This window comes from Lycium barbarum, chromosome 7, assembly GCF_019175385.1.
Source record: "Lycium barbarum isolate Lr01 chromosome 7, ASM1917538v2, whole genome shotgun sequence".
Classification (NCBI taxonomy): domain Eukaryota; kingdom Viridiplantae; phylum Streptophyta; class Magnoliopsida; order Solanales; family Solanaceae; genus Lycium; species Lycium barbarum.
This window is the reverse complement of record NC_083343.1, coordinates 132671005-132811381: the sequence shown is the minus strand read 5'-3', so window position 1 is coordinate 132811381 and position 140377 is coordinate 132671005. Positions and strand designations below refer to the sequence as shown.

Sequence of the window (140377 nt, the reverse complement as noted above, 5' to 3'; positions counted from 1 at the left end):
AACTTTAAATTCATAACTGGTAGAAATTCTTACCATTTAGGGTGTTTTGGTATGAAAGAAAATGTTTTTTTTTTTCAAAAATAAGTTGGTTTCTTACTTATTTTCTAGTGTTGGGTAGGTTAGCAAAAGATATTATCCCAAGAGCATTTATATGTAATCTAGCAAAACACTATGGGGGTGGGATGGGGTGGGGAGTGGGGGTTGGGGGTGGCAGGGTGGTCAAGGGGTGGAGATAGGGGACATTGGGTTTGTGAGAAGGAGACAATGGACTTGAAATGTCACTTATGGAACTTGTTTTCCCTACTTTCATTAGGGAAGTCATTTTCTCATTTTTAAGGAATTTGTTTTCCTAGAGAATGTTTTCCACGACATTTTGACCAACCAAACATGAGAAAATTGGATCCATATCCAAACACACCCATAATCTATCAGATTCTTAATGTTAAAAAATGATTTTGTTAATAATGCACCTTACTTTAAAGAGGTGCCTGACTTTAAGGGTATTTTTCATTTCAGATGCTCTTGTCCTTGTTAATACACGGTTTTTTGGTTCATCATTGCTTGTTAATACTTTTTTTTTTCTTATTACACATTATAATTAGTACAAATAATAGAAGGATTGCTGCAAAATTATGCTGAGTATTGCTTTTGGAGAATTGAAAGCTATAACCAAATGCCTGTTAGATTCTATCGAGTCTTAGATAGCGACTATTTTCTCGTTATACATGGAAGCAAATGAATAAAATTATGTTGGGTTTACCCTGTAAGATTTGCTGATTGCTAGGGATAATCTTAGGTCTAGAATGCTCATTTTATCCACAAAGTTGGAGAGGAAAGGAGCTACCACTACACCAACAAATAAGAACTACACCTTAGTCACAAACTAGTTTGGGCCTGCTATATGAATCCTTAATATTCACTTCGCTCCATTTGGACATATTTCATTCAAACCTCAATAGTTTGATTTCTCATACTCTAGAGGTTCTTTAAATTCTCTACTGACATTTAAATCTTAAGCAGACTAAATGGCTTTTGCCTAAATGAAGTGTAGTCCTCTGGTCTTTAATTATTTGTTTCAAATGATTCAATGACTCTAGTTGTAATCTAACAATTTTAAAAAGGTTAACTTTTATAAGTGACTTGATTCAACCAGTTCTCAATACTATGCTTCCTTCACTACATGTAATGGATCACTGTACTGCTCCTTCCTTCTCTTCTATTTGTATAAATATCACATGCTTATCTAAATGTAGATTTATTTGATTATTTTCCAACTTAAAACTTCAAGGAGCAACTTTTCACCTCTAGCTTCCCAATTTCTCTCTCAGGTCATTTTCTTTGGTAATGATTCAGATGATGATATTCCTATTGCTTGGAGTAGAATAAGTGGAAAAGGAACTAAGATATAGATCAAGACGAAGTAGGGTCTTTACTTGTATAACACTTTGTTGCTTCTGCATAGATGTTCAGCTTAAAGCTAGAGATCTCAGGGAGAAGTAGGTAAAGAGAAACAATATGTTACCTGCTGGTAGTGGATTACATAAACAAATCCAGAAGTACTTTATGTAAGGTAACTTTCGCCAGGACTATGTGCTATAAAAGAACCAAACGGTTTTCTAGAGAACCACTTAAGGGTTGGGTTTTGCACAAAAGCATAGTTGAAAGAGGCATTCAGATCTGTCTTGTTGTATTTCCTTCCTTATCCTAGTTCAGAAGTCTTAACTGTTTGCGAGCTTTTTAATATTAGTTCTTCTCTCTTTGCATATGTAGCATGAGTTTAATGTCCTATATTAACTTCAAGTTCCTATCATTTGATTTGTCTCAGGCAATAACCGCTCTAAAAAAGGGGGCATGTTTACTGAAGTATGGAAGAAGGGGAAAGCCAAAGTTTTGTCCCTTTCGGCTGGCAAATGTAAGCTTCATTTCTTTCTTTTCCTTACCTTTTTCTTACATTTCTTTTGCTTTTCTTAGCATTGAAATCCTGCACTTAGATTTGTTTGGTGAGACCCCGCATCTAGACGTTTTTACAAGAATCCCTATCATTTATTCGTGAGACTGAGATAGAGTTTTCCATACTGAGGGTTCCAGGACGTAGCACTGGATGTGAGGAAGCACCTATAGGAGGACATCCGCATCCTCCAAAGTTGGAAGTGTAGGCTTACCATGACTTTGGTATCTTAATGAAGCAACTTAGGACATTGCCCTCAATCTTTCTCCTTGATTTTACAGCGCTGTTGAAGTTTGTGTGTTGTCGGCGTGTAGATATTTCATCCTCAACACTTGTTTCAGTTCTGATTAGTGACTGGTAATATTTACTAGTAGAAGATGTTTGCAGAAAAGTAAAAGATGTTTACTATCATGATTGCAATTTGTTCCTTTTTGTTACTCTGTCTTCAGTTTTTGCATGCGTGTATCTCAGACTGAAGTAGTATCCTTTAGATGATGTAAATAATACCACAAGGTGAATGTTTATTGTGAAACTTGCAAAGTAAACATAAAGGAATATAGGTCCTTCAATCTCTGTGCTAATTTGAAAGTAATAAATGGTATACCAACTGCCATACGCTAAAAAGAAGCAAAAATAGTAGCTCTGTTTCATGGTAATAAATCAGAAAATTAGAGTTCACCAAAAATTGGAAGTCTGAGTTCTCTTTCAAATGCTTGCCTGATCACATCATAGAGAATTCCAGAACTTCAATATTGATCATTCATGCTCAGTGGATAGACAACACTCATTAAAGGTATCCATGTCAAAGTTCTTTGTTCGTATTCCATGCTATCATGTAACCATGGTGAAGTGGTGTTTTTGACTGCTGTTAAAATACACACGTGAGCTTCATTCCAGGTATTTTGTTCTTTGTTTCCTTGTCCCAAATAGTGCCAACATTTGAGCTCATGTCTCTAACTTTTGGGGTTTAAACCTAAAGCCTTTGAGGGATGGCCACTACCTTATTTGTCATTGTTGATGACTTTGCTTATAAATAAACTGTTATTGACATAAAATAGTCCCAAGCTTGCTGTATGTATATCGATTGTTTCAATTTACCTTTCATTATTGAGGTAGGAATTTACTCCAAAATTTCCATGTATTGCTTCACTGTATTGCAGCTAACTTAACTACTGTTCTCCTTGGAACTTAGTCTTAATTGAAGGTAATGCTTGGAGTCTAAAAAAGAAATTTGTCATTATGTTTCAGGATGAGTCTGCTCTGATATGGTTTTCAGGTAAAGAGGAGAAGCACCTTAAGCTAAGTCATGTGTCAAGAATAATATCCGGACAGCGCACTGTAAGTTTTCTCCGCTGAAGTAGCTAATCTCCTTTCTACAAACTTTTTGACATGTTTTTATTAGATTCTAGTCTACAAATTTATCCTTCTTCGTATATCTCTTTGTGTGGTTTTAAATGGAGATCGAAGAACTTATATGGTGAAAGGTCAGATGACTTATTATGTATGCTCACTCATTTCACTAGAGATTTGTATGGTTAAATATATGGGTATTAGTGGCTTTCACCTTTCAGATGTTAACCACAGTCGATGACAAATAAATTTAGAAGTCATCATAGCTCTGTAATTAGTTTGCATCTTTTCTTGGCCCATGAGCTTCTGTTTCAGTGAATGTAATTCTGTTGCTTGGCAAAGCAATCCCTTCTCTCTTTTCATTGGTGAACAGAAAGAAAGAAGGTAATAGACTAGGAGTTACTTGGAGAGGACTGTAAACTAATCTGCATTGAATTAGTGAGATCTAGCCAGATAAGCAACCTGAATGATAAATTTGATACATAATTTTAATCAATGTTTTGGAGCTGTGTCGTTAGCGTCCACAAATGTGTCTAAGAATAGCTTCTTTATCTTCTTTTGGAAAGATTGTGTCAATATATTTTTAGTCTTTTAAAAGACAATTAAGAGAAAATAAAAATTGGAGGATGGATAGGGATCAAACGTCTTCTACTAAAGGAATTTTTGTTTTTATATCATGGTTAATCAATAAATATATGATAATCGTTTTGTCTTCATTTCTCTATCTCTTCCATATGTGTACCCGCGTCCTCAATAAGTAAACATCGGTTACGCGTATGTATATTCTTTTTTCCCTTGGACTGGTAAACAAAATTTTATTGATACTAAAGGAAAGCACTACGATGGTGCTTGCAGATACATAATGTGGGAACCTCTTATTGAAAAACAAACAGAAAGGCTTCCTTGCGGAAGATCAATAAACCTGCAAAGAACTAATGGAATCTAGCATTCTGTCTTCATCCTTTACATCTTGCATGTTGCACCAAAAACTATGCTAGAATTGCACTCTTGATTTCTTTTCAAATGTTATATACCTCATTCTGAGGAAGTATTGCTGAATTTGCATGTTTGTTTTCATGTTGAAACTAGGTGGTCTTGTTACATAAATGAGCACTCTCGGTTAAAGTCCATGCTATACTAGCTCTCATTGGTTTGATTTTGTTCGCCTTGTAGTTGATTAATGATTTCTTTTGTCTTGTTTACATAGGTACATACATTGATGATGTGAATTTTGGAGTCAATGTCTTTTTCTTTTTTATTTAGTAATTTCTAGTTCTTATTGGACATGGTTTTCGGACTCGTGCAACCACCTATATGAAGTCTTTATTGGTAAGTCTGATTAATAAGCACTGCTTCTGCTCTTTTCCAGCCAATATTCCAAAGGCACCCACGACCTGAGAAGGAGTACCAATCATTTTCTCTCATATATAATGATAGATCACTAGATTTGGTAAGAGTTTCATTAGTAATAGCTGTTTTTTCTTTTTCTTTTTAGAGGGAAAGTTTTGTATGTAGTTCATGCAATTCCATCTTATTCCATTGTCATTTGAAACTGGTTACAGCAACCAACTCTCTCACCTTGCTCTTCAATCTTATGTCTTAGATATGCAAAGATAAAGATGAAGCAGAGGTATGGTTTAGTGGTTTAAAGGCTTTAATTTCACGTGGGCACCAGCGAAAATGGAGAACAGATTCGAGGAGCGATGGAATTCCTTCTGGTGCCACTAGTCCCAGAACATATACGCGGAGAAGCTCCCCTCTGCATTCTCCTTTTGGTAGTGGTGATAGTTCACAGAAGGTACATTCCACCCCACACACCTAACTATGCATATGCAGATGAGACTATATGTTTGTCAATACTCAGGTTGAAAATATATAATTTCAATCTGCTCTAAGTTGTTGAATAACATCCTGTATTTCCATCAGGATGGTGGTGATCAACTTCGCCTTCATAGTCCATATGGAAGCCCACCTAAAAATGGTGTAAATAAGGCCTTTTCTGATGCAATTCTATACGCTGTACCTCCCAAGGCCTTTTTCCCTTCAGATTCTGCTAGTGCTTCTATTCATTCTTTATCTTCTGGAGGTTCAGATGGCATTAATGGTCAGATGAAGGCAGTGGGTATGGATAACTTTAGAGTAAGCCTTTCAAGTGCTGTTAGCTCATCAAGTCAAGGTTCTGGTCATGATGATGGTGATGCATTAGGAGATGTTTTTATGTGGGGTGAAGGGACTGGTGATGGTGTCCTAGGTGGTGGACCTCATAGGATTGACAGTTGTAATGGTGTCAAAGTAGATTCTTTATTACCCAAAGCTTTAGAGTCTGCAGTTGTACTGGATGTCCAAAATTTAGCTTGCAGTGGAAAACACGCAGCACTAGTTACAAAGCAGGGTGAGATTTTCTCCTGGGGTGAGGAATCAGGAGGCAGGCTTGGGCATGGTGTCGATTCTGATGTTTTGCATCCAAAGCTTATAGATTCCCTCAGCCATATAAACATTGAGCTTGTTGCTTGTGGTGAAAATCATTCCTGTGCTGTAACACTTTCTGGTGAATTGTACACATGGGGTGCCGGTGATTTTGGTCTACTTGGGCATGGGAATGAGGTTAGTCATTGGGTCCCCAAAAGAGTAAATGGACCTTTAGAGGGCATACATGTTTCTTATATCTCCTGTGGTCCCTGGCATACCGCTGTTGTGACCTCTGCTGGCCAATTGTTTACTTTCGGGGATGGAACTTTCGGAGTTCTTGGTCATGGAGATAAAAGGAGTATTTCAAAACCTAGGGAAGTGGAATCTCTGAAGGGGCTCCGAACAGTTCGAGCAGCTTGTGGGGTTTGGCATACTGCTGCAGTTGTTGAAGTCATGGTGGGAAACTCTAGTTCAAGCAATTGTTCTTCAGGGAAACTTTTTACTTGGGGAGATGGTGATAAAGGTCGACTTGGGCACGGTGACAAGGAGTCAAAACTTGTTCCTACTTGTGTTGCAGCTCTTGTTGAACCCAACTTTTGCCAGGTTACTTGTGGACACAGCTTGACAGTTGCTCTAACCACTTCAGGTCATGTATATACAATGGGAAGTCCTGTATATGGCCAATTAGGTCATCCTCAAGCTGATGGGAAGCTTCCTTGTCGTGTTGAAGGAAAAATTTCAAAGAGCTTTGTGGAGGAGATAGCATGTGGTGCGTACCATGTTGCTGTATTGACTTCCCGAACTGAAGTTTACACATGGGGAAAGGGAGCAAATGGAAGATTGGGTCATGGTAATACAGATGACAGAAATTCTCCCACCTTAGTGGAAGCTTTAAAAGACAAGCAAGTCAAAAGTATTGCGTGTGGTACTAATTTTACTGCAGCTATTTGCCTTCATAAATGGGCGTCAGGGGTTGACCAATCCATGTGTTCTGGCTGCCGTCTTCCTTTTAATTTTAAAAGGAAGCGCCACAACTGTTATAACTGTGGTCTTGTCTTTTGTCATTCATGTAGCAGCAAGAAATCACTGAGGACATCAATGGCACCAAATCCCAATAAACCTTATCGTGTCTGTGATAATTGTTGTAATAAATTGAGAAAAGCTATTGAAACCGATGCTTCACCTGAGGCTTCCATGAGTCGAAGAGGAAGCCTGAACCAGGGGTTAACTGATGCCATAGACAAAAGTACTAAGTTGGATATAAAGTCTCGACCTCATCTTACTAGATTTTCTTCGATGGAATCCTTCAAACAAGTTGAAACCCGCTCTTCCAAACAGAAGAAAAAGTTTGAATTCAACAGCAGTCGTGTGTCACCTATTCCCAGTAGTACCTCGCAATTGGGAGCTCTCAATAGCTCCAAATCAAATCAAGTGTTTGCCTCGTCCAAGAAGTTCTTCTCTGCTTCAGTTCCCGGTTCAAGGATTGTTTCTCGAGCAACATCACCAACATCTAGACGGCCCAGTCCACCTCGTTCTACTACTCCAACTCCGACACTGGGTGGACTTACATCTCCAAGGATTGTTGTGGATGATGCTAAAAGGACAAACGAAAGTCTTAGTCAAGAGGTTGCTAAATTAAGAGCACAGGTACGCTATTTATCTACTATGCAGCCATCTCCTTCTGATGCAGTTTCTTCACTTCTCTATATGTTTTTATACTTGTTTACTGATTTGGCCTGTCAAAAATATAAAGTACCAAAGTGTTTATAGTATCGTGAAAAATATTAAGCTGCATTATCTAGTTGGTGGTTGGAAAACCGAGATATAAGCTTGTGTATGAGTTTAATGTTTGTGCCAACTTTTAATGCTACGATGTGTCCAAAATGCAAGATTTTGGTTAAGAAAAGTATCATTGGGCTTTTAGACACTCAATGGTGTGTATAACACAGTTAAGTACTTGATGATTAACAGAGGCAATTTACACCTGATCTTTTTGTTTAGGGTGAAAAACTTATCCAAGTGCATAAACAAGTAAAATATTAATTTGACCAGATAAGTAGTAAGAGTGTTGATAAGGTGATAGTGCAATCATATCTATTATCTGTACTATGTATCTTGTACTGAGATTTCAATTATTTTCCCACTTCAAGGACACTACTTTGGGTTCCTGGTGGAGGTACTGTCGTCATGTACTCTGGTTGCTGTTTTGTAATATATCTGAATAGCCCAAAATCTACTCTAAAGGACAGACAATCAATCTGATTTTTACTCCATCTAGAAAATAATTCGAAGTATTTGCAATAGAATGTCAAATAGCATGCTGTGAATTTATTTTATTTAATACTATTTTAGGGAAAAGAATGGTACTACTGTGTGTTTGTTGTTCCTTGTCCAACACTAGGTCTATGCTTCTTAGAACCAGTGTCACCCCATAGACACTATTCTGCAGATTTTATGGCAACAACAATATACCTGGTGTAAGCCCACAATTGAGATCTGGAGAGGGTGGTGTGTATGCATACCTTACCCCTACCTTGTGAAGGTATAGAGGCTGTTATTCTGCAAATTTTATGTCATCGAGGAAAATGAATCTGTCATAGAGGCTTCTTACAGTCTTATGGTAGAATGAATGCCATACTCAAGATCTGTGTACTTGGCAAGTAGGTGTCTTTGATAATGCCAATAGCGGTGAAGGATTGTTGAGTTGCATGTTTTCAGCTATGCCTAATAACTATACAATCAAAATTATTAATTTGTTTGGGGGACATTTTTCTTACGCCTATTTGGGGGAATTGAAGATAGTGCAACATCCTGCATTAAGATGCTAGATGATTTCTCAGACACGTCATTTGAAATAGGAATATTACCCATTTGTTTTATCCCAAATTCGGTAATTCTTTATTAAAAAGATTCCTCTTAACTACTTTTCTGCTTTTCTCTTTCCTTTTTGCTTTTTGTTTTGTCCGGAGGAATGAATAGGCTGTCTGTGTAAATTGCGAGGCTTTATCTTCATATGAAATGCAATAGGTTACAGTAAAAAATGCAAGTCTACCCCAACTCGTAAAGCTACTATTTATTTTTTTCCCTTTTTAGCACTTGACCATCTTTATCATAGGTGGAAACTCTTACACACAAGGCTCAACTTCAAGAGGTAGAACTGGAAAGAACTAGTAAGCAGCTGAAGGAGGCAATAGCAATTGCGGGAGAGGAGACTGCCAAAAGCAAAGCAGCAAAAGAAGTGATCAAGTCACTTACTTCTCAGGTAAGTTAAGACTCATTTTTACCATTAGACTTTTATGTTGTGTCAAAGTTGTGCATATGTATGAACAATTTTGTGCTGCTGTTCATGTTTCAGTTTCGTTAGTTTCTTGTCCTGATATTCTGTACTGTGGTCTTTATTTTTTATAGCTGAAGGAAATGGCTGTAGGTCCTGCCCGAAACATCAAATCTCCTAAATCAGCTTCCTCCGAATCCAATATTACATCCGGTGATATACCTAACGGCTGTGTTGACCAAGTTCACAGTCAACTTACTCATCAAGAATTGGAGTCAAGTATATCTAACAGCCAGTTGCTTTATAATGGATCAAGCAATGGCAGTAATCGCAGTGTTGTTCACAGTAGACAAGGGAATCAAGAGGTACCAACAAAAAATGGGAGCAGAACTAAAGAATGCGATTCTCGTAATGAGAGTGAATGGGTTGAGCAAGATGAGCCAGGTGTATATATTACTCTTACCTCCCTACCTGGAGGCGTCAAAGATCTTAAAAGGGTTCGCTTCAGGTAAACAGTCAACTTAAATCGTTAGAGTGTTCGACTTTCTGCCTTTCTGCATTATTCTTCTAGTAATGATCTCCTGTTATTACTCTATCCACTCCCAAAAAAATGAAATAAACTACGAACTTCGTCGCTAATCTGTTGCTAAATTGCTCGTTGCTTACATAATTTTTTGATAATCTGTCGCTAATTAGGATTAGTGACGGATTTTGCTGTTTAGCTACAGGATTTGTCCGTCGCTAATTCCTCTTTTTTTTATTTTTTTTATTTTTTTTAGTAGTGTTCTGGCTGCTGACTATCAGCTGCCAACTTCTCTCTGTCTTCTATGTGTACATTAAAGGAAAACACGTTTGAGCATGTGAACTAGATCTTGCTCGTGCTTTGATCTCTTCCAGTCATCCCGGAGTCGCCTATTAAATTTATGCTTATTTGCTGTTTGTGATATAGACCTCTTTTTACTTGTCAAGATTTCCAAAACTTCACTATACAATAATTATACAATGAAATCATATAATTATTGTTTTTGGATGGAATCAAGGCTAATGTATGTCAAAACTTGCAGTCGGAAGCGGTTTAGCGAAAAACAGGCAGAACAATGGTGGGCAGAGAACCGTGCCAGAGTTTATGAGCTTTACAATGTACGTGTGGCCGACAAGGCAAGTATTGGCACTGCAAGTGTGGATTTAGCACATTGAGACGTGCACTTTACCATTTGTACATGAGTTTTCCTTTTTCTTTTTTGGTCTTAACTCAACTTCATGCCCCACAGTGAACATCATGTTAATCATATAGGTTTAGTTTTCACAAATTTGTAGGGAGGAATCAAGGGTTGGCATAGAAGAACTAGGAATTACATGTTTGGTTGTAAGTTTTTGCTAGTTTTCTTTTTTGATAACCGAGAAATCCCTGAGGACTAGTGGCGGACGGTTCGAAACTCGGTAGATAATAATCTGCTCCTCTTATCATTGTCCACTTACATACCAGGCTTTTGTCTGCGGCAGGATTCAAATCTGTGACATGTGCCTAACAACCCAGTCGAACCCGGTAGATAATAATCTGCTCCTCTTATCATTGTCCACTTACATACCAGGCTTTTGTCTGCGGCAGGATTCAAATCTGTGACATGTGCCTAACAACTCACACATCACGTGTTGCGCTTTTACTCCTAAACCAAAGCATTGGGGGCTTTCCATTATTCATATGGCTTGACCTCTCTATTTGATTTTCCCCTCCTAATTGATGTGTGGGGAATAGAGATGTAGTTTTAGTAGGTTGATTGCCCTTGTTGGGAGATGCTTCCTTGTAAATTTTTCCCAAGTTAATGCATAGTTGGATTTCAAATCCGTACTCCTTTTGTATTCCCTTTTAGGTGTAAATGGTTCTTTGAAATCCCTACTCTTTCTATGTTCACTTTTAGAATTATGATATTGAAATTTAATAATTTAATTTTAACTATATATTTATGACAAAAGTGCACAAAACTCGTAGCAAACATGCTACATTTACCTTTGTGGAATTCGAAACTCACCTCTTATTCTGGAATGCAAAACTTGTTACTTTTTCGTTATAACTTACTATTTGTCAATTAAGACTCTGATATACAACCCACTGCCACTACGTTTTTTTTGTTTAACCATCCGGTCTCTGAAATTCACTAGTCAGGCCAATTTAGATTTGCACTCTTAATCTTAATCATTCAGATTTCAGTCATTAAGTCTTCATCAGTTGTCATGGGCTATAATAAGTGATTGAGTTATATATTGCACGAAAACTTGAATCAGAAAATCTGCAACAAAAAGGTGCAAATTTAATAAGCCTATGATCATAAGGAACCACAACATATAATTAAGAGTACGCACATAAATTTTTCTTGCATCTCAATCACGAAAAGAAGGATAGGAAAATCATAGACATCTCAAGACACGAAGTAAAGAAATAAAAGGATCTAAACCAGAATCTTTAATTTTTTGCTCCTTAATCCAGAAATCCATACTAGTGAAAGCAGTTGATAAAAAAGAAACTAAGAAAGAGTGTTTAACTGGCATGGTGGAATAGTCTAGATGTGTGCGAACACCACCATTATTAAAAAGAAAAAAGATTGAGTGGTATGGTGAGAGAGATCGTAGGTCTGATTTAGGGTTATTTGGATAGAGAGAGATATTATTAACGTGTTTGGTGATTTAATTTAGTTGGGTCGGATCCGATTTTAATTGACCCAGATGAAATATAAGGGTTTAATGGGTTGGCCACTGTCAGCTTGACACGTGGCACTCCGTTAAACACAAGGGTATATTTGTTCCAAACTGTAATGGTAAGGGTATTAATAGCCCCAAAGTATAACGAAAGACATAAATAAACTATTTTTCAAAGTTCAGGGGCAATTTTGGCCCTTTTCCGTAGAAAATATTAACATGCAGTACTTCCGTTTGATTGCTGCAACCCCTGGTTTGTCGAGATGGAAATTATGATTGCAATATCATAGGCAAACATTTTCCATGCCTAAAACTGGCCAAAAAGTGCCAATCACGATTCGTCATAATGACAATGTTGGCTCCTTTTCTCTTACTTACTAAAAGCATTTATATTTGGAGGCTCTTCACTGAAAGTAACACTTCTTGCCATTGAAGTAAAGCTAATTCCTTAACAGTAAGAGCCGAATTTGTGTCCTTCATTACCCCAGACAATCCCTCCTCCGTTGCTTGTTCAAAAAAAAAAAAAAATTGATAATGTTCATTCTTTTTCGAAAGTTTGGAAAATTGAAAAGAAAAAATTATTCCCTCTCTTCCAATTTATGTGATAAACTTTTTTTTAGTCTATTCCAAAAAGAATGATGTATATTTTTATATTTAGAAATAATTTGATTTTAAACTTCCCTTTTATCCTTAAAGAAATGATTTAGGGCCACACAAATATTTATGACTTATTTTAGATCACAAATTTCAAAAGTTTTCCTTTCTTTGTTAAACTCCGTGAGTAGTCAAACTATATTGCATAAATTGGGACGGAGTGAGTACTAAATATACAAGAAAAGAGGGTCATTGAAACAAAAGAAGATTCAATTATTTTGACTAGATCCTGCTACAAGATAAATCTAAAAGATTTTTTTTGACTCTCATCAGCAAATTCAAGCATAGTTGTAGAAAAAAATTTAATTCATTTGATTCAGTCTAGAATTCCATTGTGTATGTACTCTCTTGTTGTTAAGGCATATTTAGGAGGCATGTTCATATGTCCTTTTCCTCATAATCATAGGAGCGCCTTGGAATATATTAAAAATGGCCCCAAGAAAGACAAAACATGAAAGATTTTAGGAATATACACTTAGGATAGCTGCCTTTTCTTGTAACAAGAGAGTTGAACATTTCACCTCCGTTGCCTCCAAGAAAAAAGTAAACAACATGAAAAAACAGAACTGTTGCCACAGAGCGCCTTTAATGAGGAAAAAAGAAGGGGATTTGGTACTAGTTATAGGGGCAATAAAAGTAACTTCAGGTGTTACCAATGATAGGAAAACCAGAGGACAAGATTCTATTCCAACATTTTAGTCATGGACATCGATTGGTGTACAGCAATAAGTTTCCTTCCAAAGGAAATACAATTTGTTCTGGCTGTAAACTCACTATATTGCCTGGTAAATTCTACTACCAATGTGAAACCTGCTCATTTTTCCTTCATAATGTATGCTTCAACATGCCCAAGAATTTGCAGCATCTAGTGGATCCAATCCATCATCTCACTCTACTAGCCACACCTTCTTCTTCTTCGATTCATTACTCCACCAAATGTAAGGGGTGTGGAAAAGGAATCGCCGGCTTTTCTTACGCTTGTACAAAATGTTCTAGTTATTTTCACACACTATGCTTAGCGTTACCTCTTTCAATGGAACTGACATCCCACTGCCATAAACTGGACTTAGAAGTCTGTCCTCCCTATGATTTCGAATGTGACTTATGCAAAAAGCCTAGCTATAAAGGGTGGCTTTACCATTGCAGCTCTTGCGAATTTGATGCTCACATTTCCTGTGCTATTAAACATAAAGGAGCAGATATTGAAAATCACTGTGAGTCAGTTTTTCAGAGCAAATCATCTGATCAGCTCCAAAGCAAAACAGGAACTGGTAATAAATGCCACGAGTTGATGGAATTACTAACAATATACATGAAGGGAACAGAGGCAAGTGTTAGTGAAGAAAGTTTCCAAGATCAACTTGAGCATCCAGCCCAACAAACCCCGAGTTACCAATTCAGTGATGGTTGCTTTTCCATTGATCTTGCAAAGTCACAGCTGATAAACGAAGAACAGACTGGATCACAGATGAGAAAAGAAACAGTGGAAATTCCACGAAATAAAGAGAAACAGAATGTTGCCTACATTACTCTGCCAAAAGGGGTTAATTTACCTTCCTCAAATGGGATTGGTTCTGAAGTTTGGATGGGATTAGGCAGGGAAATGGAGAAGGCTTACCAAACCAACGACTCTAACAAAGTAAGAATTATCCTTTTATGGTTAACAAATTTGTCTAAGATTCTTGAGTTAATTTAAATCTTTTCCATTGTTTGCAGGAACGTTTGAGGAGTTCATGTTGTCCGGACATCCTTCAAAGTTTGTTTTGTCTGAAGAAGTGAAAAGGCTAAACTTGAAGCTACAAGGACACAAAGTACAGATTTGAAATTGCAGGACGAACACCTGCCATATGTGTGCCTTTAGCCTGTCTCATATGATGTAAAATTGTTTACCCCGAATATGGACAATCAATTAAATTTGTGGGTGAGGTATAAGATATGTGGTTATGCCTTGAACCTATTTGATGGAGAAAAGAAATATATGAATATACTATGAAGAACCAACTAATAATCTGTGGTTTGCTATAGACTTGTATGTTTACTAATATTTGAGTATTGTTGCGTCCAAATGCACACGCAAGTGTACGTGGTCGTACAAGTAATAAAGTGATTATATAAAATCGGATGTCGAACCCACAGAGACTTATGACCAATATTTCACGAAAATAAACTATTGCTTACTATCTATGCAAGTGAAGAATAAAAGTGTTGATGCTTTTATAACTGAATGCTGTAATGTAATTGACTAATAACGTAAACAGAAAGTGTGCTTAGAACGTACTTAAGAATGGCTATTATCAAGATTTTAGAAGTATTCCAGAGTCGTGGTTGGTTCATCAATCCTATTGAGTCAATCAAGTATCACACCTTAGCAACTTTGTTCACAATAGCTAATTAACCGGATTATTAATCTCGTAGTATTCTTCCGAACAACTACTCGCCGATTCAAGATAAATCTCCTCCTATATTCCTATGGTATTGACCTATCAAGAATGCAATAAGAGCACGGTATATAATTGATTGCGGTAACTAAGTATATTCCTATCCTAGTCACAAATCCTAGTCCAACTCTAGGGATATTCAGATCACAATCTCATTACTTCTTCTCCAAATTACAACGTCTTTCCCAAGCACGTATATCAATGAGTAGATATAACTCAACTGTTGCGCAGACAATCAAGAAATTGAACACAGAAGTAATGAAGCAATTGCATATGAACAAGCTACTAAGATTGAAATACTTGTTAAGTGGTATGAGGACACTCCGCAAACACACTTGAGATATCTAGCTCAAACTGCTCACTAGCGAGTACCGCCATCTTGTATAGTTGTGTTAGCACGGTTGATTGAGCCGATCTTTCTTGTGCTGGAGTCTGGTTGAACTTGCTCTGCTTAGGGTCTTTGACATTAGAGATGTCTATGGGATTATCCGAGCATTCAAACACCCTGTCAGACTTGCTCTCCAAGTGCGGGACCAACTTCCTCAGATATGCTGTGAGTGTATTTCCGAAGCTGAGCTTGAGGGATTTGCCTTCTCTGATGCGGATCATATCCTAAAGCATCCAGTATCCAATGTTGACCGGCTGCCCAGTCAAGAAGAAGTACACTATTGCCACTCTCTCTTTCAGCACAGTGGTGAAGTGGTCAAGAGGCATAATGCGGTAATTTAGGAGTCGCAGCCACACTCGTTCCTCCTTCAGAAAATCACCCATTAGCATCGTCTTGTGCTTCCTTGGATCCTCTCGGTATCTTGCCCACTTCGCCATGGATTCAGGGCCACACAAGGTTTCCCGAATGGCCTTATAGTCAGGCCTTTTTATGAACTTGAGCAATAGGCCTACAGGATGGTCTGGAACCCCCAAGTGTGCACACAAAGTGGAGGCTGTCAAAGACACCCATTCACCCCTCAATTGCACGGAATAATGAGGCTCGCCACCCTCTGTTCTTGCCAAAATAATGTTGGATTAAAGCTCCAGAACCATGTCAATGTTTACCGGCCCTGGGTTATCAAATATCGCGCTCCAGCCCATTCCGACCATTTGATTGTAAATTCCCCTGAAATTTTTCTTCAACGCCACCCTGTTGACAGGCCGTTCATGGACATATCCATCGGCCAAGGGGAACTCTTTGTACCATTATTACGCCAACCCAGTCCCGTAAAAGGTAGGTCGAGGCCTCTGGGAAGAGGCTCGAGGGACAAGGACCACTGGTTGCTTTCCACTGCGAGTTGTTGCCCCTTTCTTCGTGGCGGTGTTCTTGCCACCCCTACTTCTCTTGGAACCTTGTGACGGGCCTGACTCGTCCATTTTACCATTGCCTTTGTTTACCATTGTACCTGTGGAGATTCAAAACATAAACATCTAACTTCGTTAGCAGATTTTAAACCAAGTGGGGTCGTGAAACGACCCCACACTTCTTGCAAGCCTTGTGTTTATGCAATGAATGATCATCTTTCTTGATGTTCGGGTATTTTCATGGCTTTTAATGACTCTCCAGTGGGGTCGTGAAACGACCACACACTTACTTCCGACTATGATACACAAAACTCAAAAACGAAGAAGTTAACTATTTTTTTTTTTTTACTTAGCCTAAAACGACAAACTTAATGAATTAAAGACTATCCTACAAAACAATGAAAAATCATGTTGAATGACTTATGAGTGTTCATGGAAGTACCCTATGGTTGAGAATGTTGTTTCATGTTGATTTGCTACTCAAGACTTCACAAAAATCACATGACAATTAATTTAGGACTTTCATCAAGCAACTTGTGGGCATAGAACTATCCCTTGAAGTTTTGCAACAATGGAGGGTTGTAAAACCCTCCCTTATGTTTGGGAATCATTGTTCTAGCATCCAATAATCTTTACAAACAACACAATACCAAAAACATCCATACAAATTCGCCCAACCCACAAACCCTAATTTCTCAATCTCTCAACCCACCAAACAGGGGAAAGAAAGAATGGGATTTCATTGAAGAAAACACACGAATTCTTACCTTGTGTTTTGGAGGATATGAGTGACACTACTTCCCTTGGAGTTGGAAGGGATTGGGAGAAGGGCGTTTTGGGTGTGGGTTCGGGTGGGAGTAGGTTTAGAGAGACGGAGGGGGTAGGCAAGTAAGAAATAATAGGAATCGCAAAGGGTAAATACTTATCTGCACTAGTCGGAGCATATTAACTCGTCATGGTTTAGTGAATAAGGTATGAATATATATATAATTAACTGCAATTGAGTGATAAAATTCAATGTGCAAACACGTCAAAGAAGCCTTCTTGTAACAACTACAGAGTACAATAAAACAAATCAAAGTAGACACCAAATCAAAAGTAAAATCTCTGTGTATGCGTTTCATGTTGTACATATCACAAAAATGTTTACATAGGAGTAAAAACAAGACGCTTAACTTAAATTTAGAAAGAACATACAAAGTATGTGAAATCTTAGTTCATGTCTCACATAACAACTCGACGAAATAGACCTTCTATACTCTTAAACGTTTCTATGCTCGATATAATCTATGGCTTTCAGAAGCTTAGCATCACTGATCGGTTTTTCTATGTAATAATCCATTCCAGCTTGAAAAATCTTATCTGTCACTTCCTTTGTATGTGCTGTTAAAGCTATGATGGGAATTCGAATTCCATAATGTGCCTCTTCTTCCCTAATGCATTTGGTTGCTTCAAATCCATCCATCACTGCCATCTGCCAAACAACGACACAAAGAAGGATATGCATTATATACACTGATAATGTAAATAAATAGTAATACCATTATGCAATCAGCATTTTAAATGAGTAGCTCTACTAGTTGGAATTCTAAGAGTAGTATGCAAATGAAATCTCAATGCTTTAAAAGTTTATCTTACTTCAAAATCTATTGCTCTTAGCAATTAATCTTTTCCTTTTTACTACAAAAATTTAGGACTTGCCATTTGTGAACATTGAATAAAAATGTTGATCCCAACTGAAATTCTTTTCCAACCTATGTTCTCGGGTCCTCCCAAGGTGTCATCACACTTATGTCTTATCCTCCAAATATTATGCATTTTTGGAGGATCTGATATGGATGCAACAATGTTTTTGGAGGATCCAAGCAACATAGTTTTCAACTAGAAGAATGAATACGAATCAAATTTTACCTGACAATCCATCATAATATAATCAAATGGTGGTGAAGGAGTGAATGGCCCTATATCTCGTTGATCACTAAGGCCTTTGCAGACAAGATCTAGAGCTTCTTCACCATTTCCGCATGTGTAAGTGGTTGCACCAAGCTTAGAAACCACGAATAGGCAAATCATAAGTAACATGTTATCATCCTCAACCACCAAGATTTTCTTTCCTGTTAAAGGTAAGTTATTACTAGAACTTCCGTTAACATCAACAGAAACATCCTGTCTTTTCGCTTCTAAGGGTGGATTCACCAGAGGTTGTTGTATCTTCATTCTTGAAGTTGTTTCATCCTTCATTTCTTCTTGTATGACGGTTGGTGGTAAAAATTTATCTCTAAACTCTGGTACAAATTCGAGGGCACGATATAAATCAGAACCATGTAGTGGTTTTGCGATGAATATGTCAGTTGAAGGTAGCTTATCCTCGTCTACACCTGGTTTATCAAGCCAAACAACTCGAAGGGACACATTCTTAGGGAAGTCTTTTCGGTAATCAGCCATAGCACGGCTTATTTCTCGAGTTAGTCCAACACTTGTGTCAATTATAATCAAGATGAATCTTATAAGTCCTCTGCCCCTATCATCATTATCTGTTCCATCTAAAGCACTTAGGGGAATTTCCTTCGATTTTCCTGAGGATGAGGAGTTGTATGATGCAAAGTTGATTATATTCCTTTTTACCTTCTCCAGAGTTTGAGAAAACTTCCCGTGTCGATTAACGACATGTACCTTTAAGCCTATTATATTCATCATAATCCACGAAGAACTCGACATCTTTCTTCCTCCTTAATGAAAAGAATGACATTGGAACTTTCTGGTTTTTGATGGCTAGTGATACTATAATAGGAGTCACTAGATGTATAACCTCCTCCTAATTGGGACTCCAAATCATCTTCTCTTGCATAATTAACACTAATTGCTTCCTGATTTTGAGCTTGAGGTTGATCACATGCTATGAGGAAAATGTTGAATCTAAAGCAAGTGCCTTTTTCACCAATGCTCTTGTCGACAATACCAATTTCACCTCCCATTAACCGAACCTGAAAAAATGAACGTAAAATAAGAAAGTAACATGAGAGATGAAGTAAGAACTTCATTAAACTCATTAAACTCTCTATTAAGCAAAATGTGATGTTAAGGAATAGTGAAATATTGCACCTGCTAGAAAGAACAATTGAACTGCCATTGGCCTGGGGTTAACCGGAAAATTCTTTAACCTTTATTCTGTAAATATTGTTCTATTTTTATCATCACTCTTTGTGTTTCTTTTCCGAAGCAGCACATTTAATAAATGGCTACTAGCTAGAGTGCTATGTTGCTCGGAATTTCTAAAAATGCTGATGCAGCCGTCTCGAATCCTCAATTTACTATTTTTGAAGGATCCGACCACCCAACGGGATTTCTGAAGAGTCAGAGCAACGTAGATCTAGACAATGTTGAGAAGTACAATGCTTGTCAATATCCAGTTTCCTTTGGAAAATATGTAAAAGAACTGTTATGGCTTAATGATTATAACTACTAGAGGGGGCTAGATGAGTCAATGTGAAATATCACTTAGATGATTGGCACGGAAAAAGAAAAAAAGAAAAAAAAAGAAACAATAATAGATTTGCAGGCTTTTTACAGAATCTATAAAACTAGAGGGTCCTTAATATGATTGACCCCATATTACATATATGGAATGCACATACAGAGAGTTTCGGTTCTAGACTAAGACTCAAACACCTATTTAGCGACGGACAAATTTTGTAGCTAAACAGAAAATTTGTCACTGATCCTATTTAGCGACGGATTATCAAAATTTTTTGTTAGCTATGAGCAATTTATCAACGGATTAGCGACGAAGTTCGTAGCTAATTCCCCTTTTTTTAGTGGTGTGTGTGTGTGAAATTGGCACATTTATAAAGAGCAGAACACACTGCCTCTAAAAGATGCACGTACCAGCGGCTGAGTTATCCCGAGACCTAAGCCAGTGCCTGCTTGTGATCCATGAACAGAAGTTGTTGGATCATTCACTTGAACATAATTCTCAAAAACTGATTTCTGTTTCTCTTTAGGAATTCCTTTCCCCGTATCATCCACCTCGAATATGAACTCTACACATTTGGGATCTTGCTGAACTTTATTCAGGACTCGCAGTTCTACAGAAGCTTCATCGTTCTGTAAACGTAAACATGACATACAACCAGTACTAGTATTACTTGTATTCGGAGCAAGATTGGAACTTTGATCAAAACTAGGTTTTCGAGCCCAAGCACAAAGAGTAATGTGCCCCTCTGAGGTGAACTTATCTGCATTTTGTAACAAGTTATTCAAGATCCGTTGTAATTGTATCTTATCTCCTTTAACACGAGAGAATCTTGCGACAGAACCATCACATGGATCTAGTATCACGTCTACATTCTTCATCACTCCATTAGTGTAAAGTGGGTAGACAATATCTTCTAGTAGCTCATCCATCTTGAATTCTTCTTCCACAAGTTGCTTCTTTCCTTCTATGATCTTGCTTTCGTCAAGAATTTTATTTAATAAGGCTGAAGAAAAAAAATTCATAACTTCGAAATTATATACGCTTCATTTATGAACTAGTTACTGCAGTTAGAGCAGGTCAAGAATATATCATTAAGGATTATAAAGGAAACCTCTATATGCATGGCAGAAGGGCTATACGTTCGTGCTCGCGCAGCCATATACACGACAGCTTCGATCATATATACGTATGTGTGAAATAAACTTATTCAAAAACACACACACAGATATACACACAAAAAAGATAAACTATATCTACCCGAGCAGAGTGATCCTAAATCTGGAATGTGCCTCTATATGCATACATAATACACATACGTAATGACAATTTAACTACCCTAGCAACAATTCAAATGCACTTCAACCCTCCAATTCCAAAAATGTGCTAGAGTTTATTTAAGTTTTTTTCTATATAAGGGAATGAGGACGGAAAGGGAAGGGGACATTGAGAATTGAACCAACACGTATTGTGTGCGAGATTCTCACCGATATTACTAGACTGTAAGTCGTTACAAAGTAACCTATATTAGATTATCTCAAAGAGTTAACTACAACAATAACCTAAAGATCATTTATACAAAACTCTATATGATAGTGTCTTCGCGCAACGGTAAAGTTGTCTCTGTGTGACCTTAGGTCAAGGGTTCGAGCCGTGGAAGCAGCCACTAATGCTTACATTAGGGTGAGTTGTCTACATCACACCCCTTGGGGTGCAGCCTTTCCCCGGACCTGCAAACGCGGGATGTTTTGTGCACCGGCTGCCCTTTTTTTCCCCTTCTATATGATAGGTAACGTAGAAAATAAGACAAGTTTTGCAGAAACATGTTAAGATATATCTCAAGTCAAACCATAAGGATCTATTGTACTCAGTCTTACCCTGCATTTCTGCAAGATACTGTTTCCATCAGTATATAAGTTAAATCCGATTGATCACGGAGAGTTAATTAACTAACAACGATATTACCTAAAAGACTGTCCATGCGAGATTCCATACGATTCAAATACTTCACCAATTCGGATCCAGGCGAAGCATGGGCGCGACACATCCTAATTAATCCAGTGATTCCAGCAAGAGAACCTCTAACATCATGATTTGCGTCACCAAATGCGGTGCTTTGGTCCGTACTCATACTTTCAGCCTGATGAGTTGCTTCCATTTGCTTTATAAGTGCAGAACACAAATACAATTCCCTTCTTCCAGCTCTTATTGTTAGTATCACAAAAGTGAATATTGAAACAGCCAATGCAACCATCATTAAGATGATTAACATGAATCCAAATTTAATGTTCTTGTGAAAATGGCTTTGTAGAACAACATCTTTTACATTGGCAGATGCATGCACCTGAAAATTAAACCATACATTGATTATATGTTGTCAATGTAAAAAAATTTTTACGTTATGTAGCCCAAATTAACCCATTGAAACCTTGTCAAAATATTTCCAAAAAAAGTTTTTTTTTTGTTTAATGTGATTTTTTTTTAGTTTTATTAGGTGCTTAAAAAGTTATAAAAGAACAAAGAAATTAAAACTTATACTCCCTTAGTCCCAATTTATGTGATACACTCTCCTTTTTAGGCTGTCTACAAAAGAATGATACATTTCTATATTTAGAAATAATTTAACTTAAAACTTACAATTTTACCCTTAATAAAATGATTTACAGTCACACAAATATCTATGACTTGTTTTAGACCACAAGTTTCAAAAGTCCTCATTCTTTCTTAAACTCCATGCCGAGTCAAACATATCACATAAATTGGGACGGAGGGAGTAAGTAGCAATTGGTCTGGTTGGTTATGACACACATTTTAGCCCATTTCAGTTCAAGTAACTTTTGGGCAGGTCCTCCAATTTATTAACTCAGTCCATTTTGATCTGCTGAAATCTAGCTCAACCCGCCCAAATCTTGTCCAACCCGCTCATTTGACACCCATAGCGGATAGTGTAAAGAATTTTGTTATTGTTAATTCGGTGCAATTTAATCAGGTTTAACAAGTTATCACTCTATAATATTTCCAGGTTATCATGCACGTTAAGCTTGTTTTGAAAAGTTGTATGGAGTTATACGCCAACAATGTAACCATCCAGATGGCTTAGATGGTATTCCTAACTTTATATTATACTATGCTTTTGCTATTATACACATGTAAAAGGAAGGAAAGTAAGAAATCATATATTATAAATTGGATTATGCTTTCGTGAATATCATAAACTTTAGAATAACATATTATAACTTGTCAAAATGAAAATCTGGTATTGCCATGTTGAACAGTTAACACAATTGAACCAAGAAAGATGATAAGGTGCACAACTAGGTAATTTTAAAGAGTGAAAGAAAGTAAACATTCTCACACTCCTATTAATCAAAAGGAAAAAAAAAGGCATAATACATAAACATGCCATTAAACTTGGCGTCAGCTGACAAGTATGCCTTTCAATTTTGGGTGTGCACAAGTAGGCACCTCACCTTAGATAAAGTTGAACATGTAAACATAAATGCTGACATGACACATAAATTCTGGAGGTGTCTAGATGATCATTTTGTAAGTTGGAGTGTTCAACTGATAAAGTGAAAACAAGTTGAGGCACCTACTTCTGCACACCCAAAGTTGGAGGGCATACTTGCCGGCTGAGGCCAAATTTGGAGACTTGTTTATGTATTATGCCTGGAAAAAAAAAAACATTCGTATGATCTTTTGAGGTTTCACAAAAGTTTTCATTACAAAAATAAAATCTTACTCTTGGATATTGAGCCTGTTTGGATTGGCTTATAAGTTGCTTATAAGTTGTTTTCAGTTCTTTAGAGTGTTTGACTGACCAGCTTATAAGCTATTTTGTGTTAAAATAAGCCCAAAAAAATAATTTGATCCGTTTGGCTTAGTTTATCTAAAGCAGCTTATAAGCTGAAAACAGCTTATAGGCCAAAAACAATAAGTTGGGCTACACCAACTTATTTTTTTTTTTACTTATAAGCTGTTTTTTTTTTTTTTTTGCGCGGAGTGCCCTTCTTTTGGGCTGGTCTTTATATTTTGCCCCTCATTTACGTCTTCTTTAATTTTTGTCCTTGCCGCCTGTTTAATGAAAGTTTTTTGACGAAATTACCCTTACCCCATTAAAACTCTTTCTATTTCGTCATTTGCCCTTTTTTTTTTTTTTGCTTCTTCGTTCCTGCTCTGTTTTGTGTCTGTCTTATCTGTTATAAAATTTAGGTACGAATTTGGATCTGTTGCTCGTTTCAATATTTGTTTTTATGTTAAATTGTCGTTTGTTGAATTGATATCTTTGTCTTCGTCGTTTTTTATATTTAATTGATCCTTTTTTATTTAAAATTATAGTGTTTTGTTACAGTGTCTATATGATTTTTTGAACTTTAGTTTCGTTCCCCATGTATATATTTTGGTTTTTTGAATGTCGTATTATGAATGTCGTAATATGTTTTAGTTGATTTTGATATGCGTTTTGGTTTTCTCTTTGTTGAATCTTTGAAGTTTTGCCTGTGAACAGCTGTTTTATGTTGTTGCTATTGTTTTTGTTTAATAATCTGATTTTTATGAAGAATGTGTTTGTCTGAGGCAACATATGTCGGGTCCGGCAGAGTTCTTGGTTTTTGAAATTGAAGTTATGCCGGTTCCGACATAAAGTTATGCCTGTTCCGGCATAACTTCATGAATTAAGTTAATTTATGTGTGTCTTGGTTTTTTGGTGTTGTCTTGTTAATAATTTTGGTTTTTATGCAATCTTATGTGTTTTTGGTGTTGTTTTGTTAATAATGTTTTATTTTGCTTATGAAAATGAAAGTTGCCTCTAACAGCATACTTTGTGCTTTTGTAAAGTGAACTTCTGCCTCCTCCGGCATACTTGTCTAATTCTTAACACTTGTGTACTTTTTTATTTTGCTTATGAAAATGAAAGTTGCCTCTAACAGCATACTTTGTGCTTTTGTAAAATGAACTTCTGCCTCCTTCGACATACTTTTCTAGTTCTTAACACTTGTATACTTGATGTTTTGCTTATGAAAATGAAAGTTTGCCTCTAACAGCATACTTTGTTCTTTTGTAAAGTGAACTTCTACCTCCTCCGGCAGACTTGTCTAATTCTTAACACTTGCGTACTTTTTTATTTTGCTTATGAAAATGAAAGTTGCCTCTAACAGCATACTTTGTTCTTTTGTAAAGTAAACTTCTGCCTCCTCCGGCATACTTTTCTAGTTCTTAACACTTGTATACTTGATGTTTTGCTTATGAAAATGAAAGTTTGACTCTAACGGCATACTTTGTTCTTTTGCAAGGCGAACTTCTGCCTCCTCCGGCATACTTGTTTAGAACTTTGCCTGATTATTTTTTGTCAACTGAAGTTACTGTAATTTCAAGTCTAAGTCATTGAGCATTGTATACTAATCAAATAGAACGTATAAACTAATCAAAATCAGAACAAAGCAATAAATTTAATCAATTCTATGTTGTTGAGTAAAATTATGATTTGCAATGTTGAATCTCAACTGAATATCAGTTGTTTAGTTCATAGAAGATGATTTGTTGTTATTTTCAAATATTAACAAATCTAAACTTAATAAAGCATCAAATTGAGTTGAATTACGTTCAATTGAAACGCTATATATTATGTATTTATCTTTTCCGACGTTGTAGCAGCAAAATCAATGGAGATTTCTCCGATGAAATGTTGGAACGATGGAACGATTGAAAGGTTTGTTGTTGGAATGATGGATAGGTTTAATTGGATGTTTGGAGTTCGTTACAGACTTTCAGGTTTTTATATGTTATGGGTAGGGGTAGTAACGTCTTTTTCTTATTATCTTTTAGCTTAGAAAGGCAAATATTAAAGACCACGCATTACAGGGGCAAAAATTAAAGACCAGCGCATTTGAAGGGCATTCGTGCCAATTGCCCAGCTGTTTTCAGCTTATAATGGGCAATTTGCAGGATTAACCTTTGCTGGGGGTGGTCTTTAATTTTTACCCCTCAAAATGGTGGTCTTTAAATTTTACCCTTCAGGCAGAATTTACACCTCACATGCAGAATTTTGCTAGGCAGATTGCAAAGTTTGCCTTGCGAAATTCTGCCTAGCGTTTCTTTTTTTTTTACCTGAACTGGGGTTCGAACCCACAACCTCGGGGTATTAGGCGAGGGGTATAAATTAAAGATTACCAATTTAAAGGGCAAAAATTAAGACCACCCCAAATGAAGGGCAATCCGCGCAAAAAAAAAAGGCTTATAAATAGCTTTTTTTAAGCCCATCCAAACAGGCTCATTGTCCTCAGATTTCGACTTTTACAAGTGAAACTCTCAAACTCTTTCTGAATTTCCTTTTAGTTGTAATTGGCTCATTGGGTTTCTATTCCCTACTCTTTCTAACCCACAACAGTTCATCTGAGACGCACAAGTAAACACTATACTCATCAAGAATGTCGTTCAGAGTCATATTTGTCGTTCAAGAAATTAGGCACGAAGCATTCTTCTGATAATGATGATTTTGTTCTACACTCAAAAGATACAAAAAGTTTGTCAGCACTAAAAGAAATGCTTAGTATGACTTTCCACAGTGTATCAAGCTTCCAGCCCCCAAGAAGAGACCAAATATGGCAGCACTTCCTAGAGTAGTTTGTCCAATGTATCTAATTTTCAATAGGCCGGGAACCTGCAAAATGTCAGAAATTTCGTGTCGTCATGGGCAATATATAGCAGGAAAACTTAAATCAGAATACAGAAAGTTGGACAAACTTGAGCAAATTTAAGAAGACTTGATAAGGAACCACAACATGGAACTTTGAGGATTCACAGATTTCTCTTGCATCTCAATCGCAAAAAAAGGAAGAAAAAATCATAGACATCTCGACACAAAGAGATGAAAAGCAGAATCCCTATTTTTTACTTAATCCAGAAATTGATAGTAGTAAAGGAACAAACCAGAAATCGATTAAAATGAAAAAGAAAAGAAAGAGCTGTTGCTCTCGTAAGTAGGATCCTCAACACCCTCAATTAATGCTCGTCCATTACTTGACGTCTGAATTGTCCAGAAAAGACCCAGGTATTCTTTATCAGGATATCTTTATCTTGTTTAAGAAGAGAACTAACAAATGAAAATGGATCAACCATGCCACAACAACCGCCCCCCACACACAAAAACCCTCTCCTCCTTTTGTTTTGTTTTCCTTGATGGGAATTGTGTTCTTTTCTCTAAATGATCCTTTTGGAAAGAAAGAAAGAAAGAATATGTTCTCCTTATTCTCTAAATTGGCTGTCTGTAACTAAATTTAACTCAGCTACCTTTTGAGAAAAAGTTTGGAACAACTTAAAGGATTAAGGCCCCAGAAAAAAAAAATGTACACAAAAAAAATCAAGCCCTATTGTAACTCTTCTCATCAACTGCATTGAACCACCCTAGCTGGTTGAACTGCATTTGTTGTTTTAGTTTCCACCCAACAGAAAATAACCATGCAATTTTTGCTAGAAATGAGCAAATTGTTGCTCTAGCTATCACGCAAACATGCAACGAAATTTTCAAAGAGTTACACTGTAATGAAGGGGCCAACATAAACCACAATCTGGATACCTTGGGAAACAAAGTGTTAAGACCCCTACATGATATCATCGATAGATTATGATATGTTTCTATTGTTTAAAAACATCAAGTTGAGGGTATCAGAAACTGCAAGCTGGCTAACCATCAATCATAAACTGCAGTATTGTTCCACATGTATATAGCTTTGAAGGCACTTCGGTGAAATCAATGATTAAAAACCAAAAGCCTAGATTATTTACTTGCACAACTTCTTTTGATAAGGATATTTACTTGCACTATTAAAACCAAGAAGTGGAGAATTACCATTAAAATCTAGCTAGCAGATTTTTAGAGCATAATAAAGAAAGGAGAAAGAGTTGAAGATGGATTGCATTCACACATTATTAACTTATGGTGGTAGAAAAGGATGACGAACTTACCTTGTATCTAACAGCCTCATATGTCCCATAAACAGCACCTACAAATGAACACTATGAATTAAACACAGTTCAAATTAAAAAAAGGTTCTTTTGGTAATGTCTGATCGAGATATTGCCATCAAGCTAATCATACTTCATAAACATCATACCATGTAAAAAAAAATAAAGATATGTTCAGTAAATGGCAAATTCCGGATCAGTAACCAACAAAGCCAGAGGTAAGAAACTCTAAAAAGAAACTTTAAAATATACTTTGACAATCCTGAGTGACCCTTCATTCGAAAAATAGAAGTGAGGGATTTACTTCCTCCTTTTACACCAACTACAAAACCCAATTGTTTTACTACTATTAGGGCTTCTTTTCTTTTTTAGTCCAACAAACTACACAAAGTTGGTTTGGTTAAGTCTCTTTTCTTTGTTCCTGATGTGGCAGTGTGATTAGAATTACCAGTTATAGTGCATCTATAATCCAGTTCATAAAAGGTTGCTTGTCATTTATTTACCTTATCAGGAAGAAAAGGTTGCTCGTCATTTATTTACCTTATAAAAAAAGGGTTGCTCGTCTTTTATTATCTTACCTTATCAACGTCTTTTATCTGCTGATGCCAATAAAGCAAAATTATATGTTTCCTTTCTATAAAAAATAAATTACTAAGCAAAAAGCCCCAAGGGCTTTGGTCTAGTAGTAAGAGAGCAACGCGAGATGTGTCGATTAGGCACATGTCACGGGTTCGAACTTTGCCACAGATAAAAGCCTAGCATTAAAGTGGAAAAGGGTAGTTGGTGGACCCATTACTCACCAAGTTTCAAACTATCCGCTACTGACCCGCGGAGATTTCTCAGCTATCCAAAAACAGAAATTACTAAGTAGAATTCTATGTTAAGTCTCATTGTCAAAAAAAAATAAAAAATTATATGTTAAGTCCAATTCTAACCTGTCCGCTCATTTCTGCTAATACTCAGCTCAATCAATCGACTATACCTCAATCCTAAACTAGGTGGCTCAGCTATATGAATCTTCTACACCATTCTGCCCTAATCCATCCCATTTCATTCCCCCCCCCCCCCCCCCCCCCCCCAACTAATTGAAACTAATAGCTAAGGTTACTATACCCTAGCTCTGTTGCACTTCATTAACTATGGATATGCATATGATCTTTCCAGTTTGACGGCCCTACGTAAGGTTTATTAAATAGACTTCCCTTCTGCCTTTTCCTACCAGTATCATTGATAAACAAGCTTCAATTGCTTTTCCTTTTGAGCCAAGGGTCTATCAGAAACAACCTCTCTACCCACAAGGGTAGGAGTAAGGTCTGCGTACATCCTATCCTCCCCAGATCCACTAGTGGGATTACACTGGGTATGTTGTTGTTGTTTTATCATTGATAAACAAGAAAATAGTATATATGATCGATGTAATATCAGCAATGACTACTTACCCAAAAAAAAAAAAAAAACAAATTTCAGCAATGACTACCAAATAATCCATCAATTACAGTCAAACCTTTCTATAACAGCATCGTTGGGTCCGAAAATTTTCAACTATTATAGAGAGTGGTTGTTATACTTATACACCTATAACAGCATTGACATTTAAATAATATTTCGCTGTTATAGGCAAAAACGATGCATAAAATCTAATTTTCATTTTTAATTGCCAAATTTTAAGCTTAATCACACTTTGTATAACGAAGGAAAATCGTTTAATGATGAAAATATATATATTCATATAATATCTTTTTGTTGTAATAGTGTATTAAATGATCAAATATTTGGTCAAAATCTCTACATTTATTATCAGTAATCATAGATAATCTATTTTTATAAAGATGGTTAATTATTATATTACCAAAAAAAGAAGATAGCCGTTATATGGGGGGTAATTTTACAAAGAGCATACTGTTATAAAGTTGGTTATTGCTGTTAGAGGTGAAATGTTGTTACAGAGAAGTAAAATATAACATAAAAAATCAGTTCCGAAAAAAGTTGACTGTTATAGAGAGGTGCTGTTATATGCGGGTGCCGTTATAGAGAGGTCTCACCGTACACCTCTCAATCCCAAATTAGTTCGGGTCAGCTATACAAATCTTCAATATCAATTCCACTCTATTCGGTCCCATTTAGATGATTGACCATATTATGACTAATTATACAGTGCCCATCAACATACTCCAAACTCTCCTCCATTTACTAGACTAGAAATCAATATGCAAAGCTCCCATAAGTAGAGCTAGGAACCACTATCAAACAAGCGAACACAATTGAGAAACGACTACAACAACAACTACTCCTCACTCCCAAATAAGTCTGAGGTCAGCTATATGAATACTCACCGACTATATTACTCTATCAAACAACAACAATAACATACCCAGTGAAATCCCACATAGTGGAGTCTGCGGAGGAATGTACGCAGACTTTACCTCTAACTCTACCTTGAAAAAGGTAGAGAGGCTGTTTCTGGTAGACCCTCGACACGAGGACGAGCAGTTCAAAGCAATATAAAAGACATGAAAAAAAATACTGTAAAAAACACGAAAAGCCATCTGAAAAAACAAAGAAGCAGTAACTACCACATAATAGTACGATCATCGAAGTAAAAGAAACAACAGATAGTAGCAGAAATAGAAAGGATATTACTCTATCAAACAAGCTCATAAAATCTAGAACACAATTGATTATATTACCGTTAAATATGGCGTAACAAGACAAACTTAACATAAATACATGAGTAATTAAGTGGTGAAACAGTTAATAAGTGCATAATTCGATTAATTGAAGGTTTAATGTGTTTAGTCAAATATTATAGGAACTAAAATCATAATTTACTAATAATTGAGGGACCAAAACTGCTATTAACGTAGAAATTTACCAACGGCACCACCAATTGCACCGCCGACCGCCACACCTGCAGTCACACGCGCCACGCAGCTATCTCTTGCCATCTCTCACGCGCCAAGTAAAATTGTTTTTTTTTTTCTTCTTCTTTTTTATTTTTTCAAAAGTAGCAAATGGGTTAATATTGTTTATTTGGTGTGCTGTAGAGGAAAACAATGACAAAACAGATACCATATGTTCTAGGTAAGTTTAAAAATAGTCCCTCAAATTTATTTTCGAACACTCTACGTTCGTTAAAAGTGAATTTTTTTACAACAAACAACAACAACGTATCCAGTAAAATCCCACTAGGTGGGGTCTAGAGAGGATAGAGTGTACACAGACCTTGCCCCTATCTTGTGACGGGTAGAGAGACTGTTTCACCAATTAAATTTTTCGCAGATACAACATGAAAGTCCCGTCAAATTTTGAAAACTGCACTTCAGAAAATTGTATTAGATTCTAGAAATAGACCAAGAATAACATCAATTGCAAAAACTACATATTCAAATGTGAGTTCATATTAAATAATTGATTTACATGTGTTCCCCTTTAAATTTGTCATGATTGTAATATGGTACTCCCTCCGGATCAAAAAGAGTCTCCAGGTTAGCCAATTGCACACCCCTTAAAAATATACTAAATCTTAGACAAAATAGGTAATTTGACTAAACTATCCCTAATTAAATAGGTATTGCGATTTGATTACTTAACACTTAATAAGGGTAAAACTGAAAAATAAGGTTAATTCTTTCTTGATTCGGTAAGTGAACACTGTATTGTATCCGCGTAAACAATAAGTATATAAATAACCATATTAAAATTTTGAATACTAATAATACTACATGCCTTTGGTTTTATATTAGAGAAAATTTGCTTTTTTATACTACCATTTCGTTATTCTATTCTTTAATCTAGTTTCATATTTGTAGGTTGTTGTCATTGTGAATAAAAAATAGCTAGTAATATAATTAAAGATTAAAACATTGGTAGTTTTTAATTTATTTGTTCTTTTAGAGACATGTACGGTGTATCCCACCCCTGGGAGGGATGAAAACATGCTTTTTATAAATAAATAGAAAAAACATATAAGATGGAATTAAAATAAGCCATTATGAAATATAAGACAAACGAGTAAATAAGTATTGGATTCCTCTTAGAAAATTAGAATTGATATGACAAACTTATTGGAAACAAGTGATGGGTAATAAATGAAATATTGTTAACTAAATAAGTAATAGTGTAAATGGCAAATTGTTAAAATATGCTTAATTTGTAGAACATGATTGATATATTCAGAGTGGGTAACATGAAAATCATTGTCTAATTCAAGTAGAACAACTAATAGTTGAAGTATATTTTAATAAATAGTTGACGATAATTCAGGTAGGAAACTCTGCATATTTCATTTGTTTTTTACCATTATCTCATATATTTATGAGCTAGTTATCCAACAAATTGGCCAAACTTCATCAAGAGATTTATAAACATTTACCAGCATCAAAGAAATTGATTTAACCATCTAATTCCCTTCTAGCTTGTATACAGAATCAACTAAACAGACTTGAAAAAAGCAAAAGTACAACATTCAAAAAACAAATATTGGCCTTTTAACTCTTCATATTCATCCATTGATCAAAGCTCAGAGTTCTTGTCATAATATTCAATCTCTCAAAAAATTTAATTTCAGCTTCTTCTATGTGTGTATGAGAAGATACAACAAATTATTGCGACACAGTTTGTGCATTTCTGGCACTTTCTTTCACCATAGTCTTAACAAACAGTTCTCCCGCTCGGTAGGAAGATCGAACCTGGAGAAGAAAAACCTTCGTTAAATCACAAAACTTAAACAATCGGAGCAGTCAAAAAGATGACTGCAAGCTTGACAGACGATACGATTAAGAACAAACAAAGTCCAATTCTCCTGTTTCACAAGAGTTGGCTTTTTTTTCACTAGTACCATCCATGATCTCGTTAAAATTTCCACATTTAAAAACTAAAATCATAACAGTTTAAGGTCTTACCAAGGGGCCACTGGCAACATAACGGAAGCCAATAGACTCGCCATAGTCCTTCCAAAAAGCAAACTTTTCAGGGGTAACATATTCTTTGACAGTAAGATGTAATGGGGTTGGCTGCACAAAATAAGAGATAATTGTTAAAGCCTATAGCTATTTGCAAAATATAACAAGTCTAAGCTGCTTGGAGCCTCAGACAGGAGATACGACGAAAATAGATTCAGCATCAATGGATCACAAAATTCAAACATCTACAACAGATTAGATGAAGTCCTTCAAGAACACAAAAGTGGCATAAAATTTGAACCAGTAAAGCCACTTTCTATGTAGAGGTTGAATGCGGGTACCATATAGCTCACCTGTAAATACTGACCGAGTGTTAAAATATCAACATCTATGGTCCTTAGATCAGCCATGGCTTCCTTCAGCTCATCATCAGTTTCACCAAGTCCCAACATTATAGAAGTTTTTGTTATCATCCCTTTCTTATCGAGTTTTGCATGTTTAAGCACAGATAAACTTTGTTCATACCTGCATCATCCAATATGAAATAGCTTAGCACCTCATACTTGTAATACAATCACTTGATGACACACTCATTATTAGCATTATTACTATTCTAGGGACAAATATCACAAGTCTATTATTTTTTTTTGAGCAACTGGTTGTACTGTATCACACAAGTATATTATGAAATGCAGTTAATTCATGAATTCACAAACAAATTGTGAATCAGTTTGTTCCAATACAGGAAATTATGCTTAGGTTACCCCAGTTGTGACAGGGCTTTAAACTGAAACAAAAATGCGGTCAGTGTCCTTCCCATTTTCTTCACACAAACAACACCAACTCACTAAAATGCTTCTTCTTTTCTTTAGATTATTATCTGTCGCTAATAACACATCTCTTAAACAACATGTGAAAAGAGCTGGAGCCCATTTGGATTGGCTTATAAGTAACTTATAAGCTGTTTTCAGCTTTTTTGAGTGTTTGGCTGGCAAGCTTAAAGTCATTTTGTGCTTAAAATAAGCCCAAAAAAATAATTGGGCCCGTTTGGCTTAGCTTATCTAAAACAGCTTTTTTTAAGCCCTTCCAAACAGGCTCCTACTCTTTTTGGTGCTATGGTATTCCTCTTTTGGTGCTATGGTATTCCCCCACACCCACTTCTACACCTATTTCTTCTCTCGCTCCACAGATATAGTATGAAAGACACAATGCATTACAATGAACCCAACACCAATAGAAATTCGAGTCCAAACTTAAAATTCGAAACATTACGACTAAACCTACATAGAGCAGATAGCACCGAGATTCTTTAGCTCTCTCATTACCCCTTAAGACAGTAACTGGACGTCCTCCCAACCCTTAACGTAGTTAGTGAAGCAGAAGTATGCTCTCTATCATCAGAAGTACCCAAGATCCGATAGGAAACATACAATTACCTTTTGACCATAACATGACCCTATTTAAGGGATAGTTAGAATTGCCAGAAATACCAAAAATTCAAGCTCAAGTTTCATCTATAAGCTAGCAGAGGCAAAAGCTCAGTACATATAATGTTTAAAACAGAGAAAAGGAACACCAACTGTAATAGTCTAGCAACTACTATTCATTATATGTTTGCTAAATCATCTGTTTACTTCATTATTAAAAAATGTTTGGCAACTCATAAATGACATAGTTAAGATATATTGATCAATGTTTTGGTTCAGAATGTATACATCAAGTCACTAACATCGATGGATGTACATAAAGGCTGTAAATTACCAAAAATAGGAGTTTTTCATAGCACAGAACTGAGAAGAAAGTTTTCTCCAGAACTTACCCTGCCCTAGGATCTCTAACAATCCGTTGAAGTCGTTTCACAGTTTCGATGTTGTGTGCAAAAACGTCTAATCCAGAGTGAACTAGAGTAGACACGGCACTTAGATCACCACGGAAATCAGAAGTTAAACACTCGACCATGATATCAGGCTTGAGCAACTGAAAAAATAATATAAGCATAGGTCCAGTTAATTGCACTTGATCCAATTGTGTACTATATACAGTTACTTTTGGAGAATACAAAATATACTAGGTTTAGTGAATATCAATAAACTCTGGACCTTCATGGCTTTGACTGTTTCAGCAAAGTGGCCACTCCCTCCATCAGGTATATCGTCACGATCAACACTAGTTAATACAATGTAATCCACACTGCAGAAGAAAAACAAGTCAACAAGGAACTATAATGCATATATAACTTCTAACACAAGTCCAGTAAAGGCAACATAGTTTCTTCTTGTTGATGTACTATCAATTGGTAAGCAGCAAAAAATGCTTCAACTTTGCAAAACAAAAGCAGTATTTTTTGGTATATATCTGTTAAATGAAGGTTTATTTTCCATCAGACACCCTCTTTCATATTGGAACTCCATTTCTAAAGCTATAATCTACGGAGATTCTACAAATTCAAGCACAAAGCAAATGAGTTTTGCTAGTGACTCCAAAATACTAACAATCAACCAATATTAATCAATCAACTACACATCGATCCCACTAGTGGGGGAAAGGCTATATAAGTCCTCTTTATTTGTTCCGCTCTACTGGGGCCGGTTTCTTTCCAAGTCTCAACATGTTCTCTAGAACTACAGTTCTCTAAATTCACATTTACCCCTACTATAATAAGTGAAAATCAGCTTTAAAAACTCTTGGCAAACATGCTCTATTCGAGCTTATTTCATTCTAATACTCAACCCTTTCTCTAAAGCTAGGGAGTTCTATAAATTAGGGGCGGAGCTAGAGTTCTAGCTACGTGTCCGACAGAACCCAGTAGCTTTGGCCAAAATCCTGTATTTGTATAAAGAAACTCACTTTATATGTACAAATAATTTATTAAGATCCCAGTAAGCTATCTTTTCTAGAATCCAGAACCCATAAACTCAAAATTCTGAATCGCCACGGCTATAAACTACACCCTTATCAATTTAAGAGTTAAAAAATAAATAAAAAGTTCCTAGCAAACACAAGACCTAATGTAAATCATTGTTTATTATTTAATAATCTTATTTTACCCTTTACCCTACCCTTTTTTATAACAACTCTACCTTGTATCCTACTTTTCTTTATAATATTGTAAGTTTATTCTTCACATTGCTAATGTGCGGCCTCGGATAACAATATTATCTATCCAAACGTCATATTCATCAAAACAATACAATATATAAAGGCATACATAAATAGGCCCTCGGCTGGCAAGTATGCCCTCCAACTTTGGGTGTGCACAAGTAGGCACCTCAACTTGTATAAAGTTGAATACGTAAACACAAATGATGACATGGCACTGACGTGGCACATAAATATTGGAGGGTCACGTCAGTGCCACATCAGTATTTGTGTTTACTTGTTCAACTTTATACAAGTTGAGGTGCCTGAAGGGCATACATGTCAGCTGAAGCCAAGTTTAAGGGCCTATTTATGTATTATGCCATTTATAAACAATATGGTACGATAATTATGAAACTAAGTGTGATAAAATTCTAGTTACAGATAGAAAAATTACCCCCAACTGGCAATAGCTTTAGCAGTATTAACAGGTTCCAACGGATCAGGAGGAGCGGGATTTCTGCTAGTCTTAACCGCACAAAATCTACACCCACGTGTACATGTATCACCCAATAACATAATCGTCGCCGTAGCAATACCATCACCACCACCATTCCAACACTCTCCGATATTCGGACACTGAGCTTCTTCACAAACAGTATTTAATTTAAGCCCATTTAGTGTTTCCTTAACCTCTTCATATTTCTCTCCTTGTGGTGCTTTTTGCCTTAACCAACCGGGTTTTTTCACTGACGGATCTCGACCCGTGTACGGGCCCATTCCGCCCGGATAGGGCGACCCATTTGTGGGTGACGATTTGGGTTTTAGTTCAAGTGATTCGCATCTAATGGGTTGAACTGTATTTGCTCGTTTTGATGAAAAAAATGGAGAAATTGCGTTGCATTTGTTGAGGGGTTTAGGGAGAGGAAAGTATACAGGTGAAGATGAAGAACAAGACATTAGAGAAATGGGAAGAATTTAAAGGTAAGAGAGAAATTTAGTTAATATGTGTTTGTTCTAGCTGAATGGAGAAGGTGTAAGGAAGATTTTGGAGATTAAATTTTGGATTCTCCATTGAAGTTTCCGCCTGTAGTTAGGTTAGCTATTCAGGAAAGTAGTTATTGAAGATTTTTTTTTATTTGTTCCAAGTTAGTGGGTAAATCCACATGCTTTTATTGAGCTGAGGTTTCGGAAACGGCCGTCGGCAGCAGTAAGGTCTGCGTATACTCTATCCTTCCTAGACCTCACGATGTGAATTTTACTGGGTTATTGTTGTTGTAGTAGTGGGTAAATCCACATTTATATATTAGTGATGTATTTAACTTTAAACTAATTGAAATGTGCATTTTTTATTCATTTGCTCGTAATTATTTATAAATTTGTCATAATTATTAAATATTACACCATTTAATTACTTATGTCTATATTAAGGTTGTATTATTTCTTCATATTTGATGGTAATATAATTCTAAAAATAATTTAAATATAGCAAACTTCTTTCATAAAGTGATAAAAAAAACATATATTTCAATTAAATGAAGGTTAAATATGATTTGGCAGATATCAGAAGACCAGAATAGAATTTACTAAAGGATTAGAATTGTTTTTTTTCTGCATTTTTATTTTTATTATTATGTATTATGCATTTATTTTGCATATTTAAAAAAGTTTCACTAATAAAAACGTTTAGTTTTCAGTATGAAATTACCTCTTACTAACATAATTTTGGTAGAGTTAATTACAGCGTTTGATTTTTGATGTTAAACTCTTTATAAATTATATAGAGTTGCAATATAAGAAATGTGGAATAAAAATTAGCGAGTATATGAATATAGAAATGGTCTCGAATTGGTCCAGCGATACACAACAATTTCAGAGGTGGCTTAAGGGTGAGGCAAGTAAATCGTTGCTTTAAGCCCTCAAACTTTTGAGACTCCAAAATTTTTAAGGATAAATTTTATATTTTATTTTTTCTTAAACGATATTGAAGATTGTTAAAAAAAGTAAAAAAATTATATCAAAAAAGTAAAGAAAAATTATCTACAAAAATTATCTACTTTTAAAGAGAATATTTTAGAATTTTGAATCAAGCTACTCAAATCTTCATACTATTAAATAAATTTTTTACTACAACATCTAAAGTAATGTATTTAAAGCAAATGGTGAACATTTTATTTACTTGAATTAGTCCTCACTGTTATATATTAATGTCATCATGTGAAGTAAAACACAACTAAATATTAAAAAAAAAAAGCACTAATTTTTTTTTATGTATGTGTATATACTTAAAGTTTTGGAATAAAATTTAGTTTTAGTCTACTCATTTTAGTGAGACGCCCTTGAACAATTTTGAGAAATGTTGACATCAACATTACTAATGTATATCTATAACTCTAAACAGCAACCAAACAACCCCTTATTAACTTAAAAGAAAGTGAAAAGCTACTAGCAATACTTAATGTTAGGAGCAAAATGATATAGACAGCAGATGGAGAAAAAAAATTGCCCCCAACTAGCAATAGCTTTAGCAGTGTTAACAGGTTCGAATGGATCAGGTGTTGCGGGATTTCTACTAGTCTTGACTGCACAAAATCTACACTCACATGTACACCTATCTCCCAATAATATAAATGTAGCAGTAGTAATACCATTACCACCACTAATATTAGGACATTGAATTTCTGCTAAAACAGTGTTTAATTTAAGCCCATTTAGGATATCCTTAACCTCTTCATATTCCCCCTCTCATAATGTTTTTTGTCTTAACCAACCGGGTTTCTTGACATCCGGATCTCAACCCGTGTACGGTCCATTTGTGGGAGGGGATATGGGTTTTAGTTCAAGGGATTCACATCTAATGGGTTGTAATATATTTGTTCGTTTCGATGAAAAAAGCGGAGAATAAGGAGTGCAAAACTTTTGAGAAATGGGAAATTTTTAATTATGAGAATAATTCTTGTTAATATATGTTTATCTGATATGTTGAGAGGAAAATGAAGGAAGATGTTGGGTACGGTGAATTAAATTTTGGATTCTTCATTGTAGTCTCCGCTTGCATTTTATTTGCTAGGTTAGCTATTCAGGAAATTGGTTATTGAAGGTTTTTTATTTAATCTTCTTACTTTATTTTTACAACAATTTTTTTATTCATATGGTAAAAAAAATATCACTAATAAACACTTTTGTCCGAGAATAGGCGGATTTGGAATTTAAAATTTATGAGTTCTTATAATGATTGAAGTTAATATACCTAATAATTGAGTTCACAATCAAATATTTATAGATGTTTAGATATAGTGTTTAAGAAAAAGCTACTGGGTTTTTGTGAACCCGCACACAAGATGCTAGATCCGCCCTTGTATCCAAGTGGTTGGAAGCGGCAACGGGTAAGTTTATTGAATTTTTTCTATGTAGGCTTGAATTTGTTTGTTCTAATTTTGAAAGGAGATATGTATCGATATTATAAAAAGATCAATCCAGAAAAATTCTCTTTTCTTATCGTGTGTTGAGGGGAAATTGTATCACATGTTAACTAGAAAGATTAGTAAATTACTATGATGTGTATAATTTTCATTAGTATCCCATCCTTACAAGCATAGAAGTGAGTCGTTTCTGGTATATCTTGGTTTCCCGTATTAAATTATATCTTATTAATATAATTTTGGCTCAAGGAATAGCAGTACAATATTTGATTTTCAGTGTAAAACTCTTCACGATTTATATAGAGTTCAATTCCAGAAATCAAAGCTATTATATTACTAATTATCGATATAACTTATATTGAAATTTATTATTAATTTTAGGGATAAGAAAATTAGCAATACGCAAGTAAGAGCATCTAAAATCTGAATACAAAAATGCTCTCAAATTAGGTAAACTAAATATATAAATAACAATTCTTGTATTATTGTGTCCTTCATTGTCTTGCATAACTTCGTCTATGTCAATTTCCAAAACAAACATGTTGGTCTCAAACTCAACTAGGCGGTCCACACTGAATTGATGAAGAACTATTGCAATAAATTTTTTCTTCATAAATTAGTTATGTCGATGATGAATCATCTAAGTCCATAATGTGTGAATAAATTGGATGGATGGATGATTTATAACTTACTCTCTTTTTTGGTTTATCGACGATTGATATTGATTTTGGAGTCCCGTTAATTTAGATTTGTGTCAAATTTTTTTATTATGAAAGGTAAAGTGTTCTCTATCAAAAGACAACTTTATAGCTGAATTCAAAACCGAAACATCTGCTTAAAGATAGAAAAATACTTACCACTTCACTGTAACATTTAATCTTTTTTTTTTTTTGCACGGATTGGCCTTCATTTGGGGTGGTCTTTAATTTTTGTCCTTCAAGTTGGTGGTCTTTAAATGTTGTCCCTCAAATTGATAGTCTTTAATTTTTGTCCTCTGCCTTTGCAAATGGTAGAATTTTGCAAATCTGTTCATGCAAATTCTGCCTTAAGGCAGAAATTTGGGCCTTAAGGCATAGGACAAAAATTAAAGACCACCCCAAGCGAAGGACAATCCTGCAAATTGCTCACATTTAATTGGTGGTGATTTGCAGGATTGACCTTCGCTGGAGGTGGTCTTTAATTTTTATTCCTCAAAATGATGGTGTTTAAATTCTGCCTGTGCCCCTGCAAATTCTGCCTTAAGGTCCAAATAGACAAAATTTGCATGGTAGATTTGCAACCTCTACCTCGCGAAAATTCTGCCTTGCGATTGTTTTTTTTACTGAGCTGGAGTTTGAACCCATAATCTCAGGGTGTTAGGCGAGGGGCAATACTTAAAGACCACCAATTTGAAGGGCAAAATTTTTTGTAAATCTTACACAAATAGCTACCTTTTAATAGCTTCTAACTAGTTATAGCTACAAGTTGAAGATTTACGATTCGTAGCTGTTTTTGGCTGTATTTCAGTTGTATCTCGCATTTTTGAAATACAGTGAAATATAGTGAAATACAGAGAAATACAAAACACGTTAGAGTAAATTTTGGCTCTATTTTTGGAACATATTATTTTTTTTTAAAATTCTGAGAGAAAAAATAGTTTATATTTTTTGAACATAATATTCTTTTCCTATTAAAATGTAAGTCAAATTAGATCAATCATATTTCACACAAATCACTAAAGAGTAAAATCAGGCCCTATTTATGGAACATCTTAATATATATATATATATATATATATATTATGGGATTCAATTTAAACCTTCTCATAAATCACGCATAACGGTTGTTCTTCCATAAAAGCTTACGTATCTCTCTCAACTTTTATCACTGAAAAATATACATTGAAATATAATGAAATATGGTTAATTTTTTAAGAAATATAAAGTTGTAGTATGCGTATATACAATGGAATACAGTGAAATATATCAGAAACTGTTTCATAAATTAGAAATACAAAATGCAGAAATACATTGAAATACAGCGAAGTACAAAAGTCGTGAAAACAAAGTGTAGTAAAAATCAGCTCTATATTTGGAACATTCACTATATTTACACCAAAAAAAGATAAATTGAAATATAGCGAAATAATATACTGAAATATATTGTTTGTTAATACACAGAAATACATTGAAATATATACTGAAACATTTTATCAAACACTTGGTGGGCATGAAGCTCCACAACTCTCATCAATGGTGTTCTCATAGGAAAGAAGCGAGTCGTCTCAGATTGCTACAAAAAGGACGTTATCCGGAGATAAAGACTTTCAATTGGACTAGTTAGAGGCGTGGGATGACTTGAGTGGATGTAAATTCTGATAGCTCATATCTATTAAGTCCATCAACTGTTTTGAACTCAAATTTACCTCAAACTTTATATCTTTGATAGAAGTCTAGCAACTAGAACAAAAAGAGGAAGGCCTTGGCACTTTTCTGCAATTATGTATCCAATTTCAATTAGTTCTTCTAACGGACAACTTTCTTTTGGGAATATCTTCAACTGGAGCAATTCCCAACATTCTTCTTTTGAGAGGAATCGAAGGAGATGAACGCCATCGCGATTAACTTGTGAAGCCACTTCTTGGAGTCTGCTTGTGAAGAAAGGGCTGAGGGAGAAAATAAATTTGGTAGGTGAGAGAAAATCAATTTAAAAGATTAGGAGATGGAACGGAGAGAGAAAGAGGGGTGAGGGAGAAAATAGATTTGATAGGTGAGAGAAAAAGATTGTGGGTAAGTGGGAGAAAAGTACTTATTTTTAGGGAAATACACTGCAGTTACAAAAAAAGTTATAGATGGTAATTTGATAAATAATTTCACTATCAAATATAATTTAAAAAAAGATAGTTATTACTAATAAATAAGTCTTAGGGCTGGTTATGGGCTGTAAAAATTCCAAAATTTTTTGCCACCCCAAATAAAGGGCAATCCGCGCGAAAAAAAAGATTGTAACTTAGACTGAGATATGTGTTTTGTAGCTATATCTTGGGTCTGCTTGGTTTATGAACGTCCACTCAAACTAATTTTGGCCCAATACATATTTTGTCTCTTCAACTTGTATGGAAATTCCCCAAATGACATATTTTATTTTTACGAGTAATTTTCACATGCCCATTTTTTTTTCTAGGTGTGTCTTTTACATACCACTCGAGCTTATAAAAAGTAATACTCCATACATAGGACATGTCAAGATATTATATTTTTGCCGAATATAGTGAGGATTCATTAGTGGTGCGAGTTTAAACTAATCGAGCTAGTAAGTTTCGAATACTAAAATATAATTAAAGAAATAATAAGTTCTTTTTATATTTCAATTTGGAAAGAATTTGCATTATGATATATTACTGCAAGTAAGCATCTGTAGTAAGTAATATATATATATATATATATATATATATATATATATATATATAGAGAGAGAGAGAGAGAGAGAGAGAGAGAGAGAGAGAGAGAGAGAGAGAGAGAGAGAGAGAGAGGACCCTTCACAAAATGAAGTTCTATCATTTTACTAAGCAATTTTCTCATTAGTAAAGCATTCCCTCAATTTGACCTTTGCCATGTTTGAGCCAACTGTGTGAATAACATCACAACACTCACATCGATCCATCTGAAAAATAGGGAGAAAAACATAAATTAACATTTTATTTTAACATATATAATTAAACTCTTCTTCATATTTCTTTTATTTTTAATGAAAAGAAATATGCAAATCATGGTAATAGTAATTAGTTAAATGAAACATGCCAATTGACTTTCAAGAAGGAAAAGAACACATTTCATTAATGTATACTACAACTTATAAAAGATGAGAAAATTATAGTTCAAAAAGTAAAGAAAAGTTTAATTGAGTGACAAAAACAATGAACTATGAATCTGCTTATAATGGATCTTGTTTGGTAAATTCTTTATAATTTTTAAAAATTAGAAGTCACCCGTTCATCTCATTTCACGTGATCATTTTATTTTGGTTTATAGAAGTTTTCTATAACTCTAATGAATTTTCTGGCACCTGATAATTGCAGCAATCTCAAAGCAAAGTTGAATTTGAATAAATTATTGTGTTACTAAGTCAACTTGAAAAATTGCTATCTCTGTGTATATATTGAGAGAATAAAGAATCTCTATCGTCGTCATCGTCTTCTTCTTCTTCTTCTTTTTTTTCCCGTTTCTCAAGCCAGTGTTTAGCATCCACTGCAGGGCTCGATTAATTTGTATTTATGCATGAAAGTCCTACTCTGAGATAAAATGCTCCTACATACAGTGATTGCATTTTCCAGAGATCAAATCGGAGACTGTGGTCAAGGATGGCAGGGTTCTTACGCCTCACCATAACTTTTAGTGATTTTAGTTATGTGAAATATATATATGTTGGTTACGTTATCTATCTTTTTTTTCTCTCTCTACATCTAGTGCGGTAAAGAAATTGTAACTTTATCTTTATAGTGAATAAAGTTTAGTAATCATACGTGAAATTATCCTTACTTGATATCTCAAGTTCACAAGTCATAAAATAACATTAAAGCATATGCATATGTATATATAAATGCAAAAGTACTTAAAGAAAGAAACTTACGTCTGTACGTTTTGCTCTAGGAGAGTAGACTTGAATCTTGTTGACATAATTTGCCGGATGGTTGCCGTCGGCCAAACAACCCGGCAACCGCCGTATCACCGACCGGGAATACGTTGTCCAAATTTCATTGTTATTCCATGTTTCCCCAATAGATTTTAAGAAAAAAACATGGGGAATTTCACAATAATCCTTTGCATACGACCTTGTATTAAACATGTAATATGGAGGATTCTCAGGTTCATCACCCCAAGTGTCAAACGTCTCAATAGGGTTTATTAAATAACTTCTTGGCATAATTTTCTCGTAAATATGAACTGAATATCCCCATGATATTGAAAATGTCCAATTGCTAACCCTATGGTGACATATTGTTTGTTGTAACAGGCGAGATTGATCGAATTTTGCTGCTTTCATAAGGTGTTTTGTTGATTGTGTACGGTCCATTGAAGGAAATATTGGCAAGAAAAAATCAAGATGGTGAAGGGACATTAATGGCACTTTTGGATGCGATGATAATAATCCTGAAATATCACCAGTCAAATCGATCTACAAAGAAAAATGATCCAGTATTATAAGTCAAACTAACAATAGAAAGCGAAATGCTTAAGTGAAAATTTGTTGCATTCTGTCAATAAAAATATTTTGGAGCAGAAATTGTGTCAAAATTAAATATATTGTTTATAAATGCTTTTATAACAGAAAGCATTTGTCGGAAGAAAGAAAAATAATAGTAATAGGAAGCATTTCAACATTTAAAGTCTGGCCCGTGGCAGAGGCAATAAGTTTTTTACGAAATTAACCAAAAAAAAAAAAAAAAAGATTTTCACTTATATACATAGTACAATTTTTCAAAGAGGATTCAGTTGAAAACGTGGCTCCACCACGGGTGATGACTTAAAGTTACAAAGTATTGGAAGTGTAAAAGTATTTATAAAATAATTACATATAAATCTTTATCATAAACATGAGCAAATTAGAAACCTTATAAAAATAAAATTGTATAAATACAATTACATATAAATCTTTATCATAAACATGAGCAAATTAGAAACCTTATGAAAATAAAATTAACCTACTATGATAAGTTACACTATATTGAAAACGTATTTTTTTGTATACACTGTCAGTAGCTATAACTCAAATCCTGATGTAACTAGTGTAAGATTACAAAATTCTTTGATCTTTCAAAGGGTTGACCAATCTCTCTCTCTGCATTTCTTCTTTTTGTTTGGCGAAGATGTGGGATTTCATCGAATTTTTCAAAAAACTATAAGTGTGTGTGTCAGGTTCTCCAAAAGTAGTTCACTTTTGGAGAATCTGGCTTGCAGCGATCAACAATTTGAAGAATCCGAGTAACATCAACAAAATCCCACATCATTTTCACCAAACAAAAACAAAAGAGGAAACGGAATGCAGAATGAGGGAGATATATTGGTCAACTCGACACTGATACGACAATCTCTTTGGAGAGTTTGAGGAACATAGGATATAAGTTTAAACTTAGAATTAAGAAGAAAATTAACATACCTGATGAAGACCTTTAAGAGGAGAAAAACTAACTCCAAGATCCACAATACAAGCCATAGTAATAAGATCAGCAGATCTTAAAAATGGATATCTCCTTAAACAACTCTCCATATCTTCAGCCAATGCTTTTGCCAATGGGTAACTCAAAATAAACCCAGCACCCCCAAAACCTTGATTAAAAGAGTACCAAAAATTTGACAAAATGTACTCACTTTGAGCCCCAAAATAGTAGTACTTGTTATGATCATATTTTCCAAGAACATCAACAATATTATCCAAGAAAAATATCGAATCGTCGTCCCCCATAACCACCCATCTAACACCTTGATGTTCTTCTAATTTAAAAACCTCCTTGATTCCATGTACCATTCTAGCCATAATTGGTGCAACATGTTGAGTTTCTTGGACTAATTTGGTTATATTTGTTGAAACTCTATAAGGTGGTGAATTTTTGGACCATGGTAACAAATTTGCTTTAGGGGCGACATCAAGAAATAAGTACCCTCTTGTCAATTTTGGCCTCCACCATGATTCAATGTAATTTTTCCTATAGTGCCATGCTTTCTCAGAGCCAAGTAGGCCAAAAACTAAATGGCTAAGATTTGTGGGGTTTGTGTCATTTGATGAAATGAATTGAGAAATTGATTCATAAGATGATGAACAATTTAGATCTTTGAAAAGAAAAATTGAAGCTAAGTAAAGAACTACCCCTGAAAATATAACAACTTTGCATAGGCCAGCCACAAAATACTTGTCAAATAAAGATACAAACTTGTCTCTCAATGAATCAAATGAAGGTAGTAACATTTTCTTTGAATTTTGAATGAAGAATCAACTCAAATTAAACAAAATGAAGTTTTGTGTGTGCTTGTTTTAGAATATAAAGGTGAAGGCTGCTAGAGATATAAATTATTTTATTAATTCTTAAAGAGATTGCTTCTGATTATCAGAATTGGTATGTTGAATAAGGTGACAACTTGGAATTTATTTAATTAATTTCATGTTGTTGAAATCCTTTACAACTTACAAGGAAAGCAACTGAATATTTGTAATCTATTGCCACATTCTAAAAAGGTAACTGCAAAAGCCATTGTAAGGAAAAATAATAATGACAAGCAATTTTCATTAAAGCTAAATAAATAATTTAAACCTGTAACATATTTTTAAAAACATACTATTTGGTAGAGAAAATGCTAATATTTCATGTAGTACGAGACTTACAATTAGTGATTGTTTATAGTGTAGGTGAGAAGCAAGAAGGAGTCGCTATGGTTAGGCTAGAAAAAGTAATCAGCATTAGCTATTAAATTTGTCGCTAACCACCTCGTAGGTAAAAGAATTTTGATAATACATTGTTAAATAGGATTATCGATGAGTTTTTAGCTTTTACTATTAGTGACAAAAGTTGTACGTAATGATTTTTTTTCCGAATACAGTGGTTGAAACATGACTATTTGGAAATCTTCCCAATCTTTAGCATATATAAGTTATATTCACGTTAAGTTTCAAATTTCACAAACATTATGTTAATGCATTTGGAGGAAGATTTCGACGCCATGTCGGCAATTGAAGAAGACAGATTAAGTTTGGCTATGATTTGTCAATTTTAAGACATACTTATTAGATTAAATGTGCCAATAAGAGAAATATAGTATATTTTGTGCCAATTTTTTATTACACTGGGATATACATGTCAATTTCTCTATATACTTGCAGGAAAGTGGAGTGGTCACAATATTACAACTATAAGTCTATAATAGCTAGTGAGAAAAATGTGTCTTATCCAATATATGAATAAAAATGTGACTTATCCAAAAACCAAATCTATTATATTACTAAGATCCCTATAACTCATCCTCGAACTTTTATTAATCTTATATAGAATAAGAATTTGGAATTAAAATGTTACAAGGTTACCACCAAAGGATGCGGTGCAGCGGATGAGTCTGCTCCTCCCTTAACTGGAGGTCTCGGGTTTGAGCCCTGGGTATGAAAAAATTCTTGGTAGGGAGCACTTCCTCCCAAATGGGTCCAAATTCGGGTGAGAAACCAATTTCTTTTTTTACAAGGGTTGGTGAGTTGGGTGGGCGGACAGTTTCCCACATGGGAGAATCTGGAACCCCTCATCAGCAGTCTTCTCAGTCAGAGCTCGTCGCACTAGGCTTGCCTAATGCGGTTTATATCTTCTGTGTGGTTTCCAAACTATTATACAATGAGCAGGTTATCCAGTGCGCACCCGAAGAATAGCAGCTGCGGGTTTTCCTGGAGTTTCAAATAAAAAAAATGGAATAAAAATTAACTATACGTAAATACTTAAATACCAAAAAAAAAAAGCTCTCAATCAGGCGACCAATACATAACAATTCTTGTATTATTGTGTCATTTATCGTCTTTTGTAACTTTGTCCGTCCATTCCAGAATAAAACACAGGTCCATACAGTTTTTGCCTGATGATAGGAAGCTTCTTCTAGGATTCTAGTTATTTTAGGGAAGCTCTTGCACGGATTGCCCTTCAAACGCATTCGTCTTTAATTTTTGCTCCTGTTGATCATTTAGTAAAAATATCTAGATTTGCTTCGCTCGGCATAAGTTCTGTAACATTTTTATTTTTGAAAGCTGAACTTTTGTCTCGGTCGGCACAATTTCTGTAGAACTTAAGTTATGTGGCATAAGTTGTGTAGTATTTTTCATATTATGTTGAGTATTGAAAGTTTTGCCATGTCTGGCATAACTTGTGCAATGTTATGATACATATGTCAAGCGAAATGTAAACTTTGCAAAGCGAAATCGAAACTTATGTCGTTTTTAAGATTAAGTTGAGTGTTGAAAGTTTTGCCTTGTCCGGAATAACTTGTGCGAAGTTATGATACATATGCTGAGCTAAATATAAACTTTGCTGAGCGAAATATAAACTTATGCCGCGCCAAAAACGTTGATGGAAAAAATTAAAGACCACAAATTTAATGGGCAAAAATTAAACACCACCCCAAAATAAGGTCATTTGTGGGAATGACCCAATTTTAAGATCTTTCATGTAGGGGAATCCTTTGTTTAGTAGGATTAGCAATGCTCTGATTTTATCCATCAGTTTAGAGTTAGTGCCCTGGCTCTTCTTTATTGTTTGGAGGTTTTGGTATAGTCTCCCTCCATATTCAATTCATGAAGAAAGATTGCAGTAATTTACTTAATTGAGTAGGATATGTGTTTATATAGCTATCTTTTGGGCTTAAAGGCAATGTTTCAATCTTAATTTTAAAATTATTGGTATTGCTTCTATTCATTTGGTGAAGCAGTTTATAACTGTAATAGCAAAAGGGTGATCATGATTAGAAGGGAAAGGCGAAAGTAGAAAAGTGGGTTCACTAATAAAATTTTCACTTATAAAAAGCCTGAAGTTCGTCCTCAATTACTTAAACTTGTTCTCACGGACACATTATGTTTTTCAAGGGTAGGTTGTAATGTACTCCCTCTATCTCAATTTATGTGACACTTTTCGCTTTTCGAGAGCCAATTTGACTAACTTTAAAGCTAAATTGGATTAGATTAACTCGATATTTTAACATTAAACTTTATATATTTGAAAACTACTATAAATTGTAACTTTTCTCATATCAATTCGATGAAAAAATACATGTTAAAATAATGGTCAAAGTTCATACAGTTTGAATCTCGGAAACTGAAAAGTGCCACACAAATTGGGACAGAGGGAGTATCAAATATTTATTCATAAAAGCCTTGTGAAAATTTGTCCCAATTGTTACGTGTATTATATTTTTTCTTTATATTCTTTTAGGTATTTTTATCACTGTCTTTCTCCTCAAAACCTTCCCTTCGTCATCTTCCTATAATTTTTATTATACAAAAATATATCGAAAAATTTCCCAATATAAAACCCACCAGAAAGCTCACCCGAGTGCTCCCCAACCAGGCAACGTCACACTTAGATATTGAGGATTTGCCATCAGAAATTTTCACCGAAATATGAATGAATATGTGAATGCATAATGACTCTCTGCAGTGCGAATTCGAACAAATCGAGCTAATGATTTCCATATATCATAATATGCTCAAAGAAAAAAAAATGCTTTTGCATCTATGGTGAGTTAAATGAAGTTTTATAATTTGGCTAAGCAATTTTCTCATTAGTAAAGCATTCCCTCAATTTGACCTTTGCCATGTTTGAGCCAACTGTGTGAAAAACATCACAACACTCGCATCGATCAATCTGAAAAATAGGGAGAAAAAAATAATTAACATTTAACTTTAACATATATAATCAAACTATCTTCTTCATATTTCTTTTACTTTTAATCAAAGAAATATGCAAATCGTGGTAATAGTATTTAGTTAAATGAAACATGTCAATTGACTTTCAAATAGGAAAGGAACACATTTCACAAATGTACACTACAACTTATAAAACATGAGAAGATTATAGTTCAAAAAGCAAAGAAAAGTTTAATTGAGTGACGAAAACAATGAACTATGAATTTGCTTATAATGGATCTTTTCTGGTATTTTTTTTTAAATAAAAAAAATAAAAATAGAAGTTACCCTTCATAACATTTCATATGAATATTTCATTTGGTTTATATAATTTTTCTGTAACTCAAACTGAGCTTTATGGTGCCTGAAAATTGTAGTAATGTCAAAGGAAAGTTGATTCTGAATATTTGTGTTACTAAGTCAACTTGAAAAGTTGCATCCCTCGGAAATAAATTGCAAAGAGAATAATAATCTCTAATTTTGTCTTCTTTTTTGGGGTTTCTGAACTCAATGTCCTGCACACACTATGGGCCCAACTAATCCGAATTCACGTTAGAAATCCACTTAGGAAATAAAACGCTCCCTATCAAATGTGACTCTATTATCTAGTCTCGAAATCTTTACTCTTAACACCTTAACACAACCTTTGGTGGTTCTAATTTGATAACTTACTATGAAATATGTCAACTATCTATCATTTTCTTCTCTATATCTAAGCATGATACAAAAATAATTTTTTTTTACTTATTTTATAGCGAATAAAGTTCACTAACCATAATTCTACTTGATATCTCAATTTCACCTAATTAATAAAATAGCATTGAAGCATATGTATGTGTTTATACAAAGGTAAAAGTAACTAAAAGAACAAAAGAAACTTACCTCTGTACGCTTTGTTCTAGGCGAGTAGACTTGAATCTTGTTGACATAATTTGCTGGTTGGTTGCTGCCCACCTGACAACCCGGCAACCGATCCACTGCCAACCGGGAATATGTTGCCCAAATTTCATTTTTATCCCATGTTTCCCCGATAGATTTTAAGAAAAAAACATGAGGAGTTTCACAAGAATCATTTGCAGATGACCTCGTATTAAACATATAATACGGAGGATTTTTAGGTTTATTAGTCCAAGTTTCAAATGTCTCAATAAGCTCTGTTAAATAACTCCTAGGCAAAATTTTCTCATAAATATGAGCTGAATATCCCCATGATACTGAAAATGTCCAATTGCTAGACCTATGGTGGCATATAGTTTGTTGTAACATGCGTGATTGATCGAATTTTGCTGCTTTCATAAGATGTTTTGTTGATTGTATACGGTCCATTGAAGGAAAAAGTGGTGCTACAGCATCAAAATGGTGAAGGGACATCAGTGGCGATTTTGGATGTGATGATAATAATCCCGAAATGTCACCGTGCAGATCGATCTGCAGGAGAAAATTCAAGTACTATAAGTCAAACGAACAAAAGGAAAACAAAATACGACTTTCTAATATATGTTTCTTTCCATAAATAAATATATTTCGGAGTTGAAATTGTGTCACAAATATATATATATATATATATTGTTTGTTTGTAAACAATTTTCCATAATAAGAAATATTTTTCGAAAAAGAAAATTAATATAGAACCATTTCAACATTTGAAGTCATGGCACATGGCTGAGGCAGTATTTAGAGGATTCAACAATCTATATATATACATACATAAAAAGATTTTTTACCTATGTACACAGTACAACTTTCCAGCGAAGGGGATTTAGTTGAACCCCTTCGATAAATGTGGCTCCGCCACTGCTCGTGACTTAAAGTTATATACTGATTATATAAAGACATTTATACAATTATATCACTTATGAAGTAATTACAAGTAAATCTTGGTAAGAGATATGAATGCGTTCGGATATATATATATATATACATATATATATATATATAAGAATTCGACTCGCACCCGTCAACATTTTTGAAGAGTCCGAGCAATATAGCCAAAATCTCACATCTTCACCAAATAAAGAAAACAAGAAAAGGAAATGCAGAGTGAGATATTATATCGGTCAACTCGAAACAAATACAACAATATTTTTGAAAAGTCCGTGCATCATACCTGATGAAGACCTTTAAGAGGAGAAAAACTAACTCCAAGATCCACAATACAAGCCATAGTAATAAGATCAGCACCCCTTAAAAATGGATATCTCCTTAAACAACTCTCCATATCTTCAGCTAATGCTTTAGCCAAAGGGTAACTCAAAATAACTCCAGCACCCCCAAAACCTTGATTAAATGAGTACCAAAAATTTGACAAAATGTACTCACTTTGAGCCCCAAAATAGTAGTACTTATTGTGGTCATATTTTGCAAGAACATCAACAATATTTTCCAAGAAAAATATCGAATCGTCGTCCCCCATAACCACCCACCTAACACCTTTATGTGCTTCTAATTCAAAAACCTCCATGATTCCATGTACCATTCTAGGTGCAGCATGTTGAGTTTCTTGGACTAATTTGGTTATATTTGTTGAAACTCTATAAGGTGGTGAATTTTTGGACCATGGTAACAAATTTGCATTAGGGGCCACATCAAGAAATAAGTACCCTCTTGTCAATTTTGGCCTCCACCATGATTCAATATAATTTTTCCTATAGTGCCATGCTTTTTCAGAGCCAAGTAGGCCAAAAACTAAATGGCTAAGATTTGTGGGGTTTGTGTCATTTGATGAAATGAATTGAGAAATTGATTCATAAGATGATGAACAATTTAGATCTTTGAAGAGAAAAATTGAGGCTAAGTAAAGAACTACACCTGAAAATATGACAACTTTGCAAAGGCCAGCCACAAAATACTTGTCAAATAAAGATACAAACTTGTCTCTCAATGAATCAAATGAAGGTAGTAACATTTTCTTTGAATTGTTAATGAAGAATCAACTCAAATTAAGCAAAATGAAGCTTTTTGTGTGCTAGTTTTAGAATATAAAGATGAACACTGCTAGAGGTATAAATTATTTTATTAATTCTTGAAGAGGTTGCTTCTGATCATCAGAATTGGTATGTTGAATAGGGTGACAACTTGGAATTTAGTTAATTAATTTCATATTGTTAAAATCCTTTAAAACTTACAAGGAAAACAACTGAATATTTGTAATCTATTGCCATATTCTAAAAAGGTAACTACAAAAGCCATTGTAAGGAAAAATAATAATGACAAGCAATTCTCATTAAAGCTAAATAAATAATTTAAACATGTAAAACATTAAAAAATACATACTATTTAGTAGAGAAAATGCTAATATTTCATGTAGTACGAGACTTACAATTAGTGATTGTTGATAGAGTAGGTGATAAGTAGGAACGAATCACTGTGGTTAGGCTATAGAAAAATAATGAGCATCAGCTATTAAATTTGTCGCTAACTAGCTCGTAGATAAAAGGATTTTGATAATACGTCATTAAATAGAATTAGCGACGAGTTTTTACTATTTAGTGACAAAAGTACGTAATGAATTTTTTTTCCCGATTACGGTAGTTGAATCATTACTATTTGGAAATCTTCCCAATCTTTAACATATATAGTGATATTCACGTTAAGTTTCAAATTTCACAAACATAATTTCAATGGCTTTGGAGGAAGATTTGTGATGTCGGCAATTGAAAAAGGCAGATTAAGTTTGGCTATGTTATAAAATAAAACTATGAAGTAAATACACAGAAGAAATATGTAGAGAGAATATGTAGAGAGATTTCAGATTATATTACTTCTGCTCTTTCAACATTGCATCTGTGCATCCTATTTATAGGAGCAACAGGACATGAGATATTTTGGGATATTTTGGGATATTTATAACTTAATGGATATCCACTACTTGGGATATTTATAACACTCCCCCTTGGATGTCCATTAATAGATGATGTACCTCGTTAAAACCTTATTAAAAAAAAAACCTGTGGGAAAAAGTCCTAATGAAGGAAAAAGAGTGCACATATCTAGAAATACGCTTTGAGAGCTGCCTCATTAAAAACCTTACCAAGAAAACCCAATGGGACAAAACTTGGTTAAGGAAAAAAAGAGTACAACGCGTATTTCACTCCTCTTGATGAAGACCAAGATTCAGATGTCGGAGTCTTCGCATTCCAATCTTGAATATCATCTTCTCAAGAGTTGAAGTTGGCAAAGATTTAGTGAACAAATCTGCAGGATTGTCACTTGAACGGATTTGTTCCACATCAATATCACCATTCTTCTAGAGATCATGTGTGAAAAATAACTTTGGTGAAATGTGCTTTGTTCTATCTCCTTTTATGAAACCTCCTTTTAATTGAGCTATGCATGCAGCATTATCTTCATATAATACTGTGGGTATTTTTTGTATCACACTTCAAGCCACATCTTTCTCTGATGAAATGTATCACTGATCTCAACCACATACATTCTCTACTTGCTTCATGAATAACGATTATCTCAGCATGATTTGAAGAAGTAGCAACAATGGACTGCTTGGTCGATCGCCATGATATAGCAGTACCTTTGTTAGTATGAAACAGACCCATATCGCTTGTTCCCTTCAGATATCGCAATATATGCTTAATCCCGTTCCAATGCCTCCGTGTACGAGAAGAGCTATATCTTGCTAGCAAATTAACAGAAAATGCTATGTCAGGTCTTGTAGCATTAGCAAGATACATAAGTGCACCTATTGCACTAAGATATAGTACTTCAGGACCAAGTAGCTCTTCGTTTTCTTCCTGAGGTCGGAACGGATCTTTGCTCACTTCAAGTGAGCGAACAACCATAGGAGTACTTAAAGGATGCGCATTGTCCATGTAAAACCGATCTAAAACTTTCTCAGTATAGGCAGATTGATGTATAAAGACCCCTTTTGCGAAATGTTCAATTTGCAGACCAAGACAGAGTTTTGTCTTTCCGAGATCTTTCATCTCAAATTCTTTCTTCAAATATTCAATTGCCTTTTGGAGCTCTTCTGGAGTTCCAATGAGGTTTATGTCATCAACATAAACAGCAAGTATAATGAACCCTGATTTTGTTTTCTTAATAAAAACACATGGACAAATGACATCATTTATATATCCTTCATTTATCAAGTACTCACTTAGGCGATTATACCACATACGCCCTGATTGTTTTAAACCATATAATGATCTTTGTAATCTGATTGAATACATTTCCCGAGACTTTAAACCAAATGCTTCAGGCATTTTATATCCTTCAGGAATTTTCATATAAATTTCATCAAGTAAGCCACATAGGCCGTGACAGCATCCATCAGTATAAATAATGTGACATCTTCTGTTGTTTGGACTGCTGGCCCAATAAACATTACGTTTACCAAGATGGATCATTTTACTTGGTAATTATTCTACGTCAACATGCTTTAAGAGACGTAGAAATCAAATCCTCACAACCTTATACAATATTGCGCGCTATATTGTATATTGTCGACAAGATATCATGTTGTATCGGTTCGCAATTCAACATAACTTACTGAGATCTCATCACTTCATTATTTTCAGGTACCTGAACCTCCTATAAGGTTTATGAAGTGTTATGTCGTAGCTCTTCAAGAGCACATTGCCTCCTTATTATGATCATTTGCTCCTCCCTTTTTCAAGAATTATTATATTTGGAACCGATTGGTCTACCATGCTCCATGCACGCTGTAGACTTTGTCCTTCAGGGACATTAAGAGCATTTTGTAGATGAAATATGAAATAGTTGGGTCAGCAAATGCTTCCAGCATTTGACTTGAATTATCTGAGGATCATACTGATGATAATTCACAACATATTTCTTAGCTGCTTATTCTCTCCCCCTTATTTTAGTGACATATGTCCCCATTTTCTTTGGGAAAATCCATCTATGTGCATCATGGTATGTCCATTAATCATGTACCGCACATCAAATGCTAAAAGATGGAAATATCTAGTTCCTGACCCTGAACCAAATATGAGGGGAGAATTTATCAAAATTTATTGATCTGAAGCATACAAGTGTTGTTGTATGCAATATATCATATCTCAGACCAACATCTGAAACTCTGTTCTCATAAGCAATGGTTTAGCTGTATTATGGAGGCATCCAATGCCAAACCAACTTAGATATAAACAAGCATTATCAAGATGATTGTCTTGATTACATATTCTGAAAATTGTGCTTCCAACTCAATTATTTTGAGCAAGCAACTTTGTAAATGTCAAACTGCCAGTTGACAATAAACATACATGTGACTGTCTTAAATAGATGCATCTATTTAAGACATCACATTGCAGGTGAAGGGGCCCACATTCACCTTTTATATTTTTTAGAATTTTGGGAATTCAGTCCCAACATTAGCTGGTGTAATCAACTTATCATGAGAACAAGCAACACAAACAAATTCTTGAAGAATCTTCTAGTTCTTCAATATGTTTTTTTTTAATACTCAATTAGCACATCAGATTTAAATCAGGACGATCAAAATGGTCTTGTCAACTGATAAAATTATCTGTACCCGTAAACTTCAAGTTTACTATGACGAGTGCTATTTCTTTTAATAAACTTCTGGTTTACTATTGCATGAAATTTTATGTCAAAAACTTCTGGTTTATTGTGACATGCGATGTCATCATGCTCGGGTAACGCTTTACACACGTGACCCTACCCGTAATAAGTTGGAGATATTCAATCTTCCAATCATCTGTAGTCTCAATATGATGACCATTTTTCTCGCTAGTAAACTTCAGGTTTACTATAATTTATTTTTCGATCGAAATAATTATGATTTGAGATGAATGGTACTATCATATATAAGCTCTTCGAGAGACATCAATTTGTTCACCATAATCATATATTATTTGAACACTGCTAGTGTCATGATACTTGTAAATAAATAATTAGCTCTTCTGGAGCCTTTGATCATTAATTTCTATTACCAAATATTTCTTAAATACTTCTGGTACCATTAAAGCAAATTTCGACACTACTGGTGTCACGAAATAAACATTGAATTCTAAACTTCAATATTTCAAACATCTCCTTCAGGGAGATTCATCATTAACTGAGAATTTTGTATCTAAGCTCAAACACATAATAATCAAATCCTTCATAAAGAAATATATTAATTGTTATTTCCTTCAAGGAAATCAATAACAACTAACCATAATGTATTAATGTGGTTATAGGAGAAAGCATTCTACTCTACTTCCTTTTGCCTTAGAAATATGTTTCGACGTACGACAGGTACATGTAGCAATGTCTGAATTTCATACCACCAGAATATAACATCTACATTCCTTGTATTTTATCCCTCCAGGAGATAAGTTGTGGTATTTGCTCATTCATTTCGGGGAATGAAACCTAATTATTTAAATATGCTTGAAATACGACGCTCATCAATAGCTCGTTATTTTGCTCAAACATAAGAAAACATTGCTTCAGAGTATTTCTCAGATATTTTGGTAACTCTTTCTGCTTCAGGAGTAAAGTTTCACAGTTTTACTGCTTCGGGAGTAAAGTTTCAAGTTTACCACTTCGGGAATAAAACATATAATATTCAGAATATTTCTTCTCAATTATTCTACCTCTTCTGGAGATGGATCATGATATTTTCACAATCAAATGCATGTTTATATTTATAGGCTTTACTACATATTATCACATTCACTTCAGGGAATGGATCTATATTTGTAACATTTATCAAAAGTTTTAATTCTTCAGGAATAAAACATAATTATCTGAACGCGCCTTAAGCATATCAAATCGTGATAGCTTATAGCCTCTTTTAAGATATTGCTACTTCAGGAGCAAATCGAGGCATACATATAATATGGAGAATTTTTCTCTAACACATCTTCAATCATAAACACAATAAGCCCGTAAAAATATTACCACTTCTGGTGTTCACGGATATAAACTCATTTAATCAATTCATATTTGCGAACTAACCTTCTAGTAGAATATTGGCATAAGGCCTTCAGCAACTTTGGTTTCAAGATATTTTGGCAAAAAGAGGCCGAAGTGCTATATTCCATAGTAATATTTAAAAAAAAAGAAAGGCCATGTTTCTTACTACGTTGATGGTGAGCTTCTCCCAAAAATCAGTTTAAAATTTTCATGATTGTTAAAGTAAAAAACAATCAACCATCAAAACAAAGATAGAAAAATACTTGGAACATGTTACCTGAACTGTTTAGACTAAATAAGTACTGCAAGTCCTTTACTTTATCTCCAGGAGGCAACGACTTGTACTCAGTGTAATTCCAAGAATTGCACCTTCGAGACTTTCAAAGTATTTGCAGAAGATGGCTGAGGCTCGTGCTGATAACGTGTTATAAAATAAAACTATGAAGTAAATACACAGAAGAAATATGTAGAGAGAATATGTAGAGAGATTTCAGATTATATTACTTCTGCTCTTTCAACATTGCATCTGTGCATCCTATTTATAGGAGCAACAGGACATGAGATATTTTGGGATATTTTGGGATATTTATAACTTAATGGATATCCACTACTTGGGATATTTATAACAGGCTAGGATTTGTCAATTTTAAGACATACTTATGTTAGAATACACACCATTTTTTTTGCACGGATTGTCCTTCTTTTGGGGTGGTCTTTAAATTTTGGCCCTCAAATTGGTGGTCTTTAAGTTTTTCCTTTCGCTTGAAAAGGTGGCCGAATATACTGAGGTTTTGGGTTCGAACTCCCGCTCAGGCATAAAAATAAAAATAATTTCGCAAGGCAAGACTTTGAGAAAATTTGCCTTATGAGGTATAGGTTGCCTTAAGGCATAATTAAAGTTATGCCGGATCCAGCATAAGTTGCCTTAAGGCATAACTAAAAGTTTTGCCTTATAAGGCAACCTATGCTGGATTCGGCATAACTTTAGTTATGCCTTAATACAACCTATGGTGTCTGAGGCAGAGGTTGCCTTAAGGCATAACAAAAAGTCTGCCTTATAAGGCAACCTCTGCCGGATCCGACAGAACTTTAGTTATGCCTTAAGACAACCTATACCGCATAAGGCATACTTTTCCAAAAGTCTTGTCTTGCGATTTTTTTTTTTTTAATTTTTATGCCTGAGTCGGGTTCGAACCCAGAACTTCATGGTATTCTAGGCCAAGGACAAGAATTAAAGACCAGCAATTTGAGGGCCAAAAATTACAAACCACCCCGAATAAGGGCCATTCCTGCGAATTGGCCAATACACACCGAAGGCATTACTTAGCATTGGAGTATTGGGTTGCTGGTTATTGATTCCTTTATGGAAAAACTACATATATATATATATATATATATATATATATATATATATATATATATATATATATATATATATATATGTTAAGGAGAAATATTTACGAAACGTGACGATAGTTTTCCTTATTTACAAAACATAACGATATATTACGAAACATGACGGATTTTCATATATTTTTCATTTTTTTATTTTTTTTCCAGAAATATATTTTTAAAAAAATTATTTTTAAAAAATTAAATTTTATATATTTTTTTTAAAAAAATATTTTATATTTTTTTAAATTTTTATTTTTTTTGCTCAAAGGCTTAAAAAATTACCTCAAATTTTTGTGTATGAAAGCTGTATGAAAAATGTATGAAATGTGTATGTATGAGCGAAGTTTTTAATATAATTTTCATACACAAAATTGTGAGCGAAAACTTTAAGCCTTGAATATTGTATGAAAGTTGTTATAATGTTGTTGTAGTTGTATTAATTTTCCAGAAACCTAATATGAACATTATATACGAAAAATGTGAATGAAATTCTAAGTCTTGAGCGACATATACACATTTTATACCATTCTCATGCATAAAATTTTGAGTGTAATGTTTAAGCCTTGATCGAGATATACACACTTCATACATAAAATTTGAGCGAACTTTTTAAGCCTTGAATAAGATATACACATTTCATACAAAAAATTTCGAGCGATTATTTTAAGTCTTGAATTTTGTATCAAAGTTGTATACATGTCGTTGTAGTTGTATTAATTTTACAGAAATCTAACATGAACTTTATACACAAAAATGTGAGTGAAATTTTAAGACTTGAGCGAGATACAAATTTCATACTGTTTTCATACACACAATTTTGAGCAAATTTTTAAAAATATATATATATTTAAAAAAAAAAGCATGTTTTGTATAGGGTTTGTAATGTTATGTTTTGTAAATATATTTGTAATGTTATGTTTTGTAAATATAAAACTATCGTCACATTTCGTAAATATTTCTCCTTAAGATGTATATATACGTAGTTGTCCCCTTTATTTATGGGAAACTTACATAAACAACTACCTTTTAACAGCTTCTAACAATTTATAGCTACGTTTTCTATATTTACAAATCGTAGCTAGTTTTTGTTATATTTCTGTTGTATTTCGCGTTTTTGAAATACAGGGAAATACAAAGTTCGGCTGAGTTCGCATTTTTGAAATACACTGAAATACAAAATCTGGCAGAGTCAAAATAGGCTGTATCTATGGAACAAATTCTCTTCTTTCATTTTAAATGGTAAGTCAAATTAAATCAACCATGTATCACGCATAACTGTTGAAGTTCCATAATAACCCACGTTTCTCTCTCCAAATTACTCCATTCCAAACTTTTAGAAATACTTTCAAATACAGAAAAATATACACTGGAATACAATGAAATATGGTTGATTGTTTAAGAAATATAAAATTGTAGTATGCATATATACAATGAAATATATCAGAAAATTATTTCATAAATTAGAAATACATTGAAATACAACGAAATATACTGAAATATACTGAAGCATTTTATCAAACACTTGGTGAGCATGAAGCTCCACAACTCTCATCGGAGGTGGAGTATGCGTTTAACCACCGGTGAACCACCGCTGCCACCGCGGAGAAGAAATGGCAGTGTCGAAAAAGTAAAGAACAAACCAAAACGTCACTCCTTTTCTTCAGAGATTTGTAAATCAGAGAAACTTAGAAGTTTCAAAGGAATCTGATTTATAGCAACATCAACAGTGAAGAGTTGCCTCCATAACTAAATCGAGAAGGGGTACGAGCTCTCTAGTGTTATTCTTCAGAAATTCGACGAGGATTGCAGAGATTATGTGCTCTATGCCATCAAGAAGAGTTCCGTTACTAGTTCTTGTCATTCTGACACTTCCACTGTCACAATCTTGAACAATTTTCCTGATGAAGTAACTTGACATATTTGAAGGAATTAGGCAAGGGAAATAGATCTGACAGATCTGGGGGCAAGAGAGGGAACAAAGAGAGAGAAAGAGAAGGGTGAGGGAGAAATAAATTTGAGAGGTGAGAGAAAATCAATTTAAAAGAGAAATTTGTGAAATACAGCACACTAGTTATGATGTGTAATTTAAGAAAATATTTTAGTTATGAACAATAAATAAAATCAAAGGTAGTTATTATTCATAAATAGGTTTTAAAAGTAGCTATGACAAGTAAATTTTCCTTTATTTATTTGTATCAGGCCAGGCCCACTCATTTTGTTTATTCATTTATTTGCACCGGGCCAGGCCCACATATTTTGTTTTCTCTTATTAGTCTATAAGTCGGGTTAGTATATAATAAAGGCCCAGATACTTTGTAAAAGGAATTTTCCCATTTTTTCTCTCATTCAGTAAATACAAATCTCTCTCTCTCTCTCTCTCCTCTCTAGAACCGACTAGAACCCTAACACATTTCATCAATATTTTCATGATTTTAGCAAGTTAACTAACTTATTAGATTAAATGTGCCAATAAGAGAAAAATAGTCTATTTGTGCCAATCTTTATCCGACTGGCATAGACATATCAATTTCTCTGCATTACTACTTTCATGAAAGTTGAGTGGTCAAAATATTAGAACTGTAATAGCTAGTGAGAAAAACGTGTCTTATCCAATATATGAATAAAAATGTGTCTTCTCCAAAAAAAAAAAAAAAAAAAAAAAAAAAACCCGAAAGCTATTGTATTACTAATATCCTTGTAACTCATAGTCCAACTTTTATTAATCTTTATATAGAATACGAATATGGAATAAAAATTAAAAAAATTAACTATACATAAACAAGAGTACTTAAATACAAAAAATGCTAACAATTAGGCGAAGGTAAAAGTACGAAAATAGGTTCACTAATGAAATTTTCACTCAGAGAAAATCTGAAAGTCGTCCTCAATTACTAACGGTCCCATGTCTATGCAAAAAGAAGTGGCATGTATATATAAAATATGACGTCTTATACACGATTCATGTCATGAATGTCCACTCAAAATAATTTTGGCGTAATACATACTTTGCCTCTTAAACTTGTACACAAGTTTCCTTTAATTTGACACATTCTTACTTTTTACACAACAATTTTTTTCGTGTATCAATATATTGCGGGCGTATTTAATCTCCAAAAAAAAAATAAAAAAATCGTAACCTGTGAAAAATTGTCCCAATTGTGACACGTGTCAAGATATTATATTTTTCCTTTTTATTCTTTTAGATATTTTTATCACTTTCCCCTTCTTCATCTTCCTATCTTTTTGTTTTGTGAGTGCGTAAAGACATTATGCAATGCGAATCTAATCAAAACAAGCTAAAGATTTCCGAATATCATAATATGCTTTTTATATTTCTTTTTTGGTAAGAATTAGCCATAGAATTTGCATATAATATAGCACTACTATTAAGCATCTATGGTGAGTTAAATGAAGTTTTATAATTTAGCTAAGCAATTTTCTCATTTGTAAAGCATTCTCTCAATTTGACCTTTGCCATGTTTGAGCCAACTGTGTGAAAAACCGCACAACATTCACATCGATCCATCTGAAAATAGAGAGAGAAAAACAAACAAATTAACATTTAATCTTAACATATATAATCAAACTATCTTCTTCACATTTCTTTTATTTTTAATGGAAAGAAATATTCAAATCGTGGTAATAGCAATTAGTTAAATGAAACATGTTAATTGACTTTCAAAAAGGACAGGAACACATTCCGCTAATGTATACTGCAACTTATAAAACATAAGAAAATTATAGCTCAAAAAGCAAAGAAAAATTTAATTGAGTGACAAAAACAATGAACTATGAATCTGCTTATAATGGATCTTTTTTGGTGAATTCTTTATAAATTAAGATAATTAGAAGCCACCCTTCATCTCATTTCACGTGATCATTTTATTTTGGTTTATAGAAGTTTTCTATAACTTAACTGAATTTTCTGGCACCTGAAAATCGCAGCAATCTCAAAGCAAAGTCGATTTGGAATAAATTAATGTGCTATTAAGTCAACTTGCAAAATTGCATCTCGTCGTATATTGAGAGAATAAAGAATCTCTAATTTTGTCTTCTTCTTCTTTTTTCCTATTTCTCAGGCCGGTGTTTGGTATCCACTACGGGCCTCGACCTATTTGTATTTGCGCATGAAAGTCTTACTCTGGGATAAAGCGATGCCTACCAAAAGTGATTGCATTTCCCAGGGATCAAGTCAGAGATTGTGGTCAAGGATTGGGGGTTCTTACGCCTCACTATAACTTTTAGTAGTTTTAATTATGTGAAATATATATGTTGGTTATCTATCTTTTTTCTTCGTCTTTTTTCTGTATTAACGCGATAAAAAAAAATTGTAACTTTATCTTTATATTGAATAAAGTTTAGTGATCATGCGTGAAAGTGTCCTTACTTGATATTCCAATTTCACTAGTCATTAAATAACATTAAAGCATATGTATGTGTATATAAAATGCAAAGTACTTAAAGAAAGAAACTTACCTCTGTACGTTTTGCTTTAGGAGAGTAGACTTGAATCTTGTTGACATAATTTGCCGGATGGTTGCCGCCGGCCGGACAACCCGGCAACCGCCGTATTGCCGACCGGGAATACGTTGCCCAAATTTCACTCTTATTCCATGTTTCCCCAATAGATTTTAAGAAAAAAACATGGGGAGTTTCACAAGAATCCTTTGCAGACGACCTTGTATTAAACATGTAATATGGAGGATTCTCAGGTTTATTAACCCAAGCGTCAAATGTCTCAATAGGGTTTATTAAATAACTCCTTGGCATAATTTTCTCGTAAATATGAACTGAATATCCCCATGATATTGAAAATGTCCAATTGCTGACCCTATGGTGACAGATTGTTTGTTGTAACATGCGAGATTGATCGAATTTTGCTACTTGCATAAGGTGTTTTATTGATTGTGTACGGTCCATTGTAGGAAAAATTGGCCTTATAGCATCAATATGGTGAAGGGACATTAATGGCACTTTTGGATGCGACGATAATAATCCTGAAATATCACCATGCAAATCGATCTACAAGAAAAAAGATCTAAGTATTATAAGCCAAACTAACTATAGAAAACGAAATGCATAAGTGAAAAATTTGTTGCTTTCTGTCAATAAAAATATTTTGAATTAGAAATTGTGTCAAGATTATATATTGTTTATTATAAATGCTTTTATAATAGAAAGCATTACCGAAAAAAAAAAAGAAAAATAATAGTAACAGGAAGCATTTTAATATTTAAAGTCATGGCCCGTGGCAGAGGCAATAATTTCATTAAGAAATTTTTTTAAAAAAGATTTTCACTTATAAACATAATACAATTTTTCAGCAAAGAGAATTCAATTGAACCCCTTCAATAATGTGGTTACCTGGGGTGATGACTTAAAGTTACAAGTGCTGACAGTGTAAAAATATTTATAAAATAATTACAAATAAATCTTTATAATAAACATGAGCACATTAGTAACAGGATAAAATAACAATTTACATACTATGATAAGTTAAACGATATTGAAAACGTAATTTTTTGTATAACACAAATCCAAATGTAACTAGTGTAAGAATACAAAACTCTTTGAACTTTCACAGGGACAGGGTTGACCAATCTCTCTCTCTCATTCTGCAATTCTTCTTTTCGGCCTTCTTTTTGGCAAGGATGTGAATTTCATCAAATTATCCAAAAAAATGATAATTGTGTATCAAATTCTTCAAAAGTAGTTAATTTTTGAAGAATTTGACTCGCAACCGAGGAAATCCGAGTAAGACAAAATCCCATATCACTTTTTTTAGAAAAAAAAAAGAAGAGGAAATGGTATGCATAATGAGAGAGAGATATTGGTCAACTCGACACTGATACATCAATATATTTAGAGAGTTCGAGCAACATAGAATATATGTCAAATTAAGAAGAAAATCAACATACCTGATGAAGACCTTTAAGAGGAGAAAAACTAACTCCAAGATCCACAATACAAGCCATGGAAATAAGATCAGCAGATCTTAAAAATGGATATCTTCTTAAACAACTATCCATATCTTCAGCCAATGCTTTAGCCAACGGGTAACTCAAAATAAATCCAGCACCACCAAATCCTTGATTAAATGAGTACCAAAAATTTGACAAAATGTACTCACTTTGAGCCCCAAAATAGTAGTACTTATTGTGGTCATATTTTGCAAGAACATCAACAATATTTTCCAAGAAGAATATCGAATCGTCGTCCCCCATAACCACCCATCTAACACCTTTATGTTCTTCTAATTCAAAAACCTCCTTGATTCCATGTACCATTCTAGCCATAATTGGTGCAACATGTTGAGTTTCTTGGACTAATTTGGTTATATTTGTTGAAACTCTGTAAGGCGGTGAATTTTTTGACCATGGTAACAAATTTGCATTTGGTGCCACATCAAGAAACAAATACCCTCTTGTCACTTTTGGCCTCCACCATGATTCAATGTAATTTTTCCTATAGTGCCATGCTTTTTCAGAGCCAAGTAGGCCAAAAACTATATGGCTAAGATTTGTGGAATTTGTGTCATTGGATGAAATGAAGTGAGAAATTAGTGGATTTGGTGAATTATTAGAAGATTCTTCTAATAACTCATAAGATGATAAACAATTTGGATCATTGAAGAGAAAAACTGAGGCTAAGTAAAGAACTACACCTGAAAATAGGATAACTTTGCAAAGGCCAGCCACAAAATACTTGTCAAATAAAGAAACAAACTTCTCTCTCAATGAATCAAATGAAGCTAGTAACATTTTTTTTTTAATTGTGAATGAAGAATCAACTCAAATGAAGCAAAATGAAACCTTTTCTGATAGTTTTTTAGAATATAAAGATGAAGGCCGCTAAAGGTTTAAAGTATTTCCTATGTTCTGGATTATTTTATTAATTCTTGAAAAGGTTGCTTCTCAGAATTTGTATGTTGACTAGGGTGATAGCTAGGAATTATTTAAATAATTTCATATTGTTGAAGTCCTTTTCAAGGAAATTCATTTAACAAGGTCATACTACTAGTTTCCAAACTCCTACTGATTATTTGTAATCTAATGGCATATGCTTAAAAGGTAACTACAAAAGCCATTGTAAGGAAAGATAATAACGTGACAAGGAATTTTCATTTTAGAGGTAAATAAAATAATTTAAACATATAATTCAGTAAAAAAATATACTATTTGGTAGAGAATTTGCAAATAGTTACATGTAATAATACAAGACTTACATGATTGTTTATATAGTAGGTGATAAGTAGGAAGGAATCACTCTGATTTGACTACAAAAATATTAGCATTAGATACGAAATTCGTCGCTAAGTAGCACGTAGACAAAAGGATTTTGATAACTAATCGTTAAATGTGACTTGGGACGAATTTTTGCTGTTTAGCGATAGACGTTATCTGTCATTAATTTTTATTTCTTTTCTATTAGTATAAAAATGATAATTAAGATGAAAATGTATCTTGACAATATTACCATTCTGATAAGAACAGCTCATTAGTAGTACATTAATTAGATTATGAGTAGTACTGAGGTACGATAAAGTTCAGGACCTTTTTTTCCGTTTTCTTATTTTAATATTCTTTTGGTCAAGGAGCAATTTAATTGCTACTAATAGTATATTTCCGTCAACTATCTTTACTTTAAAGATCATCAATTTGGATTATGATTGAAAGCGTCATAGTTTAGAATTGCTTGATTGTAAATTGAAATTTATCTAGCTAAATTCAAATTGCACTAATATGCCACTTATAATATATATCATATGATTGTTTTCCCAACAAAAACAACTAATTTACGAGCGTAGCTTTCTTTTCCAAATCAAGACAATCGTTAGATAGAAATAACGTTTACTGACCACTTTTCAGCCATATTGTTAAAACTCCTGAACAATAATTGTTTTTCAATTACAAAGGCTAAAATGTAGTTATTTGTGAATCTTTACTATAAATATTTAGTATGTATAGTTTGATGAAAGTTGAATAGTCAAAATATTACACCCAGAATGCCTAGTGAGAAAGTGCGTTCTTATCCAACATGTGAATAATAGTGTCCTTTTGTGAAGTCGTTGACATTGACATTGATATATTATTTGAGGAATAGGAAATATTAACCATACAGGTTGGGATGAGCTACTTTTAGCCCTACGTACAAAAAGATTTTTCTTTTTTAGGTTATTATTGTACCATCAGACCTCTTTATAACGGCATTCGCATATAACAACATCTTTCTATAATAACTAAGTTTTTTTGGAATCGATTTTTTATGTTATATTTTACTTCTCTATAACAACTTTTCACCTATAACAGTAACAACCAACTTTATAATAGTACGCTCTTTGTAAATTACCCGCTATATAACAACTATTTTTTTAAAAAATAATAATTAACCATCTTTATAAAAATAGAATTTCTATGATTACCAATAATAAGTGTAGATATTTTGACCAGATATTTAATCCTTTAATATAATATTTATGACAAAAAATATCATATGAATATATATATTGTCATCATTAAAGATTTTCCTTCAGTATACAAAGTGTGATTAAGCTTAGAATTTGGCAATTAAAAATGAAAAATTAGATTTTATGCATCTTTTTTGCCTAAAACAACAAAATATTATTTAAATGTCAATGTTGTTATATGTGTATAACAACAATTCTCTATAATGGCCAAAAAATTTTGGACCCAACGATGTTGTTATAGAGAGGTTTGACTGTATTTGTGGCGGAGCTAATGAGGCAGAAAGAGTTTACCCGAATCTTTTCATCGGAAAATCACACTGTACATATAAAGTCAAGATTCTTAAGTAGGTGTTTGGACATGAGATGAAATCAACATTTGCACATGCGATTTTATCTCATGAGATGAAATTTCAAATCATTCAAAATGGCATGATTTGATATTCCAAATCATGATTTCAAATATTTTAAATGTAAAAGTTGACCCGTAAGTTTATATTTTGTAAAAATAGATTCATAAATTGGTAGATATATTTACCAATCATGTTTATCAACCATTGATATCAAATATTAGAAGATCTACAAGTTGGTATAGTATATTTATAACCAATTTACTCTTACTAATCATGTGGGAGGATTATATTAAAGAGTACTTACACTACAACTCATGTTCAATTTTTCATTTTATTGAACTAAAGTTTGATCAATTGATGTTGTATTTTTTAGAAAGGCATTCTAGTAGCGTATTAATTATGTTATGAACTAAGACTTACTCATTGGTAAGATTGTATAAGAATTGGAAAGTTTTGATGGTTTTCATGACTTGTGGGTTTTCTATGTTTATAAGAAAATTTACAACTTAAGAAATCAAAATCGCATGTCCAAATAAAACTTCAACTTCAAATCACCATAATTTCATCTCATGACTTCAAATCATGTCGAAACAGCTCCTAATAATGATGAACTCCTCGGTGAAAGTCACGTTCCGCCATTGTTATACATGTATGATTAATGATTTATGTGGTATATAAATATCCGACTCTACGGGGGAAATGTTAGTTAATTAAATAATTTATTATATCTAAAAAATAAATAAAACTAGATATTCAATTTTGAAAACAAAAAAGATTTGCGATCCAAATTTCTTTCCTCTTTAATTAACTCCTTTGTCAAATTAATTATCACTTTCAGAAAACATTGTAAGATAGATGTATGAAAATTCTTCTTTCCACGCAATTTAATGTTAACATCAAACTAAACAATTTGACTAAACTTAAATTCCTCTAAAGTATGCTCTTAATTCCTCAATCCTCGAAGGCTTTAAATATTTTTATCGACCTATAGGATAATATTATTTTTTTCCAGATATTTTATAGTTCATTTCCTCCTCCACCCACCACCCGCAAGGGAAAAAAAAGGAAAAAAAAAAGAGAGAACTATTAAATAATTAAAAAAGTTGATTAATGAGGTTTGCTAATTCTTGATTTGCACGTTAAAGGCACCTTTTACTTGAGTTCTGATCACTGACCCGTAGTAGAAGGATCTGAGAATCCTTCCATGTCAAATCCAATTTATTTAATCTTAGTTATAATTATTTCTTAATAAGATATTAATATTTGACTTAAACTACCAAGGATTTAGTGTGATTGCTGAAATTTCTTCGCTCTTAATCAAAAGCTTCGAGTTCGAATATTATGATATGTAGTGAATTTCTTAGTAATATAAGGAACACTTTATCAATATATAACGAGTTTACCTAGCGCAAATATAGATGTATCGTGCTACTGGATTTCGAATACCATAGTTAAAAAGAAAAAGATACTTGACTTGACACCTATGGCTAGCCACACCAATAATAAAGACGAGTAGATTTTCGATGAAATAATTTCGAGTCAGATTTAGCGGGAATATGAGATTTTCGATAATAAATCGTCGAAATGGCCGCAATTGAATCTTCTTCACCTAAAAGTTATACTGCCTAACTAGAATAAATATATATTTTTAAAAATATATTTAGGATTTTGACTTGTCTTATCATAAGAAAAGTAGAAGTGTAAATTACAGGAGTAACATTTTTGATTTTTTTTTTTTATAAAACTTCTAGCTCTGTTGCTAATTAGTGGTAGCGACTAAAAGGATAAACAAAAAAATAGGTCTTAGTTTCTGATTAATTAATAAATGACGTAGCTTTTTATTAAAGTGGTCACATCACGTGCATTATGGTTACCAAACTGACTATAAAAACCATATGTATTTGTACTGGAGCCTAATTTTTTATTCTCCAATCATTGTCACTATAAGTTTGAGAAAGAATAAAAATAAAAGGGATGATGAAATATTTCAGCTAGATAGTTTGGTGGGGATGATTAGGAGACAACAACACGGCAAGTTATTTTTAATTTTTAAAGAATTTATTTTGCTAAAAAGGTTATTTTTTGATCAACCAGACATAAAAAATTAAATATATTTTCCATACCAAACACACTTGTATGACGGGATTTGACTAGATTATTACCGAAGCATTTTCAATGAAACCATTGGAAAAACGCAAGCAATAAAAATTTATCCACATAAAGCACACTTAGTATTTATATAAATTGCTGAATATAAGATATATATTTTTCAACAACACATTTCAGATTTAATGACTAAATGATATCTGTCATTACTTTAAATTTCTAACTACTAAATTAATTGTTTAATTTTGTATAAATATCAAATATAAGTAAGTATTTATCAAAGATAAGTATGATTTATACGAAATAAGTAGCTTTTCTATTTTGTTTTTTGGTGTATGATTTGTGCAAGATAAGTAGCTTTCCTAATTTGTTTTTGGTGTATGATTTGTAAGAGATAGGGAGCTTTCCTATTTTGTTTTTGGTCTTTCGAATCTAATAATAGTAAAAACAATTAACTTGTACCAATTTTTTTTTTTTTTAAAGTGTAACTAGTACTCAAAGTATAGGTAATTTTAGATAACTTTCTCACCTTCTCATACTCTTCCTCCTTTTTCTTCTTAATCGTTGAACAATAATATTTTTCGAGTTTACAAGTAACTAAAGTATAATATTTTGAAGAAATGGGTCTTAAATTTTGCATATGAAAGCAATTTAAAATCACAAAGTTATTGTTGGAAAAACTTGCAAGCAATGGTAAATCACTATTACTGCAAAATGAGTTTATTAAATTTGTTATTGTTTTGGCAACTTGATGACTACGATTTATTCTTTATGATATATGAAACATATGTTTCAAATTTAAGCTCATTTGAGGTAGTTTGGGTGTTGAATATGTGTGTTGAATTGTTGAAATTCGGAGAACTTATTGTTTCTTGGCAAAAATTTGTTCACCTGAACTTCTAGCCATTTATATGCTTGAACCTCATGCGAAATTGTCTGAAGTGCATCATTACATGTCCGAAGTTTGGCCTAGCCAAGGCCAGAGCTTCAGTAAAAGATATCCGAAGTTGGCTTTGGCAAGGCAGACAAAACTCTACGTAAAAATGTGCGATGTTTGGTCGTGACAATGGCAAACTTCGAACATATAATGTTCATGTTTATCAAATTCTAGACACGTACTTTTGTCCCAGTGTGGAGGTATGAGAAATTGGCTATGGTTTCGGGAGAGGTAGAGGAAGACCAAAGAAGTATTGGGTCGAGGTGATTAGATCAGACATGGCGTATTTTTAGCTTACCGTGGACATGACCTTAGATAGAAGGTTGTGGAGGAGGCGAATTAAGATAGAAGGTTAGTTGGTAGTAGAGAGTTCTCTTGTTTATCTTTCCGTACTAGTAGTCATAGTACTACTCTTATAATTTTTTGTCCTTCGATTTTTGTTACTATGTGTTGTTTGTTGTACTTCGATTATTGTATTAAATTGTTTTGGTTACTGTTTCCTTTTCAGAATGTTTTATCATGCTTTATATAGTATTTCCATGGCCTCTTCACTTCAGTTGTTTCATCTTCCCGATTGCTTTCATTTGTTTGCCTTGAGCTGAGGGTCTATCGGAAACAACTTCTCTACCTCCCAAAATAGGGGTAAGATCTGCGTACACTCTACCCTCCCCAAACCCCACTTATGAGATTACATCGAGTATGTTATTGTTATTAGACACGTACTTTTGTGATTCAGTCTCATGTATCTGAAGTGGTTCTAAAGTAGGTATATTTATAAGACAAAAACTTGACTTGGACTACAATTTAAATGATGGTCCCCATATTAAGTATAGTAAAATTTTCACAAATAGCTACCTTTTAGCTGCTTCTAACAAGCTATAACTACAAGTTCATTATTTACAATTCGTAGCTGGTTTTTTCTATATTTAGATCCTGGACGCGTCGCATAAATATAGCCAAAATATAGACTAAATACACGGAACTGTTGAGCAAATAATGCCTCTATTTAAGGAAAAAAAATCTTTTTCAAACTAAACAGAAATCTGTTTTTAATGTTCCATAAATCACGCAAATCTTATTCTCTTCCATATCTAATCTCATTCAATATCTAATCATTCACATAAAATTTGAATTCAAAAAATCTCTTCATATTTTTTCCCAAAATATAACTAAAAAAAATCTCTTTTTAATGTTCCATAAATCATGCAAAGCTTGATTTGTTCATCAACTGAATTACACGTTTCACCGTGTAATTGCAACTTTTTTATTTTTTATATTTTTCTGAACTTTTTAGTAGTTTTTCATATATATTTTTAATTGTATTTTGATTATTATGCTCAATATTACTTATTCTGGTTTCTGTTGACTATATTTAAGATATATTTTTCATATATTTTGACTACATTTAGAAAAATTTCAGAAAAAAAAAAGATCCAGTGAAAACGTTGCTACCTCAATTATGAACTCAATTATGACTATATTTTGGCTATATTTTTTAATTATATTTTGATTAATATGTTCAATATTACTTATTCTGGTTTCTGTTGACTATATTTCAGATATATTTTTCATATATTTTGACTATATTTTTCAAAATTTCAGAAAAATAAAAAAAATAAAAAAGTTGCAGTGAAAACGTTGTTACCTCAATTATGAACTCAACTTGAATTCGATATTTCAACAGATGAATTCAAATATATATTCGTCGTTTAAAGCGCAAAAATAACAGAGAATCTTACATATTTTAGGAAATAGAGTTGAATTTTGGGGGCAAAAGGTTGAAATTAATGAGCAGTTAATACAGAGTAAAAAAAGGAAGTGAAAGAAATCAGAAACTGATTTAAAAAGCACGAAATTAGGGGAGATGGGGAGTTAGAAACGTCTATATTTAGGAAAAGGGGAGAGAGAGAAAGTGTGCAGCTAAAAAATAGGGGTGTGGGGAGTGATAAGTTAATTGGTAGAAAAGTGGGTAGCTATAAGTTGTAAAAATATAATATTATAGCTACTAAACTTAATTATTAAAAAGTATAGTTATGTTCCATAAATATATAACATAGTAAGCTATGTCAAGTAAATTGTTTTTAAGTATTTGTGTGCACTTCGTCCAATTATGCAAGGTCTGTGACTCATCTATGGGCCAGCCCACCTAAATTGGTCCAGTGAGATGACGAACCCAGAAAAGTGGGCCTAAACCATCACAAGTTACCAAACTAACTTCGCTGAGAAATGGACAAATAACGACTTTTTGAATTAGTCCGCATTTCAAAACTAATTAAACTTTAGCTATTGTTTGATATAGTCATATAGAGTCATTATTCGGATGATAAAACCCTTAAACCAAAACAAGGAAACCTTTACGACTTTGGAGATACTCGCAAAATTAACCAGTGTTATCAATTTAATTCATCTCAAACCTCGTAGTCTTATTTAATATATACATTGTAGAATAAATTAGCGAAACTAACTACGTACTAGTTACTAGGGGTGTTCATGGTCCGATTTGACTCGGTTTTTGATTAAAATCAAATCAAACCAATTAAGTCGGGTTTTTTAATATTCAAACCAAACCAAACCATTATAGTATAAATTCTATCGGTTTCGGTTATGTCGGTTTTATCAGTTTGGTTCGGTTTTTACGGTTTTTTTTTTTTTGGATTTTAAGAATGTATTAATACAAAGAATCTTTGAATTAAATGGTAACTAAATACGACTTTGTCCGTGATCCATTCAAATCTAAGAATCTTCTTAATTAATTCATTAAGTTTATTTAGATATAGGCCTATGGTTATAGGTATAGGAATTACAGAAACATAACATCTACTTTTCATGATTCTAGTTACCTCCCTATATATAGCCTTTCAATATTTCGCAGCCCTCTTGAATTTTTGTTATCTAGACTCATCGTATTTATGAAGCATTGAGAAGAAAGCATAGAAGTTAAAACGAAAAATGATAAAAAAAAAAAGACAAAGTCATCTACCAAATCTTTTTAAATTCCAATTGCCATTTTCTCCCCTTTAATTTGTTACTGATAAAATGCTAGCTTATTAGTAGTAATTCAGATGGCATGTAAAAGAGGGAATCGTAAAACTGGATAAGGGGAAATTTTTTATTTTACCTTTAGCAAATTTCTTTTTATTTTACCTTAAACTTAAATGAGTTACACTTTTCTTTCTAATTATTTGAATTTGTATTGGACTTGGAATGAGCCAAAATTTTAAAGAAGTATATATATATATATAAAAAAAATATTTTAAATATGTATGTATCTATCGGTTCGGTTCGGTTTTGATTCGGGTTTTTTTGGTTTAACACCAAACCAAACCAAATTTTATCGGTTTTTTAAAATTTAAAACCAAATCAAGTCAAACCAAGCCGGTTTTCGGTTTATTAAGTCGGTTTGACTTGGTTTACCGGTTCGGATCGGTTTTTCGGTCTCATTTGAACACCCCTACTAGTTAGTAACCACTTTCTCTTATTTCCACATTTTCCTCTTCGTAAAATAATTACAAATAAATTTATATGATAAACATTAACTAGTAAACTGATATAAAAAATTCTTAATATGTAACAAGTTAAATTACACTAGTAATATAAAAAAAAATTACAAATAAAATTATATGATAACCATCAACTAGTAACCTGACATAAAAAATTCTTAATATTCTATAATAGGTTAAATTACATTGGTAATATATAAAAGAATCTTTATAATGCAAGTATATAACTTAAACTATTCCACAAAATTGTCTATTTCTTCTCCTCATTAAATCGACTATCTCTCGTTTTTCTACGGTCAAACTAATTAAAACTTGAGACAAATGGAAAGAGAATCATATGCATGTGTCTGTTTATTTGCACTTTATGCATTATATATTCTTTTCCATTTTTAAAAAGGGGCACATACTTTATATAAACCTTTTTGTGTATAGGCTTAATGACGACAGGTTTGGTAGTGAAGTGAAGAAAAGCTAATTTTTCTCTGGTATAATGTTATCTGTACCGAGTTTTTATATCAAATCAAATTAGCTTATTATAGTTAAATAATTTAATGAGGTGAAGACGACATATTTAGTGATAATTGTGTATGTTTAAACACAGATCGTGCACGAGTTTTCATCCTTAACTAGAGGTCTCACGTTTGATTATTGAGTATGAAGTTGCCTTTCTAGGAAGAATTTTACTCCCAACGAGGAATTTCTCGGCACGAATCCAGATTTAGATAAGCTAGCTCCAACGACTATTGAGGCCTGATTAAATCTAAATTCGCACCGAAAAATCCCACATATTCAATAGATGCATGATATGTGGTTTTTTTCTTTCTCGCCTGATGTTTGTTACTTGAGTTGGAGCTAGCTCGTCTAAATCATGATTCGTGCCGAGAAGTTTCATGTTGTTGTAAAATTCTTCCTAAAAAAAGCAACTCCATACTCAGTACTCAAACGTATGACCTCTGGTTAAGGATGAAGGTTCGTTAGTTGCACGTTATGTGTTTGAACATACACAACTATCACTGAATATGTGTCTTCACCTCATTTCAATTATTTAATTATAATAAGCTAAATTGATTTGATATAAAAACCCGGTGCTGATAAGACTATACTAGAGAGAAAGTAGAGAAGCTTTTCTTCACTTAACTGCCAAACCTGTCGTTATTAAGCCTATACACAAAAAGGTTTATATAAAGTATGTGCCACTTTAAAAATTGGAAAAGAATGTATAATGCATAAAGTGCCAATAAACAACACATAGAGGAAAACAAAACTTTTACAGTCAACCTTTTAAAATTTTAAGACAGATGGAGGAAAAAAATATGCATGTCTTTGTATTATATATTCCTTTCCTTTTTAAAAAATAGAAACACACATACTTATAGTTAAGCACTAATATTATGTGAAGTGAAAAATATCATCTCTCTCTTCTTTTGAGTAGGTTTTTTCCTATTTCTTCGGTTTGCTTCTCTAACACCATTCTGATTTCTGTGATATGATCTGAGTCGGAGATGGATTTAGGAGGAATTCTGCAGGTTTAATTCAATCAATTACCTTCAGTTCGAACATAAATTAAATACATTCATGTGGAAAAAGTTAAAAAATAGTAGATTTATATAATAAAATCATATTCATTCTAAACTGACGTTTGACACTAAATTTTGGGTTCACGTGCATGTGCGATATGGAAAAATTGATAGGTTTTCTATCTTTATAACTATATACTTCGAAGCTCAACTGACTTCGAATTGAGGCATAGTTATTATTCTTGTTTTTGAACTCTCTATTCTTTTTTTAATATTTGCAGAGAAAGAAGAAATCATCACCATGCAGCTGTAGTTGGACAATATGCATGACACCAATTAAAGATTTTCATCAAGGTACTCACCATGGAGTACTAAAAATATTGACTCTTCCTTTTTTGTTTTTAGTATTCCAATAATTTTAATATTCTGATTTTTTTTTTTTGTTTTTCATCTGATATTCTGTATTTATTTTGGAATTGATTAATTAGGATTCACGCCGGAAAGTCCTCTTGTAGAAGTAAAATCTTTTTTTATTAAAGACGATTCCGTTTTTAGTGTTCGAGACCTCTAATTAGGAATGGAAGGGATGAAACTAATAGTTAGTTGCCACCAACAACTTTTCTCAGTTGTTAAGATTACTAAGAAATATAAAAAAACTAGATGGCCTATGCCCGTGCTGCGCACGGGCCCAATACTTCGAATTATAGTGTATCTATGTATATGTAGTTGTGTTATATATATATATATATATATACACACACTGCGTTCAAAATACGATTAATATAACATTGTAATTTGTGCTCCGTATCTAAAACTTTATTATATTCATGTTTGCTACGAAAATTTATTAATACTTTTTAAAAGAGAAGAATCGTTTAAAAGAAAACTATTTTCCTCTCTTTGAGATAAAATAATAGCAATATTTAAGCAGCAGTTGATACTTTCAATTTTAATTCGATTAATTTAAAGGTGTAAAATACTTATTATTTTTTATCAAATTTTGATTTGGATAATTCTAATTCTAATTATTAAATTAATTTTACATGTTTAAAACGAAACAAAGTAGAAATTGATTTTCTATTTAAACGAAGAAATGCTATTTTTTAATTTTTGGTAAATATTCTCGGTTTAGTTCATTTTACTTGTCATGTTGTCTTTTGCATGGTTTTTTAAGGAAACGTGAATTAGAATTATAATTTGAATAATTTACCTTATTCATTATTTGATCTTCATTTGATATTAATCTCTTTTCACATTTATTAGAGTAAGAATAAAAATAAAAAAGTAATTAAATTGTATCTTATTTTTTAAATATATAAATTTTAAGTACATTTATTTTAGTAAACATAACAAATAAATGACATGGCGGAATAACAAATACAGCAATTAAATATTTTGAAGAAAAGTAATAATATGGGGTCCATGTTTTTTGCTTGCAATAATTTCATTTACTCCCACTTTGAAAATTACATGAATATTGTTTGATTTTTTAATATATGGGGTGCACGTTTTTTTTTTTTTTTTGACGTTGTCTTTTTTTTTTTTTTAAATATGGGATCCACTTTTTTTTTCATGAGTTTGGAGAGGGTGGGGTCCACCTTTTTTTTCATGAGTTTGGAGAGGGTGGGGTTCACCTTTTTTTTTTTTTTAAAGAGTGACTGACGACGAAGCATGGGTAAACCGATACTTCTATATAGCAGAAAAATAGAAATATAATAAAGTATTTCTATCTACCTTTTAGAAGAGTTGATAATATAAAATATAAAACGTCATTTTTTTACCCTTAAATAAAAAAGTGGGTGGGACCACAAAGGATTTGACCACAAAGGATTTTTTTGCCCTTAAATAAAAATGTAGGAGCGAACACGGACGACGATCTTGCCTCTATAAACTGGATCTTCTATATAGTAGTAATAGTAAAGTAATACATATAATATTTTTTATCAAATTTTGATTTGGATAATTCTATTTCAAATTATTATATTAATTTTACATGTTTAAAATGAAACAAAGTAGAAATTTGATTTTCTATTTGAATGAAGAACTTCCATTTTTTAATTTTTAGTAAATATTTTTTATTTAACTCATTTTGCTTGTCATGTTATTTTTTACACGGTTTTTTAAGGAAACGTTAATTAGAATTATAATTTCATTAATTTACGTTATTAATTATTTGATCTCCATTTAATATTATTTTTTCTTTTATGACATTAATCTCTTTTCACATTTATTAGTGTAAGGGAAAAATAAAAAAGTAACTAAATTCTATGTTATTTTAATATATAAGTATTTTAAGTATGTTGCTATACAATAATTTCATTTGCTCCCACTAATGGGTTGATACGCATGTGACAATGAATCCATCATTATTGATTTAATTGTTTGATTTTCTAAGGACCTTTTTTTTTTTTAACATTGTTTGTTTTTTTAATATGGGATTCACTTTTTTTTTTTAATGTTGCCTGATTTTGTTAATATGGGGTCCACTTTTTTTTCCCCGTGAGTTTGGATGTGGTGGGTTCTACTTTTTTTTTCTTCGCTTTTTTTTTAATATTGGTTGGTGTTTAATATGGGTCCATGAAGAACTTCTATTTTTTAATTTTTAATAAATATTTTTTGTTTAACTCATTTTACTTGTCATGTTGTTTTTTACACGATTTTTTAAAGAAACGTCAATTAGAATTATAATTTCACTAATTTACCTTATTAATTATTTGATCTCCATTTAATAGTATTTTTTCTTTTATGACATTAATCTCTTTTCACATTTATTAGAGTAAGGAAAAAATGAAAAAGTAATTAAATTCTATCTTATTTTAATATATAAGTATTTTAAGTATGTTGTTGTACAATAATTAAATTTGCTCCCACTAATGGGTTGATACGCATGTGGCAATGAATCCATCATTATTAATTTAATTGTTTGATTTTCTAAGCATTTTTTTTTTCAACAGTGTTTGTTTTTTTAATATGGGATTCATTTTTTTTATTATTAATATTGCTTGATTTTGTTTAACTCATTTTACTTGTCATGTTGTTTTTTACACGGTTTTTTAAGGAGCCCAATTTTATTTTATTTTTAATACTGGTTGGTGTTTAATATGGGTCCACGAAGAACTTCTATTTTTTAATTTTTAATAAATATTTTTTGTTTAACTCATTTTACTTGTCATGTTATTTTTTACACTATTTTTTAAGGAAACGTCAGTTAGAATTATAATTTCACTAATTTACCTTATTAATTATTTGATCTCCATTTAATAGTATTTTTTCTTTTATGACATTAATCTCTTTTCACATTTAGTAAGGAAAAAATAAAAAAGTAATTAAATTCTATCTTATTTTAATATAAAAGTATTTTAAGTATGTTGCTGTACAATAATTTCATTTGCTCTCACTAATGGGTTGATACGCATGTGGCAATGAATCCATCATTATTGATTTAATTGTTTGATTTTCTAAGCACCTTTTTTTTTTTTTTTTTTTTTTTTTTAACATTGTTTGTTTTTTAATATGGGATTCACTTTTTTTTTTTAATATTGCTTGATTTTTGTTAATATGAGGTCCAATTTTTTTTCCCCGTGAGTTTGGATGTGGTGGGTTCCACCTTTTTTCTTCTCTTTTTTTTTTTAATACTGGTTGGTGTTTAATATGGAGCCCAATTTTTTTTTTTTAATATTGCTTGATTTTTGTTAATATGGGGTCCACTTTTTTTTTCCCGTGAGCTTGGATGTAGTGGGTTCCACTTTTTTTCTTCTCTCCTTTTTTTTTAATACTGGTCGGTGTTTAATATGGAGCCCAATTTTTTTTTTTTAATGTTGTTTTTTAATATATATATATATATATATATATATATATATATATATATGGGGCCCATATATATGACGACCAAAAAGGAGCCGGTTGGACGACGAAAAAGGAGCCCAACCGGCTCTTCTAAATAGTTTAAAATTAAACGGCTTCTTTTTGAAATTTAATTGTAGTCCGAAACAAATATTTTTCTTTTTATTACCCTTTGAAATCATTTATACGTACGTACAACATAGAATTTTCTTCTTCTTTTTTTACCTGATCATGATATATAAACATCACACTTAAATTATGTTATTCTTTGTTGGTGCTAAGCTAATTTTTCTCAATTCAAATGCCGGAAAAAAACTTATATATATTTATATATACTAGTATTCTTTATCAGCTGGTATCAATACTTCAAAATTACTTCTTAAGCCGGGTTAAATTATACAACATCTGACCTAAATTTTGTTACTAATTAATTGTGATAAATTCATATAGTTTGATGTAAACGCCACATACGAATAAATATTTTTCATACTTCAAATTAATCTTTTCCACCATGAATTATGATCATTCATCTCCATGAATTAATCCCAATGCCCGTTCTTATTAGTTTTCCTTAATTTTCCTTTTTTTCTTCTTGGCATATTTTACATGGGACCAAAAAAGTCATTATGTATCCGAGGAGAAAAGGAAAACAATAACTTTGACATTTAATGAAGTGACATCCTTGCTTTTATTTTAATTTGTCTTCCTTTTTTCTCTTGTCATCTCTAAATGCATTTCCTTTTTCTACATAAGTCATATTAAATAAAAATCCTTAAATTCTCTATATATTATATGTATTGTCCGTTCAATTAATAATCTTCTTAAAAGAATACTACTCTAAAATGGAAAAAAACAATAAAGAAATTATGGCCTAGGAAGGGAAAATAGCCATTTTTATCCATTCATTTTATATTTTACCATTTTATGAACTCATTTCTTGATTGTTTATATATATATGAGAAAGCCATAGACTTAGGTAAATTAAATTAAATATTCATAGAGTAAACGAATAGAGGTATGTTGAAAATTCCTCTATGAAATTTTCATCTAGCTGCAATTTTCAAGTTATTAATTTCTAATATTTTATGTTGCATTAACACAACTTTTTTTTTCTTTTTCTAATCATCAAGAAAAAAATACAAACTCAAATATCAAGTCATGAAGCTAAGCACATTAAAAATGCCAAGGCCTGTCAGTTTGTGCTTGGTTCTGGTAAGTTTTCTAGTGCTGAATAATAGTATTATTTAGTGGTCAATTTAGTATTTATCAAATTCTAGTTAGTTGATTAAAAAGTTGTATTAGTTGAATAATAGTTGGATTCAAGTTAATCATCTTAATGATGGTTGCATTGGCTGTTTCAATATTCACTTTTGTAATACTAACAATAAGAGCAGGAAGAAGAGAAATGTATTTGCGTTTTGCACTTATAAAGCAAATAGAAGCAACTCAACAAGCAGAAAGGAAAAGTATGAACAAAAGCACTGCATTTGCACTTGTAAATCATGATGTTAGAGCTTCTCTTTCTGGAATCATTGGATTAATCGAGATGTGTCGCGCCCAGGCTTCGCCAGAATCCGAATTGGTGAAGAATTTGAATCATATGGAATCTTGGACGAACGATCCTTTAGGTTAGTGTTTTATAGGTCAGTCGGATTTAACTTATATATTCTGACAATCTAAAAAACGGTTATAGTAGCAAAGTACTTTAACATGTTATGTCGTAGCAGTAGTTTGTCTTATTTCCTACGTAATTGTATTTCCTACGTAATTGTAATGTGGCCTTCATTTTGATTGTTCTCAAGTGGGCCCTTTCATATAGGCATAAGCCTTTAGCAACAAATCTGGTGGAAGATTGAACTTGGGCACCAAGTTTTGATATGTGTGATTTGATACATTTGTTCATGACATAAGCCATGACATCACAAGCTTGGAGACCAAGTACATTCTTGCTATAAATAGAAGAGCTACCATCAGTTGAAAACACACCAAAACAATTTGAAGAGCTTCTCTTTCTCTTTCTCTTTGTCATCTTCTTTTCTTTTAGAGTATTATTGTAAGAGAGTTGGGAAACACTTGTGTGAATCCTTCTTTTGGAGTGATCTCGAGGTTATTCTCTTGGGTTAATTAGAGTATTTACTCTAATTTTTTACTCTCTATTGTACTCTTATTGATATAGTGAAATTGCTCCTCTCCACTTGTGACGTAGGTCACACTGACTGAACCACATTAAATTTGTGCTTCATTATTTTCTTTACTTGCCATTGTTATCAACTAACTATTGTCTTTGTTTTTGTCATTATAATGTTGTTTGGCTAAATTCCTCATTACCTGGGTTACCGATCCGAACAATAATTGATCTCACTTTTATTGAGCGATTACCTGTCATATATGGAATCTTGCACAAATAATCTTTTAGGTTAGTGTTTTAGTTAACTTATTGAGATAAATCGGATTTAACTTATATACTTTGACCATCTAAAAAACTCTTATGGTATCAATGTATTATAACATGTTATGTCATTGCAGGTAAATCTGTCTTATTTCCTACATTGTTAATCCCACTTTACAGCCCTAGAACATTCAATCTGTTTTTGCAAATAGTCGGCCTCTCAACGGTTCCTCAATCCTGGAGACAAATCTTCAATGGAGATTGCCAAAGTTTCACCTTTACATCTTCCAGGATCGAACCAATGCTCTACCACTTGTTGTATTTCTTCATTCTAGTTTCAATATTACCTGAAAAGATGATGATCGTTTACCTTTTCATCCCGTTACTTAAAACATGTTCGAATAATGGAGAATGAATTGCCTATAGTTGTGAAGGCGTACGCAAAGAGGATGTTGAAAACGTAGCTAAAATCATCTTCCACTGCCCAATCCTAGGATTCAGTCGTGATTCTTGTCCAGCCTCATGATACTTAAGCATTGGAAGCTGAAGAACCCGTGCTTCAATGGTGGTCTTTGACAAGTTGCCTTTAGCATCTCTGTTAACTGCCTGCGGTTTAACATTTTTGTGTATCTTTGTCCTGGGACAATTAGGAAAATCTCCATACATACATGGGTTTTGCATCACTGCCAGCCTGAATCGCAGGCAACATCAGATACCTAAGTCCAATGTTGTACTTCTATTGAAAGTAGTCAACAACAGATGTCCTTGTTTCGGTCCCATCAATGGAAAACATTATATCCTTCACTGGTTGAGTGAACACCTCTGAGATCTTGTAGCGTCTAACACCTTGATGACATACATCTACCCTTTACAACTTTCAGAACCCTTTTTACCCTTTTTACGGTCCTGATCAGACATGAACTGTTAACATGAATCTCGTGTTTCTTAATAGGTATTAAGGGTTCTGAAAGGTATTAAGGGTAGAGATACGTCATCAAGGTGACGCTACAAGATCTCCTGGGTGTTCACTCAACCAGTAAAGGAATTAGAATAAGGACATCTGTTGTTGACTACTTCCGACAGAAGTACAACATTAGACTCAGGTATCTAATGTTGCCTAGATTCAGGCTGGCAGCGATGCAAAGCCCACGTATATATGGAGATTTGCCTAATCGTCACAGGATAAAGATACACAAAAATGTTAAATCGCAGGCAGGTTACAGAGATGCTAAGGCCGACTTGTCAAAGACCACCATTGAAGCACGGGTTCTTCAGCTTCTAATACTAAAGTATCATGAGTCTAGATAAGAGTCACGAGTGGCTCCTAGGATTGCTCAGTGGAAGATGATTTTAGCTACGTTTTTAACATCCTCTTTGTGTACGCCTGCACAACAATAGGCAATCCATTCTCCATTATTCCAATATGTTTTAGGTAACGGGATGAGAAGGTAAACGATCATCATCTTTCCAAGTATAATTGATACTAGAATTAAGAAATCTCAACAAATGGTATCAATAGCGTTGACCTGATCCTTGAAGGTATAAAGGTGAAACTTTGGTTATGCAAGATACCATATGACAGCTCCAACAAAAGTGGGATTAACAACATATGAAATAAGATAGGTTTACCTGCAACGACATAACATGTTATAATACATTGATACCATAAGAGTTTTTTTAGATTATCAGAGTATATAAGTTAAATCCGACTGATCTCAAAGAGTTAACTAAAACACTAACCACATTGATAACTTCTACCACCAAGACTTAGAGTCTCGTGATATATGTGAGAGTCTCTTACACAGTATGTGTTGATTCAATTAGCGTTGTCCCGACCCCTTCCCCCTTTTCCTTTTTCTAATCCCCTATGTATGTTATATAGAAAAAACATGTTATAGAGAAAAAAAGTTGAAATAAATATAGCGTTTCACTTTTTAAACTTGGAGGGTTCAAATGCATTTGATCTGGTAAGTTTTTGTTTTAGTGATTCTACTAGTTCTGTAATCTACATTTTGTGCAATACATTAGTCCTCATATAGATACACATTGAACTGCCGTACAATATTAAAAAAAAAATTAAACTTTTACTGCTAGATTAGTTAACTATGATCTGGTAAGTTTTTGTTTTAGTGATTCTACTAGTTCTGTAATCTACATTTTGTGCAATACATTAGTCCTCATATAGATACACATTGAACTGCCGTACAATATTAAAAAAAAATTAAACTTTTACTGCTAGATTAGTTAACTATGCATGTAGAGGTGGATTCAAGATTTAAGGGCAGTTTTCTAGGTTACATATCGTTTACTTTTGTGCGTGTGTGTGTGTGCGCGCGTGCGTGCGCGCATGCACCTGTGTATAGCCTTTCTTATGCTAGTAAGGGTTTCCTTTATAATCCACAATGATATATATATCAAGGCTAATTAATAGTTTGATATGCTTTAATTGAACTTACTAGTTCATAAATGAAGTGTATGTAATATCAAAGTTATGATCTTTTTTCTTCAGCCATATTGAATTCTATTCTTGACCAAAGCAAGATAGAACAAGGGAGGATGCAACTTGAAGAAGAATCCACAATGATATATAAATCAAGGCTAATTAATAGTTTGATATGCTTTAATTGAACTTACTAGTTCATAAATGAAGTGTATGTAATATCAAAGTTATGATCTTTTTTCTTCAGCCGTATTGAATTCTATTCTTGACCAAAGCAAGATAGAACAAGGGAGGATGCAACTTGAAGAAGAAGAATTCAAGATGGAAGATCTACTAGAAAATGTTGTCAACATCTATTACCCGAATACAGCGATGAACAATGTCGACGTGTTACTACATCCGTGTGATGGTTCTGTCGCAAGATTCTCTCGCGTTAAAGGCGATAGGGGAGAATTCAGACGAATACTGAGTAACTTGTTGCATAATGCAGTTAAATTTACCTCAGAGGTCCACATTACTCTTAAGCTTGGGCTCGAAAACCATTTTGGTCAAACTTCCAATCTTGCTCCGAGTATAAGTAACTCTAGTATTGGTTGTGTGTCATGCTTACGTTTACAGAACGATGAATCTTCCGCAGAAGTGCAAGTACTAAATAGAGTTCAGCAAGATCCCAACTGTGTGGAGTTCCTATTCGAGGTGGATGATACGGGGAAAGGAATTCCCAAAGAGAAACAGAAATCAGTTTTTGAGAACTATATATGTTCAAGTGAATGATCAAACAACTTCTGTTCATGGATCACAAGCAGGCACTGGCTTAGGGCTCGGGATTACTCAGTCGTTGGTACGTGTATCTTTTACTATATACTATGTACAGTAGTGAATTCAGAATTTAGAGTCAGTATGTTATGCTTTTGTATATGTGCCAGTTACGCACACACAGACCTTCCAAAAAAAAAAACTAGAATTAGCTATGAATTTCTTCGCTAAATTGCTCGTAGCTAACAAATTTTTTGTGATAATCTGTCGCTAATCCGACGCTAAATAGGATTAGCGGTGGATTTTGCCTGTTTAGCTGCGGAATTCGTCCGTCACTAATTCTTATTTTTTAGTAGTGCACGCTGCGTCTGGTCTAGATCATTAACTGTCTTACATCTTCATTCTATATACAGGATCAATCAGTATTATCTAGCTAGTAATGTTTAATTAAAGAAAAAAAAAAGTACTTATAAAATAGAACAAAATTCACCGAACTAAAAGTTAAAGTACTTTCCTGTTAAGTCTGGTTTTTTTTTTATCGGTGCTATTGAAGTCTCTTTTTGGTACTAATATTTCTCCAAGAGACAATCTAATCACTACTGTAGAAACATCACCAATATATAACGATGCTAAATAACGTGTGAACTAATAAGAAAGATACTCATGAGAACACTATGAAACACAAGATTTTGTTCAGCTACATTTAAGCAAGTTTCTGCTAAAGGAAAAAAGCCTAGCATTTCTATGCATTTCAAGATTTGCTTCATAGAGAGTTTAATGAATTTCCTTCTTCACATCTCATGTTACTTTCTTATTTTCATTCATTTTTCAGGTTCGGTTAATGGGAGGTGAAATAGGTATCGTCGACAAGAAAATTGGTGAAAAGGGCACTTGCTTTAGATTCAACATATTCCTGAAAGCATGGGATCAGCCTCAAGCTCAAGAAAATCAAGCAGTTAGCGTTAATTATGCAAGAGAAGAAGATTTGGAGTCTCATTTAGGAGGTATATCTAGTGACTCCTATTATGGTATCACTAGCCATCAAAAACCAGAAAATTCCAATGTCGTTCTTTTCATTAAGGAGGAAGAAAGAAGCCGAGTTCTTTGTAGATTCATGAAGAAGATAATAGGCTTAAAGGTATATGTTGTGAATCGACACGAGGAGTTTTCTCAAACTCTCAAGAAGGTAAAAAGGAATACAACCAACTTTGCATCATACAACTCCTCCTCATCCTCAGGGACATCAAAGGAAATTCCCCTCAGTGCTTCAGATGGAACGGGTATCAATGATCATATCAATATCTCATCATTTCAGAGGAGGGGTGGAGGACTTATAAGATTCATCTTGATCATAATTGACACAAGTGTTGGACTAACTAGAGAAATAGGCCGTGCTATGGCTGAGTACCGGAAGGACTTTCCCAAGAATGTGTCCCTTCGAGTTGTTTGGCTCGATAAACCAGGTGTAGAGGAGGATAAGCTACCTTCGACAGATATAGTCATGGCAAAACCACTACATGGTTCTCGTTTATATCGTGTCCTCGAATTTGCACCAGAGTCTGAAGGTACAAATTTACCAACCGTCACACAAGAAATAAAGGATGAAACAACTTCAAGAATGAAGATTCAGCAACCTCCAATGAGGTCCAGAAGTCCACCCTTAGAAGTGAAGAGACAGGATATATCTGTTGATGTTAACGGAAGTTCTAGTGAGAACTTACCTTTAACAGGAAAGAAAATTTTGGTGGTTGAGGATAATAAAGTACTACTTATGATATGCAAAACCAAGGTTTCTAGCTCAACCACTGACGCATGCGAAAATGGTGAAAAAGCTCTAGCTCTTGTCCGCAAAGTCCTTAGTGATCAACGCGATATAGGGCCATCCACTCCTTCACCACCATTTGATTATATTCTGATGGATTGTCAAGTAAGATGTGGTTCGTATTCATTTTTCAGGTTGAAAACTATGTGGCTTAGATCCTCCAAAAATGCCTTTCCACCCACGTCAGATCCTAAAAAATGCATAATAGTTGAAAGATCAGACATAAGTGTGACGACAACGACACCTTTGGAGGATCCGATAAACATTGGTTGAAAAAGGACTTCAGTTGAGGTTTTATTGAAGGGTTCACAAATGGCATATTTTTTGTATTGAAAAAAAGAAAAGATGAACTGCTACGAGCAATAGATTTTGAAGTAAGATAAACTTTTAAAGCATTGAGATTTCATTTGCATAAATTACTGCTTTTGGAGGTCCAACTAGTAGAGCTACTCATTTAAAATGTTGATTGCATAATGGTACTACTATTAATTTGCATTACCAGTGTATATAATGTATATCCGTCTTTGTTTTATGGTTTGGAAGATGCCAGAGATGGATGGATTTGAAGCAGCCAAATGTTAGGGAAGAAGAGGCACGATATGGAATTCGAATTCCCATCATAGCTTTAACAGCACATACAAAGGAAGTAACAGATAAGATTGTTCAAGTTGGAATGGATTATTACATAGAAAAACACTTCGATGGTGCTAAGCTTCTGAAAGCCATAGATTATATAGAGCATAAAGAAGTTTAAGAGATCATAAAAAGTCTCTATTTCTTCGAGTCGTTATGTAAGATATAAAGTAAGATTTCTCCGGAAACTCTTGCAAAGGGCTGCTCAAGTGTCTTTCTCATAGTTTTATGTTGTTTTGTTAAGTTTAGTGTCCTGTTTTTACTTCTATGTAAACATTTTTGTGCTGTGTAAAACATGAAATGCATGCATAGAGATTTAAAACTTTGAAATATTCACACCAACACATAGAAATTGACTTTGATAGAATGTTTTATTGTAACTTAGCTTAATGCATCAATGGACCTTGGAGAAATGGTAAAGTTGTTTCTGTGTGACATATAGGTCGTGGGCTCGAGCCGTGAAATCAATCACTATTATGCTTGTGTCAGGGTAGACTGCCTATATACACTCCCTTGGGGTGCGGCCTTTTTCCAAATTGTGCGTGAACACGGGATACTTCGTGCACTGTGCAGCCCCTTTTTGTTTGGCTTAATGCATTATCAACATGCTTTCTAATTGGTACAAGAAGGCTTCAACAATCCCTTGAACTAAATTTCTGATTATAGAAAATGCCTTAAAGTTAACTCAATTTTAATGACATTCATTGCCTTCAAAGCTGGCAGTAGGAATTCATTTATATCCAACAGATAATCAGCAAAGTAAATTCCATTATAAGAAGGAGAATGACAAACAAAAAAAGATGATGAAATGCAATTTTATGGAAACAGAGTCAGAGAAGTTTAACTGGTGATGGAATCAACAAGCATTGATTGGGTAATCATCCACCAAGCATTCGATCTTTTTTTCTTTAAATAATGGTGATGTTCACGCAGCATTTCCACCGGGTACAGGGTACCTGCTACCTTACGCACCTACACCATTACAGTCAATCGCGTAGCAGATCATATATGTGTTCAAATTGGACTTTCTCTTCGATTTTATTGGAGTACTTGTTTAGGTTATTCGAGTTTCACAGTTCACTGAAAGCAGCACAAATAAGTGAGCACATATATTACCATAAAAGTGACAAGGCCAACTATCCAATCTTTTGATGATTTTTTACCTATTTTATTGTTGTTGCCACTTTAATTGTCTCCTCTGCCAAACCTATTAGCCACTTGTATTTTCTTTTTTGGACCAGAATGATCATTTATGAAATTACTCTCACTGACCTTGAGGAGGTTTACGACAAAGTCCCAAGAGAGGTGCTGTGGAGATGTCTGCAAGCTAGAGGTGTTCCTGTAGCATACATTAAAGCAATTAAGGGCATGTATGATGGAGCCAAGACTCAGGTGAGGACGATTGGAGGTGACTCGGAACACTTTCCAGTCACGATGGGCCTGCACCAGGGGTCCGCGCTTAGCCCGTTTCTGTTTGTTGTGGCAATGGACTCTCTAACAAGCCACATTCAAGGAGAGGTTCCGTGGTGCATGTTGTTTGCAGATGACATTGTGCTTATTGATGAGTCGCGGTGCGGTGTTAACGCGAGACTGGAGGTTTGGCGACAGACTCTGGAGTCGAAGGGTTTCAAGTTGAGCAGGACTAAGACAGGATACTTAGAGTGCAAGTTCAGTGATGGGAGTCAAGTAGAGGACGAGGACGTGCAGCTGGATACTCAGGTATCCCGAAGAAAGAAAGTTTCAAGTACCTGGGGTCAATCATCCAAGGGACTGGGCAAGATTGACGACGATGTCACACATTGTATTGGAGCGGGATGGATGAAATGGAAGCTAGCATCGGGGGTGTTGTGCGATAAGAAGGTGCCGCCTATTCTAAAGGGAAAGTTCTACAAAGCGGTGGTTAGACGGTTATGTTGTATGGGACGGAATGCTGGCCAGTTAAGAAAGCTCATATCCAGAAGATGAAGGTAGCTGAGATGCGGATGCTGAGATGAATGTGCGGGCATACCAGGAGAGATAGGATTCGGAATGAAGTGATTCGGGATAAGGTGGGTGTGGCCCCTGTGGTGGATATGATGCAGGAAGGGAGGTTGAGGTGGTTCGGCCATGTGCAGCGGAGATGCGCTGATGCACCAGTGAGGAGGTATGAGAGGATAGTAGTGACGAGCCTGAAGAGAGGGAGGGTTAGGCCAAAGAAGGCCTGGGGAGAGGTGATTCGGCAGGACCTGGCGCTACTTCAGCTTATCGAGGACATGACTGGTGATAGGAGGGGGTGGAGGTCGTGTATCAGGGTAGAGGCCTAGTAGGGGGCCACGAGGTTTCCTTTCTCGTATTAGGAGTATTTTTATCCTGCTTCTATGTGTTGGGTCTTGTCTATCTTTGTTGTTTTATCATGACTCTGTTGCTCTTGCTATTTCTCATTTTCGCATTGTTTTGATTCACTTGTCTGTATCTGACTCTTTTCCCTTGTTTTCTTTTGAGCCGAGGGTCTTTCGGAAACAGCCTCCCTACCTTCCAAGGTGGGGGTAAGGTCTGCGTACACTTTACCCTTCCCAGACCCCACATTGTGGGATTCAACTGGGTATTTTGTTGTTGTTGTACTCTCACATACTCCCTCCCTTCCCTAAGAAAATCATCATTTGAAGAAATTTTGCTTGTCTTTTGAGAATATGTTTGTTAATTTGGTAATATGTTGTGCTCCCTTCTTTTTTTAGTACTCTCTTCATTTCATCGAAGGTATTCAACTTAGTACTAGTTTAAGATGTTAATTTGATTTAGATAACATGTTAGTAATGCCTGTAGAATATTAAAGTAGTTAACAAGATTAGCAAACGTTACAAAAAATTTGAAGAGTTAATATCTTCATAAATTTACATTCCTGGAAGTCGTGAAAGTTTTACAGAAACAGAATTGTGTTAAGTATCTTAGAACGTACTTAAGTTGAAAGAATGTCATATAAAGTTGGAATGAAAAAGTTTGTATAGAAATTGAATTATGCCAAGTAGGATTATATGTTTAGGTTGTTCAAGTTAAAAATTCAATTAAGGGGTCATTTGGTTTGGAACAAGGATGTCTCTGGGATCATGATCCCGGGGTTATAGTCCTAGGATTATTATCTCACATCTTATAAGGGATCAATATACATTTTATACCCGTATTGGCTAATATCAAATAGTCAAACACGTGATAAATGTAATTCCAAATTTTATACCAAGATTAATATCCTAACCCGGTGACAAAACGACACCAAAAAGCATGAAAATGAGTGTGCACATTACCATAAACAACTCATTCCCAGTGCTAAGATGATCTATGCAGTGTATCTGCACAAGCCAAAAGTCCTTTCATAAGCAGGTTCTTCATGAGGTTTATTTTCAATCTCATAGAAAGTGTCTCAGTTCAGATAAAAATGCAGTTCTCAAGAAGAAAATTCCTCCACAATTTTAGCTAAATCAAAGAAATAAATGCATGATGTTTTTTTTTTTTTTTCTCGCCTGATAGTCGTCACTCATGTTGGAGCTAGCTCGTCTAAATCTGGATTCGTGCCGAGAAGTTTCACGTTGGGGTAAAATTCTTCCTAACTTAGACAATTCCATACTCAGTACTCAAACGTGAGATCTCTGATTAAAGGCTCGTTGGTTGCACACTATGTATTTGAACATACACAACTATCACGGAATCTATCGTCTTCACCTCATTAAATTATTTAATATAATAAGCTAAATTAATTTGATATAAATTCGGTGCAGATAAGATTATACCAGAGAGAGTAGAGAAGCTAGTTTACTTCACTTAACTGCCAAACCTATCGTTATTAAGCCTATACACAAAAGTTTTATATAAAGTATGTGCCACTTTTTAAAAATGGAAAAGAATATATAATGCATAAAGTGCAAATAAACAGATACATACTCGGGTGAGGGAAAAAAACTTTTTACGGTCAAACCTTTTAAAAGTTTAAGACAGATGGAGAAAAAAATAATGCATGTCTTCGCATTATATATTCCTTTCCGTTTTTAAAAATAGAAACACACATACTTATATTTAAGTACTACTTTTTATGTGAAGTGAAAAATATCATCTTTCTCTTCTTTTGAATAGGTTTTTTCCTATTTCTTCCGCTTGCTTCTCTAACAGCATTCTTACTCCTGTGATATGATCTGAGTCGGAGGCGGATTTAGGACAAATTCTGCAGGTTTAATTTAATCAATTACCTTCGGTTCGAACATACATATATTCATGTGGAAAAAGTTAAAAAATAGAAGATTTATATAATAAAATCATATTCATTCTAAACTGACGTTTGACACTAAATTTTTTGTTCACATGCATGTGCGATATGGAAAAATTGATAGCTTTTCTTTCTTATAATCAATTCTTTATGACTATGTGCTTCCAAGCTCAATTGACTTCGAATTGAGGCATAGTTATTATTCTTGTTTTTTGAACTCTCTATTATTTTCTAAAATTTGCAGAGAAAGAAAAAGAAATCCATCACATGCAGCTATAATGTTGACATGCATAACACCAATTAGTGATTTTCATCAAGGTACTTTTACTATGGAGTACTAAAATATTGACTCTTCGTTTTTTTTTTTAATGTAAAATTCTGGTTCTTTTTTGTTTTTCATCCAATGTTCCGTATTTATTTTGGGATCGATTAATTAAGATTCACGTCGGAAACTCCCAATGTGAAAGTAAATTATTTTTTATTAAAGAAGATTTCATATTCAATGTTCAAGACTTCTAATTAAGAATGGAAGAGAGATGACACAATTACTAATAGTTAGTTGCCGCCAACAAATTTCCTTAGTTTCTAGGGTAACTAAAAATGTTAAAAACATTAAATGGCTTATTTCTATAGTTTAATTGTAACCCAAACAATTTTTTCTTTTTTATTACCCTTTGAAATCATTTTTTACATACGTAAAACACGGAAATTTCTTTTTTTATTTTTTATTTGATCATGAATATAAAAAGGTCGTGCTTATATTAAACAAAATATATATATATATACACACACACCCCTTCTTTCTTGGTGATTAAGCTAATTTTTATCAATTCTAATGCAAGAAAAAGAACTTATATATTTATATATTTTATTGTTTATCAGCTTGTATCAATAGTTCAAAATAACATGTCTAGGTAGACTATTATATATTTACTACCCGAGTTAAATAATACAACACCTGACCTAAATTTTTTTTTACTAATTGTGATAAATTAATATAGTTTGATGTAAACGGCGATGTACGAATAAATACTTTTCATACTTCATATTAGATCTTTTCCACCATGAATTATGATCATTCATCTCCATGATTTTTTTTTATTATTCAATAGTGAATTCCCAATGCCCATTCTTATTATTTTCCCTTAATTTTCCTTTGTTTCTTCGTGGCATATTTTACATGGGACCAAAAATATGCATTCGTAGAAAAAGGGAAAACAATAACTTTGACATTTAATGAAATGGCATCCTTGCTTTTATTTTAATTTTTCTTCCTTTTTCTCTTGTCATCTCTAAGTGCATTTCCTTTTTCTACTTAAGTCATATTAAATAAAACTCCTTAAATTCTCTATATACTATATGTATTATCCATTCAATTTATAATCTCCTTAAAAAAATACTACTCAAAAATGGAAAAACAATAAAGAAATCATGGCCTAGCTAGGAAGGGAAAACAATAAAGAAAATAGCCTTTTGTATCCATTATTGTATGTTTTACCATTTTAAGAACTCATTTCTTGATTGTTTTCTTCATATATATAATGATAAAGCATGGACATACGAAAATTAAATATTCATTGAGTAAACGAATATAGAGGTAAGTTGAAAATTTCATAGCTGCAATTTTGAATTTATTAATTTCTAATATTTTATGTTGCATTAACACAATCTTTTTTAAAGTTTTTTTCTAATCATCAAGAAAAAGATACAAACTCAAATAACAAGTCATGAAGCTAAGCACATTAAAAGTGCCAACGCCTGTTTGTTTTTGCTTGGTTCTGGTAAGCTTTCTAGTGCTCAAAAATATTATTTAGTGGTCAATTTAATATTTATCAAAATTCTAATTAGTTGACTAAAGTTATGTACTTGAATATATTTTCCATGCAGGCATTGATGATGCTATTGGTACCTGCTGTACTGATACCATTTTGGGTCAATAGGGTCAAAAGAATTGAAGGCGAGATTAAGGTATTCTCTCACATCTATTTTTTTTTCTATACTGTCAGCACGTCAAACTTAAACTCGTCTTAAATTCACATATATGCACTCTTGCATGTTGTTTCAGAGACGATGATTCTTTAACTAGATAACTGTTGCATGAGAAAAATCTTCAGATGTTACATGATGGAATCTCATACAGTTGTTAACACGTCAAATAGGAGTGTTTTATTATCATCGTGTGTGGATCCCACATACCTCGGGTTTTACTTTAGTTGACATGGACAATGAAGATTTCCATAGCCGATTCCAACTAATTTGCGATTGGGACATAATTGTTAGTATTTGTTTTGGATCATAGAGGAGAAATGGTAAAAATAATTTCCTTTTGTAGTAACTTTTTACGTTATCATTTTATTTGACCTGTTGTATCTGGTACCTTATCCTATTATCTAGGCTATCTTGATTCAAGTACTCGAGAATGAACTAATGTCCTATTCCATAACTGGTGTGCAGTATTCGTTGGTGCCGTTGTCTTGCGTACCCGTTGTTCGAGAATATATAAAATCAACTATTAGCAAGATCCAATCCTATAATTTGAAGTAAAAAATCTTTGACACTGACGACGTATAACCGATGTATGTTTTAATTTTCAGGTTTATACATCAGTCAATGAACTACAAAGCCATTTTCACAGAAACATTAAATTTGGATTCATGTTAATCATCTTAATGATGATTGCATTGGCTATTTCAATATTCATCTTTGCGATACTAACAATAAGAGCAGGAAGAAGAGAAATGTATTTGTCTTCTGCACTTATAAAGCAAATGGAAGCAACTCAACAAGAAGAAAGGAAAAGTATGAACAAAAGCACTGCATTTGCACTTGCAAATCATGATGTTAGAGCTTCTCTTGCTGGAATCATTGGATTAATCGAGATGTGTCGCTCCCAGGCTTCACCTGAATCCGAATTGGTGAAGAATTTGAATCATATGGAATCTTGCACGAACGATCTTTTAGGTTAGTGTTTACCTCAGTCGGATTTAACTTATATACTCTGACAATCTAATATACGTTTATACTAGCAAAGTACTTTAACATGTTATGTCGTAGCAGTAATTTGTCTAATTTTCTACGTTACTGATTCCACTTCCATTGAGCGATTAGCTGTCATTTATGCAAACTTGCATAAATGTAACTTTTACATTAGTGTTTTAGTTAACTCTTTGAGATCAGTTGGATTTAACTAATACACTTTGACATCTACAAAAACTCTTGTGGTATCAATGTATTATGTCATAGCAGGTAAACGATCATCTCTTTCCAAGCAAAACTGATACCAGAATTAAGAAATATCAACAAATGGTATCAATAGTGCTGGCCCGATCCTTGAAGGTATAAAGGTGAAATTTTGGTTGTGCAAGATACCATATGACAGCTCCAACAAAAGTGGGATTAACAACATAGGAAATAAGATAGGTTTACCTGCTACGACATAGCATGTTATAATAAACTGATACCATAAGAGTTTTTTTAGATTGTCAAAGCATATAAGTTAAATCCTACTGATCTCAAAGAGTTAACTAAAACACTAACCACATTGATACCTTCTACCACCAAGACTTACAGTCTCGTGATATATGTGACTGATCTCAAAGAGTTAACTATGCATGTAGAGGCGGATTCAAGATTTAAGGGCAATTTGCTCGGTTACATATCGTTTACATGTGCGTGTATGGTTGCGCATGCACGTGTGTATAGCCTTTCTTCCATGCATGTAAGGGTTTCCTTTATAATCCACAATGATATATATATATCAAGGCTAATTAATAGTTTGAAATTGAATTTACTAGTTCATAAATGAAGTGTATGTAATATCAAAGTTATGATTTTCTTTTTTCTTCAGCCATATTGAATTCTATTCTTGACCAAAGCAAGATAGAGCAAGGGAAGATGCAACTTGAAGAACAAGAATTCAATATGGAAGAGCTACTAGAACATGTTGTCAACATCTATTACCCGAATGGAGCAATGAAGAATGTCGACGTGTTACTAGATCCGTGTGATGGTTCTGTCGCTAGATTCTCTCGCGTTAAAGGCGATAGGGGAGAATTAAGACGGATACTGAGTAACTTGTTGCATAATGCAGTTAAGTTCACCTCAGAGGGACATATTGCTCTTCGGGCTTGGGCTCGAAAACCTGTTTTTGATCAAAGCTCCAATACAAGTAATTCTAGTATTGGTTGTATGTCATGCTTACATTTACAGAACGATGAATCATCTGCAGAATCTCAAGTACTGAATAGAGTTCAGCAAGATCCTAATTGTGTGGAGTTCATATTCGAGGTGGACGATACGGGGAAAGGAATTCCCAAAGAGAAACAAAAGTCAGTTTTTGAGAATTATGTTCAAGTGAATGATCAAACAACTTCTGTTCATGGATCACAAGCAGGCACTGGCTTAGGGCTCGGTATTACTCAGTCGTTGGTATGTGTATGTTTTACTATACAGTACATAGAGTAGCGCATCTAGAATTTAGAATCAGTGTGTTCTGCTCTTTATCCATAACTGTCTACATGTGCATGCCATATATGGGATCAATCAGCATTATCTAGCTAGAGTGTTTAATTAAAGATGTCGTTTCAGAAAAGAAAAAAAGAGTACTGATAAATACAACAAAATTTACAGAACTAAAAGTTGGTTGGAGTAAACTATTTTCCTGTTAAGTCTGATTTCTTGTTTTATCAGTGCTATTGCAGTCTCTGTTTGGTACTAATATTTCCCCAAGAGACAATCTGATCATTATACTATTATAGAAACATCACCAATATATAATGGCGCTGAATAACGTATGAAGTAATAAAAAAGAAACTACGAGAACACTACAAAACACAAGAATTTGAGCAAGTTTCTGCGAAAGCAAAAAGCATGGAATCTGTATGCATTTCAAGATTTGCTTCATAGGGAATTTATTGAATTTCTTACTTCATATCTCATGTTACTTTCTTTTCGTTCATTTTTCAGGTTCGGTTAATGGGAGGGGAAATAGGTATAGTCGACAAGAAAATTGGTGAAAAGGGCACCTGCTTTAGATTTAATATTTTCCTCATAGCAAGTGATCAGCCTCATGTTCAAGAACATAAATCAATTAGTATTAGTTATGCAGGAGAAGAGGAGGATAACCTACCTTCGACAGATATAGTCATGGCAAAACCACTACATGGTTCTCGTTTATATCGTGTCCTCGAATTTGCACCAGAGTCTGAAGGTACAAATTTACTAACTGTCACACAAGAAATAAAGGATGAAACAACTTCAAGAATGAAGATTCAGCAACCTCCAATGAGGTCCAGAAGTCCACCCTTAGAAGCGAAACGACAGGATGTATCTGTTGATGCTAACGGAAGTTCTAGTGAGAACTTACCTTTAACAGGAAAGAAAATTTTGGTGGTTGAGGATAATAGAGTACTACTTATGATATGCAAAACCAAGGTTTCCAAGCTTGGTGCAACCACTGACACATGCGAAAATGGTGAAAAAGCTCTAGCTCTTGTCCGCAAAGTCCTTAGTGATAAACGCAATATAGGGCCATCCACTCCTTCACTACCATTTGATTATATTCTGATGGATTGTCAGGTAAGATGTGATTCGTATTTCATTCTTCAGGTTGAAAACTGTGTGGCTTAGATCCTCCAAAAATACCGTTCGACCCACGTCCGATCCTAAAAAATGCATAATAGTTGAAGGATCAGACATAAGTGTGACAACACCTTTGGAGGATCCGAGAAACATAGGTTGAAAAAGGACTTCAGTTGAGGTTTACGTTGGAGTTAATATTTTTACTGAATGGTTCACAAATGGCAAGTCTTTAATTTTTTGTATTGAAAAAAGAAAAGATGAACTACTACGAGCAATATATTTTGAAGTAAGATAAACTTTTAAAGCATTGAGATTTCATTTGCATAAATTACTGCTTTTGGAAGTCCAACTAGTAGAGCTACCCATTTAAAATGTTGATTGCATAATGGTACTACTATTAATTTATATTACCAGTGTATCTAACGTACATATCTGTATTTGTTTTGTGGTTTGGCAGATGCCAGAAATGGATGGATTTGAAGCAACCAAATGCATTAGGGAAGAAGAGGCACATTATGGAATTCGAATTCCCATCATAGCTTTAACAGCACATACAAAGGAAGTGACAGATAAGATTTTTCAAGTTGGAATGGATTATTACATAGAAAAACCCTTCGATGGTGCTAAGCTTCTGAAAGCCATAGATTATATAGAGCATAGAGAAGTTTAAGAGATCATAAAATGTCTCTATTTCTTGGAGTCGTTATGTAAGATATAAAGTAAGATTTCTCCGGAAACTCTTGCAAAGGGCTGAGTGTCTTTCTCATAGTTTTATGTTGTTTGTTAAGTATCTTGTTTTTACTCCTATGTAGACATTTTTGTGATATGTACAACATGAAATGTATACATAGAGATTTAAAACTTCAAAATGTTCACACCAACACATTGATATTGACTTTGATATGTTTTTGTAACTTAGCTTAATGCATCACTAGACCTTGGAGCAATGGTAATGTCGTCTCCTTGTGACATATAGGTCATGGGCTCAAGCCGTGGAATAAGCCACTAATGCCTGCGTCAGTACAGGCTACCTATGTTACATCCCCTTGGGGTCCGGCCCTTCCACGGATCGTGCGTGAACACGGGATGCTTCGTGCACAGTGCAGCCCTTTTTTGGTTTAATGCATCATCAAGATGCTTTTTAATGGCTACAGGAAGGCTTCAACGATCCTGTGAACTACATTTCTGATTATAGAAAAGGCCTTAAAGTTAACTCAAGATTAATGACATTCATTGCCTTTTCAAAACTGCCAGCAGGAATCCATTTATGTCCAACAGATACTCAGCAAACTAAATTCCATTAAGAAAGATAACGACCAAAAAAAAAAGATGATGAAATGAAATTATATGGCAACAGAGTCATACCAGAGAAGTTTAACTGGAGATGGAATCAACAAGCATTGACTAGGTAATCATCCACCATGCATTCAATCTTTTTTTATTTATTTATGTAATGGTGATGTTCAAAGCAGCGTTACCTCGACTGCCATAGTAATCGTATCTGTGTTCAAAATGGACTTTCCCTTCAATTACATTGGAGTACTTCTTTAGATTATTCGAGTTAACAGTTTACTGAAAGCAGCACACATAAGTGAGCACATAGATTACCATTTGAATCAAGAGTAACAAGGCCAATTATCCAATCTTTTTGATGACTTTTCACCCATTTGAACCAAGAGCGACAAGCACATACTAAAATTTTCCTTTTGGCCAAATTTTAAGTAATACTTATACTTGAAACTGTCTGCAGTGGAAGGATTCATATTTGGGATGTTCAAATTGTGTTGTGCCTGTAAAGCACTTACTCTTATTGATGAATGCTTATTTCCAAACTCATAGAAAGTGTCTTAGATCAGATAAAAACGAAAATCTTAAGAAGAAAATTCCTCCACAAAGTTTCAGCTACCATTAAAGAACTAAAGAAAAAGAAGAGACAATGAAGTAAAACAACAATTGGTACAACTATGATAAATTTCCTGATTACAAAATCCATAATTCCGTATGCTATCGTTCTCATTTCTAAAATCTGAGCACCAACTATGGCCTCAATGGATCATCAATGTTCCTAAACCAAGTAACATAGTATTCCAAATGAAGTCGAAAATATAAGTCCTTAAAATGGATAATTGTGTCCTAATATTGGCTTCACTCATTCAAGAAATCTTCAAAAAGCCTCCAAGCCATCCATCTTCGATATTCTTGTAGGAAGCAATGTTCAAATCTTAAGAAAATTGGCAACTACATCAGGAGTTCCGGAGCAAAAATATAAAGAGGTACGACTTCATATATAGTTAATACTCTTCTTGAGGAAATACGTCAATGGATCAACTTTGCCCGTTTTTGCGTCCCATGAGGCCAATGGTGCCATTCCCAAGCAGCCGAACTGGAGGGATCATAGTTCATCATGACCTTGTGGTTGCTCACTATTCATCATCTCTAGTTTATTTTGTAGTTCCTATAACATAAATTTATTTCATCAATATTAGTTAATGTCATAAGAGGATAAGATATATTTCTGATAGAAGTATTAGAACAAAGCTTCGTAGGGGGTGTGCTGGGGTGGGGGCCAATATAAGGGTTGCGAAAGTACCTTCAGCTTTTCTTCAAGACAAAGTGCCGGTGTAGACAAAAAGGCTAAATATCTGCCACATCAAACTACATGTCAGATTAAAGTACAAAAAAATTCACTTAACACATAAAGCATGCAAACTTTTGTGTACACAAACACAGATAAATGCTTACTCGCAGCGGCTCGGTTCATCTATATCAGTTAGCTCATTTTTCAAACCACACCTTAATTTGACCTGAACAAATCAAAAACAATGTAGAGGTCAAAGAGGAAAACTAAGAAGAATGCTTAGTGAACAGAAGCGGATCCAAGATTTAAACTTTAGGGGTTCAATTTTTTAAGATTTTTATTTGAATCCGTTGTATTTTAAAAGTTATGGGTTCATATCTACTATTTATTATAATTTTAATAAATTTTTACACATAAATTTATGCTCCGCGTCAAAAATTAGGGGTCCAATTGAACCCCCATCTTTAAGGCTACATACGCCCCTGTTAGTGAATGTTGTAGATAAAAAGACAATCAAATTACTCAGATATCCTCACCTTTAAACTTCTATCTGGCCCATTCCAGCAATGGTCACCACTTGTAAATTGCATGGTTCTGTAGGAATCCTCAAATTTATCCCAGTTCCTATAGATGACACATGTGAAAAAAAAAAAAAAGTATAATGAGTTATGAACTCATAACATTAAGGTAGAAAAATAAAGATCTCGAAGAGGAGTCCAGATCATAATTTTACACGTCAAACCTAGAACTATGTAAAGCCGTCTTTTTATTTTTATGACCGAGAAATCCCCGAGGCCAGTGGCACATTGTTCTAAACTCGATGGATATCACCCCCCCCCCCCCTCCCCCAACCACAACCCACCCTTTATTCACTTAAATACCAGGCTTTTGTTCGTAGCGGATTCGAACCCATTCACATGCACCTAACCTACCACTAGACCAAAACTCCCTACCCTTATCCAGGATTCGAATCCGCAACATGCACCTAACCCAACACATCACGTGTTGTGCTCTTACCACTAGATCAAAACCCTGGGGGCTTATCATAGAAATTGTGCTTCACTAGACCAGCTTTATGTAAAGCTGTCTCTTACGACTTACCTACTAAAAATAAGATTGGCTAGTCATCAACCTGTTTTATCATTTCCACGATAGATCTGCCATGAATATTTAATACTAAAGAGAGGAAAACAAAGTGCAGAAGCTCTGAATTGTGACAGGGTATTTGCAGTACCAGTCATGATTGCCTACTACTTCAGAGACAATCAACAATAATTTACTGTGTAGAAGGACTCAGACAATGCATACATTCTAAAAGAAAAATCTCAAAAAAGGACTCAGATAATGCATATGCTTAAGATGCTAAAGAACCTACCCCAACCGAGTTGTACTGTAGCCCTCAACTTGGGTAGCTTGTTTGAAAGGGCAAATCTTGTATGTATACCTGAAGTAAAAACGTTTGTTAGTGTCTGCTAAAGCATAACATTAACTAAAACTTAGGATAACAAGACAAAGGAAGATTCATCACTTGTTCTCCTTGCTCTCGAAACATTGACCATGGAATGAATAGAATTCCTTCTCCGGTCCTGCAATAGAACAAGCAGTTCAGCATTGCAAGATCATTCGCCTTCTTAGAGAAGGTAAGTTATAGAAGAAAACTGATAAACGCAAACACATAAATTTCTATACCAAAATCTTGTTTCAACTTTTGCTTCAAGCTAGATAGCCTTGATTCGATTTTTGTCAACTTAGCACTTGCCTCATCGTACTCTTTGCGTATGCTGTCAGCATCTATGGGAGTAAAAATGAAACATCATCCATCATTTTCCTTCTCATCAGACCTTTTATTTTTTTCTTCTCATTAGAAATAAAGAACAGAAAATTGGATGAAACCTCAATTACTACCAGAAATGTTCACCGGAGTTTGGAACAAATTGACAGCCCGAAAAATTCTCTTTACAGTTTTTTGTATCTTCTCCGTCCACGAAGGATTCCTTGTAGTTGTAGTAGCTGGATAATTAAAATATAACAAATTAAATAGTACTAGCTCTAGTCATCAAATGCAATATAGAATTATTTTCCTGCATACCTGCAAAATCAGAATCATCATCAGAGTCAGACTTATGTGAAGAACTTGAATCATGATCCTCTCCAACAAAATCTTCAACTTGGTCCTCACTGTCATCATCGTCATACTTGTGTTCATCATCATCATCATACTTGCGGTCATCAACATCAGAATCATATCCGTTATACTCCTCTTCATTGGTATCAGATAGCACATCATCATGGTTATCATGGTTGCTATCTGTACCAGCACCAACTGACTCAGTTTCCTGTTCGCTCTTTTTTCCTAACCAACGAGAACCAATAACACGACCTAACTCTTCCTTTGACAGTGACTCTGTATTTTCAGTAGCATCTTTCTCCTAAAAAACATAAAAATGAGTCACAAGATTAAGGTTGTTAACATCGTTGAACAAAATCTGGGACCACTTATTCCCATGCCATTTAGTAGACAAAGCATAGGAGCACCGAAATTAGGCCGCTCCTAATGCACTATGATTCAGTACAAGCAATTACTCCAAAGCTACGGGAAAATCAATTCATTAAACAGGAGAGTGCTATGTGTCCAATAGTGACAAGTTCCATATGCTTTTTAGCCCTGTGCACATGAAGTGACAACATATAACCACAATCAAGCATGATCAGGAAAAAAGATCTCGTATAAAAGTTCTAGGAGCATTTGTATTTCCTGAAAGCAACATTTCCAAAGACGACACCAATCCTGAACATTAAGCAACTCACAGAATTCAATTCAATTTCGCACCTCACTACCACTGCAACCACCCCCTTCCCCCCCCCCCCCCCCCCCCCAACCAAACAAAAACCAAAGCAAATTAGATGGGACTTGGATCTCAAGATCTTTCTTTTTAAACGTACAAAAACTATTGAAATACACTAGAAATTTTACTTCTGGTCCAGGTGCCTAAGGAGGACACCTTTTTAACCTCCTCATGCTACTCTGATTGAGCTTAAATATTTTTCCACTTGCATTGAAGATCATATGCTCATGAAGACTTGAACTACCTAGCTTTGAGCATAGCTAAAAACTGGAAAGTTGAAGTTCAATTATTAGAGAAATGAATGTAATAACCATATTTCATCATAGAAATTACAGAAAATGAGTTGAGGAATGATAAAACCGCAATATATATATATATATCATACAATGACAGATCTATCTCATCCCAAACAAAATGTGCCCTGTTCCAAAGTAATGTGCCTTTGGATAGGGACTTTAAGCTAAGTACTTATTAAATGTTCACGAACTGCTGAAAGCTTGTTAATGGTAGTAATTCTTGCTTTAGGTAATAGTAAAAGTACTATTGTGAAACTAAGTGCAGTGTTTTCCCAGAAATAAGAATTTGAAAGATTTGACATGATAGAGTTTATAATTCCAACTTGATCTACTCCAGCCATACTTCTTTTTTTTTTTATTAGTCATTTTTATTAAAGGAAACAGTATCAAGGTGATACTGTTAAAAATACACAAGAAAACATCGACTCCAGCCATACTTCAGAACGGGGCTTTGCATATCTCTGGGAAATAGTTTTTCCTGATATCTATCTATTACATGTGATGGTACAAATAAAACAAGCATAAACAGAAAAGAGAACAGACATCATTTTCAACATTTCCTCATATTATGCATGAAACTCCTAACTCGGAGAATCAAAATCCTTTTTGCATGTAAGCAAGTTATTTAGGAACCCACACTAAAAGAAAACAAGCTATTAGGAAGCCACACTAAAAGAATGGCTTTCATGCTGTGGCACCACGATTTCATTCAAATACCACCTTTTCCTAGTACTTCATCACATACTAGCATATTAAATTACACTGCTCTAGTTTTCATCAAAAAAAATTACACTGCTCTAGTTATAGCTCATTACTTTATTGAAAAACAAAAAAGAAGTACACTGCTTCTGGAGCAACTTTGCAGAAGCAAAGATTCATATTACATTAAAAGAAATTAGGTCAAACCAATTGAATAATAAGTACGTAGCTCAGAACATAGCCAAAGAAGATAGAGATAGAGCAAAAGTGGTAGTTTTAAATCAATAATTGTACCTCATTTCTGCTACTAACATCAGCTTTATCACTGTTGGTGGACAACTCCTCTTTTATTTCAGGATGCTATACAAAATGAGATTCTAGTTAATCATGATAAACCAAATACTTTTTAAAGTATCACATGTGAAGGAACTTGGGCTTCTCAAAGACAACAAACCTGTGAAGAATCCTCAGGCACCTGCTCTACCTCATCAACAGGGAACTCCTCGTTCACGGAATGGCCACCATGGTGTTCTTCATCCACAGCTTTGTCATGGCCTTCTACCACATCCTGATATAAATATATAACATAAGTACTAGATCAAGCAACAAAAATGCATACAGGAGATTTTTTCTTTTTGACCCAAAAAAAAAAAAAAACATACAAGAGACTTTACAGCATGAATATACATAGTTGGAATACGAACATCTAATTTCCCTCATGTCGTACGTATTCAGATCATTTTCCCTTATAAAGACTCCAGAACATGGTGGAAATTATCACAAAAGGTTTCCCAATAAGCTAAATATTTGCAATATCTAGTCTTGTTATGGTTGACACAAGGCTTCTATTCACATCTTCCCTTCCTTATTAGGCATCTAATGCCCATAATTAAAGAGCTAACTGCGCAGGCTGGAACCATGAAATATAACTGTAAAATCCTCCTACTGTTAACAATTGTATTTCTTCTTTTATAGTAATTTTGTAGATGCAGCATTTTCTCTCTATCAATTTTTCTACTCCTTTTTTTAAGCATGGGGAAAATTTGTAACAACCCTCCTTCTGATAAACATTTCTGAGGAAGAATCAAGTAAAGATACCAAGTTTTATACCCATGAAAAAAAAATTACTATCTAAAATCGTAGAGATGTTTTGATAGATTGAACATCTAAAAAGTCCAAAAACAATGGTCGATTTAGAATGCAATACAGATGTAGAGAATCAAATGCCTAAAACATGTGAGGAAAAAAAAAATTAAGTCAGCAGACCAGAACTCCTTTTCCAAGTTCCACTATCTACTTTCATAAGATATTCTGATATCCTTGCCTACTTTTATGTGTTTAACATCATCTAATAATGTATACAGATAAAATAATTAACCTTTACGGAAGGAGAGTCTTCCAGGAGGCCAATCTTATCGTGGATGTCACTCTTCACAGCTTCTTCTTGAACTTCAGTTTTCTCCTCAGCTTTGTTTGCCTCTAGCTTAGCATCATCAGCTTCCTTTCGCTCCTTCTCTTCCTTTTCTCTTTTTAACCGTTCTTCCTCCTCAGCCTTCTCAATTTGTTCTTTTTTCTCTAGATCAAGAGAAAAAAAAAAAACTTATAAGAAATTACTAGAGCAAATTGTTGAATTGCTTAAGAGCTATCAACTTGCTAGGAGAGACAGATATTTGTGCATGAAATCTCAAAAAGTATACAAACAATTGGACTTTTCTCATGTCACTCGTAGTCGTAGAAAATCAACAACCAGAAAAGTGACAAGAATATCAATAATTAGTCTTGAAGGCTGCTATACTTGGCATAGGTGAAAAACATTATTGAACGTGATAACACCCTTCTACTTTCTACAAGGTCTTAGATCAGGGAACTTTTAGGTATATACTCAGAAATTTCCCTATAAATTAACGAGTAAGATATGTATAACAAACAGTTCTAGTCATTTCTAAAATTGCTCTAGATGGTCAAAATCAATCGCGATACAATCTGCTTTTTATGTGGTGGAGTAGCCTTGTGGAGAGGTACTATATAGATATCAGAGTAAGTTCTTGGAAACAAATGGAGACAACCTCTTGGGTTATGCATTTCTGCTATATTTAGGATATCTTCCCAGCAAAGGGAACCGGTTATTCATTCTACATGGAGCAGAGAGTGTGAGTTGTATAGGACTTCATATTCAGGAAAAATTGCAAGATTGGGAGATGGTATACCTTCAAAACCTGCTTGAGCTTTTATACAGGGAAAAGATCTCAATAACGTGCAGATACTATTGAAAGAGGCTGGAACGAGAAATGCTTTCTTCATAGTAAGATCGTGCTATTATCTATTAGAGAGTTTGACAAGGGGAGATAATGACGTTGCTTATTCTTTCTGTGGATTCCTGAAGCACCAAAGAAGGTGTGTTTCTTTGCTAGGCTGGCAATATGGAGGCAATTCTTTTAGCATGGATTCCTAAAAAAACTCGTAAAATGCAACTATGTTTTGATTCTCCAAGTTAAGAGTGTCATGAATAAAAATGACGTAATGTAGGAAATGAGGTCCATTCTCTTTTCTACTTATGCTTGTTTCATTTGTACCATAACATAGAAGATACTGATATCAGCAGGAACAATTTCTCAAGAGATATGCAAAGCGGCCCCGCTGTTGATCAAATTGGGATGATAATCCTCTCATGTACAGTCTTACTTTGGGGGGAAGAGAACTTACCCTTAAGCTGTTCAACCTTCTCTTTAAGTATCTTCTCCTCATTTTTCAGCTTAGAGAGTTCAGCTTCCTCTTTTGCTATTGCAAGTTTAGATTCTTCAATCTCCTTCTTCCTTAGAGTTATACCTTCCTGAAACGTTGCAATCTTTTTCTTCAATTTATCTCTAGCTACTCTGCCGACCTCCCAACATGTATTTGGGCACTTAACTTTACCATCATACTCATCACTCCCGTCGCAACAATCTGCTCATTTGTGCCATTAAGAAAGTTAATAGGAGATTAAACTAAACCAACAATATTAAGAAACATCAGATATACATCAATATGATTTTATCGACAAGAAAAGACTGTCAAAGATAGTCCAAAGGCAATGAAAATCATTCTACAATGGCTATTTATCCAAGAAGTAATATCCTATACTGAATGAATTCTTCAAGAACCGGAATGATAGATGCTGTGCAAAAGTTTTTTGCTCTTCTTTTTTATAAGCACTTCTGTATTAATCGACCTTCATATATCATTTTAGTTACCAAAGATGCACTATTTCAGATCACACTGAGCACTGCATGTAGAAAAAGATGCTATCAATGCTATACAGAAAGGCAAGAAAGAATGCTTCATACCGCAAATGCCATCATTAACCCTAGATGAGTATATGGAAAGAGGAACATGTCCTGCATTTTTGCAATAAAACTTCCCACTGGGGCATGCCGAAGTTCCTGCACACCAATGACCAAGCACAAACAACTTTCAAAGACATACATACATTAAAATTATAGCCATAAAAGAAAGGCAAAAACTGTTCGATCCAAAATGAAATTCTAACATACTTTTGCCCCTGAATGCACCGCAAATAATTTAGTATTTCCAGAAACAGCCTCTCTACCTCCCAAGGTAGGGGTAAGGTCTGCGTACACTCTACCCTCCCCAGACCACACTGTGTGGGATTTCACTGGTATCTTCTTCTTGTTGTTACAAATAATGTAGTATTTGAATGAAATGAGCCCAATAGGGTCAAATGTATATAAAGGATTCATATAGTCAAACCCAACTATGGTGTTGCTGACCAAAAATAAATAAATGAAATTGTCCGTTTCTACATATGGTTCATACAATTCATTTTGATTTCAGAGCATGCAAAGATCCTACTTCCTAGCTATGTTGCCCGGACTTTCCAAAAATGTTGTCGGGTGCGTCTCAGATCCTCCAAATGTAGTGCATTTTTATCGGATCTGACCCGGGTGCAGAACATTCTTGGAGAGTCCACGCAACATATCTTCCTAATGGTTCAAGTCTCAGCACCACTACGAACAAAATATTTTCACATGCTTGGACTAATAAAAAATCAGGCTCGCACATGCAGGGGCGGAGGTAGAAGCTCACAACGAGTTCGGTCGAACCCAATAACTTTTGCTCAAACAATGTATTTTTGATAAGAATGTACAGATATCAAATTTAAAACCTAGTTACAGTCAGACCTCTCTATAACAGTTATCCCCTATAACAACACTCTTTTTTTTTTAATCCTCTATAACAACAGTTCACTACAACACCCATGTTTTCTGTGGAAACGGTATTTCATATTATGTTATATATTATATGTTCTCTCTAACAGCATTTCGTTATAGCGGCCAGAAAATATCAGAACAAACGACTCTATTATACAGAGGTTTGACTGTATTAGCACTTGAAGTTGTCGTTCTAAAATCCCGAACCCATATAGTTGAAATCCTAGCTCCGCCTCTGCCCACATGATGAGCACTTTACAAAGCTAAAATAAACAAACTAAAGTGTCTCTCTAGTTGTTACACAGTTAAAAAGGGCAGCCTGGTGCACTAAGCTCCCACTATGCGCAAGGTCCAAGGAAGGACCAGACCACACTGTCTATTGTACGCGACGTTCCCCTGCATTTCAATAAGAGGTTGTTTTCATGGCTCAAACCCTAATGGTCACATGGCAGCAACTTTACCTGGTTCATCAGACCCATCAAGGCAGTCACAAAAATCATCATTGAGCTGATCTTTAGTGAATTTCTTTGACCCATCTTTGCATTTTATAGCACCCAATGATAAACCCTTGTAATAATCCACATCTGCACTTAAATAGCAAAAACTTAATGATCATTTGCACTCAATATTAATGAAATCAGAAAAATGGGTCATCTTTAATTCCATCAAAATAGCAAAATCAAACATTATCTCTACTAAAAAATTTGAAATCACGAAATGGGTCGTCAAAAATCCCATTAAAAATTTGAAATCAAGAAATGGGTCATTTGTAATTCCATTAAATAGCAAGAATAAATCTCATTGTTTATGGAAAAAATTGAAATAATGAATTAATAAGAACCTTGAGGGGCAATTCCGAGATTATCTATGGAGGGAAGAGATATAGATCTGTTGATTGAAGATAGACATAAGAATATTAACAAGATTAATTGCAATTGAATTTCCATCTTCTTCTTTTTTTTTTTTTTTTTTTTCACCAAAATACGTAATTGGAAAACACTATAGCCCTCTCTATGTATTATAATATATCTAAATCACCATTGGTTTCAATTTACTGCAAATTGTATGTGTTGATGAAGAACTAATAAGAGCTCTTAGTGTGAGGAGAGTTTTTCTTTCTAAAATTGGAAATGGAGCTTGGCGTTCATTGGTGGGTATTTTAACAATTGTTTTTTTTTTTTTTACTATTTATATTTTCGATGGGAAAATGGTCGAAAAAATTGAGTAATTTTACTTTTTGAGTGTGTTATGTATGAACGATAATGTGTTATGATTTCTAGAAAAATAAGTGGGATTTCCTATTTATTTTCTTGAATTTAGTACGTAAATAAAAATATTATCTTAAAAATATTTGTATATAACTAGACAGCGGGGTGGGTGGTGCGGGTGTGGCCTTCTACCTCCGCACGATATTGCTCCATCAGGGTTTCGTCCATTGCAAAAAATTTCCCACTATTTTTCCCGTAGGTCTGGTGGACGGGGGTTGGGTGGGTGGTCGGAGTGAGTAGGGTGGGATGGAGGTGAACATGAGGTGTGTTCGAGGGTTGGGAGGAGACAATCATATCATTTGAGCAACTTCTTTTGTCAACATTCATTAGCGAAGTCATTTTTCTTATTTCCAGGAACTTATTTCCCAAAGAAAAATATTTTTCAAAAATTTTGACTGGGGAACCCTTAGTCTGTCTTCTATTTTTGTTAGGATTTTTTTTTTTTCGCTCTCTTGATCCCTAACTCCAACATTAAATCATAATAAACGTTAAGGGTTAAAACTGAATATTTTTTTCGAGGAATTTGGATATATTGTCTCGACTCAATTCGCTTTGGAGTTTCGTTAATAAAAATGACAAATATAAGATGATTTGCTAATGACAAAAGAATGAATGAACTAAAAATGAAACGAATGAGACAATTGCGTGAACATTTCTCTTTTTCAATTGTGGAGTTGTGACAGTAACAAAAATAGGGTTAGCAACCTTCACGGCAATTGAAATAGTATAAAAGAACAAAATAAGTAGGCATTTGGACATATATTTGATTGAAATTTGAAACAAAAAAGTGTTTTTCAAGTTGAAGTTGAAATATAGTATTAGAGAGTTGAAGTTATGTTTAGACATGTATTTCACTTGAAGATAAATTAAAAAAATTGTAAGTGGGGAAAAAATCACTACAAGATTTGACCAATTTTTTAAACTTGAAAAACTAACCAAAACACAATTCCAATATATAATTAAACAATCAAAGTATGACATGTCGTCAATATATATATGCCTTTAAATGTCAAAAAAAAAGTTTGGGAGAATAGTATTTTTGGTTTTTAGTTATTCGTCAATTTTGATTTTGGACCTTGTGATGTATGACTCAACGCATCTGACCTTCAGTTAATCAAATTGTGTATTTTTGGTCCCTTATGTATGAAATATGTTATATTTAGACTATTTTTAGAAGTAGATTACCCTCAAATATAAAATATTAGTACAAGTTTAACATAACATATAGATAATTAAATGGTGGAACTATTAATAATTCTAAAAATTTATGCATATTCATGGGCAACCGGATAAAAATGCACATTTCAAGTAACCGAAAGTTACACGTGATTAGTAATATATTACAAAGACTAAAATTAAAATTTATCAATAATTGAAGGACAAAAAATGTCTCAACCTCCTCTTAGTGGGCGTTTGCATATTGCCAGTCATCATGAGTCTAGAGATCATCTATGTGTGAACTGTATTTATACACAACAGGTATTGACAAGACTTATACAATAGTTACAGAAGCAACATCACTAATATACCTGTTGGGATCAACACCTCAATTATAAGCTGCTCTAAAGAAAAATCTCAATATGCTCAGATATTTAGGATGGTTTATGTTGAGTTTGTGTATGCTATTTGGATAGAGAGAAGTCAAAGAGTATTTGAGAAGGTAAACAGGAGGTAAGATGCCATTGCCAAGAAAGATTGTCTACATTTGTAATGCTCGAGCTGGCTAAGGGGATTACAAACTGTTCACCAACTTCTTTTTTTTCCCCACCCGGTGTTCAGTATCCGCATTAGAGTCCGATTATATCCTGATTCGCACCGCATAGTGCCCCATTCGGGAAATAGCGCTCAAGAATTTTTTCGTACCAAGAGCTCGAACCCAAGACCTCTAATTAAGGGAGGAACAACCCCGTTCTCTACATCACATCCTTTGGTGATTCTGTTCACCAACTTATATATTAGTTGAGTCTTTCTTTTTGTGGTCTTAGTTGTCTTATGATTTGAGAATAGCAAGCTGTGTCTTAGCTTGGCTATAGTTTTGTAACTTTGACACTTTGGTGATTAATACAATATGTTGGTTATCTAAAAATTGTAAAATTTAAAGAAGAAAAAAAAGTATATTTTTAAGTTGAAAATGGTATTTGAAAATTGAAGTTGTGTTTTGATATGAATGCAAATTGGAGTTGTTTTTGAATTTTTGTGAGTGATTTGGCATGAAAATTGTGAAAACACTTTCTTGGAGTTTTCAAATTCTGAAAAATTGTAACAATTCTATGTCCAAACAGTTTGCTGAAATAATGTTCCGGAAAAAAAAGTAAAAACAATCCATGGCCAAACGGGCCCTTGCTCTAGACATGTGATTAATCATACATCAGCAGAATCAAAGTTAGGATTTAGTAATAATTAAGAGAATAAAGTGTTATTAACCGTTTTTTCTATATTGAAGATGTCAACTGATTACAATAATTAACGAAAACAATTCAAAAAAGATAATTATTGTACACCAGCATGATCCAAGAAATGGACATCAATCAATATTCTTTAGTAGCAGGGCATGGGGCACGAAGAAGAACTATGGAAAGATGTAAATAACTACTATATTTTTATGTCACTAATTGATTATTCAATAAATCATTTAGATTTTTCTTTGACAAAAAGATATTTACTTACTTATTAAAAGGACACTTCAAATTAAATTAGTTCTTTCTTCCTAAAAAAACTTTTAGTATGATAATAATTATACATATATTACATAAGCAGTGTCTTTAAATTAATAACAAGGTTATTTAAGTAAATTTGAGATTCTTTTTTTTTTAATATAATATACATTACGTAATGGAAATCCCAAAAGGAATAGGACTTAATTAGTTTCTTGCTTCCCTTAATTAGTTTCTTGCTTCCCTATCCTTGTTAGCATAGGATTTATCGTATAATTGATGGTTATATATTTGGTTCTTTGGTCTCAAAACGTAACATTACTTTCTTGTTTTCATCTACAATTAATTGCTCTCCTTCTTCTTTCACAAATAAGAACAACTCTTTAATTTCTTTAATACCAATTATCATGGCAACTTATCCTTTTGAACGAAGAGAATATTTAGAAGATGTGATTGAGAGTCAGGTATGTAATATTTAACTTATTTCCAATTAATTAAGTCTTCAATGTTTTTGTTTCAAGTTTAATAATTAGGTATTCATAGACCTTTTTGTTAATTTTTATGTTGTTCTTGTTGTTATTCTAAGCTCTAGATGTTTTCTTGAATGTTAAAGTATGGAGAATCTTGTAACCGTTTCTTTTATATCTATTCCCAATCACATATTAACACGTTCATGTGATGATGCATCATAATTTCAGCTCTTCGCTTATTGTGTCATTATGTTGTTATTGATATTCTAATTTCTAGTCTAACGTTTGTTTTTCTGAATGATAAAAATATAAAGAAGTACATTATCGTCTTTATATATGTGGATTATGATTTCTCTCTCTTTTTTCTATAGTAATTTTACTTATTGGTTGTTGAATAATAACTTTTCATTTTTTTAATTTTTTTTTTTTATATGTAGGGTTTCTATGTGATGAACGATTATGGAAGGGAAATTCCTTGTGGTATAAGGAAAATTAGAGAAAATTCTGAAGCTTTTGAAAAAGCAAAAAAAACTGCTATTTTTGCAGTAGATAAACACAATGAGAAGTTGGAGAATTCATCAAAATTGAAATTATTGAAAATTGTAAATATCAATTTTGAACCAACTGCTGGTGCAATTTATTACATAACTTTGGTAGCTATGGATACTTCTACTAGAAAAATTCTTCATTATCAAGCTAAAGTACTGGAAAAAATCAACACTGGTTTCAAAGTTGAGATGTTTCGACTTGCCCCATATGTGCCAAAAGTCCTAGGTAAAAATTTAAGTTTTATATATCGTTAGTATTTTTTTTTCTTCATGATTGTGCAATTTAAATGGATATAAGCTAATTACTACTACTTTAATTCGCATGTTATTGTAGATTAACTTAACCTCTAGATGACGTAAAATATTTAGATGTTGTTTGTGACATAGCGTATGCTCAAATTAGTACAGTGTTGAGTCAGCTAAAAAATAATATTCCACCTCTAGTCTTTCTTTCTTTTAGTAAAAAAACTGGATTTATTTGCACAGCATGACCTTTTTGCGGTCACCTGTTTAAATTAGGTCCCAGTTCACTAGGCTCAATTTCGTCTCTAGTCGTTTGGTACGCGGATTAAATTATCCCGCGATTATAAATTTTATAATTTTGGGACAAATTTATCTCATCTAGGAGGTGGGATAAAATAATTTCAAGGTCAATGGGATAAGGTGGGATATCCCATCTTTAAATTTAAGCTTTATTTTATACTTTGTTGGTAGAAGGTATAAATTTATCCCAAGATAAATTTATACCTTCTACCAAACATGGGTATTCGGGGTAAAGTTATGCCTTAAGACAAGGGGTAAAGTTATGCCTTGAGACATAACTTCTATATAGAAACTATCTCTTAAGGATAACTTAATTTCTATAGAACTATGTCTTAAGGCATAATTTTAACCCGAATAGACATAATTTAATATGAAACCTTGCCGTGCGATTTTTTTGTTGTTGTTGACTCTGCTGGAAAAACTACAAAGGCAAAACTTTACCCCGAATAGACATAGTTTGATATGAAATCTTGCCTTACAATTTTTTTGAACTCTGCTGGAGTTTGAACCCAAAATATTAAGATATCTTTTACCATCTTTTTAGCCGAAAGCCAAAAATTAAAAACCAACAATTTAAGGTGTCTAACAATTAGAGACCACCCCACAAAGAACCAGCCCATTTGAAGGCCGAACCGTGCAACTTTATTCATTATCTTTTACCAGACCCACTGCATTATCTTTTCTAAAATAAAAGTTGCTGGACAAAAATTTCTTTTTTTCCTCACAGGGCTAAGAGGGACACTTTCTAAATAGTGACCTAAAAAGGTTATTTGTGCAAATTCCCCAAAATTTTGTCCAATGTTTTCATAGAAATTAACTATGAGATAAGAAAAATGTATAGAGCAATTATTGTTTAAATTGATGGGATTATTTTATTTAGATTAAAGAAATTATTTACCTAAATTTTTCTTATGATTATCTGACTCTTTTTTTTTTCTCTTTCCATATTTTATTTTACGTGCAGAATATGATGAAGAGAAAAATTGTTGTATTAGGATTAATAATTTGCAGGACTGGATGGATGAGAACTATCTTTATTATAAGTGCTGCTACACATTCAAAAAGGTACCCCCCCCCCCCCCCTCTTTTTTTTAAACAATAATTGTCTAATTTCATAATTTTATGTTATTTAACATGGAGTAAATCCTGATGATTAATTATTCCTTTTTATTTTCAGCTTGTTTCTGTGAAGGTGATTAAAGATGAAGAAACTGGAAAATCAATGGGCTATGGTTTTCTTAGTTTCAAAAATCACTCAGTAGCAATGGAATTTTCAGAGAGAAATAAAGGAAAACCAATGCCAAATTCCAACCAAATTTACTCATTTGAGGATTTTTGAAATAGTTTGTTCTCCTTTTTAAAAATGATTATGGTTTTATGTATTAATCATTATTAGTTTAATGTAATAGTTAAACTTGGGTTTGTTATGGTATTTACATGGTCTTTTCTTGAGTAGTTTTTAATAAAAGGTGTTCTAGATTCCGGCAAATTTTGATGAACACATAAAAAAATTTATCCCTACATGTCGTTATTTAAAATTATGATCTTCTTATTGATTGATTCCAAAAAGTTGTAAATAATCATGGTATCCAGAAAGTAAATTCAAGAACAAATTCACATATATAATCATGGAAAGACGAGCAGACCCATAACCAAATTACTAAGAAATATAGGAATTATCAATGAACAAATTCTGTAGTAGCTAAATATTAAAATCCGTCCCTAATCCTATTTAGGGACTGGATTGCCAAATTATGTTGGCTACGAGCTAATGAACGGCATATTAGCAATGAAGTTTGTATCTAATTTCATATTTTTTCGTTGTTACGAGTAATTTCATATTTTTTCGTTGTTACGAGTTTCGAATCGTGCATCAATTCGCCTCAAGGGCATGTCAACTTTATATACACACATATACATATGAACAAGGAAAAAAAGGAATTCAGTAGAAGGGAAATCGAATTACTAGAATTGCATGAGAAAGCTTTTACAAAGTCTTAATTATTTGTTCATTTTTCACATTAACAAAAACCATAGCATAAGTACAAGAAATTAAGAATAAAGACAAATTAAACACTTGCCCTCTAAGTTGCATCACGGCAAATTCTTGCAGTTGGGTTTGAAACACAAACTTGATAGTACTTCTTCTTGGCCTCGGGTGAGCCGCGCTTCGGCTCGTCCTCAGCCATGGCGGCCCCTGCCACCGAACAGGCTGTAGCGGCCGCCATGGCAAAGAACAACTCCCTTCGACCACTGTTATTGGTGGTCTCATTCTTGTTGCTCATTACAACATTTTCTGCCTCAGACACTTTTGAACTTGCTTTTACCATGACAACCCTAGGGCGGTTTGTCGCGGCCGAGACTTTGGTCAGGGCCGCGACAGAACCGCCAGCCAATGATGTTGTCATTGTCATTGAAGCCATTTTGATCAACTCAATTTTACTACTTGATTTCTTGTGCAAAGAGGAATGGTTTGGTGTGTGTTAAAAATAAATATTGTGTATGTAAGGAGCAAAAGGAAATAGTGAACTTTCATTGGTATGTCTTATCCATTTTGTTATCTAAACAAAGGGTTGAGAGCCAATGAGCTTTTGCCATGTGGAAATCTCAATCTTGAAAAAAATTATCGGTGGTTATTGAGCCTCTGTTGTAGGTACCAATTTTGAGGATGATTTTGTCCAAAGTTGTCTTTTCATGTTTTTTGGCTCTTCATCTAATGTTGGGGGTACTCTTTTGATTTTACTGTTTCTTTATCTTTTTCAAATAATTATCTAAACTTTAATATTAGCAACCAATGAATATTTTCTTTCCTCCCTAACAAATTCTTCTTTTTCCAACCATTTATCCATTGATTATTGAAGAGCAAAAATGTGCAGCAAAATATCTCATTTTTCAAATTATTTTACTCCAACTACCATAAAAGAATTCAAAGCCCCCTCCCTATCAGGGGCCGAGTTAGAAGCCGACATATAGGTGAGGCCGAATCTAGTAACTTTAAATCCTATATTTGTTTTAAGAATTCATCAGCCATGTACCAAAGCCAATGGTGAAAACAATACCACGCAAAGAAGAATCTCAAAAGGGAGCTAAACATTTACCATTAACGAGAAATTTTTCAAGACACATCAAACTAATAAAGTTGAATGAATCAAAATACACGAGAGAAAAAAGGGGAAAGATAATGAGAAAAAACTGTCTAATTCTATTTCAAACTTGATCATCTCATCAACGCGTCTTTTTTCTTCCACGTCCATACTCTAATAAGGGCGAAAAGGAATGGAAAAAGAAACTAAATTAACCGCCTATCAAGTCAAGGTTTTACTTTCTCCCTGATGAACTGTTCCAACTGAGAAATTTCACCGGTCAAACCAGAAGCTTCAGCAACAATTACTTTGTTACAGCACAGAGAAAATACAAATGGTTCTCCAGGTACTCCAAGCGTAAACTCGTTAGAAATGTCTGCCTCAGATACTGCAGTTCTTGATGTACGAAGCTTGTCTCTGTATATCAATGGTAAAACAAATGCGGAACACAAATTCAGAAGCAGAAAATTCACAGTTCAACATAAGGTTAAAACAATTTTAGATAAGTCCATTGACATAAGGTAATCAAGTATAAAATGTGGAACTATTGAGTTAGCTTTCCCATGAGGTAGCCCTGGTAGAGGACGCATTTTGGATGAGATATATTCTACATTTACACCTACCATAGTCAACAAACATTAATTTTCAGTTTTTGAAATGGTCAACCGATATCGTTGAAACCCTTAATAATATCGACTTGAGAAGCTTGTTATCAGCAAATAGCAGCTAACTATATCCCTACTATGACTAAAATGGGGAGTATAGAGTAATCTTACATTTCCTTCTCCAGCTGTTTCCTTATGAACTCCTTTGTATGTGCAGTTATTTTATCAACCTTGTTGCACAGGAGAAGTACTGGAATCTTTTTCTTGATGACGGTTGCTTTTGTGAGTATTTCATACAGGTACCTTTTGTGAGAAGGTGTTAAAATGTTAGAATCAGTTATCAAGCATATAACCTTTATGGATATGAATAGCAAAAAGTAAAGTACTCTGCAGCAGGACGGCTATTCGGTAAAAATTCCACTGAGTCTACCACGAACACAATTCCAGCTGCTTGAGGCAAAAACTCATCTAGTTTCGGGCGTAGACGAGAATGCCCTGGAACATCAACAATGTGAACAGGTCTGGTTTTCCCCTTCTGCAGCCAAATAAAAACAGGTCCGATGAGGAGGATTTTGAAGTCAATTTGCAGAAAAACAATGAATAGCACTTCAGCATATTAAGAAAAAAACTAGGGGTCGTTTGTTTGTAGGTTAGAGTTATGCAGGGATTAATTATGCAAATTATGCAGGAATTAGTTATCCATGTATTAGTTATTCCATCTTCTAGACTGCATAAAATAATGTATAGATTCCTCATAACTTATACATGTATTAGTTATGCGGGATTGTAACCAAACACCGTACTTGGTGTGCTTATATATATAGCAACTAAAATGCTACCAAACATGGTACTTGTTTTAGAGAATGTTACCCAACATGGTACAAGGTATGTTGATCTTAATACATGAATAATTCACTTGCTAACCAGCAACCAAACGACCCTAAAGATACAGTCAAGTTCGACTACAGGCAATAAACAAAATCCATCCATCTTAGTGGAGGTTGAGAGAATGATAATCTAAATACATGGCATGGAAAAGGGGAAAGAAGAAAGAGATGGTTGTTAGTACCTTGTCTCTCTTAGAATGTAGTATAAATCTAATGGGAAAGAAGAAAGAGATGGTTGTTAGTACCTTGTCTCTCTCAGAATGTAGTATAAAACTATCTTCATTTGGTTCCATTGATGTCACAGTACCCTGATGAGCCGAGCCATCTCTAAGCTATAACATACAAAAAACGTCTGGAAGTCACGTAACCTCTTTAAAAAGTCAAAAAGGTCCTCAATCATTTACTTAATGGAAATTACCTGGTAGAAAAGGAAAGTTTTGCCACTTCCACTGAGCCCAGTGAGTAAAATCGTACTAGATGTTGTACGTTTAAAAATGCGAACTGCAAAAAATAGACTAAGCATTTACAAATTTCAGCTTTTAATGAGAGAAAAATCCAGCAGCACTTCTAAATATAGAGCAGAGATTAAGCATCACTAACGCGAACAGAAGAGACATAAATGATTCAGTAGTAGAAGTATCCTAAAAAAAAAAAAAGGGAAAAGGGACAAATATACCCCTCAACTATTGAAAATAGATAAATTATACCCTCCGTTTGATTTTGGGCTCAAAAATGCCCTTACCGTTAATATATTGGCTCATTTTATCCCCTCAAGGAGGAATACTAGTATGTCAAAGATTTCCATAAGAAAAATATGTTGAAAGAACCAGCACCATGAAGCCAGAAGCAGAAAAGCACCTAATGACTTAAGAAGACCATTTGCTGGAAAGAAGCGTTACAAAGTTTAGGAGAAATTATTCAGGGGAATTTAGGGCTTCAAGTCAAGAGTTAGTAGATCTGATTTAGATATCGTATACAACATGCTGAACAGTGGAAAACATCAAGTGCTTAAAATTAGCACGGTCGGTGGCTTTAGATAGGTTGAAATTCTAAGAGAGTCCCTGCGATCCCCTTTAGCCTATTGAGAATACAACAACAACAACTGCTACGCCACGATCCCAAGCAAGCCAGCGATATAGCACGACGAATTTCCAGGGGGTAACCCATCCTAGGAAATTTCAATTTTCCAAAGTATTAGGAATCTTCTGCAAATAATTGGCTCAAAAGCTGATCCGGACATTGAAAGCAGAAATTTGGCAGAGTCGACTTGCCGTTATTCTTTAGCTCCTTTCCTAGAATACTTATCCTTTCAGTTACTACTCCAATTTTTAAGGTATTTCCGTATCAACAACAACAACATACCCAGTGAAATCCCACAATGTGAGGTCTGGGGAGGGTAAAGTGTACGCAGACCATACCCCTATCTCAGAAGACAGGGAGGATGTTTCCGAAAGACCCTCGGCTCAAGAGAAATCACAACGAGAAAGGTTAGATAAGCACAAGCAGTTCAAAGCAGAATGCAAATGAAACTAAAGAAAGCGAATAAGTCACAATAAAGCAGTCTGAAAAAAAGAAAAAAAAAAAAGGGAACAGTAGCTACCACAGATTTCCGTATCAAAATATGCAAATTAAGTTTCCATGAAGATGATTCTTAAAATTAGTTTTCAACTTACAAGAAGAAAACATAGTTCTTGACTGTGCTGCTTGAATTAGGCAAATCTCTGGACGAAGAAAGCCAAGATTCGTGTTACAATTAAAAAGTCCCCTAACATCTTCAGGTAATACCAAAGTACTAAACAACAATGTATGGTGCTATCCAGGTCTCATTCTGTTTATAATGGATATTGTTTTGCCCCCCACATGTTGGATTGTCAAACACAGAAACGAAGATTCGATTGATTAAGTAGATCACATATGCAACGATCTCAAACACAAAAAGATTTAAAGCCATTAGAACTACCCAAAAGAGACTCTTAAGTGAGAAATGTGTTAAGGAATACAGTAAGAGCTTACTTATTAGAAACAAAATAACGGTAACTAAGACGACTCCAACTGCAGCATAAAGTTGAGTAGGGGGTATCTGATGAACATATTGTTCAACTTCATATAACCACTGTTGCAGTTGAATCTTTAACGGCTCAAATTTCTCCGAATCCATTACTTTATCAATTCCCTTAACTGAATTCGAATAATACTCTAAGAAACAACATTTACAGAAACAGTGTCAGTATACAGCACATAGAAAATCATTCTAGTGTTTGACAAAGAATAAATCAGAAGTTTATCAACCAGAAACATCATTCAACGTGGGGCAATAGCTTGTTAGAAAAACCCAAAAAGAATTTCTTTTTTCCAATACATAATGAGGCAATACAGTCAGAACTCTATAACAGTCATCCTTTATAACAACATTTCACTATAACGGCCAAGTTTTCTTTGGAAACGAATTTCATATTATTTTATGTTATATGTTCTCTATAACATCATCTCGTGATAGCAACCAAACAATATCCGGACAAACGACACTTTTATAAAAAGGATTGACTGTATATGTGTCACTGGTGCCCAGTGCTTTTGAATTGACCAATATAGAATTGACAATTTAATATACAAATAATGTGCGGCAAAACCTTGTTAGAAAAAAAACCCCAAAAAGAATTTCTTTTTTCCAATATCAGCTGAGGCAGTATATATATGCAACCGATGCCTAGTTCTTTCGATTCGATCTATAAATAATTGAGCATTTTAATATACAAATGTGTATGTATACACACACTTAGTTGAGCAATTTAAATATTTTAAAAAATGTGTATGCGCGCGCGCACACACATTTATTTTCCCAATAGGCTGATTCAGAATATGTGCAAGTATGTTGCTCCGACTCTTCAAAAAATGTTGCACCACCCGTGTCGGATCCTCCAAAAATGCATTACTTTTGGAGAATCCGACACGCACCCATTGACATTTTTGAAGAGTCGGAGCAACATAACAGTGCAACCGGTGCCCAGTACTTTCGACTCATTGAGCATTTTACTATACAAATGTGTATGTAAATATAATATATATACACACATAGTTGGGAAATTAAAAAATATATATAATGTGTATATATACACAGGGGCATAGCCAGTGCTAATTAATGTTTACTGACTTATAATTTTGGATTGTCTCTCAAACAGGTCATAAATTCAAGAAAAAAAAAACATCTCTTAACATATAATAAGCAAATTTCAACAATAGTACACAGAGAAGTGATTAAAGATATTAATACAATTTTTTTTCTAAAAGGGAAATGAGAGAAAAATGAAGAAAGTGTGAGAGGGAAACCTGTAATTAACGCAATTAAATGTAGAAATGAGGTAAAATTTCAAAAGTGGAGACAAATATGTAAAAATTTCGGGTCAAGATTTAGAATTACAGTTGAATTGAGTATTTGGGCCTGTAGTTAATCTACTCAAATGGGCCTATTCGGATATTTGGTTCATTTGCACTTCATTTTTTTGCGCGGATTGCCCTGCTTTTGGGGTGGTCTTTAAATTTTGCCCCTCATATTTGTGGTCTTTAAATTATGCATCTCATATTGCTGGTCTTTAATTTTTGCCTTTCGCATTGCAACTCTGAGCGTTCACGCAGAAATCATGAGGTTCTGAGTTCGAACCCCCGCTCAAGCATAAATTAAAAAAAAAAATTGTAAGGCAAGGTTTGGGTTGCGTGTATGCCCGTGGGGGCATAGCGAAATTTAAACTCTGCCTTGCGAATTTTTTTTAAAATTTTGATTGTATGGGGGTTCGAACCTAAAACCGAAGGGCAAAATTTAAATATTTCAAATATGAGGGGCAAAATTTAAAGACCACCCCAAACGAAGGGCAACTCGCATTTCAGTTCCTGTTTTGTGTTGGTCTTTAGTTTATGTCCTTCAAATTGTTGGTCTTTAATTTTTTCCCTTCACCTAAAAACTTATGGGTTTCGTGTTCGAACTCCCACTCAGTCAAAATTTTTTTTAAAAAAATCGCAAGGCAGACTTCGGATTCGCAAGGCAAAATTTGTCTGCAAACCTCTACCTTAAGGCAGAGACTTAGCCTTGCGATTTTCTTTTTAATTTTTTATTGAGCGGGGGTTTGAACCAGGAACCCATGGGTTTTTAGGCGAAGAGCAAAAACTAAATATCAACAATTTAAGGGACAGAAACTAAAGACCAGTGCCATTGAAGGGAATCGCGCAAGAATTGAATCAAGGAAGCTTTTGCACGGATTTCCCTTTAAACGCACTGGTCTTTAATTTTCCCCCTCATATATGTGGTCTTTAATTTTTTTTTCTCATGTTGCTCGTTTAATGAAAATATGCAGACCTGCTTTGCTCAGCATCAATTCTGTAACATTTTTATCGGCATAAAATATATAGGAATTAAGTTATCCGGCATAAGTTATGTAGTATTTTGCTGATTATGTTGAAAGTTTCGCTATGCCCTGTATAACTTGTGTAGATGTTATGAGACATATACCAAAACTAAATGTAAACTTTGCCCATCGAAATCTAAATTTATGTTGTTTTTCAAATTATATTGAGTGTTGAAAATTTTGCCTTGTCCGCCATAACTTGTGATATATTTTGATGCATATGCCGAAATTAAACGCTAACTACCTCGGCCGAAATTTAATTTATGTCGCGCCAAAAGAGACTCAAATTAAGGATCACCCCGAAATAGGGACATTTGTGCGAATAACCCCTTGAAATGAGTATTTGGGCCTGTAGTTAACCTACTCAAACGGGCCTGTTCGGATATTTAGTTCATTTCCAAAATAGCAGGCTTATTAGTCACTGAAATCATGTATCGAATTTTTCTCAAATGCGATTTATAAGAATTAACTAATACCTTAATAAAATAGTACTAATTCATTAAAAATATTTATACAGTGAGTGTATATAACTTAGATCCTTTTATTAAACTATGTCTTAATTTATTATACTTCTTTTTGCCCGCAAGACCGCAAGACAGGATCGGAGACCTTTATTAATACTATCTTATATTAATAATTTAATAAAAATAATACTAATTTAAGTAAAATATATTTATATCAGTATATATAGCTTAGATACTTTTATAAATGTCTTGAATTATTATACTTTTTTTGCTGGCAAGACAGAACCGGAGACATTTATTAGTATTATCTTACAATAGGAAAACTTTCAAAACTAACTTTGGCAAGTAAATAAATTAACACTACTTGCCAAATAAAAATAGCAAAAAATAACCTAAGGTCAAACACACACACACACAAAAAAAAAAAAAAAAAAAAACCCAGATCCCAAGTGCCATGGTCGGCTTTTTAATATTTGCCATATATAACAAAGTCATGAAATAATTCAGAATAATAATATAATATATGGTGATTCTTTAGTTTCCATATATAAATAACTTCTCCGTCTAATTAATTCTTCTTTTCCTACATACCATCTATATTTGGCAACTAAACATTTTTACCTTTTACTCAAAAGTTACCAAAAATAATCACACGCACTAAACAAAATTACCTAAAAACTTATTTGATTCTGTAAATATTTTTTACACCTCCACCTATATATATATAGTCACACGAAACAACTTCTCCAACACACACACTATTCAATATTCTTCTTCTTTCCCGAACTCTGAACTCTGAACCCTAAACGCTCTTTAGCCATGGATGAAAGCTCTTTTTTGGTCTGCGGGTTTGGGTTCTTGTTTTTCTTTGTGGTTATGATAAAATGGATGTTTTTTCCAGCAGCACCAGTAGTAGTAGCGGCAGGTTCATCTTCTTTGTCAATGCCAGTAATTTTGATTGGTATTCTTATTATTGTCCTTGTTGCTTCACTTGCTAAGATGCCACCAAGTGGTGGTAATTAGTCTGTTATTTTCTTTCATAGTGAGAGTAGTTTTGAGATGTTAGAGAAAAATTAGATAGTTTTTTTTTTTTTTTTTTTTTTTTTTTAGAAGTTTGTTTGGTTAATTGTCTTGCATGCATTGCATGCAGCCTAGTAGTATTGTTGTTGGATTCTCTTAGTTTTTTCAATGAAATAAACTTTGATTGTTTTTAGTAATTTGTTATTGCATGTGTTGTCATGTTAAATATTATTTGGTTATGTGGATTTTTTTTTTTTTGTACATATGAGTTCATTTGGCCAGCAGAGGCAGATTTAACATGTAAACATGAGTTCAAGTGAATTCAATAGTTTTTGCTCAAATCATATAAATAATGTAAGAAATTTGTTACATATTTATAAATATTTCAATCTGAACCTAGTTATTATTGTATATTAACATGAGATCGTTGTATGAACTCATATACTTTAAATCATTATGTATCGAATGGCTAGTTCTTTAGAAATTTTTTGGTCAGGCAGCCGATGGAAAACTGTTAAAAATTTACTAAATAACATCAGCCATCCCTTACATTGGCTAAACAACATGTAGTTAGATGTTCGCAATAGAATTTTGATTGCATATGTTAAAAAAAAAATACAGTTAGTGTAATGTTCTTTCTTCAGCATTGCTAATCCGTCACTGTTAATTTTTTTCTTTTATCTCGACAATCATGATTTTGTCGCTAATTAATTCACTGCTGATTAGTTATGGAAGGTGTAAACCATGATCTATAAAATCCAATGATTTAGCGTTTGATAAATTATTCTCTTCTTTGGAGTTTAATTTCAAGTTTTGTCTAAATATACTACCAACAGTAAATTGATTATCGTTGCATATGGCTTAAAGACGTACTATTAATCTTCTTGGTGTCGTTATAACTAAGTCGGAAAATTACGTTATATATATATACTTCTTTGTAAAGAATATGTTACTGCTGAAACACGAAAGAATTGAAATCTTAGATCAAAACACTATGTATGAATGTTATGAACTGCCTAAACAAGAATTCTTGAACAGCAAACAATCAGTTTAGATATTCACGACCAAGAAGAAGTACTTTCATTATTATTCATTGGTAATAAACAAGAGTTTTTCTTAACGCCGTTTTTACCCCGCTTCTTTTGTGAAAATACTGATTCCACCATTAACCATTAAATAAAAGGAGTAAGATCAATGGACTGAGTTTCCCAGTGAAACCTTTTCTCCATAGGTTTTTTTGCTAGGCAAACATCATTCATTAGGAATTCATATTCAAGCTCACTAGTAACAATAACGGTAATTTACACTTCAAAATCATTGGTATGATACAATTTCACAGTTGATTGTCAAACGTTGGCCATTTTACAACTCCATTAGTGAATCATCCAGTAAATATCATCAATTACTTCCATGCAAACGCAATTATTGTCAAAAGTTAAAAACTATAACTAGATTGTAAAGAGCTCAGCGTCAACCACGATTGTGGTGGTGCAACGCATAGAATCCCTCCGCACTTAACAAAAAATCGCAAGCTCAAACCGAGTTCCCTTTAAGGGCTTTACGCGGCGCGAATCCAAATTAGTCGTGCCCCAAAGTGAGTATGGGAGACATGGTGGGAAACCAAAAAAAAAACAAAGAAAAAAAAAGAGCTCAGTCTCTTAAACTGACCACGCCTAATTACAGCTCTAATGTCTACTTTGTGGTTACAAACTATACATTACAACATCAACATACCCAGTTGAATCCCACAATGTGAGGTCTGAGAAGGGTAAATTGTATGCAGACCTTACCCCCACCTTGGAAGGTAGGGAGGCTGTTTCCGAAAGACCCTCAGCTCAAAAGAAAACAAGAAAAACAAGGGAAAAGAGTCAGATACGGACAAGCAAATCAAAACAATGCGAAAATGAGAAATAGCAAGAGCAAGGAAGTCATGATAAACACTTAAACAACAAAGAGAGACAAGACCCAACACATAGAAGTAGGTTAAAAATACTCCTAATACGAGAAAGGAAACCTCGCGGCCCCCCACTAGCCCTCCACCCTGATACTCGACCTTCACCCCCTCCTATCACCGGTCATGTCCTCGGTAAGCTAAAGTAGCGCCATGTAATTAATCGATATATGGAATGATATAAACACTACCCCCTGTTGCCTCTGTGGGGGCTTCTTCTTAAGATACAAAGCGAGAGAAAAAATGACGAAAAAACAAGAGGGAATAGAGCAAGCTTTAGCCTTTTTAAGTCAAAATGGATTCCAGCCAGTCTGATGTATATTCATAGGCAACAAATGTTACAGCACCAGCAGGTGCAGCTTTAACAATCGATGGGACAATGCCTTTATAAAGTCCAGCCCAACCTTCCTCTAGCAAGATTCGGCGGAGGCCATCGTACATATTTCTATATGCACGATGCTCAAGGCGAGCCCCGTATCTTGGATGCCTCTGTAATCCTTCAATCTGAAAGAGATAGGTAGCACATTAGGTTGGTCCAAATAACAGTTTTCTATGTGGTTGAACATCAGATGCTCATACAAAATGCAAAAAATCTTTTTTTATGATGGAGAAATTTGTCTGTTGCCAACCAAGCCTTCGAAAGTCGTGAATGTGGGCCCGCACTCTTCTCCACTTAAATACTGGACTTAGTTCGCTTGGCCCAGAGGCTCGAACTTATGACCTAAGACACAAGTCTCACAACCTTTGCCAATCGAACTAACCCCTGGGAGCCAATATGCAATAAATTTAGAGAAAATACATACTCACCCTCTCCAACTATAACTCTTTTTTCAAAAACACACTTAAACTTTGAAGGGGGTGATTCACACTTTCTTTCCTATTCTTGATGCTCAGTCCCTCATTCTTAAATAGGGATCCCCCCTTGGCATGTCTTATTAAGTTATTATGTACTTCCTCTGTCCCAATTTATGTGAAGGTGTTTGACTGGATACAAAGTTTATGAAATAAAGGAAGATTTTTAAAACTTGTGGTCTGAAATAAGCCATTGACATTTGTGTGGCTATAAATCATTTCATTAAGGGTAAAATGAGTATTTAAAGTTAAACCTCTTACTAAATATAAAAATGTGTAATTATTTTTGAGATTGACTAAAAAGGAAAGATGTCACATAAATTAGGACAGGGAGTAATCTTTTAAGCCTGTCTGATGATTATACCGAGACACGAGATCAATAAGACAGAGATCTACCTGGAACCTCTTTTTAACCACGTCAAGAGGATGACAGACAGCTTTAGCACATGTTCCAGCAGCTAAACCACAGATAAAAAGCTGGAAACTCGAAATATATTCATCACCTTGGCTCGAATTAGAAGACCTAAGATGATTCCAGGCCTACAAAAAAACTAAGTCAAATTGTGTGAGCCCAAAATAATATGAAAACACTGTTAGAATAAACTTTACCATCATGTAAACTTGCTAAATTTGAACATTTATCGCATCAAACATTCAAAGAACTGGACAAAAAGAGGATCGAAATGAAAATAATTGGGAGGGACCACGAGGTTTACCTTCATCCAGCGTTTGAATGTATCATAAGTTCCGAACTGCAAACCAGCATAAGGAACTATCTCAACTAGTGTTGGTGTCAATCCAGCATAAAGTCCAGGAATGCCTCGAGTTTTGAATATGTCAACAAATGCAGACCTCATGTTTCGATAAAACTGTACATTGGCATAACAATCAATCTCATCAGACCTTCATCAACAAGCATTTAGAAATGGTATTCCCTCCATCCGAATTTATGTGACACTATTTCCTTTTTAGTCAGTCCGAAAAAGAACGACATATCTCTATATTTAGTAACAATTTAAGTTTAAACTTCTAATTATACCCTTAAGGAGATGATTTATAGCCACACATCTATGGCTTATTTTGGACCACAAGTTTCAATAGTCCTCCATTCATTCTTAAACTCCGTGTCCAGTCAAACACCTTCACATAAATTGGGACGGAGGGAGTATATACATTAATGTACTCATTACGTCCCTTAAAACTTAGGTGTATGCCTCATTTGAGCTTTTGGTTCACAAAGAACTATTGAACAAATTTTCAAACCTACTACAAGGCAATGGGGACAAGGTGAAAATAAGGAAAAGGGTCTACTTTTTACTTTAAGTGACACATTGAAAAGGTAACTCAATCGTTCTGAGAAAATTGAAAGAAAAAAATTATATTTTGCAACTTTAAGTCGAATTGATACTTCTAACATTGTGTAACATTGGTAATATTTGTTACTTAGATCGTTTCAAACATGATCAGATTGAAAGATAAAGCTGCAGATAATACAGGTTACATATATGGGGGCGCACCACAGAACAGCCTGTAACCTACAAGAGACGTGCCAACTACCTTTGGCTCCCCTTGTGAGGCTAAAATGGTTCTCAAGAGATCAAATGGATATGAACCAACTGTAGCTGCACATCCTGCTAATGCTCCACTGATATAAGAAAGATAAGGGCTCAAGTTGATGTGATCTTCTGCATCATACAAAACAGTCAAACCATCAAATGATGAGGCTCGCCATCGGTTTGCACAAAATGCTCCGTGCAAAGCATGTTTTAACATCAACAACAACAACAACATACCCACTGAAATCCCACTGTGTGGGGTCTGGGGAGGGTAAAGTGTACGCAGACCTTGCCCCCATCTCAGAAGATAGAGAGGTTGTTTCCGAAAGACCCTCGGCTCAAGAGAAAACATGACAAGAAAAGGTTAGATAAGCACAAACAGTACAAAGCAAAACGGAAATGATGTTTTAACATCCAAATAACTATATCAGATTTCGGGAAGATCATTGACGAGACGTAACACCTAAAAGAAATTATATCCTAAAACCACACGAGGTGCAAGAGTTTGTAGATCTTAGGAAAAGGAAATGCTTCAAATCACACTGAATAAGAAACAGACAGGGACATCAGACATGTCATGTATAAATTTCATTATCCTGGGAGGGATGAATAATATTGATGTAGCGAGAAATTCCCAGTATACTAGTAGTATAACGAAGTACAGAACCTTTACAAAGATATGGTTCTCTATGAATGACACTTAGCCATAAAGTTAATCAAAACCGTAAAAATGCTCACAGCCATACAAAGTTCATATCAGGGATACGAACCTGACTTTGAAGAGCCAGCAGCAAGAGTTTTCAATTGGTGCAACACAGTGAATTGTATGGCAGTATATGGCATAACCATCAGCAAAGCTGGAACATTACCCCGCCAGAAGCCCTGTGACAAGAATGGATATGTGCAACCAAAATGAAGTTACCAAAACTAGCATCAAGTTTGAAAGACATAACAGTGGTCAGAATGTTTGGGATTAATGCTGGCACTGAGTATCTGAGCCAGATTTCTAAAATTCTTATGACAAAAATAACAAATACCTTTAAGCCTTCTTCCCTGAGTATGTCCTTAGTAGCTTGCAGCATCCCTGTGTATTTAGAATTTCCAGACACATCTTTTCGAAGTGAGGCCCACTGACTAGTGGGTTCCAGTTGGACCTGAAAAGTCGGTAAATAAGATAAAATTCAGCTTTTGATGTACAGCCAAGCAAAGAGATTGAGAAAATACACAAAATAACGCAAAGAGAGAGAGTTTTTTCAGCAAGCACAAAAGTAAAAAAAAAAAAAAAAAAAAAAGGCATGCTTCTTGAAGCTCAGCATCACAAAATTTTGCAGTATAAATTATTCCTTAAGTGGGGAGATAATGAAAGAGTGTATCATGATTAACTTGGCCAAAGAAGCACCAGAGAAGTGCTTGTATATATACTAAGCTTTACTTTTATTAATATAAAGAAGTACCAAATGAATATAATTTTCACAAACTGACTGATGTCTGATATCGCCTTTTATTGGAAAGATTTGTTCCTCTTAAGCTTTTAGATATTTAGTCACAGTGGATTCGGGCCAGAGCCAATGTAGTAGTTACAATTCCGCAGAACCCAGTGACTTTGGCTCAAATTCCGTGTTTGTATTCAAAAAAATTACTTAATATGTACAAATATTCTATTCAGAACCCAGTAGGTAAAATGCATTGTTGTCCAGAATCCATAAACTAAAAATCCTGGCTCCGCCTCTGAGTGGATTGTGTTGAACATTTTCTAGCAGCATGAACGCAACAATGAAAGAACCAAAAATTGGAATGCTAAAGCTAAGAAAAGGTTAGGCTATCTCTACAACCAGGCATGTCTATAGAGTAAAGGAACCCAAGCATGTAAATACTGAAAACTTCGAGCAGTCATTCCCACTGCCCCTGACAGAGAAGGCACAACATTATCCAGGCAATTTCAAGTGTAAATTACAGAAAGAAAAATTCCATTAGTCGACGTTAAACAACTTCAGGGGTTAATATACAGAACCAGTTCAAAAGACTGAAGTTTGAAAACTATTTCACAACCTAAAATTTTATCGTCCAGGATGAAACTTCTGAAAGTGATCACTAAAATAGGAAAACTATAGCCTGTTTGGCCAAGCATGCTTCTGGGAAGCCAAAAGTGCTTATTTTAGAAAAGCGAGGTATGTGGCCAAGCTTTTAGGGAAAATATAAGTGCTTTTGAGTAGTAGTAGAAGCTGAAAAGAAGTAGCTTTTCCCTAAAAGCATTTTTAGAACACTGGCCAAGCACAAAGTACTGCTCTAATATTGGCAAAAGTGATTAGCCAAACACAAACTACTACTCTTCAAAAGTAATTTTTTGAAAAACATTTTTGATAAAAAGCAAAAATAAGTAGATTATGGAAGCTTAGCCAAAAAGGCTACTAAACTACAATGTGGAGGTTCACTTACATACCCCTAGTATTTTAGATTAGTTAAGAAAACAACAAAGCTTCCTTAGTTGTGAACTAATGCTGTGCTATACGCATATAAAGTAACTGTATTAGACGCCCCAATGGCCAGTTCATGTTCCCAAACTGCAAAAGATAAAACACGACTAAACATACGCAAAATATACACCTGAAACCTGATCTTGATTACATCGAGAGGCGAAGTTACAGTCCTCGATATACCACCAGAAATTGCCCCCGATGTGGCGTTTATGAATGCTCTTTTAAGCTGCCCTTTCTCCTCCATCTCCACTAAAGACTAAACAACCTGCACTCAAATTCCCAAGAAAAACACCCCCCATGTTAAAAATCCTTAAATTATCCCTACTGAAACCGAAAAGCCACCATATCCAAAGACAATCTTACATATTGAGGTGCATTTTCTATATTCTTTTTCAAAACATGTACATACATACATAATAAACTCACTACTTAACAAGTAGATAAACACTTTGAACTAGGCTACAAGATATAACATCAACTAGCAAATACTTCCACTTTCTATATTTAGTAACTTTTAACTTTTCCACTCAATATCCTAGGTGACATATTTAAGATCACAAAATTCAAAGGTCATTTTGGTACATTACAAAAATCTTTAGCTTTAGACGACAAGATTTAAAAGACTTCTTCATTTTTTTAAACTCCGTGTATATAGTCAAAGTAAACAAACAAATTGAAACAGAGAGAGTATTAATTAACTATGCTTCCAGCCAAATTAGTTGGGGTCCCTTATATATTTATTTACTTTCTCTAAGCAGCTGAGGCCTGTTATATAAATACAAATTGAGCTAACAGTCAACAATAGCAAAGGTGAAAACACAAGTTTTATGGATTTTAAACAAAAGAAAATCAGGGAGATTAGGATTAGAAAAAATACAATGATGGGATTAAAATAAAAGAAAACATCAAAAGCTGGTTTTTTGTTACATGGTGATAAGTAGCTAGTCAAATGATGAATTTTGTTAGATGGGTCGATAAATAAATAAAGAAAAATGAATACCTGATAGGAGAAAAATGGGAGAGAAATAGTGGAGTTGCCATTTAAGACAATTTTATCAGAACTAAAAATTGGAACTTTATATGTCTAACTATTTATAAAAAGGAATATAGGGAAATGTAAAGAGGCTTTATTGCTGCTGCTCAAAAATATGAGTAGTGGCAAAAACGGTCCCTATGTTTGAGGGTAGGTTCAAAATAGTACCTTAAATATGCACTTAACAGTTTTGATCCTTTAAGTTTGCCAAGAGTTAACACTTAGGGGTCATTTGGTTGGAAATAAGTTATCTCATGATTAGTTATTTCACCCTCCCACATGGATAAAATAACACTACAATCCCAGAATTAATTATATCACAATTTTATCCCAACCAAACATGGGATAAATTCATCTCAAATATAATCTCGAGATTATTATCCTTATCCCTTATACCAAACAAACTCTTATAGTCTTCATAATATATTTGGTATCTGTTAGATTTGACAGAAATAATTAAAAAAATTTAACTATAATCACCAAGAAAGTCCCGTCGAATCCTAAAATATGCAACACAAAAAATACACTAAAAACTAAAAAAAAATAATCAAATATTACAGCTTAAAAGTCGCACCAGACTTAAAAAATAAATTTAAAATTGAAGATACTGCAAAAATTGTACTTCTAAATATGAGTTCCTACTAATTTTTTTTCATAATTCTTGTCAAATCTATCAGACAAAGTTCGGTAAATATTAGACAGAGACTAAAAATATCAATATTTGACAAGCTTAAAAGGACCAAAACTGTTAAGTGCATATTTAAAGGACTATTTTGAATCTACCCTCAAACATAACGGACCGTTTTTATCATTTTCTATCTCAAAATATGAGCAGAGACAACAATGGGGAATTCTTGGAATGAGGAAAAGTTTGCAGGTATATTTGGGCGGTGTTGTTTGGAAGAGAATGGAAAGTATAGTTAATGGGAAAAATGCATAAATTTGGGACTAAACTTGATAAGGTGGCAAAAACAAAAAGGATAAACGCCGTTGCCGGGGATCGAACCCGGGTCACCCGCGTGACAGGCGGGAATACTTACCACTATACTACAACGACGTGTTGTTTCAAGTCTGCTATCCAAAGACAAGTCCGAAATTCAGATGTGGTTATTTGACAAGGAAAAAGGGACACTAGATGAACGGAAAAAAGAGAGAATTTCTTAGCAAACCATATATAATCGTGATCAAAGCTTCTTTATTATTATTATTATAGCATGCCAAGCTCATCACTTTGCAAAATTAAATATATTTATCGAATTTTATATTTAAAAATAATTTATACGTTCCCTATCCAAACATTAGACCTTTGGCTCTGTGTTTTCACATTGAGTATTATTTGCATATGAAGAGATGTCAAAGGGGCTTCTTATTTCCCAAACAGATCCTTCTACATCGTACTTGCGGGGTTATTAACAGTATCCTTTTTAGAAAATGTTAATAAATTTCAAAATTTATTTCGTCGTTCAGTAGTATGATTGTCTTTTTGATTGGTACCGCAGTCGCCCTTTGGTTGGGAGCGAACTCCGGGCGAATATGAAGCGTATGAATACAAGTTATGGCTTGAAATTGAATATTAATCTCATTTTATCCTTAATGAATGATTTATAACCATGTTGATTGTTGTTACACTTTACCTGGGAGAGCCTCCTCCTATTAGTAGTAGTTTGTAATCGCGTAGTTTCTTATTCTTCGATGTATGGCACTAGCTGTTGTTTCTTTGCTTTGTATCATGATATTTTTCTGTTATATTTTTGTTGCTTCGAAATTTTTTCTTTTCAGCCGAGGGTCTATAAAAAACAGACTCACTACCCCACAAAGATAGAGTGCATACATTCTATCCTTCCCAAGACTCCACTTGTAGGACTACACTGGTTATGTTGTAGTTGAATGACTTAGGAGCAGTTTGGACATGATTTGAAGTTGAAGTTTTGTTTGAACATGCAGTTTGAATTTCTTAAGTTGTATTTTTTCTTATAGACATAAAACCCCACAAGTTGTGAACCCATCAAAACTTTCCCAATTCTTATACAATCTTACCAAATGAGCAAGTCATAAGTCATAACAAAATTAATACGCTATTAGAAGACATTTCTAAAAAACACAACATCAATTGATCAAACTTTAGTTCAATAAAATGGAAAATTGAATATGAGTTGTAGTGTAACTACTCTTTAATATAATCCTCCCACATGGTTGATAAGAGTAAATTTGTTATAAATATACTACTAACTTGTAGATCTTTTAATATTTGATATAAATGGTTGGTAAACATGATTGGTAAATATATCTACCAACTTATGGATTTATCTTTACAAAATATAAACTTATGGGTCAACTTTTACATTTAAAAAATTTGAAATCATGATTTGGGATTTCGCATGTCCAAACGCTGATTTGATCTCATCAGATGAAATTGCATGTCCAAACGCCTACTTATAACCATACAAATGTCTAAGCTTTGTTTTAGACAATAAGTTTCAAAGTCTTCATTTATTTTTTTATACTTCATACCTAGTAAAAATTGAGACGAAATAAGTAATAATTTTCAGGAGTATAGGATGAATGAAATTCCTCAACCTTTAATCACATATTTTGAATCAATCGAGCTTCGGAATTGAAAAATACTTGATTTTATGCGGTGCAAATTTAAACTAATCTGTTCAGATACCAAGTTATTATGCTACAAAATATATACATATATTCCCTCCGTCCTAATTTAAGTATCTTAATTTGACTGGACCTAAAGGTCAAGGAATAAAATGAGAATTTTGAATCTTGTGATCCTAAATTAAAAATGTGTGTATTATACTAAAATGTCATTTGAATCTCGTGATTTGAACTTATCGTGAAGGATGTTTGAATGTCAACTTACTAAATATAGAAAGAAACATTTTTTTTGAAAGACATCTATTTGAGACAAGATAAAAACGAAAAGCAAGAAACTCAGACAAAGAGAGCATATAAATACTTATTCTATTGAAAGGGGTTTTAGGAGGGCTTTTTAAGATTGCCCCTTTTTAACGGTTCTTTCTTTCTTACCCATGTTTACCCGCCATCCTAAAACCCTCTACAGAGTGTTCTTAGTTCAAAATCTCCATTCAATTGACAATGCACACCAACTGTTCGATAAAAGTACTAAACCAGCTCTCATTTCCATTCACCATTCAATGCTCAATTCAGTACACCAAAACCATAAAATCAAAGCTCTAAAACTTTTCAAGAATCAACTCCAAACGGGCATCTCAAAAATCGACGAAGTAACACAACATGTCCGTTCAATTCACAATGCACACCAAGTGTTCGATAAAAGTACTAAACCAACTCTCATTTCCATTCACCATTCAATGCTCAATTCAATACACCAAAACAACAAAACCCAAGCTCTAAAGCTCTTCAAGAATCAGCTCCAAATGGGTATCTCACAAATCGACGAAGTTGTAATCGCGTTAGCTCTTAAGGGTTATCGCGAAAACGTAAATTTAGGGACTCAAATCCATAGTTTAACCATTAAAACCGGGTTCATTTCTTATCAAACAGTACCAAATTCATTAATGAGCATGTATTGTAAAACTGGAAATTTTAATAAAGCTTTATGTGTGTTTAACAGTCTTGATTTTGCTGATAGAGTTTCGTATAATACACTGCTTTCGGGGTTTGAAAATGGTAAAGAGGCATTGAGTTTTGTTCTTTGGATGCATTCTGTTGGTTTTATTTTTGATGCTGTGAGTTATACTACTGCACTTAGTCATTGTACGAACAAAGAGGAGTTTCGTTTAGGTATCCAATTGCATTCACTTGTATTGAGGTTCGGATTGGAGAACGATGTTTTTGTTGGAAATGCACTTGTGACTATGTATTCAAAGTGGGGTAATATAGTGGAAGCTGAAAGAGTGTTTCTTGAAATGCCCCGTAAAGATTTGGTTTCGTGGAATGCGTTGCTCTCGGGGTATGCACAGGAAGGGAATTACTCAAAGGAAGTGAGTTTCGGGTTTAGGGAAATGATGAGGGAAGGGGTGGGATCAGATCATGTGTCGTTCACTAGTGCTTTATCTGCTTGTGGACAGGAGAGGTGTTTGGAGCTTGCGAAGCAGATACACGGTTTGGTTATTAAAATGGCATATGGTACTCATGTTTCGGTGTGTAATGTTTTGATATCGTTGTATTATAAGTGTGATGAAAATGGAGATGCGAATAAGGTTTTCCAAAGTATGAATGAACGTAATGTAGTTTCTTGGACAACGATGCTTTCCATGAGTGATGAAAAGGCTGTATCTATTTTTAATGGGATGCGGAGAGACGGTGTTTACCCTAATCTCGTTACGTTTGTTGGATTAATCCATTCTGTAACTGCAAAGAATTTGTTGCTGGAGGGGCAAATGGTTCACGGACTTTGTTTAAGAACAAACTTCTTCTCTGAACTAAACGTTGCTAATAGCTTCGTTACCATGTATGCTAAGTTTGAATTAATGGAAGACGTGTTTAAGGTTTTTGAAGAGCTCGATCAACGAGATCTCATATCGTGGAACGCTTTGATTTCTGGATACGCTCAAAATGGGATGTCTTTAGAAGCTTTAAAAACATTCTTGTCAATGTCGATGGAATTGCCACCAAATGAATACACGTTTGGTAGTGTCTTGAGTGCAATTGCCTCATCCGAGTGCATTTCATTAAAGCATGGCCAACGATGCCATGCGTGTTTGATAAAACGTGGGTTCAACAGTAATCCAATTGTTTCCGGTGCTCTTCTTGATATGTACGCAAAACGTGGGAGTATATCTGAATCTCGAGGAGTTTTCGATGAGATAATAGACGGGAGCCAAGTTTCATGGACTGCTATTATTTCCGCTCATTCAAGGCATGGTGATTATGAATCGGTAATGGCTTTGTTTATAGAAATGAAGGAGAAAGGTGTGAGTCCTGACTCAATAACTTTTCTTTCTATACTAACAGCATGTGGTCGGAAAGGGATGGTTGATGTAGGAGTAGATATTTTCAATTCCATGGTTAGAGATTATTCCATCGAACCATCTTCGGAGCATTATTCTTGTATGGTGGATATGTTTGGTCGGGCAGGAAGGCTAAAGGAGGCTGAATTCTTTTTGGCTCAGATTCCAGGAGGACCAGGATTGTCTGTGTTGCAAAGCTTACTTGGTGCTTGTAGGATTTATGGAAATGTTGACATGGCGACAAGAGTAGCCAATATTTTGATCGCGTTAGAACCAGAGGAGTCGGGTTCATATGTGTTGATGTCAAATTTGTTTGCAGAAAAGGGGCAGTGGGACAAGGTAGCAAACATTAGAAAGGGAATGAGAGACAAGGGAGTGAAGAAAGAGATAGGATTCAGTTGGGTAGATGCAGGTAGTATTGATTACTCTTTAAATTTGCACGGATTTTCATCGGATGACAAGTCTCATCCCCGGACTGATGAGATATATCGGATGGCAGAATGGATAGGTTCTGAGCTGAAGCATTTGGAGCACGAAGACGAAGAAAGTGAGTCAGTAACGTTATCATGTATTATATGAGTTCCTTGGACAAAATTGTATCCATATCTTTCTTTCCGCCTAATCGGTGAAGCTATCTGTAAATACTTATTGAGAAAGAATCTTTGAAGTAACTGTTTTTGCAATCAGTCTTGAGATGCTGAACTGATGTTTCTTACACCACAAAAAGCACTACAAGAAAGGGCTAATGAAACTTTTGATCGGAGGACTGACTGACCCAGGTTTTCACGAGCTTTAGCGGGTTGGAGTGCTTGTCGAGGGCGCTAGCACATACCCTGAGTTCTCGGTACAGTGGAATGTGTAACCCACCTGCTGTTCCATTCAACTACATTTGTTCTTTAATCCAAAGCTTAAAAGAACGCAGCAGCGAGGGAGAACCCACCCATACAGCCAGCGGGGAGGATGACACTACTGACAAAGACCGTCCGGCGTAAATGCCGCAGGCCCGAAGCGTGGTAGGCGTGCTCAAGAATAAAGTAATGCTGACTTGTATAAATGTAACATGTAACATGTTCTTGTCCTTATTTCAGAATGTCCTTTGACAGATGGAACAGTATCAACTGTGAAAAGAAAATTTAATGATAAAATACAACATAAATTTTGTCTATGTTTTCCCTTGTATCATGAACTGTGAATTTCCTTGTAGAGGTTCATATTTTGTCTATGAGATGAAGTGCTGTCTTTTGTTGCTCCTCTTACATTAAATCTGCCACAAAAAGAAAGAGAAAACGCCGTTGCCGGGGATCGAACCCGGGTCACCCGCGTGACAGGCGGGAATACTTACCACTATACTACAACGACCTTGTTTGTTCATTCACTTTTGTTTTTATATCTCAACAGTTAATTTTTTAAAATAGTGAGTCAAATCATTCAAATTGATACCTAGATCCTTTGAATCCAAGCCATTTATCTCCAACAAGTAAGTAGACTAATAGCTACTTCCTGTTATTTCTGAACTTTGATGCTGTCTATGTCTTTTTCCTTGTATCATGAACTGTGAATTTCCTTATAGAGGTTCAGATTGTATCATGAGATGATGTTGTATTTTGCTACTCCTTGCCTTTTTAAAAGATAACCTGTCTGACCCGGTTTTGACACGTGTAAATATGAGCGGGTTGGGTTAAAACCCTTTTTTATTCAACCTGTCCACTTGCCACCGTTAATATTTAGACTCTCAAGCGAAAAAAGCAGTCAAGAGTAAGGAGATAAATTCTCGGATGAGACTAAGTAGCTACCGACCATTCTGACGTGCCCCCAAAGTTCACCCAATAAAGAAAAAAAGTTAACGCCGTTGCCGGGGATCGAACCCGGGTCACCCGCGTGACAGGCGGGAATACTTACCACTATACTACAACGACTTGTTTGATCAGCAACTGTTGTTTTAGCTTTCTCAATAATAAGTTTTACAAACTTAAAGAAGTTAATTACACATCTCTGACTTCAAATTCATTGCGATTTTTTACGACAATATCATACATGTGCATGGACTTAAACCTACTAAAATTCATTGGGAGAGAAATAAGATGAACTGTGGATCTCTTATGGTATTGAAGAAGTTGTGGATCATCATAGTACCTCTCCCATCCAAGACTATAAAGCTTTCTTTCAAGACTTGCATAACATGTAATGACTTCATTACTAGGAACATGAACAAGAACTTTCCGGCGACCGGTCGAGCCGACAACGTGGCAGTCGCAGGGGTTTTCTAGCCGGATGACGCCATTTTTGAATACCCAAACACCAGACATGATGTTAAGTTGCTGTGGTGGGGGGGGGGGGGGGGGGGGATTGAATAAATAGATGATGTTGCAGGAGAAGATGAAGAAAATAATGTGCATGTTTTTATAGGGTTGATGTGTAACATACTACTAATAATATATATGACTTGTGCTGAGAATTTTTTTCTTAAAGAGAAAGAAGTTTTTGCTTAGGTTTTTATTTCTATGTTCAACATTCACTTTGGGTCCCGATTAGTATGGATTAAAGTGGAAGTGCTCTTTATTGAGATACTTTTCATTCGCATGACTTGGTAGTGAGCACTTCCCCTTTTACGTCATGTAAAGACTCATTGATAGGAAGCGCTTCCCTCAATTTGAGCCTCGGGCAGTTTTGGTAGGAGTGCTTCCTGTTTTAATGGATTTTATGCCACACGAATCTGAATTAATTGAGATCACGAATACCTTTCGTTGGATGAATAACCAAAAAAAAAAGGAATATATCTTTCCAAATATGGAATATAGTAATCATTAACCGCATGGGAAGCAAGAAGATGAACTTATGGAGATGTCTCATGTCCCATATTTGGTGGCAATATTGGATTGGATAAGATTCACGATGCGAAGAAAAAAAAAAAGAAATTAAAGAAAAGTAAGATAAAGCTCTCTTTTCCTCTTTGTTTCTTTCTCTCTATATCTTATCCATTATCAACAACATTTCAGTGTTATAAGAAAAAAGAAGTCAAAACTTAGCCTATTCATTTAGAATGTGGCATAGACTGACAAGAATAAGAAAGAATTTAATTTACAATGAGCCTGTTTGAATGGGCTTATAAGCTGGAAACAGCTTATAAGCCAAATAAAAATAAGTTAGGATAGGCTAACTTTTTTTTTTTTGCTTATAAGCTGGTTTAAATAAACTAAGCCAAACGAGCCCAATTATTTTTTTGGACTTATTTTATGCACAAAATGACTTTAAGCTGATCAGTCAAATACTCAAAAAAGCTGAAAACAACTTATAAGCAACTTATAAATCAATCCAAACGGGCTCTATATAACATACTCATCTTGTTTTCCCTCACATTGTAATTTGTACGTGTGTTGATAAGGCACTTATCTGCACATGTAAATCGGATTAAAGTAATTGTACTTTTTAAGCTCATTTAATTTTGGGATCCTTTTCTGCATAGCTAATAATCCCATTCATGACTTAACGGTGTGTTTGGTACAAAGGAAAACGCTTTCCAGTAAATCTTTTTCATGTTTGAACGGTCAAAGTATTTGAAAAATATTTTCTCTAGAAAAATATTCCCCATGCCTCGATTAAACTTCGGACATCGTATGTTTAAAGTTGTTCTGAAATGAGTACATGTGCAAAAAAATATTTTAAAAGCGGATACAAAGTAAACGGCGACGTCAAAATCGGGTTTTGCCCTGCAAAATCTCTTTTGGTTGAATCCATCGAATATTTGGGCCTCCACGGCGAATAAGAAAGCATACAATGGCATTGTACCATTGTCGCACGTTAAAATTGACCTAATATTTTTATCTATTAGTAT

At 34.1% G+C, this 140377-nt stretch overlaps 19 protein-coding genes, 1 long non-coding RNA gene and 3 other non-coding genes across 28 annotated transcripts in view; 6 read left to right on the top strand and 17 right to left on the bottom strand.

The window, feature by feature from the left end:
* Positions 1-10824, top strand: part of LOC132604549 (PH, RCC1 and FYVE domains-containing protein 1-like) — a 13117-nt gene extending 2293 nt beyond the window's left edge. The window contains exons 2-9 of the mRNA XM_060318100.1: positions 1826-1912; positions 3197-3286; positions 4668-4748; positions 4902-5096; positions 5225-7354; positions 8823-8969; positions 9116-9489; positions 10046-10824. Coding sequence (XP_060174083.1) covers positions 1826-1912; positions 3197-3286; positions 4668-4748; positions 4902-5096; positions 5225-7354; positions 8823-8969; positions 9116-9489; positions 10046-10178 — 3237 coding nt within the window. The 3' untranslated portion in view covers positions 10179-10824. The remainder of the gene's footprint in view (positions 1-1825; positions 1913-3196; positions 3287-4667; positions 4749-4901; positions 5097-5224; positions 7355-8822; positions 8970-9115; positions 9490-10045) is intronic.
* Positions 10825-12984: 2160 nt separating this feature from the next.
* LOC132601983 (uncharacterized) lies at positions 12985-14152 on the top strand. Its single transcript, XM_060315022.1, has 2 exons — positions 12985-13900; positions 14046-14152. Exons 1-2 carry the CDS (start codon positions 12985-12987, stop codon positions 14150-14152), a joined length of 1023 nt encoding a protein of 340 aa, XP_060171005.1.
* Positions 14153-14903: 751 nt separating this feature from the next.
* Positions 14904-17542, bottom strand: LOC132602691 (uncharacterized). The gene is made up of 2 exons (XR_009567863.1): positions 16828-17542; positions 14904-16161 (listed from the first exon to the last, which is right to left on the bottom strand). It is a non-coding gene; the product is annotated as an uncharacterized LOC132602691 (long non-coding RNA).
* A 399-nt stretch (positions 17543-17941) lies between these two features.
* On the bottom strand, positions 17942-18754 carry LOC132601982 (histidine kinase CKI1-like). The gene has a single exon (XM_060315021.1). It carries the CDS (start codon positions 18752-18754, stop codon positions 17942-17944), a length of 813 nt encoding a protein of 270 aa, XP_060171004.1.
* On the bottom strand, positions 18754-21786 carry LOC132601981 (histidine kinase CKI1-like). The gene is made up of 3 exons (XM_060315020.1): positions 21498-21786; positions 19946-20538; positions 18754-19044 (listed from the first exon to the last, which is right to left on the bottom strand). Exons 1-3 carry the CDS (start codon positions 21784-21786, stop codon positions 18754-18756), a joined length of 1173 nt encoding a protein of 390 aa, XP_060171003.1.
* A 4137-nt stretch (positions 21787-25923) lies between these two features.
* On the bottom strand, positions 25924-30516 carry LOC132604548 (uncharacterized). The gene is made up of 3 exons (XM_060318099.1): positions 30367-30516; positions 27495-27532; positions 25924-26190 (listed from the first exon to the last, which is right to left on the bottom strand). The coding sequence occupies exons 1-3, from the start codon at positions 30437-30439 to the stop codon at positions 26077-26079; spliced, it is 225 nt and encodes a 74-aa protein (XP_060174082.1). The 5' UTR covers positions 30440-30516; the 3' UTR covers positions 25924-26076.
* A 1345-nt stretch (positions 30517-31861) lies between these two features.
* LOC132604547 (lipoyl synthase, chloroplastic) lies at positions 31862-36600 on the bottom strand. The gene is made up of 6 exons (XM_060318098.1): positions 35931-36600; positions 34495-34585; positions 34215-34372; positions 32749-32920; positions 32396-32506; positions 31862-32182 (listed from the first exon to the last, which is right to left on the bottom strand). Exons 1-6 carry the CDS (start codon positions 36431-36433, stop codon positions 32096-32098), a joined length of 1122 nt encoding a protein of 373 aa, XP_060174081.1. The 5' UTR covers positions 36434-36600; the 3' UTR covers positions 31862-32095.
* A 5805-nt stretch (positions 36601-42405) lies between these two features.
* LOC132602690 (uncharacterized) lies at positions 42406-44532 on the bottom strand. The gene is made up of 2 exons (XM_060315486.1): positions 43504-44532; positions 42406-42537 (listed from the first exon to the last, which is right to left on the bottom strand). The coding sequence occupies exons 1-2, from the start codon at positions 43990-43992 to the stop codon at positions 42439-42441; spliced, it is 588 nt and encodes a 195-aa protein (XP_060171469.1). The 5' UTR covers positions 43993-44532; the 3' UTR covers positions 42406-42438.
* Positions 44533-45021: 489 nt separating this feature from the next.
* Positions 45022-45837, bottom strand: LOC132601980 (uncharacterized). The gene has a single exon (XM_060315019.1). It carries the CDS (start codon positions 45835-45837, stop codon positions 45022-45024), a length of 816 nt encoding a protein of 271 aa, XP_060171002.1.
* Positions 45838-49128: 3291 nt separating this feature from the next.
* Positions 49129-52201, bottom strand: LOC132601979 (uncharacterized). The gene is made up of 3 exons (XM_060315017.1): positions 51404-52201; positions 50179-50724; positions 49129-49255 (listed from the first exon to the last, which is right to left on the bottom strand). The coding sequence occupies exons 1-3, from the start codon at positions 52199-52201 to the stop codon at positions 49157-49159; spliced, it is 1443 nt and encodes a 480-aa protein (XP_060171000.1). The 3' UTR covers positions 49129-49156.
* Positions 52202-61460: 9259 nt separating this feature from the next.
* Positions 61461-65498, bottom strand: LOC132604546 (uncharacterized). Its single transcript, XM_060318097.1, has 3 exons — positions 64512-65498; positions 63070-63615; positions 61461-62119 (listed from the first exon to the last, which is right to left on the bottom strand). Exons 1-3 carry the CDS (start codon positions 65352-65354, stop codon positions 62021-62023), a joined length of 1488 nt encoding a protein of 495 aa, XP_060174080.1. The 5' UTR covers positions 65355-65498; the 3' UTR covers positions 61461-62020.
* A 15127-nt stretch (positions 65499-80625) lies between these two features.
* LOC132604545 (histidine kinase CKI1-like) lies at positions 80626-87703 on the top strand. Of its 2 annotated transcripts, XM_060318096.1 has the most exons (3): positions 80626-81419; positions 84390-84983; positions 85731-87703. In XM_060318096.1, exons 2-3 carry the CDS (start codon positions 84843-84845, stop codon positions 86991-86993), a joined length of 1404 nt encoding a protein of 467 aa, XP_060174079.1. In that variant the 5' UTR covers positions 80626-81419; positions 84390-84842; the 3' UTR covers positions 86994-87703. The 2 variants fall into 2 exon arrangements, with proteins under 2 accessions (XP_060174079.1, XP_060174077.1); XM_060318094.1 differs by having other exon boundaries at positions 80626-84983.
* Positions 87704-91417: 3714 nt separating this feature from the next.
* LOC132602689 (histidine kinase CKI1-like) lies at positions 91418-97960 on the top strand. Of its 2 annotated transcripts, XM_060315483.1 has the most exons (8): positions 91418-91548; positions 91829-91902; positions 93265-93365; positions 93472-93552; positions 94179-94545; positions 95432-96012; positions 96550-97161; positions 97622-97960. In XM_060315483.1, the coding sequence occupies exons 3-8, from the start codon at positions 93312-93314 to the stop codon at positions 97832-97834; spliced, it is 1908 nt and encodes a 635-aa protein (XP_060171466.1). In that variant the 5' UTR covers positions 91418-91548; positions 91829-91902; positions 93265-93311; the 3' UTR covers positions 97835-97960. The 2 variants fall into 2 exon arrangements, with proteins under 2 accessions (XP_060171466.1, XP_060171467.1); XM_060315484.1 differs by lacking the exons at positions 91418-91548; positions 91829-91902 and adding an exon at positions 92367-93181.
* Positions 97961-99106: 1146 nt separating this feature from the next.
* Positions 99107-108965, bottom strand: LOC132604544 (glucosidase 2 subunit beta). 2 transcript variants are annotated; one of them, XM_060318093.1, is made up of 16 exons: positions 108633-108965; positions 108253-108375; positions 106907-107002; positions 106287-106526; positions 104980-105158; positions 104038-104151; positions 103878-103943; positions 101832-102171; positions 101648-101752; positions 101432-101533; positions 101271-101328; positions 101118-101186; positions 100279-100366; positions 99907-99968; positions 99755-99806; positions 99107-99619 (listed from the first exon to the last, which is right to left on the bottom strand). In XM_060318093.1, exons 1-16 carry the CDS (start codon positions 108736-108738, stop codon positions 99557-99559), a joined length of 1863 nt encoding a protein of 620 aa, XP_060174076.1. In that variant the 5' UTR covers positions 108739-108965; the 3' UTR covers positions 99107-99556. The 2 variants fall into 2 exon arrangements, with proteins under 2 accessions (XP_060174076.1, XP_060174075.1); XM_060318092.1 differs by having other exon boundaries at positions 104962-105158; positions 108633-108964.
* A 2921-nt stretch (positions 108966-111886) lies between these two features.
* On the top strand, positions 111887-115466 carry LOC132604541 (uncharacterized). Its single transcript, XM_060318090.1, has 4 exons — positions 111887-112177; positions 112621-112957; positions 114239-114339; positions 114452-115466. The coding sequence occupies exons 1-4, from the start codon at positions 112121-112123 to the stop codon at positions 114611-114613; spliced, it is 657 nt and encodes a 218-aa protein (XP_060174073.1). The 5' UTR covers positions 111887-112120; the 3' UTR covers positions 114614-115466.
* LOC132604543 (photosystem II 5 kDa protein, chloroplastic-like) lies at positions 115216-115769 on the bottom strand. Its single transcript, XM_060318091.1, has one exon. It carries the CDS (start codon positions 115695-115697, stop codon positions 115359-115361), a length of 339 nt encoding a protein of 112 aa, XP_060174074.1. The 5' UTR covers positions 115698-115769; the 3' UTR covers positions 115216-115358.
* Positions 115770-116349: 580 nt separating this feature from the next.
* On the bottom strand, positions 116350-121297 carry LOC132604540 (uncharacterized). Of its 2 annotated transcripts, XM_060318089.1 has the most exons (7): positions 121177-121297; positions 119863-120045; positions 118268-118350; positions 118095-118181; positions 117349-117497; positions 117134-117265; positions 116350-116774 (listed from the first exon to the last, which is right to left on the bottom strand). In XM_060318089.1, the coding sequence occupies exons 2-7, from the start codon at positions 120005-120007 to the stop codon at positions 116585-116587; spliced, it is 786 nt and encodes a 261-aa protein (XP_060174072.1). In that variant the 5' UTR covers positions 120008-120045; positions 121177-121297; the 3' UTR covers positions 116350-116584. The 2 variants fall into 2 exon arrangements, with proteins under 2 accessions (XP_060174072.1, XP_060174071.1); XM_060318088.1 differs by lacking the exon at positions 121177-121297 and having other exon boundaries at positions 119863-121121.
* Positions 121298-125946: 4649 nt separating this feature from the next.
* Positions 125947-131720, bottom strand: LOC132604539 (mitochondrial thiamine diphosphate carrier 2-like). Of its 2 annotated transcripts, none has more exons than XM_060318086.1 (8): positions 131567-131720; positions 130694-130831; positions 129127-129243; positions 128860-128971; positions 128091-128218; positions 127250-127402; positions 126930-127073; positions 125947-126185 (listed from the first exon to the last, which is right to left on the bottom strand). In XM_060318086.1, exons 2-8 carry the CDS (start codon positions 130808-130810, stop codon positions 125967-125969), a joined length of 990 nt encoding a protein of 329 aa, XP_060174069.1. In that variant the 5' UTR covers positions 130811-130831; positions 131567-131720; the 3' UTR covers positions 125947-125966. The 2 variants fall into 2 exon arrangements, with proteins under 2 accessions (XP_060174069.1, XP_060174070.1); XM_060318087.1 differs by lacking the exon at positions 131567-131720 and adding an exon at positions 131444-131517.
* Positions 131721-132584: 864 nt separating this feature from the next.
* TRNAD-GUC (transfer RNA aspartic acid (anticodon GUC)) lies at positions 132585-132656 on the bottom strand. The gene has a single exon. It is a non-coding gene; the product is annotated as a tRNA-Asp (tRNA).
* Positions 132657-134523: 1867 nt separating this feature from the next.
* On the top strand, positions 134524-137708 carry LOC132604537 (pentatricopeptide repeat-containing protein At4g32430, mitochondrial). The gene has a single exon (XM_060318084.1). It carries the CDS (start codon positions 134641-134643, stop codon positions 137122-137124), a length of 2484 nt encoding a protein of 827 aa, XP_060174067.1. The 5' UTR covers positions 134524-134640; the 3' UTR covers positions 137125-137708.
* Positions 137709-137789: 81 nt separating this feature from the next.
* Positions 137790-138868, bottom strand: LOC132604538 (flowering-promoting factor 1-like protein 3). The gene has a single exon (XM_060318085.1). The coding sequence runs from the start codon at positions 138849-138851 to the stop codon at positions 138528-138530; it is 324 nt and encodes a 107-aa protein (XP_060174068.1). The 5' UTR covers positions 138852-138868; the 3' UTR covers positions 137790-138527.
* On the bottom strand, positions 137833-137904 carry TRNAD-GUC (transfer RNA aspartic acid (anticodon GUC)). The gene has a single exon. It is a non-coding gene; the product is annotated as a tRNA-Asp (tRNA).
* TRNAD-GUC (transfer RNA aspartic acid (anticodon GUC)) lies at positions 138390-138461 on the bottom strand. Its single transcript has one exon. It is a non-coding gene; the product is annotated as a tRNA-Asp (tRNA).
* Positions 138869-140377: the final 1509 nt, after the last annotated feature.

Excerpts from the sequence above, each read along its gene's own strand:
- LOC132601983 (XM_060315022.1), top strand. The coding sequence starts at position 12,985 with ATGATAGGAAAACCAGAGGACAAGATTCTATTCCAACATTTTAGTCAT. Across the intron at positions 13,901-14,045 it reads ACCTTCCTCAAATGGGATTG|GAACGTTTGAGGAGTTCATG; the intron begins GTTCTGAAGTTT and ends CATTGTTTGCAG.
- LOC132601982 (XM_060315021.1), bottom strand. The coding sequence starts at position 18,754 with ATGAATATAATAGGCTTAAAGGTACATGTCGTTAATCGACACGGGAAG.
- LOC132601981 (XM_060315020.1), bottom strand. The coding sequence starts at position 21,786 with ATGGTTGCATTGGCTGTTTCAATATTCACTTTTGTGATACTAACAATA. Across the intron at positions 20,539-21,497 it reads TCGCATGGACAGTCTTTTAG|CCTTATTAAATAAAATTCTT; the intron begins GTAATATCGTTG and ends TTTTTTCTTCAG. Across the intron at positions 19,045-19,945 it reads TCGGGATAACTCAGCCGCTG|GTTCGGTTAATGGGAGGTGA; the intron begins GTACGTGCATCT and ends TCATTTTTTCAG.
- LOC132604548 (XM_060318099.1), bottom strand. The coding sequence starts at position 30,439 with ATGGCAAGAGATAGCTGCGTGGCGCGTGTGACTGCAGGTGTGGCGGTC. Across the intron at positions 27,533-30,366 it reads TGCAATTGGTGGTGCCGTTG|GTGCTGTTTATGGGACATAT; the intron begins GTAAATTTCTAC and ends GTTCATTTGTAG. Across the intron at positions 26,191-27,494 it reads ATGAGGCTGTTAGATACAAG|GTTCCCGGCCTATTGAAAAT; the intron begins GTAAGTTCGTCA and ends GACATTTTGCAG.
- LOC132604547 (XM_060318098.1), bottom strand. The coding sequence starts at position 36,433 with ATGTCTTGTTCTTCATCTTCACCTGTATACTTTCCTCTCCCTAAACCC. Across the intron at positions 34,586-35,930 it reads AAAGCTATTGCCAGTTGGGG|TGTGGATTACATTGTATTAA; the intron begins GTAATTTTTCTA and ends TTTCTTCTGCAG. Across the intron at positions 32,183-32,395 it reads ATGTTGCCAGTGGCCCCTTG|GTTCGATCTTCCTACCGAGC; the intron begins GTAAGACCTTAA and ends TTTCTTCTCCAG.
- LOC132602690 (XM_060315486.1), bottom strand. The coding sequence starts at position 43,992 with ATGTCCCTTCACCATCTTGATTTTTTCTTGCCAATATTTCCTTCAATG. Across the intron at positions 42,538-43,503 it reads CTAGAGCAAAACGTACAGAC|ATGGATCGATGTGAGTGTTG; the intron begins GTAAGTTTCTTT and ends CCTATTTTTCAG.
- LOC132601980 (XM_060315019.1), bottom strand. The coding sequence starts at position 45,837 with ATGTTACTACCTTCATTTGATTCATTGAGAGACAAGTTTGTATCTTTA.
- LOC132601979 (XM_060315017.1), bottom strand. The coding sequence starts at position 52,201 with ATGTTACTACCTTCATTTGATTCATTGAGAGACAAGTTTGTATCTTTA. Across the intron at positions 50,725-51,403 it reads CTCTTAAAGGTCTTCATCAG|ATCGATCTGCACGGTGACAT; the intron begins GTATGATGCACG and ends TTTCTCCTGCAG. Across the intron at positions 49,256-50,178 it reads CTAGAACAAAGCGTACAGAG|ATTGATCGATGCGAGTGTTG; the intron begins GTAAGTTTCTTT and ends CCTATTTTTCAG.
- LOC132604546 (XM_060318097.1), bottom strand. The coding sequence starts at position 65,354 with ATGTTACTAGCTTCATTTGATTCATTGAGAGAGAAGTTTGTTTCTTTA. Across the intron at positions 63,616-64,511 it reads CTCTTAAAGGTCTTCATCAG|ATCGATTTGCATGGTGATAT; the intron begins GTATGTTGATTT and ends TTTTTCTTGTAG. Across the intron at positions 62,120-63,069 it reads CTAAAGCAAAACGTACAGAG|ATGGATCGATGTGAATGTTG; the intron begins GTAAGTTTCTTT and ends CTCTATTTTCAG.
- LOC132604545 (XM_060318096.1), top strand. The coding sequence starts at position 84,843 with ATGATACGGGGAAAGGAATTCCCAAAGAGAAACAGAAATCAGTTTTTG. Across the intron at positions 84,984-85,730 it reads TCGGGATTACTCAGTCGTTG|GTTCGGTTAATGGGAGGTGA; the intron begins GTACGTGTATCT and ends TTCATTTTTCAG.
- LOC132602689 (XM_060315483.1), top strand. The coding sequence starts at position 93,312 with ATGAAGCTAAGCACATTAAAAGTGCCAACGCCTGTTTGTTTTTGCTTG. Across the intron at positions 93,366-93,471 it reads TTTGTTTTTGCTTGGTTCTG|GCATTGATGATGCTATTGGT; the intron begins GTAAGCTTTCTA and ends TTTTCCATGCAG. Across the intron at positions 96,013-96,549 it reads TCGGTATTACTCAGTCGTTG|GTTCGGTTAATGGGAGGGGA; the intron begins GTATGTGTATGT and ends TTCATTTTTCAG.
- LOC132604544 (XM_060318092.1), bottom strand. The coding sequence starts at position 108,738 with ATGGAAATTCAATTGCAATTAATCTTGTTAATATTCTTATGTCTATCT. Across the intron at positions 104,152-104,961 it reads AAGACTCTCCTTCCGTAAAG|GATGTGGTAGAAGGCCATGA; the intron begins GTTAATTATTTT and ends TATTTATATCAG. Across the intron at positions 102,172-103,877 it reads ATGTTAGTAGCAGAAATGAG|GAGAAAGATGCTACTGAAAA; the intron begins GTACAATTATTG and ends TATGTTTTTTAG.
- LOC132604541 (XM_060318090.1), top strand. The coding sequence starts at position 112,121 with ATGGCAACTTATCCTTTTGAACGAAGAGAATATTTAGAAGATGTGATT. Across the intron at positions 112,178-112,620 it reads AAGATGTGATTGAGAGTCAG|GGTTTCTATGTGATGAACGA; the intron begins GTATGTAATATT and ends TTTTATATGTAG. Across the intron at positions 112,958-114,238 it reads ATATGTGCCAAAAGTCCTAG|AATATGATGAAGAGAAAAAT; the intron begins GTAAAAATTTAA and ends TTTTACGTGCAG.
- LOC132604543 (XM_060318091.1), bottom strand. The coding sequence starts at position 115,697 with ATGGCTTCAATGACAATGACAACATCATTGGCTGGCGGTTCTGTCGCG.
- LOC132604540 (XM_060318089.1), bottom strand. The coding sequence starts at position 120,007 with ATGGATTCGGAGAAATTTGAGCCGTTAAAGATTCAACTGCAACAGTGG. Across the intron at positions 118,351-119,862 it reads CGTTATTTTGTTTCTAATAA|TTCGCATTTTTAAACGTACA; the intron begins GTAAGCTCTTAC and ends TATTTTTTGCAG. Across the intron at positions 117,266-117,348 it reads AATAGCCGTCCTGCTGCAGA|GTACCTGTATGAAATACTCA; the intron begins GTACTTTACTTT and ends TTCTCACAAAAG.
- LOC132604539 (XM_060318086.1), bottom strand. The coding sequence starts at position 130,810 with ATGGAGGAGAAAGGGCAGCTTAAAAGAGCATTCATAAACGCCACATCG. Across the intron at positions 127,403-128,090 it reads CCTCACAAGGGGAGCCAAAG|TTTTATCGAAACATGAGGTC; the intron begins GTAGTTGGCACG and ends GCCAATGTACAG. Across the intron at positions 126,186-126,929 it reads TGGTTAAAAAGAGGTTCCAG|ATTGAAGGATTACAGAGGCA; the intron begins GTAGATCTCTGT and ends TATCTCTTTCAG.
- LOC132604537 (XM_060318084.1), top strand. The coding sequence starts at position 134,641 with ATGTTTACCCGCCATCCTAAAACCCTCTACAGAGTGTTCTTAGTTCAA.
- LOC132604538 (XM_060318085.1), bottom strand. The coding sequence starts at position 138,851 with ATGTCTGGTGTTTGGGTATTCAAAAATGGCGTCATCCGGCTAGAAAAC.